Source organism: Lissotriton vulgaris, chromosome 9, assembly GCF_964263255.1.
Source record: "Lissotriton vulgaris chromosome 9, aLisVul1.2, whole genome shotgun sequence".
NCBI classification, from domain to species: domain Eukaryota; kingdom Metazoa; phylum Chordata; class Amphibia; order Caudata; family Salamandridae; genus Lissotriton; species Lissotriton vulgaris.
Genome location: NC_141697.1, coordinates 357,651,565 through 357,795,743, shown reverse-complemented (window position 1 = coordinate 357,795,743; position 144,179 = coordinate 357,651,565). Strand labels below are relative to the sequence as shown.

The window sequence follows — 144,179 nt, the reverse complement described above, 5'->3', positions numbered from 1 at the left end:
GTGACCCTGCTCTGAACCTCAGAATAGTTACACATATGCCACAAAGGTCCTGAATTACAGCTAAGGGAGACAAGCAGGAGCCAGGCTGGAAGTTCAAATCCATTAATCAGCCCCTAATTCATTATTGTCAGTTGGGGCAGGGCAGGTGTTGTAACTAATTTTGCAACAATGAAAGCACTCAGCAAGTGCAAAAGATCACTAATCAGGAAGCACTAAGGAAGCAGGTGCCAGCTAAAAAAATATTCTGTGACACATTAATCAGCCCCAAATTAATTCAGGTCACTTGAGGCAGGGAAGGTGTGCTTGCATTGCCACAATAATGTACACTGACTGGACAACCAGAGGGTGCTGTGATGAAACAGAGGGTGGCATGGGTGGGCCAGAGGGTGGCATGAGTAGTCAGAGAGTGGCAGTGGTGACAGAGAGTGGCAGTGATGAAGAAGAGTGTCCCAAACAGGCTGGACACGTAGAAACAACAAGTTCGCGTAACTTGCGACCCGACAGGTAAGTTCGCAATTTGCGAAAGTGTACAAAACCCTCGCGAACTGGCAGAAACCCGCGCAAACACAAAAAAAAAATCCGCAAATTCGCGAGAATTCGCGGATTTTGCGGATTGCGAGTTCGCAAATCCGCAAAATTCGCGAACGCGAGATTCGCAAAATTCGCCCATGCTTAATTCTGAGGTTGCCGGGGCCTCCACTTGTCATTTGGACCACAGTCTTGCTTTTATTCAGTAACTCCTTCTGTGGGGTCTCATATTTTTTCGCGAAGGTTAGAATCCTTCCTTGGGCATAATCGGCTTCATCACAATCGAATTTACTTTGTTTTCGTAATTTGATCTTCTATTCATAGGTTTTAAGACGCTTCTTCATTTGATCTCTGTATTCCCCAATCTTCACTTGGTCCTCCTCCTTCTTTAATTCTTCCTCCAAAGTTTCGATATCTTTGAGTGCCTTTTCACGGTCGCTCCATGCAAACTTTACCAAAATCCGCAGACTCCCTTCACAGGATGCTGCAGTATGTTCCGCCCATTCATCCAGTAATAATGGGTCTGGGGACTCGTAGGCAGGCACCGTGTAGATTCGTAGACCTCTCTGGACCCTATTGACTTCGATATACTTTTGGAGGGAGGTTCGCTCCCACCATTTCCTTATTTCACGCTCGTACAGCCGTTCGAGCGCGATACATTTGGTGGTAACAGTCGTTTTAGCGGGTTCACTTGGGGCTTGTGGAGTGGCCCCTCTTTCTTCTTTACTTTTAAACATATTTGAGGCCGCATCCCGGCATGCAGAGAAAATACACATGCCCATATAGGGCAGGATTGGTATGCTTTGATTTATCACAGTCTTAATTGTATATACAATTGTTTTTGGAACGCCAGGTATATATCTATATCCATAATGTGCCCATCCACGGGCATTATTGAACTTTCTTTCACTGATTTGGATGTTTAATAATGGCGCTCCATTTTGTAATGACTCTTTTTGCATTCATGAGTCCGTCGTTGATTGCGATAATATGCACATGTGGTTAAAACTGTGTCTAAGATGGCGGTACGGTAAACATAGATGAAGGTTCTTTACCGAAACGCGTCTGTTGATGAAGTGTCTGTTTGTTGGTGAAAAATAAATTACCCATACGACCCCCGCGAGTGCTTTTTTACCGTAGGATGGAAGTCCTGAGTTACGGAATTTGGAGCGAGTATTGATTTGTGGGAACACCTCCACATTAAAAAGCGCCCGCCTGTGAGTGCCCTGCCCAGGTGTTCTTGGAGCGTTATTTGAATTTGGCGGAGCACCGGCCGAGAGGAGCCTGAAGTGTATGGAACCGGGTGGTGTCAGAAACAGCACCGTTCCGCATCAAGACACGGCGGAGAATCCCGATAGGACGCCGGCTGGCGTTCTAACTTATTTTTGTGATTGCTTCACTCGGACAAGACGAGGGGGGAGAGACACGCAAACTACAAGCATTGAGCTATATAAAATCTACTAAGCATGTTTTGTGAATCAGAGAGCCGGTATGCGGCCTCAAATATGTTAGAAGAAAGAGGGGCCACTCCACAAGCCCCAAGTGAACCCGCTAAAACGACTGTTACCACCAAATGTATCGCGCTCTAACGGCTGTACGAGCGTGAAATAAGGAAATGGTGAGAGGGAACCTCCCTCCAAAAGTATATTGAAGTCAATAGGGTCCCGAGAGGTCTACGAATCTGCACGGTGCCTGCCTACGAGTCCCCAGACCCATTATTACTGGATGAATGGGCGGAACATACTGCAGCATCCTATGTAGGGAGTCTGCGGATTTTGGTAAAGTTCGCATGGAGCGACCGTGAAAAGGCACTCAAAGATATCGAAACTTTGGAGTAAGAATTAAAGAAGGAGGAGGACCAAGTGAAGATTGGGGAATACAGAGATCAAATGAAGAAGCGTCTTAAAACCTATGAAGAGAAGATCAAATTACAAAAACAAAGTAAATTTGATCGTGATGAAGACGATTATGCCCAAGGAAGGATTCTAACCTTCGCGAAAAAATATGACACCCTACAGAAGGAGTTACTGAATAAAAGCAAGACTGTGGTCCAAACGACAAGTGGAACAGGGGAGGCCCCGGCAACCTCAGAATCAGAGGTAACCGAAAACGAATCATCGGAAGAAGAAGGTGCTGGCATCTTAAGATCAGGACGTGTCCGTACTCCTTTTCGTGAGGTATTCAAACTGATCCGCCAATCTTGGCAGAAAGGGGTAGCGGGCAAACCCCTGGAAAAATCGGGAAGAGGAAAACAAGGAGGGGGCAGAGGGACCGTAAGAAGCAATGTCTCCCCACCAGCAACGAGAAGCAAGAAGATTTACAACAAAAAACGACAATGATGGTGGAGAATCTTACCATAGCCAATCTTACAAATAAACAACTGACAAGGACTGAGGAGTCGGTACTTAAGCTAGGATTGACGTTCTGCCCCCAAAAAACGATGGAATTTACACAAACGCGAATTGATTTATTCAAGTTTACACGTAAACTGAAACTTCATAAGTATTTTAAGACTAGACCACACACTGGCAAACCCACTAAGAAAGCTGGCAGTGCGCCTGTAACGGATCTCTTGGCTGTGAAAGATTTGGAAACGATTGTGATCCCGGAGGAATTAAGAACTGAAGAAGATCTGATGTCCTTAAATAGAACTCAACAACTGGCTGTGACTGACACCGAACAATTGGGTGGACTCACGTCCTTTAAACTGGCATCGAAATTCCATCCACAGATGGCAGTGGATGCCATAGATATCTTTGCGGAGGCGGTGGTGAAAGATTTAACCCAATTTAGACGGAAACAAAAATATCGGAGATCTCCAGATGGAAACTTCACGGAGAAACAACAATAAGCTCTGATTGAGTTATGCAATGATGAGGGTGTCGTCTACAAGCCTGCTGACAAAGGCGGCAATATTGTCATTCAGACAAAGCAGAACTATGACAACGAAGCATTCCGCCAATTGAACAACCAGGACACATATATGGCGATCACAACTAATGATTACCAACGAAGCACTGTGGATTACCATGCGATGTTATCTAGATGGCACAATAAAGGACTTCTGGATATTGATGAGTTCCTATTTCTGAGATGCTTAAATCCCACAATACCCACATGTTATCACCTACCTAAGGTGCACAAGAATAAGACCATGCCCCCTGGCAGGCCAATTGTGGCAGCTCAAGGCAGCCTAACTGAAAATCTCTCCACCTATGTGGACTTCTTCTTGATACAACATGTTAAGACTCTGAAATCCTATATCAGGGATACCACAGACTTGTTAGACAAATTAGCTAATTTGAAGTGGGAGGAAGGATACACCATGATGGTGTTGGACATTCCGAGCCTTTACACTTCGATCAAACACGAAGATGGTCTCTTAGCCACCCAGTACTTTTTTGACAAACGTCCACTTAAATATACACAACATAGCTCTATGGTTTTGGAGTTTGTTGAAATTTGTTTGGCTAACAATATCTTCCTATTTCAGAAACAACTGTACAGACAGCTGTCTGCGGCAGCGATGGGCACCTGCTTCGCCCCCAGCTACGCAAACTTGTTAGTGGGCTCGTGGGAGGAGCAGGTGGCCTGTGGGGGAGGCCAACAAAGAGTGGATTGAACAGATTGTGGGGTGGTATCGTTTCATCAACTATTTGTTTGTCGTATGGAATGGTCCTCCAGAGACGGCTAAAGTATTCATTGATGTCCTCAATAGGAACAAACTCAATCTGGAATTCTCTGGTGAAGTTAGTGAGTCCTCCGTGAACTATTTGGATATTAATATCTATATAGACTCTGGAGAATTGAAAACCAGATTGTACCGAAAGCCGACAGAAGGCAATTCTATAATGCAAGCGTCTAGCAGCCATCCCTCTAATCTTATAAGAAGTATCCCCTACGGGGAACTTCTTAGGATTAAACGTAATTGCACAGATGAGAAAGAATTCCAAACTGCAGCCGAAGCCAGTATGCAACGTTTTCAGGCACGTGGCTATAGCCGCGAGATTCTAAACAACGCTCTTGAAAGAGCAAATAAACTGAAAAGAGATAGCCTTTTAAAGATCAAATACAGGAGAATCCAAGACTCTGTAAATGGGGGGAAATTCCGCCTTATAACTACTTTTTCCAAAAGTTCAACCCAACTTAAAAAGATCTTGAAAAGAAGTTGGCATATATTACAAACTGATGAGGTACTAAGCGTTGATCTCCCTTCCAATCCTTTAATCACCTTCAGGAAGGCGAGATCATTAAAAAACGATCTGGTGCACAGTTACATGGCAGAAACCCCTAAATCAGCTTTTGGATCCATGCAAGCATTTTTCCCCTGTGGGAAATGTAAAGCTTGTAAAATCAGCAAACAAGTTCTGACCTATGAAATTCCCAATATAGGAATCCGCAGAAAGATCAGAAGGTTCCTTACTAGCACCACCCCCTACAGTGTTTACTGTTTAACCTGCCCGTGCGGGCTGCGTTACGTGGGAAGCACGATCAATCCCATGAAGATGAGAATACTGGAGCACATGCGGGCCATTGCAAAAGGTGATGAAGCATACCCTGTTGCGCGTCATTTTGATAAAGTACATCAGCGCAACAGGGATCTGCATAGTTATTTGGGGCTTGATCATGTTCCCAGCAATCCAAGAGGGTGGGATAGATTACTTCGGCTCCGTAGACTGGAGTTGAGGTATATCATTGATATGCACACCATGCATCCTTTGGGTTTAAAAAGTAGTGAGGAACTTGCAATACACCTGGGAGAATAACTTATTGGAACTTATTGGAATTTATAACAACTGTTAAGGCCATGTATACAGTTCTGGATAAGCTGTAAGGAGTGATTAACACGATCCAGGCATGTCAACTTACTGTATATATGTAAATTCAGTTTGAGCCTGATTTCTGAAATGTACAGATATATATACATGTATATATGTATATAGAATCCTTTATCTCTGTCTTCTCCCCACCTATCTTCCGGGTCACCCTCTCTCTGGAGTGGTTATGACATTCTTTCCTTCTATTTCTTAGATGTGTACCATCCCGACCGGCTGCACTCGTGTCTGGAGAAGATCTACACGTGGATGTGCAGCTCTGCACTAAAGCTCAATGGCTCCAAGACGGAACTGATGCTGCTGGGGAACTCTTCTCCGTCTTTGTCCCCCAGCAGTTGGCCCGACTGTCTGGGACCTCCACCCACCCCCAAGCAGGAGATCAAGAGCCTGGGAGTGTGGCTTGAGCAGGACCTTTCGTTTAAAACTCATGCCAAGAAGACTGCTGGCGTGTGTTTCGGCCTGCTCCTCTCAGCTCGGAAGATTCTACCTCTGCTGCCAGCGGCCACTAGGAGGCTTCTCATCCAGGGGCTTATTATCTTGCGGCTGGATTTCAGCAATGCGCTGTTTCTGGGTGCACCTGAATCCACCCTGGACAAACTGCAGCAAGTGCAGAATGCGGCCGCCAGGCTCTTGACGGGTCTTCCCAGGCGTCAGTCCGCTCGCCCGGCGCTGAGGGCGCTGCATTGGCTCCCTGTGAGAGACAGGGTGAAATTCAAGTCACTCTGTATCGCCCATAAAGTCCTGCAGGGAGTAGGTCCACCTATCCTGGGGGAGATGGTCCAGCCCTATAAAGCCTCCCGCTCTCTCCGTTCTGACAATCAACATCTTCTTCAGGTTGGGAGGGCGAAGAAGGCAAGAACCGGTGGCAGAAGGTTCTCGATAAAGGTGGCCACCCTGTGGAATTCCCTTCCCCTGCAACTTCGCTCGGAAACTAGTTTGCTTCGGTTCCGTAAACTTTTTTAAACTTTTTTATTCTCGGCTTAACCCTTTTATTGTTCTGGTAGCGTTATTCTCTGGTGAGCGCTAGGATGCCTAATGGTAACCAGGCGCTATACAAAACTCAGAATAATAATAATAATAATATATATGTGTGAATATGATGTATTGATGGTCTACATTAGACACAAGCCTTGCAGGTTATCGCAAGCCCATACGGGGCAGTATTTGTGTATTTTCTCTGCATGCCCATATAGGGCAGGATTAGTATGCTTTGATTTATCACAGTCTTAATTGTATATACAATTGTTTTTGGAACGCCGGGTATATATCTATATCCATAACGTGCCCATCCACGGGCATTATTGAACTTTCTTTCACTGATTTGGATGTTTAATAATGGCGCTCCATTTGTAATGACTCTTTTTGCATTCATGAATCCGTCGTTGATTGCGATAATATGCACATGTGGTTAAAACTGTGTCTAAAATGGCGCTACGGTAAACATAGATGAAGGTTCTTTACTGAAACGCGTCTGTTGATGAAGTGTCTGTTTGTTGGTGAAAAATAAATTACCCAAACGACCCCCGCGAGTGCTTTTTTACCGTTCGATGGAAGTCCTGAGTTACAGAATTTGAGCGAATATATATATATATATATATATATATATATATATATATATATATATATATATATATATATATATATATATGTATATATATATATATATATTTGTAATCAAAAGAAGAATGGACACTTGTTACCACTTTAACCATTGGTTAAGATGGGACACTCTCATAAACGCGGTGTTGCTCGTGCGGTGTATGTCTTTCTTCCGCCCCTCACACGCGTTATGGCATTTATCATTGAGTGTTCCAACAACGTGCTATATGCCAAGCCTCAACTCGAGGCAACCTCTGGCGCTAGTAGCAGTGTCCAGAGATAAGGGAAGGGGAAGGTAGGGCACCCAGAGAGAAAGATAAGAAGCATATACTACACCGATGGAAGTTTTATTAAAAAGGTGAAGTATTGCTATTAAAATTGGTTGCGGTATAATGGGAGGTCGAGTTAATGGATCTCTTTATACCTTTTTAACTATAGCGTCAACATGTTTCTGCTCCATGTCGCCCAGCCGGGTCTACGGAGCATTCGTCAGGACAGGTACACAACACAAAAAACAGATAATGAAAATTACTTGCACCATTTGTGTAGTAATGATATATGCTGAATTTTCGCCATTTCGGGAATTGTCTGAAAAAAGGAGGAAGGAAATAATTCTATGTTAGGAATTACGTCTTATGGGTGCAAATATAGCATTCATATGATCTCTCACCGTTTGTGGAGGATTGCTCTATATGAGTGAAAGTAAAAAAGAACTGGTATAGGGCTCTGAGGAAAAACGTGGTGCTTATGGCTTCTTTGGAGGGTTTGTAGTTAGTTGCTGCAAGTAGCCTGACGTTTATTAATGGACTGACAAGGAAGTTAGCTCAATGTGGAGTTTGAGACTATGTCGGTCAATACGTGCAAGACAGCGAGGCTAATGCAGCGTTTAGTTTTAAAGTGACACACGAAGGATAATAATCTTAAAAAGTGAAGTGCGCACACAGTCAAACAGCGGTAATCTTACCTATTGTGCTTGCTGAATTCAGCTTCAGTCAGGTGGCAACGGGACTCTCTGGTCCCAGACTGAAACAAAAAAGTAGTAAAAAGTGGGGGCCTTGAGGTAGAGTTCTTACCCCGTAACGTTCAGTGTTTACCCGAAGCCGGCCGCCATTCTTACCAGCGCGTGGGAAGTTCCCAGGACTTGTGCTGTCTCTGCCCCCGGATGCTAGATGCCGGTTTCCTGTTACAATTGTAAGTTGGAAATGTTATGGAGCTAGAGAACAGACTATACATCTGCTGGCGATATCTGCAGGTTCAGGTTTTAAAGTAAGGTCGAATGTTGAACTACAGTTCATTATGGTGGAGAACAATTAGGGTATTTTAGCGAAATTAGTAGAAGTTACAATTTTTTGTTATTTGATATCGATGATCTCCTACCAGAAAATAGGGAAGTAAGACTTATCTTTTTCATGGGGTACTATTAAAAGCATCACCGATCAATGCATCATCAGGCAAAGGTATTCTGTATTTTATGAGAACTGGCACCAGGGAATATTGTCATTGAGCCCAAATAGATGGGTTTTCAATCGGTCCACCCACCGTTGCTCTTTTTCGAATAAGATTCGTGTGGCATTCCAAGGTCTGTCTGTTAGTTTTTCAAGAACTGTCCATCTCATTTCATCACAATCATGATTTAGATCAACAAAGTGGGAACAGAGCTTTGTGTTGTTCTTTTTTAATCGGATGTTACTTTTGTGTTCCCCTATACGGGTCTTGACTTTTCTACAAGTCATTCCGATATATTTCTTCTCACATGGGCACTGGATCATATAGACCACATGGGTCGAATTACAATTCGTGTGTTGTTTTTGTGTCCAGGTGAGGGAGTCTGTGAGTTGTAGTGATTGTGTGATAGTTGTTAATTTGCACACTTGACAGGAGCCACAGGGATAGTGACCTGTGACAGGTGACATTTCTAGACTTCTCAAATCAGTGGGTTTGGTTTTGGGTACAGTGGGGCGAGTATGGACAAGTAGGTCTTTTAAGTTCTTTGTCCGCTTGTTGGCAAAGCGAGGCTTCGGCCAGGTATGTTTTCCAGTACACAGAATGGGCCAGTTTTTATTGATGAGTTTTTGTACATCATATGTCGCAGGACAAAAGGTTGTTACGCATTATATATATATACTAGCAGCCCGCCCCGACGTTGTCCGGGGGCTATCAGGCTTGCTGGTATTCCACCCGCCGCCATGTAATTGCACTGGTCCCGTACTTTTAAGCAGAGTTTTGGGTGCTGGTACTTATTCTTAACTCTGCTTATTCCCAGGCTCACTTCCAGTCCCATGTTGTCCGGGGGCAATTAGGCTTGCTCCCAGTCGCCGAAACCCAGGCCCCCAACCACCTCCTCAGCCCAAGTTCACCACCACCTTCAGTGCCCCCAATCATCCGCACATGCCCTGCTCCCTAACACTGTGGTCATCCGACGCTGCAAACGGACAAAGCCAGTATACACGCCCTGCTGCAGCGCTAAAGTTTACCTGTCATCCCGCTCCATTCCGCCTAACTTCTCTGCTCCTCCCCGCGCTGTTGTCCACCGCCGCTGCAGTCCAGTCCTCCTTACTTCACCCCTCCTCCCTGCTGTTCACGTACCTATATTTACAACAAGGGGTGGTGAGGGACAGAGTCTCTGAATTAAACAGAATACTCTCACCCAGTCAAGAGATCAGGGCTAGATCCAACACCGTTTTTTAGCTCACTGCACCATCCCAGTTTCAGAACCTGGCTGTATGCAAATTAGTCTGTTCCTGTCCCAGTGCAAGATGGGAACAGGGCAAGCCAAACTACAAAAGCCAATTCTTACACTGGGAAGGAAACAAGCTACCGGGGACCGGTTTCTGGCATTTCAGCCTCTTCGGCCCGGCTTGCTTGAATTCTGATGGTGCAATGAGCAAGGGACTCACATCTGAGTATACCCTTCCACGCTTAGGGTGGACAAAAATATTTACAACAAGGGGTGGTGAGGGACAGAGTCTCTGAATTAAACAGAATACTCTCACCCAGTCAAGAGATCAGGGCTAGATCCAACACCGTTTTTTAGCTCACTGCACCATCCCAGTTTCAGAACCTGGCTGTATGCAAATTAGTCTGTTCCTGTCCCAGTGCAAGATGGGAACAGGGCAAACCAAACTACAAAAGCCAATTCTTACACTGGGAAGGAAACAAGCTACCGGGGACCGGTTTCTGGCATTTCAGCCTCTTCGGCCCGGCTTGCTTGAATTCTGATGGTGCAATGAGCAAGGGACTCACATCTGAGTATACCCTTCCACGCTTAGGGTGGACAAAAATATTTACAACAAGGGGTGGTGAGGGACAGAGTCTCTGAATTAAACAGAATACTCTCACCCAGTCAAGAGATCAGGGCTAGATCCAACACCGTTTTTTAGCTCACTGCACCATCCCAGTTTCAGAACCTGGCTGTATGCAAATTAGTCTGTTCCTGTCCCAGTGCAAGATGGGAACAGGGCAAACCAAACTACAAAAGCCAATTCTTACACTGGGAAGGAAACAAGCTACCGGGGACCGGTTTCTGGCATTTCAGCCTCTTCGGCCCGGCTTGCTTGAATTCTGATGGTGCAATGAGCAAGGGACTCACATCTGAGTATACCCTTCCACGCTTAGGGTGGACAAAAATATTTACAACAAGGGGTGGTGAGGGACAGAGTCTCTGAATTAAACAGAATACTCTCACCCAGTCAAGAGATCAGGGCTAGATCCAACACCGTTTTTTAGCTCACTGCACCATCCCAGTTTCAGAACCTGGCTGTATGCAAATTAGTCTGTTCCTGTCCCAGTGCAAGATGGGAACAGGGCAAACCAAACTACAAAAGCCAATTCTTACACTGGGAAGGAAACAAGCTACCGGGGACCGGTTTCTGGCATTTCAGCCTCTTCGGTCCGGCTTGCTTGAATTCTGATGGTGCAATGAGCAAGGGACTCACATCTGAGTATACCCTTCCACGCTTAGGGTGGACAAAAATATTTACAACAAGGGGTGGTGAGGGACAGAGTCTCTGAATTAAACAGAATACTCTCACCCAGTCAAGAGATCAGGGCTAGATCCAACACCGTTTTTTAGCTCACTGCACCATCCCAGTTTCAGAACCTGGCTGTATGCAAATTAGTCTGTTCCTGTCCCAGTGCAAGATGGGAACAGGGCAAACCAAACTACAAAAGCCAATTCTTACACTGGGAAGGAAACAAGCTACCGGGGACCGGTTTCTGGCATTTCAGCCTCTTCGGCCCGGCTTGCTTGAATTCTGATGGTGCAATGAGCAAGGGACTCACATCTGAGTATACCCTTCCACGCTTAGGGTGGACAAAAATATTTACAACAAGGGGTGGTGAGGGACCTCAGGCCGCTCCAGTGTGGCTAAGTTCTCCGCTCCTCCCCACGCTGTTGTCCGCCGCCGCTGCAGTCCAATCCTCCTTACTGCACCCCTCCTCCCTGCGGTTTCACGTACCTCAGGCCGCTCCAGTGTGGCTAAGTTCTCCGCTCCTCCCTGCGCTGTTGTCCGCCGCTCCTCCCTGCGGTCCTGTCCGCAGCTCCTCCTCGCGCTCCCGTCCTCCAATGATGATGTCAGCACATATGTGGTTAGCGCACACGGCCGGCGCTACTTCGAAGGGACTACTTTTTTTTTTATTGTAAATTTTTTAAATAACCTATATATTTTTTTTATATAGCCTATGTCCATCTACTGGACCTCCCCTTTCCAACACTGTATTGGGTGTTGCGATTGGTGGTGAACTTTTCGAGTTTACCTGGCTCAAAGGACACAGTTCTCTCTTTATAATAGTAGTATAGATATAAATATATATATATATATATTCAAAATTGCTCGCTTCAGCTACCAACTCCCATAGGGTCAGAAAGAAAAACGAGGCAGACCCTTCTTGGTGCTTTTTTCAGTTTATTTCAAACACCAGTCCTCATGACGCGTTTCGGCAGATCCCTGCCTTGATCACATGACAACACGTCAGTGAAGCACATCCCTTTTTAAAGTGCTAGTGCTCATTAATAGACATAAAAGAGGTATTAACATATATACATGATGGTAATCCGTCTTTCTGCACTTCGTTTTCATCAATGCAAACTTTTTCCGTTTTTTGTGATTATATGTATAATACATTTGTGCATTATGAGAATTATATGGATATTTATGTCCACCATGCAGTATAGCTTTTCACCATTGTCACCAATAATACTTGTAAAATACAGGTTTCACTCTTCACATATACTCCAATATTCTGTATAAATACATATTATAAACTTTTATATTGGAATGACATAATTACGTGAATGTATATTTTCTCATTAGAATTTTCTTATGCTTACGTTTCCGATACCTCTCTTATTCAAATCATACTATTGTGCTTCCCCTGGAACATCCCCTAGTTAGCCTTTTTAGTGTTTCACATCAAAAAAGTGCTATTCAAGTGCATATAAATAATAAAGTGCTGGTATACTGCATTAATTTCATATGTGCGGTATATATCTATTCTGTTATACTGTTTTTTGTAAGTCGGCACTTTTCACGCCAAGCAGGATGCAGGTTAAATGGATTTTCATTCAGCTGGGTTTATAAAACATGATTCCCACAATTAATTTTCAATAACTATACCAATATATATATATATATTCTCCCAAACTTCGTTTTTTTCTGGTGCAGTCCTGCACAGGAAAAATAACGGATACGGACCACAATATCGTGCAGTTGTTATTTTATTTGGTGCTCGTGGACGCCATGACGCGTTTCGGCCCCTCCCTCAGGCCTTGCTCACATGACACAGTGTATATATATATATATAAATAACTGTATATATATATATTCACTTAAAAAAACATAGGTTTCAGGCCTTATATAGTTAGGAATTAGCATTTAAAAAAAAATTGGAATTGCTTTATAGTTAGTTGTACTAACTATATTTTGCGCACCCGCAATCCACTGCTGATGATGTCACATATTGCATCATTCATGACATGGTCAGTGACATCACTGATAACATCACTTATGACATCTCAAATAACATCACTGATGACATCTCATTTGACATCACTGATGACATCATCCAGTGACTGTGTGTTTCTTTAAAGTTTAAATATGTTTTACATATTGAAGAATGAGTAGATGTATAAGTGTCTGGATGAAGGATTTAATAGGTATGTGACTGACTGTATGAGTGAGTGATTAAATGTGTCTTACTAAATGCATCGGTTAGTGACTAAACTGTCTGAATGTGTGCATCAGTATGTCTGTTGTTGTGTAGGCTGCTGCATGTGTTGATCAGTAGCTATATGAGTGGCTATATGGGTTATTGATTGGTTGCCCAAGTATTTGAATGAGAGACTGAGTGTGTGTGTGGGTGGCTGGGAGATGTGTGACTCTGTGCATAGATGTGTGAGCAGTTGATTCACTAGGTGTATGAGTTCAAGAGTTCATGTTGAAACAGCTATATGGGCGGTTGACTGTGTGCATGGGTGTGTTGGTGAGTGAATGGATATCTCAGTGCTACATGTCCAGTAAGTACATATGTAAAACACAGTGCATGTGAGAGTTGGCATATATAAATGACTATACATGAGAGCCAGTAAATGTGCGAGTGGCTGTATGGATCATTGTATACTTGTATCAGTGATTGTATAATTGAGTAAGTATGTGTTAGTATATGTTTGAATAAGTAAGGTGTTGTGTGTATAACTGTATAGTTGAGGAAATGGAAGTATGATTGATTCTTTGCATGACTGACTAGGTGTGTGAGTAACTCCATGGATGAGTGGCAGTGTGTGAGTGTCTGTATAGGTGTATGAGTGCATATGATAGTGTTGTATTGATGAGTTACTGTATGTATGAGTGATTCTATGGGTGAATGAGTGAATGTTTGTTTAGACCTAGGAATCAGTGAGTGGGTATGTAGTAACTGGTATTGGTGTGTCAATGGTTTCAAGAATGGTAGTCTGTATTTAACAGTGGGTTTATCAAAGGTTATCTTAGAATGTGAGGAGGTGCATCGTATTATCACATGAAGGATATTATCAGTGATGTGATCAGTGATGTTAAATGAGATGTCATCAGTGATGTCATCAGTGATGTCATTTGAGATGTCATCAGTGATGTTATCAGTGATGTCACTGACCATGTCATGAATGATGTAATATGTGACATCATCAGCAGTGGATTGTGGGTGCGCGAAATATAGTTAGTACAACTAACTATATAGGAGCAATTTCAATGGTTTTTTAAATGCTAATTCCTAATTATATAAGGCCTGAAACCTATGGTTTTTTAAGTGAATTTGCAAAGTTTTTAAAATGCTACTTCCTAACTATATAAGGCCTGAAACCTATGGTTTTTTAAGTGAATTTGCAAGGTTTTTTAAATGCTAATTCCTAACTATATAAGGCCTGAAACCTATGGTTTTTTAAGTGAATTTGCAAGGTTTTTTAAATGCTAATTCCTAACTATATAAGGCTTGAAACCTATGGTTTTTTCAGTGAATTTGCAAGGTTTTTTAAATGCTAATTCCCAACTACATCAGGCGTGGAACCTATATTTTTTTCAATAAATTTCAAAGGTTTTGTAAATGCTAATTCTATTAGCGGATAACGTTTATATATGTTATTATCCTTCTGGGATCACCTGAGCAGCCATCTTGTTTCTCAGGCGAAGTGAGGCACAAGAGAGCACAAAACAACAGTGGAAAACGCGAAAAGGGGGCAGGGTTGAGACCCCCTGACCCCCTAGCCCTTCTCAGGGGGTCCCAGAAGGACCACCAAGTGCAAAAAAAGTATTTATTTTTTTCAAATCGCGGGGTACTCGCACGGTACGCGTACCATGCGCGTACGGTGCGCGTACCCCACGATTTTTTCGATTTTTTTTTTTTTGCCCTGGGGGGTCCTTTTGGGACCCCCTGAGAAGGGCTAGAGGGTTGGGGGTCTCTACCCTGCCCCCTTTTCGTGTTTTCCACTCTTGTTTTGGGCTCTCTTGTGCCTCAGTTCTCCTGAAAAACAAGATGGTGGCCAACACTTCCTGGTTTGGACAGTTTGGAATGTTGACAGTCGACTGCCAGCCAATCAGAAACTCGCTCGCGCACGTAAGGGTACGCGTACCGTACGCATACGGTGCGCGTACGGTGAGCGCATATAGATATATAATTTGCTCAAATTCAATTTTCTCAACAACTACTGTAGGGATTTTCACCAAATATAGAAAAGGCACTACTGCATACCTGTCCCTACCATTTTGCCAAGTTTGGTGTAATTCCGTTCAGCCGTTCGGGCTGTAGCCGTGTCTGAAGGTCCCATAGAAAATGCCATTTGAAAAATTTCAAATTCAATTTTCTCAAGAACTACTGGAGAGATTTTCACCAAACATAGCAAAGGCACATCTGCATACCAGGCCCTACCATTTTGCCAAATTTGGTGTAATTCCATTCAGCCGTTCGGGCTGTAGCCGTGTCTAAAGGTCCCTATGGAAATTAACATGGGGAAAACACATTTTGGGACCCCCCTTTCGGCCCCCGCTTGACGAATCCCCCCGAAACTTTCAGGGAAGGAGCGGAGTGGAGCTGGACAAAATTCTGGAAAATTACACACAGATTCCTCAATCGGTGCCAAAGTTATTCCCTATAGAATGTTGAGCGCATATAGATATATAATGTGCTCAAATTTAATTTCTCAACAACTACTGGAGGGATTTTCACCAAATATAGAAAAGGCACTACTGCATACCTGTCCCTACCATTTTGCCAAGTTTGGTATAATTCTGTTCAGCCGTTCGGGCTGTAGCCGTGTCTAAAGGTATCATAGAAAATGCCATTTGAAACATTTCAAATTCAATTTTCTCAGGAACTACTGGAGGGATTTTCACTAAACATACAAAAGGCACTGCTGCATACCAGTCGCTACCATTTTGCCAAATCTGGTGTAATTCTGTTTAGCCGTTCGAGATGTAGCCTTTTCAGAATTTCCCTACGGAAATTAACATGAAGAAAACACATTTTGGGACCCCCCTTTTTTCTCAGCCCCCGCTTGAGGAATCCCCCTGACACTTTCAGGGAAGGAGCGGAGGGCAGCAAGGCAAATTTAAGTAAAATTACAGGCAGATCCCTCAATCGGCGCCAAAGTTATTCCCGATAGAATGTTCGAAATTTCCTATGGTAACTAGGTCCTAACTATATATACCTACTGGCGCTATATATATATATATATATATATATATATATATATATATATATATATATATATATATATATATATATATATATATCACCAAAACATCCTCATTGCAGAAGAAATCAGCCGCACACCAGCAACGGAGCTTGCATTTCTTTAATCAAACCGGCGGTCCACCTGACATGTTTCGTTCTCACTCGAACTTTTTCAAAGGTATGCCGTCACTTCTAATTGCTGTGAAACCACATTGCTTGTGCTTTTGTTTAAAGTTTTGTCCCCGCCTCTTACTTGGCGCGCTATGAATTGTGGTCCTAGTGGTTCACATTTGCCATAGTTTATCAACCCTCCATTGGGTAACATGATTGAAGTTAATTTTAAAATCCGGTTGTTCTAAATGCAAAGTCTGTTGCGCCCCGCGCAGCCCATTTTCGAGGCTGACTCGGGGTCCATACCAAAGGCAGTCTTTGGCGCTCACCAGCCTCCCCTTCTCCGCTACCACGAAATCCACACCTGGGTTCAATGCGGGAAGGCAACGGCGCTCTTTCTGGAGGTGCGTCGCTGCGGCAGAACCACGCCGAAATACATCACCAAAACATCCTCATTGCAGAAGAAATCAGCCGCACACCAGCAACGGAGCTTGCATTTCTTTAATCAAACCGGCGGTCCACCTGACATGTTTCGTTCTCACTCGAACTTTTTCAAAGGTATGCCGTCACTTCTAATTGCTGTGAAACCACATTGCTTGTGCTTTTGTTTAAAGTTTTGTCCCCGCCTCTTACTTGGCGCGCTATGAATTGTGGTCCTAGTGGTTCACATTTGCCATAGTTTATCAACCCTCCATTGGGTAACATGATTGAAGTTAATTTTAAAATCCGGTTGTTCTAAATGCAAAGTCTGTTGCGCCCCGCGCAGCCCATTTTCGAGGCTGACTCGGGGTCCATACCAAAGGCAGTCTTTGGCGCTCACCAGCCTCCCCTTCTCCGCTACCACGAAATCCACACCTGGGTTCAATGCGGGAAGGCAACGGCGCTCTTTCTGGAGGTGCGTCGCTGCGGCAGAACCACGCCGAAATACATCACCAAAACATCCTCATTGCAGAAGAAATCAGCCGCACACCAGCAACGGAGCTTGCATTTCTTTAATCAAACCGGCGGTCCACCTGACATGTTTCGTTCTCACTCGAACTTTTTCAAAGGTATGCCGTCACTTCTAATTGCTGTGAAACCACATTGCTTGTGCTTTTGTTTAAAGTTTTGTCCCCGCCTCTTACTTGGCGCGCTATGAATTGTGGTCCTAGTGGTTCACATTTGCCATAGTTTATCAACCCTCCATTGGGTAACATGATTGAAGTTAATTTTAAAATCCGGTTGTTCTAAATGCAAAGTCTGTTGCGCCCCGCGCAGCCCATTTTCGAGGCTGACTCGGGGTCCATACCAAAGGCAGTCTTTGGCGCTCACCAGCCTCCCCTTCTCCGCTACCACGAAATCCACACCTGGGTTCAATGCGGGAAGGCAACGGCGCTCTTTCTGGAGGTGCGTCGCTGCGGCAGAACCACGCCGAAATACATCACCAAAACATCCTCATTGCAGAAGAAATCAGCCGCACACCAGCAACGGAGCTTGCATTTCTTTAATCAAACCGGCGGTCCACCTGACATGTTTCGTTCTCACTCGAACTTTTTCAAAGGTATGCCGTCACTTCTAATTGCTGTGAAACCACATTGCTTGTGCTTTTGTTTAAAGTTTTGTCCCCGCCTCTTACTTGGCGCGCTATGAATTGTGGTCCTAGTGGTTCACATTTGCCATAGTTTATCAACCCTCCATTGGGTAACATGATTGAAGTTAATTTTAAAATCCGGTTGTTCTAAATGCAAAGTCTGTTGCGCCCCGCGCAGCCCATTTTCGAGGCTGACTCGGGGTCCATACCAAAGGCAGTCTTTGGCGCTCACCAGCCTCCCCTTCTCCGCTACCACGAAATCCACACCTGGGTTCAATGCGGGAAGGCAACGGCGCTCTTTCTGGAGGTGCGTCGCTGCGGCAGAACCACGCCGAAATACATCACCAAAACATCCTCATTGCAGAAGAAATCAGCCGCACACCAGCAACGGAGCTTGCATTTCTTTAATCAAACCGGCGGTCCACCTGACATGTTTCGTTCTCACTCGAACTTTTTCAAAGGTATGCCGTCACTTCTAATTGCTGTGAAACCACATTGCTTGTGCTTTTGTTTAAAGTTTTGTCCCCGCCTCTTACTTGGCGCGCTATGAATTGTGGTCCTAGTGGTTCACATTTGCCATAGTTTATCAACCCTCCATTGGGTAACATGATTGAAGTTAATTTTAAAATCCGGTTGTTCTAAATGCAAAGTCTGTTGCGCCCCGCGCAGCCCATTTTCGAGGCTGACTCGGGGTCCATACCAAAGGCAGTCTTTGGCGCTCACCAGCCTCCCCTTCTCCGCTACCACGAAATCCACACCTGGGTTCAATGCGGGAAGGCAACGGCGCTCTTTCTGGAGGTGCGTCGCTGCGGCAGAACCACGCCGAAATACATCACCAAAACATCCTCATTGCAGAAGAAATCAGCCGCACACCAGCAACGGAGCTTGCATTTCTTTAATCAAACCGGCGGTCCACCTGACATGTTTCGTTCTCACTCGAACTTTTTCAAAGGTATGCCGTCACTTCTAATTGCTGTGAAACCACATTGCTTGTGCTTTTGTTTAAAGTTTTGTCCCCGCCTCTTACTTGGCGCGCTATGAATTGTGGTCCTAGTGGTTCACATTTGCCATAGTTTATCAACCCTCCATTGGGTAACATGATTGAAGTTAATTTTAAAATCCGGTTGTTCTAAATGCAAAGTCTGTTGCGCCCCGCGCAGCCCATTTTCGAGGCTGACTCGGGGTCCATACCAAAGGCAGTCTTTGGCGCTCACCAGCCTCCCCTTCTCCGCTACCACGAAATCCACACCTGGGTTCAATGCGGGAAGGCAACGGCGCTCTTTCTGGAGGTGCGTCGCTGCGGCAGAACCACGCCGAAATACATCACCAAAACATCCTCATTGCAGAAGAAATCAGCCGCACACCAGCAACGGAGCTTGCATTTCTTTAATCAAACCGGCGGTCCACCTGACATGTTTCGTTCTCACTCGAACTTTTTCAAAGGTATGCCGTCACTTCTAATTGCTGTGAAACCACATTGCTTGTGCTTTTGTTTAAAGTTTTGTCCCCGCCTCTTACTTGGCGCGCTATGAATTGTGGTCCTAGTGGTTCACATTTGCCATAGTTTATCAACCCTCCATTGGGTAACATGATTGAAGTTAATTTTAAAATCCGGTTGTTCTAAATGCAAAGTCTGTTGCGCCCCGCGCAGCCCATTTTCGAGGCTGACTCGGGGTCCATACCAAAGGCAGTCTTTGGCGCTCACCAGCCTCCCCTTCTCCGCTACCACGAAATCCACACCTGGGTTCAATGCGGGAAGGCAACGGCGCTCTTTCTGGAGGTGCGTCGCTGCGGCAGAACCACGCCGAAATACATCACCAAAACATCCTCATTGCAGAAGAAATCAGCCGCACACCAGCAACGGAGCTTATATATATATATATATATATATATATATATATATATATATAATATATCTGGGCATGTTCTCCATGCAGGCTGTAATGCAGCCTACATGGAGACCATGAAAAGTGCTCATGACTGTTTTGGGTGACTTGAGAAGGCCGTCCAAATAGTCATTGCGCTCTTAGGAGTAGGCAAACCACTCCTACCCTGCCCTACTCTGAGAACAGAGCATCCCCACCCACCCAACTGCCCGTAAAGGAAACATAAAATGATAATAACTCAAAGTTATTATCATTTAATATTTTTTTACTTTGAACTGCTCAGAAAAACAGTGGGGTGACGCTCCAGTGGCATAGCGAAGGAGCCGCCACTTATTCCAAGGTTCTTTGAATGGCTTGCCGGGAAGTGTGCGCTTTTGAGTTCAGCAGGCCACCAGGTGGGGTCCCAGATCGAGGTGTCTTTGCTGAAGATTACTACTTCCATCTTGTCTGTGTTGAACTTGAGGCAGTTGTTTTTCATCCATCTGGCGACTTTGCTCATGAATGAAGAGAAATTTCTATGGGTTTTTGGTGTTTTGTCTGAAAGGGTGTAATCAGTATTTGATATACTGTTTATTCTGAGGGCATGGATGATGCTGGAAAGTGATGTCATGTAGTCACTGAGCAGACTAGGGCTGATTGAGGATCCTTGAAGAAGTCTGCAGATGAGGTTGATGGTGTTTGTGATGAAGCGGGCCAGGCTGGGTGACTTGATGCGGTCTGTGAAGGAAGAACAAATCCAGCAAAGTGCAGGACACTGGATAAAAGCTTTGCACAGTCATTGGATATGGATGGGGTGGAAAATGGTGTTGAAGGGCGAGGGAAGATCAAGTAGGATGATATACTCAGTTCATTATAATTTGGGTGTTGTCCATCGTGGTGATGATGGCCTGTCTCTGTAAAGTAGTTGGGCCTGAATCAAGATTGAGTGGGGTCAAAGAAGTTGTTGTCAGTGAGATGGGTCACTAGGCATCTGGGCATCTGTTTATCATCTTTTTCATACCTTTTGCTGGGCAGAACAGCAGGGAGATAGGCCGGTAGTTGGCTATTGTCTTCTGGTCTGCTGATGATGTCTTGAGGAGAAGTACTGTTGTTAGAACTGGGGGTCTCTAGTCGGCAATGGTATACACCTTTAACCAAATAGGGACTCTTGCTTCTAAGTCAGGGAAAGGGGATTACACTACTGTATAACCCCTGCTCACTGACCTTGGTAGCTTGGCAAGAGCAGGCAGGCTCATCTCAGAGGCAGTGTTTAAACATTTGTGAACATATACAGTAATACAGTGAAAACACTACAGATGGACACAAGTAGAGGATGCGCCTTGGTCCTTACCAGAGAGGATGTGATGCAGTGATTCTCGTACTGCGTTCCGGTTACAATGCGACAAGATGGCGCCTCGGTGCGATGCGGCAATCCGGTGCGATACGATAAGATGGCGCCTATGATGCGACAACAGGAAAATGATGCTTGCACGCCCGGCGACCGTGCGGCGAACTCTGTAGCTTTGGAGCCACGACCGGCCATGCGACACACTTCTCTGGTGATGTGACGGCAACAGCTGCAATGCAACCCGCTTCTTGTCTTTGAGTCACGCTTCCAGGTCCCAGCAACACGCAGGCTTCTGCAAACAGAATTCTCAGCAAGGAAATTCAGAGGGGAGCTGGTGGTGAAGTCTTTTGTCCCTGAGACTTCAGCAGGAGGCAAGCAAAAGTTCAAGCCCTTGGGGTAATATTCTGTAAGATGATGAAAGTTCTTTGAAAGTTACTTCTCCTCTCCATGGCACTGAAGACACCACTGTAGGCCAACCCGGCAACATAGCACACTGACTTGAGGGGCAGTCCAACTCCTAGAGCTTCCTTTGTTCTTCTCCTTGGCAGAGGTTTGTCTTGTTGTTCCAGAAGTGATCTAAAGTCTTGGGGTCTGGGTCCCCAATTTTATACTGAAACATCCTTTGTCCTCTGAAGGCAGAGGGACCTGTACCTAGTCCAAACCAGTTCTGTGCCCTCCTGGAGCACTTTGTTTACAGGACTCCTTCTTTCCTTTGACAGGATAGGCCAGGATCATCAGACACACCACAGGAGATGGAGCCAGCATTGTGGAAGGCAGGCACAGTCCTATTCAGACCCAGGTGCTACTCCTCCCACACATCTACATGCAGATAGGTATATTCAGCCTTGTGCTGATTCCCCTTTGTCCTGGAGCCACCCCAGCCCTTGTCACTGACAAACCAGACAAACAATACACAAGCTAGCAGAGGCGGCAGGCTGGATGGTTAGGCAAGAAAATACCTACTTTCTAAAAGTGGTATTTTCAAACCCAGAATGTGAAAACCAACTTCACTAAAAGATGTATTTTATCATTCTTAGTTAAGGCATACTAACCTCGAATTTCTAGCATGTTTCCTGGGTCAGTTAGGATTATAAGATGTTATAATCAAACTGCCCATTCTGACCTATGGGGACAGGTAGCGTTGCAATAGTGAAAAACGAAATAGGCTGTAATTCACTATCAGGTCATGCCACACACATCAGGGCATGACCTACCTTGTACATACAATGCACCCTGCCCTTGGCCTACCTTAGGGGTAACTAAAATGTAGCAAAGGGAAGGTTAAGGGATTGGCAGGTGGGTGCACTTGCCAAGTCGACATGGCAGTACTAGACTGCACACAGGCTCTGCAATGGCAGGCCTGGAATACACTTTACAAGTTGCCTCTGTGGGCGGCACAATCAGTGCTGCAAGCACACCAGCAGCATTTGTTTACAGGCCCTGGGCACACATGGTGCACTGTACTAGGGTCTGACAAGTAAATCAAATAACCCAATCATGGTGTCACTAATCAATCCATCAATTTCACAAAGGGAGCACTTGCACTGTGGCACTGAATAGCAGTGGCACAGTACCCAAAGCATCTAAACCATAAAACATATCAAAAACAGAGGAGGCAATCAGTGAAAAATGGAAGGGAGACTCACACCAATGGTACCAGGTGTAACAACTGTGCTGTGTTTTGAGGCATCCAGGTAAGTGGTTTGATGATTGCTTTCTTTAGGATTGCGGTGAGGGCTGCATTTATTGCCGTTTTTAGCGTGGTGGTTGTGGGCCAGTTGGTCAGTTTAGTCCTCTGGGTGTTGGGAGAGCTGGCAGAAGGGCTGCGAGGGTGGAAGGGTTTGGGTGGGTCTTGAAGTTTCTGTAGATGCTGGTAAGCTGAAGAATAGAGACAGCTGGGTGCAATGGTCCGAAGAAGGGGTTACTCTGTCAGAACTTGCTGCCAGGGAGATTAAGTTGTTCATTATGGCAAAGATTTCCTTGAGCTGTTGGTGCTGCTACCGAGTGAGGTGATTGCTGGTTGGTGAGCCCGGAGTGTTTGGTGGCTCTGATTCGCTGATGGTTGCATCAGAGGATGGATTTGTAGGTGCTTTTGTCAGTGATGTTCTGACTATGTCTCTATCTACGTTCAAGTTGTTTGCAGTGGGGTTTGGTGAGCCTGGGCTCTTCTATGTATCTGCTTGCCTGCAGTCTGGTTCTCATGGCTTTTTCGACTTTGAGAGGAGCAAGGATATTTGCACAGGTGGTAATTTAGGCCTTGGAGATGGAGATGGATTTATGGAGATTGTTGTTGAGTCGAGACCAGTTGTGTCGGTTTTCAGAAAACCTTGGATACTGCTGAGATCTTGTTACATTGCCTTTATGAAGATTTGGTGATGATGTTTCTGTTGTGGTGTGAGATGGGTATGCTGGAGTTGATGAGGTTAGGGTCAGACGAGGTGATCATTGTGTGCTTGTCTACTGTGATGTTGCTTGCTAAAGCTCGTGAAGATGGGGCCCAGTCAGTGTCTGGGGCCTTCCACTAACTGGGAGAGCCCAATGTTAGAAAGGTCCTGGAGAAAGTTGGTCACGTTGGGATCAGGGAGGTCCTCCTGGAGGTAGTTCAGCTCACTAAGGAGGATGAAGGCACTAGTGACTGAGATCATTGTGGCGAAAAAGTCCAGAATGGGCCTGCTGTAGTTGACGGGCTGTCAGGAAGTTTGAGAGATGAGGGTGCAGCTCATGGTGTAGTTTACAGTGATGAGGAGTTAGAAAGTCAAGTGTTCTATGTTGCTGGTGGTGCTTTCCAATGTGGTGGGATAGGATGGACTCTTGATTTCACCTCTGGTTTTGTTTATTTCTGCCCTTTCTTGTGATCTTGTATCTGAAGGAGATTTATGTGGCAATGACGGGGGCCAACAAGGGAGTCCTCTTGTTTTTCATCAGGAAGAGTAGGTCTGGTGAGCGGTTAAGTAGCAGATCTCAAATTATGGTGGTGTGTTTGGTGAAGGAGCAAGTATTGAGGAGTATGCAGAACAGGGAGTGGTGTAGGGTTGTGGGGGACAGGTGTGTGTGGTTGAGTGTATTGTGTGATTGGGGAATGAATTGGGTGTGGAAGGTGCTTATGAAAAGGTAAATAGAAGATAGCACAGGAGAACACGCCTACAGAGGCACAGTGCAGTAGTGATGGGGTGAGGTGGATGTCAGAAGAACCAGGGGTTCTGGTTCTGGCTGCGAATGCAGCACAGAAAGGCACTGATGATCTTTCATTTGGTGTGTTCAGCACGCAAGAGGTATGTCCATTGTACATGCGTGCTGCCAATCTGTGCTGCAGCCTCCAATAAACTAAGATTGAAGTTTGTGCAGCCCTGTTGAGCCTGGAGACAGATTTAATTTCCAGATTACACACTGTATTGAATGGAATATTTAAGCCACCTATAACACAAGACCAACAAGATTCCAATCTTAAATCAAGTTTGCCATTTTCGTACCATGACCTCAGTTTTGTCTGCTAATAGTTCCACCTCCAGTTCTATGCAAAGCTCTCGCTTTGCTTGAATTGCTCAGTGGATGACACCAAACCTTCATCCTAACGACAAGACTTGGGTGTCGATTCTGTGTGGAGTTATCAAGCTATATTGATTCACGTTCAGTCCTTCCACTGCTGTATGTAACATCAAGTGCACAGAGTAAATTGTTCCACAATCTTTAATATGTCTGATAAGCCACACGTGATTTGGTGGTTAATGTTCACCCAGGAATACTGTTTGCTGAAATCTGAGTGTTTTTCCAGGTATAAAGCACATCCCTTAGATGAGCCTAGACTTTGTGAAGTCGAGTGGAACTTTCAATACTTACCGTAAGCTTTCATTTCTTTTTCTTTTCAATTTTGGTTTGTCTCAGTTTTTTTCTATCAAATGTCTTTAGTTTTTTTGATGTATGGTTCATGTTACATTTTAGCGTATTGTATTCAATTCGTTTTTTGTACTGTCCCCAATGAGATTGTTTGAAATTGTTTGATGGGCAAAATAATGTAGCAATAGAGGTTGAAAGTCTAGTCTGCACTTTTTATATATATTTTTTTAATTTACTTTGCCTTTAACTTGAGGGAATTAATATATTCAGTACTGAATTGCTCATCATAGTCGAGTAAATGTGGTTTGCAATGTAGGTAGAGGGCATATTGTGCTGTTGCAAATTGTTCTGCAGCAGCCCTATAGAAAGCAGAACTGCTGTGGAGGAATTAGATTGAGCGTATCAGGCACACATTATGTTTCAAACTCTATTTAGGAGAGATGCAGAAGCTTCTGCACCCGCCAAGAATACGGACCTGCCTCAACAACACATTTTGCACTCACAGACCTGATTCACAAAGGTAATCTGAAAAAACGTCTAAGTTTACGAGTTTCGGTATTTACAAAGGGCATTTACAAGTAGTAAAGTTAGACTTTTGTCTGAGTTTAACTTAAGTTTTGGTCTAAAGTCTAACTGAGACTTCAGTTAAAATGAGACAAAAATCTGACTTTACTACTCATAAAAGCCCTTTGTGAATATCAAAAGTCGTAAAGTTATATTTTCATCTCAGTTTACCTTTGTGAATCAGGCCCAAAGTATTTATGAGAGTTGTGCATGAAATGGGCGGTCACAAAGCATTTTGCTTCTACGCATGGTCACATCATAATTTAGTGAATGTGCAAACTGCAACTTTTTCCCTCTCCAGGGCCTCATTACTAGTTCCCTGGATTGAGATGCTGTGATTCCCAGCCAGAATCACTGATTCTCTGTGGGAACATCTCACTTAAATCCAAGGATTATAAATGATTGCCTCGGAACAGGGAATAAGAAGCAGGCCTGGAATAGTTGGTTCAGTTCCAAGGACATTTCTCACCTGTGTAAGGCAGGTGGTAAAGGTGCTTGAAGGCTATTCTGAGGGCTGTGTTAGAGGGGGTGGGAGGACAGAATTGGTGAGAGGAGATCTGGGGGAGCATTTGCTGCTCCTCCATGCTGCAGCCTGAGTGCAAATGGGAGCAATGTACAGCAGCTGTTCCCAGTGCAGATGAAAGGTCAGGGTGCGGTGTCTTCGGACCTATCAGGTCCAGAGTTTGCAGACCAGGTATTCCCTGACCCAGAAACACTGGGAAACTTAGAATGCCTAGAGCTGTATACCCCCAAGAATCACGATTCTCAAAATGAGGGCCTTGGATGAGCAAGGATTGAGAAGAAGATTTTCTAAATCTGGTGCTTACTGATGCACAGCTTCGTCTCATAGGAGTATTTGCATACACGATTTCATGCCCAAACAGGATATTGTTGCATCCACGTATAAACTATGGAGCTATTAGTGGATTTATGAATGCAGCACCTATAGAAATCCCTGCAGTTGAGCATGTTACATCATATCAAATAATGGATACAGTCAGAAAAGACACTGTTATCTATGACAGTAACCCATATTAGCAGCTTTACATATCTGTATGAGCACCATATACTACTAAACCTTATATTCGCAGAGAGGAATTCCTCAGACAAATCTGTGGGCAATAGAAATGCTAAAGATAGATACTATATCCCTAGGTGAAGTTGGTGTCTTATTATTTCTGGTTGTTTCATAAAGGCCAAAATGTTCTGCCTGTATGGCGTAAAAAAGAAACAATTTGGGCACAGATGATTCACACAACTACCCCTTAAAATTAAAAATCATTCATCCTTTCATGCATCCATCTTAAACTATTTAATGAGCCATAATATTCAAATAGTAGGAGTGTAAGTCAGAGGCCAGTAGTCTTTATTTCAACAATCAGGATGATCTGTAGTAATACATTTTCAAATTAATTCTCATCTCCCAGCCATTATCCATGTATGGCCTATAATGTCATAGTTTTGGCTTTCTTATTTCTAATGCCTTCATCAGGATAACAGATATATTGACTGGTATTTCATCAATCAAACTACGTTACAACAGAACATCCAAATGATGTCTTTTTCCTCCTGGCAAGAGGTTTTACTGACCTAATCTCTTACTGACATGCACATCTCTCCTTATTGTACTCCTGTTAACTTTAATGTTATTGGGTGACATAATTGTCATGTTCCACAGCAGAGGATTGAGTGGGCATATAATTATGATATCCCCATGGCGTTTAATGTTTGATGAGAGTGCAAGAAATTGAATAAAGACTTGTGTACCCGGACCTGATTTGGAAAAATTTGAATTTTTGGAGACTAAGATATATCTGTGTTGTAGTTTGATTGACAGAGAAATAGTCTATATGAATATCGATTCCCAGAGTAGCATGTCATGAATTCTCATAAGGTTAGCCAATCCTCAGGGTCATAATCTAAATTGAGCAGTGGCTTCCATTAAGTTCTATTTTTCTTCCTAATGAGTAGTGAATATTCAGTGCCAATTAAAAGATTGTTAAAGCCTGAAAACAATCCTTTGCGTCTCCCCACAATTCTATTTAGCATAGTATTGGTGAGTGGGGCCTGTCAGTATTCTCTCTATGACAGTTTTTAACTAAGCACTGTGTCAATTGGAGGTATTTATATTGTTGAGTGTGTGGCAATCCGAAATCTGATTGGAGATCTTGGAAAGTCTTAAGCATGTACCCTGCATACAATTACTCTATTCGTGAAATCCCAAGGGACTGCCACGCTTCCCAATAGACAGAATGTCCTCCTATACACACTTGTCTATTGCACCATAATGGTGCTGATCTATGGCACCATGCAATAATGTTATGGGGATCATGTGCCAATTTCCCAATGTGGAGCATGACAGTGAGTATAGGATTATCGGTCTGCAATCTGGATGTTATGGCAATGGAAAGGGCTCCTATGGTGGCTTGGGACATTGTAGTATATCTGTCTCACTGAGTATCCACATTTGCAGGTTTGACACCTTCTCTCACCAGTGCACCATTTGGGATAGTGATGAGCAACATAATAGGAGACCATATGTTACAAGCGTAACCCCCAGATGCAGTATGGATGTAGAGTTTGTCAATTATTAGTTTGGAACACATGCCCTTCCTAATAAAAGTTGTTAAGATCATGTGTATCTGGGCCACCAGCAGCAGCTTTGGGATCCAAACACAGGAGGCATCCCAAAGTCATAGTTGAAATTGGTTGTTATAACCATTTTCATGGCTTCTCCCTCATAGGTTTTTAGGCTAGTTTGATATGTTAGCCACAATCATATGAGTTAAGCCACAGGTGACAATGAGCCCTGGGAATTTTATCCCTTTTGTCTCCCACCTGAAGTTAAAGCCAGTAATGCAGACACAGCTGGAATGCTCTGACATAGGCATGATTTCAGATTTGCGTAGTTGTCTGACAGGTCCATAAGTGTGGGGTGCGTTTCCCCTGGTTGGTAACAGTCATAAGATATTGTCAGCATAAAACAATGCCTTGACTTTAACCAAAGTAAGGGGCATCCCATGAATCAGGTGCTAACACCTTGTGCTATAGCTAGTGGCTCGAGTGCCAGCAAGAACAACAATGGTGTAGGAGGGCACCTCTGCCGTGTTCCATGCGGATGGAAAAGTCTCTGGACATAAATCCAGCGCAAATAAGCTGAGCCTCCGGGGTTGGACATAGCCATTTGACCTTCATTATGAATTATCTTCCCAGCCCTAATTTGACCAGGACTTTAAAGAGGTGTGACCATTCAACTCAGTTGAAGATTTTTCCAGTCAAGTGGGATACCAGTGTATCCTGTTCTTTGTCCTTAGAAGACCAGTTCAGAGATGCTAATGTTATTAAATGTTTTTGGGACAAATGTTGAGATACAAAGCCATGCGATGGATGAATTAGAGATAGTATCAACCTACTGGGCAAGGCCTGGCAGTTAGAGTCTTGGTTAATATTTTCATATCAACACTAATAAGTGAGATAGGGTCTATAGCTCCCGCACTCTAAAGGATCTATGCCTTTTTTTGGCTACCGGGTACGGATAGTCTTGTTAGGTATGGCCCTTCTGTAGTCTGTGAGATTAGCCTCTTTAAAGGCTTCATGAAGCATTGGAGAGATAAGAGTCTTGAAATCCTTATAAAATTCTCCCAGGAAGCCATCTTCACCCTGCGACCTGCAGGTAGGAAGGTTGGCGATGCACTCATTGATTTATTTCCATGTTATTTCCCCTTCTAACAATGTCCAATCCACTTCAGAAAATGCAGGTAAGGGAAGTCAAAAACCTGTCTTCCTCCTCTTAGTCGATTGAGGATGATGTCAAATAAAGGGAGGGATAGAAGGAGACAAAGACCTCTAAAATATCCTGCAGGTATATGAGAAGCAATAGGCATGTACTTGGGAGTTTAGCCGCTTAACCGCGCCGTGATTTCCGCCGCGGTTTAAATGAGTGGGCGGGGCCACATCGGCCAATGGACGTGCCCAGCACTACCGAGGTAGTGCTCGCAATGGCCGTTGGCTGACGCTTGCAGCGAAAGGGTTAGATGACATTTGTCCTTTGGGGACTTATACTGGGAAGCATTCATGTGCTACATCCTTCCCATTGGCCAGCAATGCCCTAATAAAAGGGCCAGTTTGACCAAGAAAATTTCAGAAATGCCTCCGGGTACTATGTCTTGCTGAAATGGTATTTGCAATAGTGGACCTCTGAGGAAGGAGTAATCAATTAGAGAGGTAGTACTGTGCACCTTTGAGTAAAAGGAGTAGTCTTCAGATAGCGGGTGCAAGATAAGCCATACATCTATCAGGCCATTATCATCCTTCACATCCTTTAGGACAACTCTGTTTTGCATTGTGCGGGTCAGGTGGGGTTGAGTGGTCAAGTATGACATCTATTGCTCAGTTTTTGCCTCCCCCATTATCACCTAGGTCATGCTAATTTTTGTAATTAACCTTAAATTATGCGTCAGGGAATGGGATTTACTTGTCTTTGGTATGTAGATGGATCTCAGTATCAATGTATGCCCTATAAATTTGATTTTCGCATCACATATCTACCTTTCAGTTCAAGACAGGTACGTAGCACTTTGTGGGGAATGGTTTATATAGCAATCCCACTCTTCTTTATGGTATTGGTGGTGTTTATTTAGCCAGTGTTTTGTGTATTTCTCCTGCAGAGATTAACAAGTCTGCCCACCCAGTCATTCCTCAGTTTGTCTGCTGCCTCTAGTTATAGGTGGGCCTCCTGGAACAAAGCAGATAGGTCAGTATTTTCTGACTTTGATGTAGCTATTGAGGCCACTAATGTGCAGAAATTTGAGATTAAAGGAAGCCGGTGTCTGGATTGCTGCGCACTAAGAGGATGAGAGGATACGTCCTGGGCTGGTGATCTCTACACATGACCATTGAGCTTGTGAAGATTGTGTATAAGTTGGGGGTTTGAGGATCCCACTAGAGGGGGCAGTTGTTAAACATGCAGAAGCGAGGAGCTGATTATTATAGTGATATGAAGTTCTGGTTGTCTGATTATATGCTATAAGTGCTCAAAATGTTAGAGGGGGAATGGATAAGAGAGGGAGAAAGAGGGAAAGGACCCAAAACATTTACCTGCAAGCTTTACAAGTTAACCATGGAAGCCAATGGGTACCAAAAAAAGCAATGAGGTGATGCATGGGGGGGAAATAGGACATATTGGTGAGGGTCGGTGTATAGTGCTCAAGTAGGGCTGATTTCAAGCACCTGACGGGGGAAGAAAATAGAGCTCCATCAGACCATTCCTCATGCTTGCCATTGGCCCAATGGGGGAGGGCCTCTGTACATTACTCGTTATTGTGGAGGAAAGCTAACTTCCCAATGCTACGGGTCTGTAGGATTTGTCTAACAGAGATGGAGAGAAATCCTGTCATAACAACAACAAACAAAGTAGGACATCAATCAGGCAGTCATATGGCCTGCAGGAAAGTACACCTGGCATTCCTGGCTATTCATATACTGTTGGGACTCCAGTAGTGTTTCTGCCTTTCAGCTATGAGTTAGACTAGTACCTGTCCTGGGCCTGGGCCAGTGCCTCTACCACTGTGTTAAGGCCCAATCTGTCCAATTTCCTGTGAAATGTTGTGTGTTGCCTGCTGCTGGGGCCAACTCAACTCCATCTCGCAAGGCTGTGCTTTCCTCTCATATTGTAGATTGTCCTGCTTCCATCTGTGTGAAGCCTTCGGTCTCCCAGTAAAGTTTCTAGTGTGTCTGAATTATAAAGGTCAGTCGTTTGGCCCTTATCTGTTATAAAGGTAGCAGCGGAGTTGAGAAGATCATATTTGATATTGTACTGGTCAAGAGAAAAACTGTTTTGTTTTGTCACTGCATCATGTGGGAAATCTTCTATGATATAAATCTGCTGCCTTGCCAGAGCAAACAGGCCCTCGTGCATTTTTGCCACCTGCAGATTCAGGCTTACTTGGGGTGTCCAGTTATGCATGCTTTGATCCCTGATGGCAAGGGGTGCATCAAAAAATGGTTGGGTCGCAGCCTCTCTACTCATTGGAATTCTAGCGAGTCTGCGTATTGGATACCCAATAGTGCAGGCAAAGCATTTAGTAGACACACCAGCATATTATTTCCTTTGCGACTTTCACAGGTCTCACGTATATATGTATTTTTTCTGGTGGTGTGGTCCTCTAAATCAGGAACTTTTAGTTGGAGATACCCTAGTTCTGACCTCCGGTCTGGTTGTTCAGATGCTAGTCTGTCTAGGACATCAAGCTGTCTATCTACAGTGTTTAGCTGGTTGTGGACATCTGTAAAATTAGAGTGCAATGACTTTATTTTCAAGGAAAGGTCAGACAATGTGATTTCAAAGTTGACATTTTCGACCCCAAGCCTGTAATTTCTCTAAGTATGGTGTCCTGAGGCATGTGTGTAGGCAGAAGCTGTTTAACAATTGGTCCCATGTCTGTTCCCAATAGCTTTTCAGAAAAAAGTAATCTGTAGGGATGCTCTACAGGTAGACATGTGGTGGTTTATGTCACTTCAAGTTGAGATTTGGGGCCCAGGTTGATAACTCTTTGAACTCCCAAGGGTGGACATTAAAGTCTGGATTAGAATAAGCCCAGCAGTGGAAAATCAGGATCCTAAAAAGGATCCACAGTAAGGGCAGCAGGAGTGTTAATGGCATTGGACTCATGGTCTGGTCTATTTGTTACATGCCATAATCTTAATCGATACATGACTGTTTCCTGCCGGCAGGGGAAGTTGTCACACTATAATTATACATTTTATACTGGAGGAGTGGCTGGGCCATTACAGATGCTCTGTACACCTGCGACACCTATAGAGTCTCTGTAATTCCACCACAGCTCCGTTGAGTGCCAAGTTGCTGGCTTTGTTTATTTCTGATGTGTCTCACATCAGAGCAGGGAGATGGCATCAAGGATATCGCATTAGGCTACAGTGTTAAACCTAGGCTCAGGTGCGCCAGGAGTTCATGTGGCTTCTCTATTTAGGGACTGCAGTGCTGCTCACAATCCTTACCATATTGGTGGTGTAGTGGGGTTTAATTTGAAGGCAAGGTGAGAAAATGTAGTCAAGCCCTTATTATTGCTGTGAAAGGCGGGTCAGCTGGCGCTAGTGCCAAGATCACGCCTCGCCTGCTCCCTCAACTGGCCTGGACTCCTTTGGATGGGGTTCACTGTGGCAATCTCTTGCAAACTTAGTGTTATTTGGTATAAATACAGCAAGAATTTTGAGATTATTTATGTTACAAAAATGGCGAATGGACTTTGAAGGTATAATTGTATGCACATCTTGACAGTTAAAAATTGATTTTAAATTATATCATAATTTGAGGGTTTTTTGAAGAATCTACATTACATTTGGCAGCTACTTAGAATATTTCAATTACTCTTAGAATATCATATTTTTTATACCTCTGTAAAGGGGGAGGCAAAGGGAAATGTAGATTAAAAAGGCATCGATTTACTAATACCTTTGCCATCATTGGACAAATCTATAGGAAATAAGAACAACAGTAACCCTGTTAAGCAAAGTGGTGGGAACTTTAGGTTCATGCATATCAATGTTGTGGTGGGATTGAAAAGGAGGGTGTCAGAACATGTTACTTTATAAATAACTTTGAGGCTAGGCTAATGGTTCTGTCTAGAGTCCATACTTAGATGCACATATTGTCAGTGTATTCTGTCTACGTGGAGGTTTGCACAGGGGTCCAAGGAGCTAGAACAGAGTGCAGTGTTTTAAAAAAAACAAATGCACAAAAAAACATTGGGGCTTATTTATGAGCCCCTTGCGATACTTTTGAGCCGCCGTTGCATCACTTTTCGTTTTGCAGCGGTAGCATACGCAATGCGCCACGTTGCGCCATATATACAAGGTGATGCATCTAGGCAGATGAGTCATTTTATAAAGCCCAGCACCACATTATACTTGCATCAGGTATAATGTATGCAGGGAGGGCATTTGCATGCAACAAAGCCTCATAGAAGTGGCACAGTAAAATCTATCAGATTTCAATGCATCACTTCTAGGATTCCTGTTAGACCAGGCACCATTGGCGTGGGTCTCCCCTGCATTTTTGTCTTTGCCTCCTGTGTTTTTACTGTGTGTTGGACTCCGTTTTGCTGTTCTAGATGCTTTGGGCACTTTGCCACTGCTGTTCAGTGCTAAAGTGCAAGTGCTCCCTTTGTAAATTGTTAATATGGATTAGTGATTCCATGACCCTAGTATAGTACACTGTGTGTGCCCAGGGCCTGTAAATCAAGTGCTGCTTGTGGGTTGCAGCAGCCTCTAAAAGGAAACTCTTGCATGCCATTGCAGAGCCTGTGTGCAGTCTGAACTGCCATGTCGACTTGGCAAGTGCACACACTTGCCAATCCCTAAACCTTCTCTTTTCTACATATTAGTCACCCCTAAGGTAGGCCCACGGTACCCCTGTGGGCAGGGTGCATTGTATGTGAAAGGTAAGACATGCCCTAATGTGTGTGGCATGACCTGGTAGGAAATGCTGTCAATTTTGTCTGATGAGTCCGGCTGACTCCGGGCTGGGCTGAATAGACCTGGGCTGCATTTAGAGTAGGGGGAGGAGATTTCCTTTCACCTGAATGAGCCTGGTCTGCCTTCAACAATGCTGTCTCCACCTCCTGCCAGGAAGCTGCACCAGTGAGGACAGCACTGGTTTTGGCTGGGTACAGACACCCTCTGCCTCCAGACAACAAAGGATTTTGGGGTATAAAAAGAGGGGCCCAGACCCCAGACTTTTAGATCAGGTCTGGGCCAAGGAGAAGAGCCGGAGAATCTGAGGAGGAATACTGCCCCTGTGCTGTTTGCTGTCTGGGGTTGGTCTGCAGTGGCTGCTTGCTGCCAAGGAAAGGAGAAAAGGAGTTTGCTGTTTGCTTTGTCACCTGCTTGAAAGAAGACCTTCACAGGCTTGAAACTGAGCTTGCCTCCTGTTCTGAAGTCTCAGGGCCACAAAGACTCCACCACCAGCTCCCCTGAATTTCCTTTCTGGGAATTCTAACCTGCAAAGAGGTGCCTGCTGCTGTTCTGGACCTCTAGAGACTGTTTTCCGCTGGGAGCAATGCAACATCAAAATAGCGAGACACATCCACACCTGTTGCCGACGCATCACCAAAGAAACAGTCGCACGCCTGCCGCGGTTCGGGAAATTGTGGCATACTGCATCAAGTGCACCATCTCCGAAGTCTGAGATCATTGCACCGAGTTTGATGCATGGGCTGCTGTGTGGATGCAAGAGTTCATGCATCGTCACCGGATCCTCGCACCGCATCGAGTTGCATTGAGTGGCCAAGTCTGTTGCATCACTGGGGGAAGCAGTAAGAAACCAATGCATCACCTCACCACGCAGTAAGAAACCGACGCATCACCTCCTCTTCGGGAAGGAACTGATGCATCACCTTCCCTGCTTTGCAGTAAGGAACCAACGCATCACCTCTTCCAGAGCAAAGACCAGATGCATCACCTTTCATGAGTGTAAGGAACTGAAGCATCACCTTCGATGTTGGCCATTTTGTTTGTTTGCGTGACACATCCACAAACTGTTGCCTCACTGATTGAAAACAGCGATGTGACAGTTTTCACTTTGCCCTTCTTGCAACACACTGGATGCAACGTATTTACTGTATGGTGCTCCATGTCGCAAAGAGTGACAGATGCATCAGAAATCCTGAGGTATCTGTTGGCGCAAAAGTCCAGCATTGCTGGGGTTTTCGCAAGCATGACGCAACTCCAGCAATGCAAGAGGCAGGTCCACATACATAGCACTGCATCACCTTTAGGCCTGCTATGAGGCAAGCGTAATGTGTTGATGCAGTGTTGTCCTAGAAGTGGCGCTGTGAAGTCTGATAAATTTCACTGCACCACTCCTATGAGGCTTTCGTGGCGTGGGTGATGCAGGTATAATGTTGCGCAGGGCTTTACAAAGTGACGCATCTTCCTAGATGCATCACCTTGTAAACATGGTGCAACGTGGCACATTGTTTACGCTGCCGCTGCATCACGAAAAGTGATGTAACGGCGGTGTGAAAGTGTCACAAGGGGCTCATAAATAAGCCCCTACGTAACCACAATGAAAGAGATAAATTCCCCCTAACAAACGTTAGTTAAAAAACATTATGATTACAACTTGCTATCTCAAAAATACTGAAATTTGTCATTAAGGGATAGCAATACTATCATAACTCACCCCAATGCACTGCACATGATTTAAAAAATGAAATGAAGGATGCCATCACAAATGCCATTTGAATTAATGCTTCTAATGACATCACATGTAACCTTGCCTTTTGCATGTTTGCCATAGCACAAAGCCATTATTTTAGCTAGTAGCAGCGTTCAGAAGACCATCTCAGCCTCTCTGCTGTAGAGCACTCTCAGAATTGAGGGGGTGCCATGTGGGGCGGGGGACCAAGACATTCCTCAGGTGGCAAGAAGAAAACAGGAAAGTTCTGCAAGTAACACACAAAGATAATCAGCACTCCCTTAATGTGTCTCCCTATTCAGCTTTCAATCCCCCATGAGTCAGACACTGGTTTCTTCCTTGGGGACGGGCATATGCAGCTGTCCGAGATGTTTTTTGTATGAAGTCTCCAAAAGCGTGAGCCCACTGTGCAGACCCTCTGCCCTCACTCCATCTAACGACTTGCCTAACAACCTGCAAAAAGGATCTCAAGCTCCTCTTATTTGACAGACATCTTGGTTAATTCACCCTCGACCAGGCTTAAGTACTTTCTGCAATGCGCCCTGATCTGACTTCATGTAACTGGGTATGTCCTCTTGAAGTAATCAGGGTTCCCAAGGCCTACATGCTCCGAGGATAACCCACTTACACTCAAGAACTGTTGGCACGGAAACTGTAAAAGGCAAAGAACAAGTTTATTAAGACCCCATGGGGTGGTGGTACACTCAAACAACACCCTTCGGTAATGCAAGAGGTATCACACCGAACACCGGTGTGACCCCGATTTTTATACAGTTTTAGGGCAATAAAAGATAGGCGGCACAAGTTTAGAACACATTTAGGTACATATATGGTCATGTTTTGGAATACAGCCAGCTCATTGGAGGGGGTACAACTCCGCTGGTCAGTTTGGCGCACATTCCTAAAGGCTTACTGGTCAGTTGGGACTGCGCATGTGCACGCTTGACCAGTACTAAAAATAGCCTGTTGCTGGGCAGACTGAAGTGGTCAGTGGTACGGACAACGGACTAAAGGGCACGCCGGCCACGAGGCCGCTTATGGTCTAAGATGGCTGCCGCAACATTCAAAATGGCGTTTTCATATATAGCCAAGTTAAGGAGGACAACGTGTAGTTTCAGCTAATCGCTAACGCGGCCATGCCAATTACGACAGACGACCCTTTTAGCGTTTAGCTGAATCTACCTCATAGTGAACATAATCAGGATGTTCGTCCTCGATGTCTATTAACATTATTTGGGTTACTTCTTTATGAAGCATCATTTTGTCATGAGCAAGAGCTCGTCTTGATGGTATGCAAGCTGATAGGCACATAGAACATAAGGCCGGGCCACATTGAATACATAGGCATATAAAAAACATTGCTCCCACGATTATACATAGAATCGTCAACAGTTTCCAGCCCCAGGTAGTAAGCATGGACCAGAACCATCCTGAAAGTGTCCAAGTTCCATTGTCCGGATTTATCTCAGCTGCGATCTTGTGGAGCTTGGATATGGCATCATAAACAGATGGAGAATTGTCCGGTACGTATACACAACAGCTGCTTCCGATAATTCTGCATGCCCCCCCCCCGGTCAGCCAAAACTACATCCAGCACTATCCTATTTTGAAGCGTAACAATTCTAGAAATCTGTAGTTCCTCAGTGATGTTTCCCAGGGCAATGGCAGTGTCATTCGCTACAGCCTCAACAACACGTGTCAGTCGTCTTATCTTCCGACTGTTCAATGCAGCCCCCACGAAGGAAAATAGTCCCAAATTAAAGTCCACATACTGTTGCAAGGCAGTGTCGGTCTGGTCTATGTCATCCAGAACAACAGTCCGCTTAACCCTATTCAGAACAAAATCATGATACAAGGTATAATCATTGTGATACATTGGTGGGGCAATGAATACAGGAGGTAGCACAAACGATACGTAGCATGTGCCCAACCATCCCAATGGAAGCTGATGGTAACCCTTCGTGCCACAAATAAAATACGTGTTTCGTGATGCTACAAATGAGATGCCATTCGGACTGTCGAAAGTGAGAGTAGTGTTACATTCACTTTTCCCCACTGCAATCGAACCTTAATTCCTAATACACAAATCGGCTTTAGTAGAAATGACATTAATGACATGTGCGCTAGATACATTAATATTTCTTTGATTGCTGTACACACGCGGGGCAGACACGTTATCGGGCCTGTACTCTTTCCATTCAAATCGAGTACCCTCAGCCCGTGGAAACCCATCCTTGTCATGGGAGCATACTTTATTCAAACGGAAAAGCACCCCCCCTTTCGTTGGCCATCTCAAAGTAAAGAGGAGGGTGTACCAGGCGTTGCATGATCCATTATGCGAAAACGGGAGTGGAATGAGTGGGGTACCCCCTCTCTTCTGGTGCCCCGGCAACATCCCACACACCCAGCAATTCGAGGTATTAGTCATATTATGTGTGTGATGAAGAATCTGAATGAAACTGTTATTCAGGTAAGTTTGTCGATGTCGCTCTTCATGGTAGGGCAATGTAAAGTGAAAATGTTCAGATGGAGCCGGGGTAGTCGGCAGCAAATGTTCTCGTACAGGCACCACAAGTTCAACTACCCAGGCTATTACAGCTATCACCACAATAGTCACAACAAAGAGAATGGCACCTAATATTCGTTTATCTTGTGCTGCCGTTGATGCCATAGTTCAGGAATGTTCGTGCAAAGTCTCAAATAATACAAATTGTTCACAGAGTCTCAGATACACGTACGTGTATACCTAAAAAAAAAAAAGAAAAATGCGGTGCTGAACTCCGAGGTAGCCGTTGTTTTCTTCTCCGGGCCAAGACGGGTGTCGCTACACTGGCAGAACTGATCCCCCCCCCTTGGAATTCCCGGTTTCCGTTTCACAAACCTGGAGCGGTAACCAACCAGTCACAAAGAAAAACAAAAATCTTCTTATCGAGGATGCAGGTTGTAGTGCTCTTGTCCGGCAACAGCGTGGTCCGGGAAGGCTCCCTCAACTTCGGCCGACGTCACAGCTGGGCTCTTTTCTTTCTCCAAAATCTCCTTGTAGTCGGTCAGCACAGCAGGAGTCACTAGATCCGGAGAGACACGGCGGCAGTGTGTCGAATGCACCCACCGCTTCCTGTTGGTCACTCGTACAGCGGTTCGGGTTGCAAGGAGGACCTGTTCGGGGCCCTTCCACCTGGGCTCCAGACTGCTCGCTCTCTCAAACGACCGGATCATCACGTGGTCACCAGGGCGGAGATCATGGCCCTCTCCACTAGAGTTGTCAGGGAGCGCTTCTCGAACCTGTTGATGAATAGAAAGCAAATCATTTGTTAATCGTGCCAAATAGTCGTTCATCATAACACAAGGCACATCATGTATTAATCGCGGCTTAGGCACCCCCCAGATATTCATGGGGTGCCCAAACACCACCTCGTAGGGTGTAAGGCCAGTTCGTGAATGGGGTACTGATCTAAGAGAGAGCAGTGCTAGCGGCAAAGCGTCTGGCCACTTCAACGATGTAGACGCCACAATTTTGGCCAGCTTAAGTTTCAACGTAGCATTGTACCGCTCAACCAGACCTGCCGACTGAGGGTGGAATACAGCGTGGAACTTCTGCTGAATCCCTAACCCCTTCAGTACATACTCCACAATCTTTCCAACAAAATGAGGCCCATTATCACTCCACAGAAATTTACAAACTCCAAAGCGAGGAAAAAATTCCTTAAGCAACACCTTAGCTGTTGTCAAAGCCGTATTGTCTTTCGTGGGGAAAGCCTCAACCCATTTGCTAAAGGCACATACCACCACTAGGACGTACTTCAGGTTATTGCAGCGCTCGAGTTGGATGTAATCCATTTGGAGTACCTCAAAAGGTGCAGAAGGTGGAACGAACCCTCCTTTCGGAGTATGGGTCCCCTTTCCAGGATTGTGTTGTAAACAAACCAGGCAGGTCTGCACTACTCTCTTCGCAGTATTAGCAATCTCAGGATGTTCCCAAACTCGTGTTAACAGCCGAGTGATTGCAAGAGCTCCGACATGTGCCAGTCCATGCGTCATCTGGACCATCGCCTGCAAGTAAGCCGCAGGCAATTTCCATTTCTCCATGTCTTTGCTTCTCCAACAACCCTCGTCATCTAGTACCCCATCTGCTGCCCATGCCGCAAGTTCAGTTTCAGTAGCTGATTTTTGAATGTCCAATATTTCTGCTCTAGCATCACTCCATCGCTCAGCCTGCGATTGTATCACATACATGGGGGAGCTAGTTTGGGACATAGCCGTTTGTCTCGCTATGCTGTCTGCAAAGGTATTTCCTTGACCCACTTTATCCGTGATCTTTTTGTGGGCACTGCATTTTACTATCGCTACTTTCTTTGGGCCAAGCAACGCGTTTAGGAGATCACGCACTAGCTCTCCGTGCATAATGTGTTCTCCGTGAGATGTCAAAAACCCACGCTCTCTCCAGAGTAGCCCGAAGTCATGTGCTACTCCGAAGGCGTATCGGCTGTCTGTGTATATGTTCACACATAGGCCAACACTCAACTCGCAGGCTCTTGTTAAGGCTATCAGCTCTGCTGCCTGAGCCGATTTCTGTGGTATCCTAGCTGTTTCTACCACTGTCTTAAGTGTCGTGATCGCATAGGCTGCGGAAGTCGTACCATCTGGCAGCCTTAAACACGATCCATCAACCCACAGTTCCCCATCCACATCTGGAAGTGGCACATCCTGTAAGTCGACACGACCCTTTGTCTGTTCCTCGGTCAGGAAAACACAATCGTGATGTTTTTCTTCCTGACCCTCCTCGGCCGGATAGGGCAATAAAGTGGCAGGGTTCAAAGTAGCGCATCTTTTCAGTGTAATATGTGGCGCCAAAAGTGTCAGCTCATATCCTGTTAGCCGTGCACTCGTGAGGTATTGGGTCTTTGTTTGGTTTAGCAGAGCATCTACTGCGTGAGGAACTAACACCAGCAGTTTGTGCGATAACACTATTCCCCTCACTCTGTCGTATGGCTACTGCCGTTGCTGCTACCGCTCGAAAACACCCAGGCAACCCTTGTGCTACAGGATCAAGAATGGCAGAGAAGTATGCACATGGTCTCTGCTTATCCCCGTGTAGTTGCACTAACACGGACAACGCGCACCCATCATTCTCGTGCACGTACAGTGTGAAAAGTTTCGTGTAATCTGGTGTGCCTAACACGGGTGCGGAACAAAGGGCCTGCCTCAACTGTTCAAAAGCCTTCTGACATTCATCTGTCCATTCTAAGGGCATTGGTGTAGCTTTGGACAATAACGCTAGCAAGGGTTTTATGATATGTGAAAAACCCATGATCCACTGTCTACAAAAGGATGTCAACCCTATGAAGGCACGTACATCTCTCTGCGTGCGAGGGACAGGTGTGTCGAGAATTGCCTGAATCCGGTCAGATGTTAATGCACGCCCCTCCTTAGACAACAGATGACCGAGATAGGTCACCTGAGGTCTACAGTATTGAAGCTTTTTCTTCGAAACCTTATGATTGTTCTGTGCCAAAAAGGAAAGCAATGCAAGTGTACTTTCTTCACATTGTGCATAAGAGTCAGCAGCAAGCAGAAGGTCATCCACGTACTGGATGAGAGCAACGCCAGACTGCAATTTAAAAGAATCTAGCTGCCTTTTCAGAGCCTGGCTGTAGATGCTAGGGCTTTCAGTATAACCTTGGGGAACACGACAAAATCTATACGATTTATTATTTAACGTGAAGCCAAACAAATATCTGCTATCAGGATGGACAGGGATGGAAAAGAACGCATTTTTCAAATCTATTACACTAAACGTTGTGGCCGTTGGTGGAACCAACGTAAGCACGGTCGTGATATCAGACACCACCGGGTATTGGGGAATGACAATTTTGTTGATCTCTCGCAAGTCAATAATAAAGCGATAGACTTTGTCGTCAGTATCTCTCTTAAGGATCGGAAGAATAGGACTGTTGCAAACATTGTAAGGGACCTCCTCCACGACCCCTGCAAAAATTAAGTCCTGAACAATATGTGTCAATGCAATTTCACCTTCTCTAGAAATCTTATACTGTGGCACTCGTGGTAGAGGGGCCCCCTCCTTAACAGTAATGTGTATTGGTGGAATACGCATCTCTCCCACATCCGTATCTGAGGTCGCCCATAACGTATGCGGTAGAGAGGCCAAAGCTGGAATATCTAAAATAGCATAAAACCTGTCGGGGTCGGGATAATTGTCATTCAGGATAACCCGCACACCCTCAGGAGCGCACCGTATCGTTGCTCGAAAATATTTAAGCAAATCAATACCCAGGATATTATCTGGCGTATGGGGTGATAACAAAAATTGACCAAAACTGAAATATTTGTCAAGACATAATGCAAGGGGCTTTGACAATGGGCTAGGGGAGGGTGTGCCATCAAACCCTACGCATGTAATCATTTCGCCAGACAGGGGAGCCCTCGGAACCAAGTTTTTCGACAAAGCGCTACGTGTAGCTCCTGTGTCGACTAGAAATTGATCAGTAGAACCCAGAATACCCGCTGTTACATATGGACCCTGCTGATCTACCGGCACTTCAACTGATTCCTTACCCCATCCTACGCAGTCCTATGCATGCACATAATCCTGGTGCTCCACATTCTCACCCTCCGAAATCTGATATTGATTTCGTCTATCAAACGTGTTTCGCTCATCCTGGCCACGGCCCCTCTCCTCAACTCTTCCACGATCACTTCCGCCACCTCTCGCTCCCGTATAACCTCCTCTCGACCTACCACCTCCTCGACCACGCTGACTATGCTGCTCACGAAGTACCGGACAATCATCAGCCCAATGCCCAAACTCCTTACAATAAGCACACTGATCCTCCGCTATATCCGTATGACCATATGACGTATTCCCTCCACCTCGTCTACCTCTATCATTCCCTCTACCCTGTGTTCCCCGAACCTGCGCCAACATCACCTTCGTTTTCAATTCCTTCGCCTTTTTCTCAACACTTTCTTTAGCCTCCAATTCCTGCCGCTCATAATACTGAGCCATAGTTAACAAAGACGCATGGGTCGCCGTGGCCCAGGAACTTTCACTCAATTTCAATCTTTTTGCAATCTCCGGTAGGAGATTAGCCACATACTTATCTACAAACAAATGCCGACCCGTATCGTCTGTTAAAGATTGACCACTGTAATCATGGAATGCCTCCTCGAAGCGTGTAAAGAAATCTGAAACCGTTTCATCGGGTTTCTGTTTGCACGAAGTTAACATAGTCCAATCGATCTTTTTAGAGGGAACAAGCGTCTTTAATTTAATCAAGATAGCTGCCGGAAGATCTAGAATTAACTGACAAGGCTTACACGCCGGTTCCCTATCTAATTCGGCAGCATTTATTTATTTCCATGTGCCCCCCAATATTGTTTCATCATTATTTTTACGAATTTGTCTCCACATATCAGGTGGTAGAATTAGCCCAAAGAACAAATCTATATCAACAAGAGTCATCACACAAGACGAAATAGCCCCTTCCACCCCTTCATAAAATGCCGCCGGATTTTTCCGAAGATCAGGTAGAGAATTTTTCAATGCCATAACATCTGCTCTATTCCAAGGCGTGTATACCCAGTTATATACAAAATACCCTTTCGCATCCTTTGACGATTTATCATCATCTGTACCTTCCCCTTTAGGTGGAACATACAAGGGCGCGGCTTCACGCATAGGCATAACATGCAATGCAAACCTCTTATCTGAACCCCGGAGAGAACACTCCTTAATCTGCCCGTTATTCTCCGATTTGGACTCCTTTTGCCTCCTTTCCGCTCCTCCCGCAATCTCGTCGTCTCGTCTCGCAGCCGGATCAGTTGCTTGAATAGGTCGTCAACATCTGCAAGATCAAATACACCTCTAACCAAATTCTCACGATACACTGACAACGATTTAGGTTCTAACGTGTCTGAAAGTTCACGATACGCGGCAACAACTTCATCCGCCAAACTAGACAAAAAATACATTAATTCAAGATCCGACCACGCCCTCTTCTCCGCAAGCAACTCATCCTGAGAAACACATTTCTTATTCACTTTACGAGCCCAACTGCGTAAATGTGCGGACCTCTCCGCAGTAAACCTGAGAGCAGATACACCCTTCTGGTCCGACTTATCCTGTCCATCATCCTCCGAATCTGCAGCTGGTGCCGTCGGCGAAACGTACGGAGGCGGTGACCGATCTAGCAATGAAAAATCATCAATTTCATTATTAAGGACAGGATAAAGCGGTCGGCGAATAGGAAATTGACCAGTCGTTTGCAATTTACGTTCCCGTTCCTCCCTCTCTTTCTTCTCCTGAGCCTCCTTCTCCTCAAGCTGTAAAGCCTTATCCCGAGCAGCCTTGCGCTGCTCTTTGTCCGCCAAGGCAACTTCACGCTTCATACGCTCACGCACCGCTTTCTCCCACATTCGCACACAATCAAACATGTTTTGTCTAGACCTGCGTTGAAACAAACATTGCTCCACAAACTGTACTTTTCGTAAATCGAACGACCCATGTAGTGGCCATTGCAATTCAGGATCAGCCTTTGTATACTTATGCCATAATTTGCTGTACATAATAGGGGGCAGGCCGAATTTGATGTACATCTCGCGATTTGGTGTTCCTTCTGGGGGAGCCGGCTGTGCTTCCGCTAACCTAATTGTGGTACCATTTCCAAGACAGCACATCCCTCGGAGTGTGCTGAAAACAGGCATGTTCAAAAAGTATCACAAAAGCGTGACACCGTACAAAATGGCACTTACAGTACTTCACACAAATGTGCCGCTCAGAAGGAAAAAACAAAGTTAGAGAAACATCTCTACATGCCTGCCTATGTGAAGTGCACTACACATATGAGTTCAAAGATCACAAAGTCACAATGTTAGCTAACTCAAATCAAAACGTAGATCGTAGGACTTCGGCAAGCGTCCGAGGACTACCTTACCGATCACAAATCATAGAACTTCAGTAAGCGTCCGAAGACTACCTTACCGAACACAAATCATAGAACTTCAGTAAGCGTCCGAAGACTACCTTACCGAACACAAATCTTACCCAAATTCTCAAATGTCCAGATTCCAACTGCCAAGGTCTTGTAATCGAATCAGCCAAACGGCACTTTCCCAGCAACACACACACTCGAAAACTCAGTCGGAGACCGGCGCCACCTGGAAGGTCAGATCGGAAGGAAAGGAAGAAACACCGTGGGAGCCAAGACTCGGGTCACTCAGTGGCAGCGCCCGTCCATGGCGAGTTTCCAAGCCTTCGTCATGACCTCTCCTTCGGGCATCCGAGTCGCCGATGAGTCCCTTCGTGGTCGCCAATTTGAAGTAATCAGGGTTCCCAAGGCCTACATGCTCCGAGGATAACCCACTTACACTCAAGAACTGTTGGCACGGAAACTGGAAAAAGCAAAGAACAAGTTTATTAAGACCCCATGGGGTGGTGGTACACTCAAACAACACCCTTCGGTAATGCAAGAGGTATCACACCGAACACCGGTGTGACCCCGATTTTTATACAGTTTTAGGGCAATAAAAGATAGGCGGAACAAGTTTAGAACACATTTAGGTACATATATGGTCATGTTTTGGAATACAGCCAGCTCATTGGAGGGGGTACAACTCCGCTGGTCAGTTTGGCGCACATTCCTAAAGGCTTACTGGTCAGTTGGGACTGCGCATGTGCACGCTTGACCAGTACTAAAAATAGCCTGTTGCTGGGCAGACTGAAGTGGTCAGTGGTACGGACAACGGACTAAAGGGCACGCCGGCCACGAGGCCGCTTATGGTCTAAGATGGCTGCCGCAACATTCAAAATGGCATTTTCATATATAGCCAAGTTAAGGAGGACAACGTGTAGTTTCAGCTAATCGCTAACGCGGCCATGCCAATTACGACACTTTGCCCAACTGTTGTAGTTGTCTCTTGTGGTAACTTTGGTAGGCATCCACTGATGGAAACGTCTGAGTTGAACTACTATTACTGCAACCCGGTGTAACCATGTATCCTATGTGTTGTAAAGCGCTCTGATGCCTTTGGGCAATGTCCGCGCTATATAAATCAGCAAATATACGATAGTTCCCCAGCCCCGGCACCCCACCCGCCAAATCAGCTCTCTGCAGGTAAAGGTCATGCACAGCAGCGTCAGTTGTAAATGGCATACGTTTTGGGTAGCACCATAGCAGCCCATTACACAACCAAAAGCCGATGATGCACAGCGTGTACCCTCTGAAGTGGGTACCAGGTGTAGACTGCGGCTTTCATTCATTGTTATCTACCCAGTCCCTCTAGCTCCCAAATCAGCTTTCCAGAGCCTTTCGCAGTGCGCAGCTAGCTTGTAGGCTAAATATTCTTGGTCAGCACACTCATAGGATGTGTGCACCTACCTGGACATCATATATTTTCATTTACTCACAAATGTATGGTATCAGAGAGCGCTATGTCAGCCTCTTTAAGCTGTGCCTGTCAGAGGTTAGGTTCTGGCTGTGGTTGTCGTTAGTACCTTGCAAACAGACTCTCTATCTGCCTCTAACCTACAAAATCCCGTTTCTGAAGAGCCTACTGCGTACAGGCGGTACATTATTGCAATGTCGTGCTCGAAAACTATTGCAACAAGAATATCGACTGGAAAAATATTGTGAAGGTCAGTATATATGGGTAAATATAGGTTTACTATAGATGCTTTAAATGTATGTCTTGTGTTCCTAGATGTGGGTGGAATGAAAAATAATAAATCTATAGTAACCTAGTACCTTCACAATATGTTTTGTTGATAATCGTGCTATGAATACAGCAAGGATACTTGGTATTGTTTCTGGTGGAACAATATTTTTGAGGTCTGTATTCTAATATACAGCCCTCTGCAGCTACTGCTTGAGCCCACAGCTACTGGACCAGATGCACATGGCCTTATGCGGCTCACAGTAAAATCTATTTACTGGAACCCATATGCACAAATCAACTTTCCACAGATGTGGGTCTTGTGTAGTGTGATCTGAGGGTAAAATGTGGCTTTAGGCTCGTTTAGCACCCAGTTATCACTACATAACTATGCAGTGCTTAATTTGTAACAAAAAAGTAAGTGTCAGGGCCCGTGTCAGGAGCCCACTGTGCCTTACATCACCCATTGCCAATGCCATTGCAGGCAATGACAGTACTAACACAACTACAACTGTCACACTCCTACAAGTGATACAATTCACATCATTTCAAGCCCCCAAAGCTATAAGAATGGCCCGGAGGCAGGTATTAGTAATTTTTAATGTAAATTAAATTAATAAACAACTGGTATTATGCTCACCTGTAAATTAGACAAACATCGCCACCATGTGGCAGACAGTCATAAAAGCTGGTTTTGCCAATTAAGTGCCAGTGCTGAGCACCAGAAACCACTGGCTCAAATTAAGCACTGGAACCAGATGCACAATAGCCAAAGGCAGTGTTCATTTGGTGCTGTGAATATGGAGGCCCATAAACTGAAATTCCTGTGCAACTGAAAATGGAAAGCATGAATTCTGACATTTCCCTCAATGGATCTGCGTCAAACAAAAAAACGAATCTGGACATTCAGCTCGTCCACCCAATTTAATGCAACGTTTTCAAATGGAGCCACAGTTATTTACAAATCAACCTTCCTCCCATTAACTTTCCCCAACAATTGCGAATGCACAAGAAAACTGAGATATTGAAAAAGATTATACATGCTCTCTGTCAAATCGTATGCAGATTTCTCATACCAACGTTTTTAGCAAATGGACTTTCTCCTTGGAATGGTGCTTACATTTGATGGATCCTCAATAAAAACCAAACTATAACAATGCATACCAAATCAATTCTGCACTTGAAAACAATGTTAAAGTTTTAAGCAAGAGCCTTTTAAAAGAAAATTACAATGTACGCAAACATTTGCATAATTAAATTCAGGATTTCATGATTTAAGAAGTCACAATCATATTTTATTATGTCAGTTGGTGAGAGTATGCACATCGTTTTTTACCTGCTCATAAAGAACATTTTCTGTCCCTTTAAATATTGTCCACATTCCCAATTTAAATAACATCCTTTTTTTATATAATATTTTCATAGATTTTTTTCCACAATATTGACTATGAATTTGAAATTTTGAGTGTAAATTAAAGGTTTCGCAAAATTGACTGCAACTGTCAAAATTTAGATTTGTTTGACTGAAAACATAATTTGAAAAATCTGATTCTAGTGTTCAATATAGTTCCACATTGTATTACCTAATTTGAGCTCTGTGTCACCACAAGAAAGTTAGCTGAAAGCTCATCCAGTATCTTTGTTTTGGGTGTGAAATATTTTTCTCTATGGGAAGTCACAGAAGGAAAAGTACTTTTGGGAATGTTCCTCTATAACTTTTGCCTCCTTAACCAATCCTCATGAATCTATTGAGGATTAACTTGAGGTGTATGAAACACGTTGTGGTGGAAAGTTCATGCAGTTTGTCAAAATAGCACCAAATATATTCAATGTTCATAACACATGATGCCCATTTGGCATAGTTTGTAATCTTAAATTAGGAGTCGCTGTCTATATTGTTATGCTCCACACTGTTTCTGACACACATAATATGAAGAATGGCCCATGTGACATAGTTTTAAATATCTCATCACAATATTTCTATGAAATTACACAGGGACCAGCAGTTTGGGGGAAGGGAGGTTATCCTAATCGGATCTTTACAGAAGTTAATTTGGAAGCCAGATGAGGTGGGGTAGAGAAACACACTCTTGAACGGTTTAAGATAACTCTCTACTTTCTTAGCCAGGTCTCTACAACTAAAGTCAATCATACACACACACTTTCATGCAGGTGAAATGTGTGTCACAGTTTGGACATATGTCAGCATCCAAATAATTCCCCATCAGGAACCTGATGCTGTAACCTTTATCATCACACCACTGTGGTCCCACCTATTAATTAATGGACTAGTTCCCCCACAAAAGATACCTGACATCTTTGCCCTCCGATGACCAAAACCAGGAACATGATCTGATGTGGGCATAAATTAGCTTCATCCCTTTCTTCTTCATTTCCACCTATACTCTCTGCACTTTAAGTCACACCCGTTTAAGATTTGCAACGCACCCCCTTCGGATGTTTTCCCACACCTCGCACTATACCTCTGAGCCCTGCCGCTTTTCACATGCTCACATCATGTCCTCTCCCTCTAACCGAGTATTACCACCACCACAACTAAGAAGTAAGTTAAAAAAAACTAATTGTTGGTGCAGGAAAAGCAACTGAATGTTTTACAGTAAATTGCTCTTCGTGACAAAAGTTTAAAGATAGTGAAACCTCGAGTTTGTAAAATTTGGGAGCCAACCCAAGCACATCAAGTAAATGCTATGCTGGAAACAAAAACGCCACCTTAGGTTCAATTTATTTATTGTTCATAGAATTGTTTGCTGGACATTGTTTTGTGCTCCCAAGACTGCTAACGTTTCCTGTTTTCACAGGTATTTTTCCAAAAGAACATGAGGTCTGCACTATACATCTGCCTATTTGTCACTCTGCTTCATGGATTAGTCCTCTGTGATCATCATGAAGGCCATGGAAACAAAGACAAGCATGGCCACTCTGACCACAAACACCATGAAAGTGAAACTATGGCCTGCCACAAAATTTCAGAATCCATTTCACATTTTTCATTCCAACTCTTCAATCACTCTCTCAGGGCAGCAGGGTCCCGTAATGTAGTCGTCTCTCCTGTAAGTGTTGCAACTACCATGGCGATGTTGTCTTTAGGGGCAAAAGGTGCCACTTTGAGTCAAATACTACATGGCCTTCACTTAAACCTTACCAGCATTTCACTACAGGATATCCACGAGAGCTTCCATCACCTTCTCCAGATGCTAAACAAACCTGATAGCGAGCTGCAAATGAGCGTGGGCAATGCCCTCTTTATTAAGACAGATTTTAAACTCCTGAACAAATTTCTAGATGATCTGAAAACGCATTATAATTCAGAAGCCTTTTCAACCAATTTCCAAAATGAAGAAGAAGCAAAAAAACAGATAAACGATTACGTGGAGAAGCACACAAACGGAAAAATTGTAGACATGATGCAGAGCGTGGACAAGGACGCTGCAATGGTTCTGCTTAACTATATTTTCTTCAGAGGTAAGATTGTTTGTGAATTGATACTGTATTGGTGGACCTAAACGTGATTGCCAATATTAATTCCCAGACTATTAAAACAATTTCTTATAATATCTTTAATTGAAGTTCCTTATGCTTTCCTTCTAAGACTGGTTTGAATATTTTTGGCTTCTTTGAAACTCTTTTGCCAAGTATGGACTTGTAATTTTTCCTGGGCGTAGTTTGCGTAGTAGTGCTACGAGTAGCTATGCAAAGTGCACTTCGCACTACGTGAGCTATGCGTAGCTATGCAAACTGCGTAGTGCACTGTGCAAAATGCTGTTCGCACTGATTACACAGTGCTGAATGCATGTCCGCACTTTGCAATCTGTGCAGACAGCATCTTGCACAGTGCAAGCAGTTGTTTTCTGCCGCTCGAGTGGATTTCTACTCAAGAGGCCGCTTTCTCAACGCCGACTAGTAGTTTCTCATCGCAAGTGGTCGCAAGCATAGGCGACCACTCGCAATGAGAAACCTGACCCCACCGCGCTGAGAATCTTGCTGGTAGGTTTATTTTCCACGCTCGCGATTGGCAACTTGATGTTGCTGATCGCGAATGAGGAAAAAGTCTCGCCAATATGTCATTTTGCTTGCTCACGGTTGCCAACTTGACATTGAGGACTGTGAGCAAGCAAAAAATGATTGCTACTGTACGCGTGTTTGCACTGTGCTTTGTGCAATTCGCGTAGTGCGGAGTAGCGCAAACTTCGCAAACTATGCAAGCGTAGCGTAGTACTTTGCCCAGGGTTACTTGTAATGCCGGTTTCATCTTTGAGTCCCTGGATAAGAGTATGACCATCTGCAGACATTAATCAAAATCACATACAAATGCAACATTCATTCTTTTTATGAACCTTTTAGTATACGAAAGATGTGCCAACGCTTTTTCTCTTCAAATCTCCAGCTCCTCTTTATAAGAACACTTTTAGTGTTAGTCTGTCCCTCTTTACTTCTGTGCCATTTCTGTCATCGCCGACCTCAACACATACGCAGGACGTAAAACAGATTGCAAATGGATTTACAGTAACCATAGGCTGGTTACGGTTCGGGAGGCCCATGGGCAACACTGCTAGTTACTGGGACTTAAATATGACAATAAGTGGTCTTTTAAAGTTACCCGAAATAGAGACAAAGTGTGCCAATTTTAAGCACTGACCTCTCAGGACAGCGAGCCAAAGTAGTCCAAGTCTTACTCAGGAAGAAGCAACAAGATGAACAGAACTCAGCAATGCACACTAATAACATTCAATAAAGCAATATCTAGAAAGCCCTTTAAAAATAAATGCATTTTTGTTCACGCACAAATAAATGCTACACATAAAAATATAATCATATGCACGATTGTTGCCTTTTGCATTTACTATATGTGTTTCACAATGCACAGACCTTATTCTACATTCTTCAAAACAAGCTTTTCACAATTCAATAATGTTTACCTCTTGTTTTTGACATAGGCTTAACACAATATAAAAACTCCTGCCTACTTAGTTTACATTCGCCTGTCACTGCAAGGATGCCTGACGATGACATTTGGCATAGTTCTACAATATAAAGGAGTAATGCACACGGTCTTAGTCACCATTATTTCCTGACAAAAATCACTAATACATTTCAATACATAAGTTCTTTTTCTGGCTTCTTGTGACCATGGATGACTAGGTATTTGGATCATGTGTCTAAGTCTCCCACTCCTCCAGAATTGACAGATGAGGTTTATTTCCTTCATTTAACACATACCCACTGTTCCTGCATTGTGATGCCCTCTTATCACACCTTACACGGTATAACAAAGGTGCCAGTGTATTGTATGGTTAGGCACTCGTGACCCATGCCCAGTGTTCCTGTATTGTGATCCTCGCTTATAACACCTTCCTCTGTGTAACAAAGGTGCCTGTGTACGACTAGCCGCTTTTGACCATGGATGACTAAGTATATGGATCATGTGTCTTAGGGCCAGATGTAGGTCGCCCAATACCGGTCGGTAACGGCCGAAATTACCGAATTTCGGCCGTTACCGACCGGTATAGGGCTTTTTAGATGTAGGTGACATTTTTGTAGGACCTGGTATTTTACTGAATCGGTAATTTAAGGATTCTGTAAAATATTGAATTCTTAACAGACCGATTCGGTAAATTACTGAATCCAGTATGTAGGGAGCACTCAAGTTAGTGCATTCCTCAGTTAAGGATTCGTTATTTACCACCAACTACAAGTTGGTGGTAAATAATGAAAACCTTTGAAAAAGCATTTTTTTTGCTTTTCCAACAGTGCCATGTTGCAGACATACATACCCTGCCACCCTTCAATGTTTTCCCCCTTTTACCGATTCGGTAATTTCCATTTGGCCCATATAGGAATGAATGTAATTGCTATGGCCCTGGAGGCCCATAGGAATGAATGTCAATTACCGAATCGGTAAATACCGATTCGGTAAATACCGAATTTTACAGATTCGATCAAATTTACCGAAAAATTACCTGCATACTATTTACCTATTCTTCGGTATTTAAGAATAGGTAAATAGTATTTACCTACATTTGGCCCTAAGTCTTCTGCTCCCCCAGAATTGACAGATGAGGTTTATTTCCTTCATCTAACACATGCCCACTGTTCCTGCGTTGTGATCCCTTCTTATCACACCTTACGTGGTATAACAAAGGTCCCAGTGTATGGCTAGCCGCTTGTGACTTCTATCCAGTAATTGTGCATTGGGATCCCCTCTTATCAAACCTTCCCCGGTATAACAAAGGTGCCAGTGTATGGCTAGAAACTCGTGACCCGTGACCAGTGTTCCTGAATTGTGATCCTCTCTTATCACACCTTCCTCTGTATAACACAGGTGCCTGTATACGACTAGCCACTTGTGACACGTGCCCAGTGTTCCGGCATTGGGATCCCCTCTTATCACATCTTCAACTTTATAACAAAGGTGCCGGTGCATGACTAGCCGCTTGTGACCCCGCTCACAGTTCCTGCATTGTGATCCCCTCTTATCACACCTTACGCGGTATAACAAAGGTGCTTGTCTATGGCTAGCCGCTTATAACACCTGCCCAGTGTTCCTGTATTCAGATCCCCTCTTATCACACCTTCCCTAGTATAACTAAGGTGCTGGTGTACGGCTAGCCGTTTGTGACCCCTCACCCTCCCAGTGCATTAACACCTGAATGTGGCACAATTCCTGACAGATGGGCAGACTGACAGTAGTGTCTCTTTTACTAGCAGCTGCCTGAGTGTGCAGAGAAGGACAAAGAGAGCGAAAAATGTTTTGGTACCCTGGGATGACCTTAAACTCCAATCACAGAGTCAGTAGAATCTGGCATACCTCAGTCGAGAGCGAAGTTCTTTAAATCGAGTAATGGACAAATTATAATCCATTACAAATATCTGTAGCAATTCATTTAGGATGAAACTATGACCCTAAACGTGAATTCTGGGCCCATTCAAACATTGCAACATAACTCTCTTTGGTCTCTGAAGTGTGATCAAGTCAAAAATAGATTTTAACCGAATTTACAATAAAGTGTTTTCTGCCTATCAAAGCCGAGGAGCGAGTACACTTTATGAAAAGGAATTGTCCATTAAACTTGAGCCACGTGATTTAAGAGACCCGGCATCTCTCGCTCTGTTCTCAAACCAGAGTCAACATTAAAATGAGTCCCATCAGTTGCAAGCCTGACTCTTCCTACATGACTGGCTTAGTCAGACAGAAGTCATTGCCACCCAGTCTGCGCATGTGCATACATGTTACATGCATGACCTGCTATATATGCACGGCCAACTTACCTCATCTGCCCATAGGACGTTGGCCTTATGTTAAAAGATGGACACTGTAGTTGCAACTCTTAACCAATGTTAGTGGTGCATTATTGTGGGTAAAACTCCTTGTAGTATCTCCACAAAGCAGGGGTTACAAATTCGAAGCTCCACAACGTGAACAAAACAAACTGCGTTATTTTGCAAGTGGAACACAGTTCCTCTCAGTTAGACTATGCACCTTTTAATTTGGATTACGTTTTTTAAAGATACGGATATTTACAATGAAGTTGTCAAATGGAAATTAAATTGCTGTGTGTACAGATATGGATTGTCATGTATTTACATTTGAAACATCTCGTTCCTTACTTAATCGTTTTGGAGAAGATCAAAGTAGTATTTTTCATTGAGGTATATACATAAATAGTTTTTTAATAATTACATAATGGATAATGTAAAGAAATGGACATGGGGTAAACTGGCCATTTTGCAGAGGGCTTCTATAATATTTGACATCAAAAGTCCAGCAAAATCGTAGATCGACATGTACACCTTTACAAATATTTTTGAGCTTATCAATGATTTAAATACATCACCGGGTGACGAGCTTGAACCCATATTCTCTGCAGCTTACTTCACCCTAATATCTTCATGATTTCATGAAGGTACATGTCTAATGATCGTCTTCGGTAAAAATATTTGTAAGAAATTGATAGGGATTCGGAAATTTGTACTTGCAGCTGGGAACATTCATGGGCCATGGAAAAATCGCGTAAAATATAGCTTCAAATGATGGAAGGCCTAAATGAATAAAGTGAAATGGGGATAACTGAGGAGGTCATTTGTAAGGCTGGTCTTTAGAAAAAGAATCCATGTAATAGGAAAACATTTTTGCATTTACCCTTTAAACAGTCTACATAACCACACACATACAGCCACCAATAAATGAAGAAACACTTTCATCTAAAAGTCTATTTAGCCATTCCTATTCTCTTTGCAGTGCTTGGATTTTTATATATTCCTTCAGCTAAAAGCAGGGAATATAATAATTATGTTAAAATTGACAATTACCTGTCACAAATATTTTGCTAAATAACTTATGACCTAATTTGGGGCCCGATTACAAGTTTATCGGGCACACCGCTAGCCCTCCATCAGTCAAGAGAATGCCGCCAAACCGGCGGCATCCCGAACCACCTCATCACAACTTTACTGTGTGCCGGCGGTGCAGTCACAGCGGCTGCATGCTTCAGCTCTAAAAGGAGCCTGAAGGCAATTCCAGCCACATTTCTGCACCTCCAGAAAGTTGGGCGCACTGTTGCCAGACACCATGTTGTGCATGGTACACAGTGCATGCAACATGGCCCCTGGCCACAAACCTCATGTGCTAAATCGATCTGGGGCCTTTTTGTGGCCCTTTACCTGCCTTTCGACCAACCCTTTCATTTCAGGATCCCCACCATGAAAAGGTCGACAGAAAGGCAGGTCATAATTCCCACGGCAGTGCCACCATTGATCGTCACTGTCCACACAGCAGCCCCCAGGGACGCTTCGATATTGCAGTGGCGGTAGTCTAGAGGCGGTCATGAGAGGATCTCCCGCCCGCATTGAAATCCACCAGTCCGACCGTCAAATAAGTGGGCGGTCGGGCAGCCAGAATGAGAGGGCAGTCTCCAGACCAGCAAAGTCATTATCGGACCCTTGCAATTTTAAAGGAGATGAAGACCTATCCTAACCTGCCAAAACAGTAGCTGTCCTGCTCCATTTATAGTCAGAGGAAACCATGAATTTATACCAGCGGAGCATCCACTACCTTCACCGGAGTAAACCTTTGACTTGGCATCCCGTATGCCAACGGGCTGCAAGGTCATAGTGATGGTCGTATAGGGCAACCATCACTCCTTTTCCCTGTCTGTGTCTTCCACACGATCTATTGCAGACCTGGCCAGGGAAAATCATTAAAGACTGCATGCACAGGGTTAAAACTACCTGGGCATAGGGCCATTCATTTGTTGTTTTAAAAAAAATTCTCATGCTTTGTGAGTTTGTTCCTGGAAAACAAGTTTGCAGAGCGGACACTTGAAAACATGGGACTTACTGGCAAACCACTTCAGTGAAGGAAGCATTTGCAGCCATTGTTCCCTCTACGAAAAAAGAGAACAAGGGAGACCCTACTCACAAAGGAACCAGGGTAATGCGTTTATCCAGAAAAACAATGGTTCCTGTGGCATATCACTTTGTAAATTAGTTGATAAACTGAGACTTGATAACAATCCAAGTATTAGAGAAAGGGTGGCAACAAGGAGGGAGAAACACAATTATATCAGTTTCAAACCATTTTTTTATGCTTCAAATAACAAAAATGAATAAAATTGATTTGACTGCGACATATAATACAATATACAAAGTGCAATATGTCCCCAGTGATTTGTGAAGTAACCAAAAGACAACGTGTGTACAGTTAAGTGAACTATACAGGTTACAATGGTGGCTATTTACAAGAAGGGCGGAATATGCAAACACAACAGGTGATGGACCGAATGTGGATCAATGTCACACACTCAACCCAGTCCAAAGATCTGGGCCCAAATCCATCGTTATTTTGCACTCCACACCACCCTGGGTTAGACAATGGCGATATGCAAATCAGCTCTGACCCTGTGCCCCATGGGAACAGTCCAGTCCGAACTACAAAAGCCATGTCCTTCCCAGAACGGAATCAAGCATCCGAGGACCGGACCGGTTTCGAGGTAACACCTCTCATCAGCCCGGCTAGCTTGACTCCAGTGGTGTGGAGTGCCTGGGACCCATGTCTGGGCATCCCCAGCGCACTTAGGGCGGAATATGCAAACACAACAGGTGATGGACCGAATGTGGATCAATGTCACACACTCAACCCAGTCCAAAGATCTGGGCCCATATCCATCGTTATTTTGCACTCCACACCACCCTGGGTTAGACAATGGCGATATGCAAATCAGCTCTGACCCTGTGCCCCATGGGAACAGTCCAGTCCGAACTACAAAAGCCATGTCCTTCCCAGAACGGAATCAAGCATCCGAGGACCGGACCGGTTTCGAGGTAACACCTCTCATCAGCCCGGCTAGCTTGACTCCAGTGGTGTGGAGTGCCTGGGACCCACGTCTGGGCATCCCCAGCGCACTTAGGGCGGAATATGCAAACACAACAGGTGATGGACCGAATGTGGATCAAAGTCACACACTCAACCCAGTCCAAAGATCTGGGCCCAAATCCATCGTTATTTTGCACTCCACACCACCCTGGGTTAGACAATGGCGATATGCAAATCAGCTCTGACCCTGTGCCCCATGGGAACAGTCCAGTCCGAACTACAAAAGCCATGTCCTTCCCAGAACGGAATCAAGCATCCGAGGACCGGACCGGTTTCGAGGTAACACCTCTCATCAGCCCGGCTAGCTTGACTCAAGTGGTGTGGAGTGCCTGGGACCCACGTCTGGGCATCCCAGCGCACTTAGGGCGGAATATGCAAACACAACAGGTGATGGACCGAATGTGGATCAATGTCACACACTCAACCCAGTCCAAAGATCTGGGCCCAAATCCATCGTTATTTTGCACTCCACACCACCCTGGGTTAGACAATGGCGATATGCAAATCAGCTCTGACCCTGTGCCCCATGGGAACAGTCCAGTCCGAACTACAAAAGCCATGTCCTTCCCAGAACGGAATCAAGCATCCGAGGACCGGACCGGTTTCGAGGTAACACCTCTCATCAGCCCGGCTAGCTTGACTCCAGTGGTGTGGAGTGCCTGGGACCCACGTCTGGGCATCCCCAGCGCACTTAGGGCGGAATATGCAAACACAACAGGTGATGGACCGAATGTGGATCAATGTCACACACTCAACCCAGTCCAAAGATCTGGGCCCAAATCCATCGTTATTTTGCACTCCACACCACCCTGGGTTAGACAATGGCGATATGCAAATCAGCTCTGACCCTGTGCCCCATGGGAACAGTCCAGTCCGAACTACAAAAGCCATGTCCTTCCCAGAACGGAATCAAGCATCCGAGGACCGGACCGGTTTCGAGGTAACACCTCTCATCAGCCCGGCTAGCTTGACTCCAGTGGTGTGGAGTGCCTGGGACCCACGTCTGGGCATCCCCAGCGCACTTAGGGCGGAATATGCAAACACAACAGGTGATGGACCGAATGTGGATCAATGTCACACACTCAACACAGTCCAAAGATCTGGGCCCAAATCCATCGTTATTTTGCACTCCACACCACCCTGGGTTAGACAATGGCGATATGCAAATCAGCTCTGACCCTGTGCCCCATGGGAACAGTCCAGTCCGAACTACAAAAGCCATGTGACCCTTCCCAGAACGGAATCAAGCATCCGAGGACCGGACCGGTTTCGAGGTAACACCTCTCATCAGCCCGGCTAGCTTGACTCCAGTGGTGTGGAGTGCCTGGGACCCACGTCTGGGCATCCCCAGCGCACTTAGGGCGGAATATGCAAACACAACAGGTGATGGACCGAATGTGGATCAATGTCACACACTCAACCCAGTCCAAAGATCTGGGCCCAAATCCATCGTTATTTTGCACTCCACACCACCCTGGGTTAGACAATGGCGATATGCAAATCAGCTCTGACCCTGTGCCCCATGGGAACAGTCCAGTCCGAACTACAAAAGCCATGTCCTTCCCAGAACGGAATCAAGCATCCGAGGACCGGACCGGTTTCGAGGTAACACCTCTCATCAGCCCGGCTAGCTTGACTCCAGTGGTGTGGAGTGCCTGGGACCCACGTCTGGGCATCCCCAGCGCACTTAGGGCGGAATATGCAAACACAACAAGTGATGGACCGAATGTGGATCAATGTCACACACTCAACCCAGTCCAAAGATCTGGACCCCAAATCCATCGTTATTTTGCACTCCACACCACCCTGGGTTAGACCATGGCGATATGCAAATCAGCTCTGACCCTGTTGCCCCATGGGAACAGTCCAGTCCGAACTACAAAAGCCATGTCCTTCCCAGAACGGAATCAAGCATCCGAGGACTGGACTGGTTTCGAGTTAACACCTCTCATCAGCCCGTCTAGCTTGACTCCAGTGGTGTGGAGTGCCTGGGACCCACGTCTGGGCATCCCCAGCGCACTTAGGACGGAATATGCAAACACAACAGGTGATGGACCGAATGTGGATCAATGTCACACAGTCAACCCAGTCCAAAGATCTGGGCCCAAATCCATCGTTATTTTGCACTCCACACCACCCTGGGTTAGACAATGGCGATATGCAAATCAGCTCTGACCCTGTGCCCCATGGGAACAGTCCAGTCCGAACTACAAAAGCCATGTCCTTCCCAGAACGGAATCAAGCATCCGAGGACCGGACCGGTTTCGAGGTAACACCTCTCATCAGCCCGGCTAGCTTGACTCCAGTGGTGTGGAGTGCCTGGGACCCACGTCTGGGCATCCCCAGCGCACTTAGGGCGGAATATGCAAACACAACAGGTGATGGACCGAATGTGGATCAATGTCACACACTCAACCCAGTCCAAAGATCTGGGCCCAAATCCATCGTTATTTTGCACTCCACACCCCCCTGGGTTAGACAATGGGGATATGCAAATCAGCTCTGACCCTGTGCCCCATGGGAACAGTCCAGTCCGAACTACAAAAGCCATGTCCTTCCCAGAACGGAATCAAGCATCCGAGGACCGGACCGGTTTCGAGGTAACACCTCTCATCAGCTCGGCTAGCTTGACTCCAGTGGTGTGGAGTGCCTGGGACCCACGTCTGGGCATCCCCAGCGCACTTAGGGCGGAATATGCAAACACAACAGGTGATGGACCGAATGTGGATCAATGTCACACACTCAACCCAGTCCAAAGATCTGGGCCCAAATCCATCGTTATTTTGCACTCCACACCACCCTGGGTTAGACAATGGCGATATGCAAATCAGCTCTGACCCTGTGCCCCATGGGAACAGTCCAGTCCGAACTACAAAAGCCATGTCCTTCCCAGAACGGAATCAAGCATCCGAGGACCGGACCGGTTTCGAGGTAACACCTCTCATCAGCCCGGCTAGCTTGACTCCAGTGGTGTGGAGTGCCTGGGACCCACGTCTGGGCATCCCCAGCGCACTTAGGGCGGAATATGCAAACACAACAGGTGATGGACCGAATGTGGATCAATGTCACACACTCAACCCAGTCCAAAGATCTGGGCCCAAATCCATCATTATTTTGCACTCCACACCACCCTGGGTTAGACAATGGCGATATGCAAATCAGCTCTGACCCTGTGCCCCATGGGAACAGTCCAGTCCGAACTACAAAAGCCATGTCCTTCCCAGAACGGAATCAAGCATCCGAGGACCAGACCGGTTTCGAGGTAACACCTCTCATCAGCCCGCTAGCTTGACTCCAGTGGTGTGGAGTGCCTGGGACCCACGTCTGGGCATTCCCAGCACACTTAGGGCGGAATATGCAAACACAACAGGTGATGGACCGAATGTGGATCAATGTCACACACTCAACCCAGTCCAAAGATCTGGGCCCAAATCCATCGTTATTTTGCACTCCACACCACCCTGGGTTAGACAATGGCGATATGCAAATCAGCTCTGACCCTGTGCCCCATGGGAACAGTCCAGTCCGAACTACAAAAGCCATGTCCTTCCCAGAACGGAATCAAGCATCCGAGGACCGGACCGGTTTCGAGGTAACACCTCTCATCAGCCCGGCTAGCTTGACTCCAGTGGTGTGGAGTGCCTGGGACCCACGTCTGGGCATCCCCAGCGCACTTAGGGCGGAATATGCAAACACAACAGGTGATGGACCGAATGTGGATCAATGTCACACACTCAACCCAGTCCAAAGATCTGGGCCCAAATCCATCGTTATTTTGCACTCCACACCATCCTGGGTTAGACAATGGCGATATGCAAATCAGCTCTGACCCTGTGCCCCATGGGAACAGTCCAGTCCGAACTACAAAAGCAATGTCCTTCCCAGAACGGAATCAAGCATCCGAGGACCGGACCGGTTTCGAGGTAACACCTCTCATCAGCCCGGCTAGCTTGACTCCAGTGGTGTGGAGTGCCTGGGACCCACGTCTGGGCATCCCCAGCGCACTTAGGGCGGAATATGCAAACACAACAGGTGATGGACCGAATGTGGATCAATGTCACACACTCAACCCAGTCCAAAGATCTGGGCCCAAATCCATCGTTATTTTGCACTCCACAACACCCTGGGCTAGACAATGGCGATATGCCTGGAGTCAAGCTAGCCGGGCTGATGAGAGGTGTTACCTCGAAACCGGTCCGGTCCTCGGATGCTTGATTCCGTTCTGGGAAGGACATGGCTTTTGTAGTTCGGACTGGACTGTTCCCATGGGGCAACAGGGTCAGAGCTGATTTGCATATCGCCATTGTCTAACCCAGGGTGGTGTGGCGTGCAAAAAAACGATGGATTTGGGCCCAGATCCTTGGACTGGGGTGAATGTGTGACATTGATTCACATTCTGTCCATCACTTGTTTTGTTTGCAATTGCCGCCATAAGTGCACTGGGGATGCTCAAACGTGGGTCCCAGGCACTCCACACCACTGGAGTCAAGCTAGCCGGGCTGATGAGAGGTGTTACCTCGAAACCGGTCCGGTCCTCGGATGCTTGATTCCGTTCTGGGAAGGACATGGCTTTTGTAGTTCGGACTGGACTGTTCCCATGGGCCAACAGGGTCAGAGCTGATTTGCATATCGCCATTGTCTAACCCAGGGTGGTGTGGAGTGCAAAAAAACAATGGATTTGGGCCCAGATCTTTGGACTGGGGTGAATGTGTGACATTGATCCACATTCTGTCCATCACTTGTTTTGTTTGTATTTACAAGAAGGAGACATGACTCAGAGCAATTATTTAAATCAATTATAGGACAGCTTGGAGGCAAATAAGACTCACACAGTGCCTATGATTTTATAGCGGCTGTCTTTTGGTTACTTCACAAATCACTGGGGACACATTTTTTTAACATTCCCTTCAGATTCTTCTCATGGGCCTTCTGCAGGACAACCAAGTGGGGCAGGTTGATGAATGGACCCCACTTGCGATGCAATTGTTTTCACTAGTATGTGATGCTTTGCTTGCTGGTCATCGTATGATTTGTTCAATATGACCAGTGTTTGACATGGAGTTTCAGACACTTTTGCTCCTTCTATTGCTTCCCATTTCAGTTTCTGTAATGTCACCCAAAATACAGCACAAGTCAGTAGTAGCAATCCAACCTCATGAAGGAAAAGCTCTAATTTTCAGTTTGCTGTACATTCTTACTTAGGGACAATGATTGCTTTATCATAATATTTGACAACAAGGGTATGTAAGTCCCTCATTTCAAGTTCCTCAGATTTAAGGGCAGGAGATACCACTGAGATGAAATCTCATATTCTAGCTGGCATTCCCAAGAGTAAATCGGGTAATTACTGCTTCTTTCCCTCAAAACAAGGAATAACACTTGGACCTGGAGGTACTGGGTCTTAATCTTTTCATAACAGGCCCATATTTGCGCCCATTTACTTTAAGCAGGGCCTTTAAGTAGGGAAATGAGACTGGAGAGAACATTAGCTGCTTTCCACGTACAGTGCTAGCGAGTGTGCAGGACAAGGCACAGCAGTTGGCCATACATCCATGCCGTCTGCTCTGAATTCTAGGCCCAGTGAAATATTGAGTCTGGAGTTTGCAAACCTGATAATTCAAGACCCAGAGATGCTGGCAAATTTAGAATGCCGATGAGTTTGTATACGGCCCCTGTACACTTGTTATCAGGGCCACTAGTTTGAGATAAGAGGGAAAGAAAACACATTGCTTCCGGTTAATGATCGTGCTCTCCTTAATCAGTTTTACATATAGCATGTTTACATTTTTTGTGGCTGACTTTCTTCTGCCAATTCCCGGATGTCTGCATGTTAACAGAGAGCTGGCACACTATTCAAGGGAATTCTCCATTGTAGATCTATGGTCAAAACCTTGCATAACCTCAGAGGCGTCTCCCACCAGCGATATTTGATTCCATTTGACATGGGATAACCCTTCATGTAGACATCGTTCATGACCGCTTGTTACAGTAAATTTCCCTTAAAAACACTGAATACAACAAACATCACTTTTAAAGACCGTCCATGAACTATTTAGTTGTGTTTTTTAATCGAAGCCTGTAGAAGGATACGGCTGTGTGCGTGGGAACACCAGCAGAAACACCCATGGAATGGCCTTTTCACGCAAAGTGCTGCGTGTAATGGGCCCCTATTTACAAAAACAGGAAAAGCCACGCAGGGTGGCTTTAAAAGCCACGCAGTGTGGCTTTTCCTGCCCTTGTCAAGATGGGGCAGCAAAATGTCCCGATGGGGCGTCAGAAAAAGTGACACACTGGTGGCACAAGGGACTTGTAAATATGTGCCTTGGTTTTTCCTACTAGTCTAGCATTTTGAACTGAAATGAGAAATTAGCAAAAGAATTTGCACTATATAGTCCTAATTAGAGACCCATTTTTGTTTACTGCCATAGTTTCAGTCAGCCATATCCATGCCTAACGAATGTTGCCCCAAACATGGCTTGCTCCCAACATTCAATGAGTTGTGGGCAGTGGGAGGAAAGAGGGAAGGATGGAGAACATAGAATCTTATTCAATTGAGATTCTCTCTGCTATGATTGTTGTGTTGTTCATTTTCTTCTCTCTTTTTCTCTATAAACAAATGTTCGAGGAATGTTCTAGAAAATATTCCTTCACATGCAGAGGAACTAGATGTTCGAATACAATTATTTTTTATTCAAGGTCAATGGGAGATGCCGTTTGATGTGGAAGATACCAAAGAAGAGGACTTTCACGTGGATGAGAAGACCGTTGTGAAGGTGCCCATGATGAGCCGTTTGGGAATGTACAGCACCGTCGACGATCGCGATATTGGCTGTACTGTGGTGAATATGCCATACAAAGGAAATGCAACTGCTTTACTGATTCTCCCCGATGAGGGAAAAATGAAGCAAGTACAGGATTCATTCTCAAGAGCAACACTCACGAACTGGGGCGAATCCTTGAGAAGCAGGTAATGCCTTCTTCATTATTGTAAGATTCATCAACCATGACCTCAGCCAAATTGTGCCAGAAAGAGGAGCTATATTTAGCTGGGTGAACTGAAAGTCTGAGAACTTGTTTCGCTTTAAAACTCACTAGAAGTTAGTGTTGTTTTTAAACCTTTTAGAATTTAGGTTGAATTGTTTTTGTTTTAAAGTGCACTGGATTTCTAATGCAGTGGTTAAAACCAGGGATAGCATGTTAAGATGAGATTTGAAGGTAATGAGTACTGCGCATGACAGGATTTTAAAGCATTTGCTTAGGGCATCTAAATGTAGTTGTTACTTCCGACAGAGTGAATGAAGAGGTAAATGCAGTGATTTAGTCACTGGTATGAACGTCTTTATGAGGAGATTGAATATAAACTGAGTGAATGTTACTGTTGATCCACTTGAGCCGAATTGATGTATCCAATCTAGTGGAATGATTGATATCCAGTGTTAGCGGCTAGATGGTCTGATGATTGGGTACATCATGTTTGCTAGCTCTGCAGGGTGTGTGCACGGGGAGGTTCCTGCCTTGCAAAGGTTAAATAGTAGGGAACAGGACCTGAGGGAACCATAGGAACTGAACAGATAAAGACTGGGATTAGATTTTTAGTTAATGTTATGTTAAACTGTTAAGGTTGCGTACACCAAAGATTTACCAGGTGCTAGACTGATGGGTATCCGCAGTGATTAAAGTAGTTAGCTATGAAAGGCTGGTGAGAAGAGTCATGATTTAAGTGCATGTCTGAAGGTCAATAGATCAGATCCAGCTTTAAGAGAAGGCAGCCGTTTACCTTCATAAATTTGGGACATAAGCCAAAAAATGCCATCCTCAAAATCTGGTCAAACGATAGTTGGGGACAACTAAAGGCTTTCTGAGAAGAACAGTAATGATTGGCCAGGGATGTATCTTTTCAAGCAGCAAATAACAGTGGTTTACTATGCAATGGTTTGTGAAGTGTAGAACTACTTTGCATTCTTTGCAATAACGGGTGAGCAGATGTCCATCTAGGAGCTTTTAAAATTAGACTAGCCACTACGTGTTGAACTATTTGCAGCATGTTCAAAGGTTTGGAAGTTAAGTTAGGATGTAATGAATTTGCATAGTCCAAAGGAGAGCCAACAATCGGTTAAAATGCTGATTTTGTTCCTTCATCAGTAATATAAGTAAGTCACTTTCCCAAAGTTCTGAGGTGGAAAAAACAAAGGAAAGCGACAGAGGAACCTGGTTAGGTAAAGACAAGAATTTATCAATCTTTACTCCAAAGCTGTTGACTTCTGGGGATGGTAAAGGAGGACTTTCTATGTTGTTGGACTACTAAGCATCAAGCTAGGTATTAGAGAGACAGAGAGAAAAAAACTCTGTTTATTTAGACCATAGTCATAAAACACAATGGGAACCCAGACTAATGGTGACAATATAAATTATTTAACAAATAAGTTACCAATATAACACTTTGCAAAAATGGCATCAACATATAGTCATAATTCAGTATAAACATTTAACATTTTTATATAGTTTCACCTAAAGTTTTTATATCAATGGGAAAAGGAAGACTGAAACAAATTATAATCAATGCCCCTCCTTCAGTTTCTCCCTTACTAAGCATTTTATGGCTTTGATGTATTTCCCGAGAGCAATTGCAATATCAAGATATAGTATCTCCGTAAGTAGGAGGACCATTTGGGCGCGGTCTCATCTCATATTTTAAAAATATGGGGCATAAAAACTGTTTCTGTAAGGCTAAAACCGAGATGCAATCAAGCAATATGTGTAAAATATAATTTCTATTTCCTAACCCATGTTTACAAATTCCATGAGTCTGTATCATTGATCCTTTTATTTTTTCTTCCATCAGCCAAGGATTAATACCAACTCGTACTCTTAGGATTTCATGCCTTAGCCCTTGATTAGGCAGGTTATCCAGGTACGGATACCAGTCTTCATTTACCCATGAATTCCTTATACATTGAACTGATTTTTTCACACTCATCACTGCTGTGATAGTCTCACCTTAAGGCGCGCGCCTATTGTCTGGAGTTTCCTTTTTACATCCTTCGCCCATTTTAGGCTACTAAATTGAATCTCCTCTCTGCGCCATTGTGAGACTTTCTGCACACCATCGGGGTGATGGTGTTTCCAAAACCTTAGCAAGGACCTTTGAATCTGAATGCTCCATTGCTATTGTCCCTAACTCCATTCTAATAGCCTGAATCATTGTGGAACTCGGTAATGACAGTAACATTATTAAGATCTTCCCTTCTTCTGTGTCCCACCCGCATTTGCCACTCAGGTAAAGAACTTCTGCCCCATACAGTACTTGCGGGGGGGGTCATTGCTTCATATTCCTTTAACATGGGTCCATGCGGCATGTCTCCACATTCTTTGTAAAAAAATAAGAGTGCATCCAGTTAAACATACTGTCTCCCTGGTTTGCCACTGATTTAAAGCTTATTAAGATATTGTGGTCAACCTTATCAAAAGCAGCAGAAAGTTCTAAGAAGAGAACCTGACGGAAGAGTCTCAATCAGGGTGAAACTGGTCTTGGGCTGCTTGTATTCTAGTTCAGGGAGGGCCTGACCTGGCTGTTTGGGCTAGACAGTTACTATTGGAGAAATTTTAAGGCTGATTTGTATATGACAGGCCCAAACTGATGTGGCAAGGTGAGCAAAATAACGGTGGACTATGATTCAGAACAGAATAATTACCAATGGCTGAGATGAATGCAAGCATTCCATCGATCACTTTCCTGTAAACTTTAGTGCTCCTTTCAGTTGGTTGTATGACAGAATATCATGTATAAAAATATAGAGAGACTCAAATATTGGGTCAAACATTTCATTGACTAGAATATCGATTTCCTATACTAACAAAAATGTTTTGTCAAATATATCATTGAGGGGAATATCATAAAAAACAAGATAAGTATATCCACTATAAAGTAATTTATTTAGATGAGTATTGTAGGTAAATGTAATATAATGTAAAATAAATAACTTTAAACAATTGTTTCTCTCTCTTTATATATAAAAATATGTGCGCATATATATGCGCTTTAAAAATATAACACAGCAACTCTAATTTAAATAATAACAAAACACATAATACTTTATATTAAATATAAAAAATACCCATAAAAAGTATATATAAATATCTAAAAAGGCATCAGCAAGGCAATTTGGCTGAAATGTGTTGCTGAGCTGTGCTGACTTTCTGGTAATAGTACAGTTATGAAATGGTCCTAGACTTCTATTCATAATTATATGTATATAATCAATCAAAGAAAATATTTTATATATAATTCATAGGACTTAATTCTAAAATAAAGAAAAACACATGTAAAAATCCAAATGCATTCCAAAGCTAAAAGAAAGAAATGGTACCCATAAATAATTCAGAGAAACAACTTTGCATAGAGATATATTAATTCTCAATTTATTATACAATAATATACACGTATTCATTAAAACAAAGAATTTCAGGAAAATCTAAAGGATGCTGCCAGGTGCAGTAGAAAGTGCAAAAGTGGTGCTCAAGTGATAGGAAAAGGAAAAACTGAGTTCTAAAGAAAAAGACAATAATTCCTGGAAAAACAGGTACAAATCCCTTCGTAGGAGCCTGACCCACGTATTTAATCAAAATGATCAAATGCGTTATCTAAAGGAAGGGGAAGGGGAGAATGGGTTAAGGCTTCATAATGGGGGGTGGGGAATTTGTTGACGTTTTGACCCTTGCGCATTGGTGGGAGGATCAACACCTCAGCTACGGGTCTTCCTCAGGACAAGGAATGGGAGGGAACCTGGGGGAAACCAAATAGAGCATCAAACGCATGTGAACATTAATTTAAAATTCTATAGGGCGTCACCCATTGAATGCGTTAGGGTACCTTACCTATACATTTAGCAGTAGACACAGCACCCCAATCAAGGAGGTTGGCCACCTGAAGGATAAAAGGAAACACATAAGGATACAGAGCCCAACTAGTAAATAAGGGCAAAAAACTAAATGTTCTAAAATCATGATATATCATGAAAGAACCAAAAATGAGGGGCAACTCACCAATAAATGGTGTGCTCCAACCTTCAATATGATGAAAAAACGATCACTGTCCTTTAATGACGAAAGAAATGTAAGGGGTATTGAATCCAAAATTCTGAAAAAACACAAGACACAGGTTATGTACTCCAAACGGCAAAACATGCAGCATTACAAACATGATGAAACTCCTAATGCCTCACTCACCCGTTCAATACTCGGTGAATAAAACCCAAACAAGGTTGAGGGTCATCGGAAACAGAGCCCGGTATTTGGTAAATTCCAAAAAACACAGCGCCAGTCTATGAGTCCTGGCTTCGTTCTGAAAAGATAATTAAATAAAATGAGTCCAAATTTAGTCTTTTGTTCCCACGAGTGTTGGTTAGCAAAACATCGAAGCGCTGGACAACGCAACTCCCGCAGTCGATAAAATACTGCTCACCTTGTTTTGCTATAGTTATTTCATCCAATTTTAACTCCCGTTCGAAAAAACAAGCACACCGCGAGTCTGCCGGCTTCTTAATCACACAGCTGCCTCACGCATAAGCGTTCAAAGGAGGCTAGCACGTTTGACTTGGTAACGTAAAAGCCCTCCGTTTCAAAAAAGAAGTCCCTTTACTTAGAGCCAGGATATTCGGCACACCTACCCTGAGTGAAAAAAGGAGTCCGAAAAAGAAAAACAAAGCACAATTCTGGTAATAAACACAGTGGATTTGAAGTCATAAGTGTGCATTTGATACTACTGATTCCTGGTGGTACTGTGGGATTCGATTTTTCAGTCTGGTGCCGTGCCCGATAAAACACGACGCAAAAACCACAGTTGATGGACAGAATGCAGAACAATGTCATACATTCACCCCAGTACAGAGATCTGGGCCCAAATCCATCGTTTTTTTGCACTCCACACCACCCCAGTTCAGACATGGCCATATGCAAATCAGTCTGACCCTGTGCCTCATGGGAACAGTCTAGCCCGAACTGCCAAGCCATGCCTTCCCTGGATCGGAAACAAGCTTCCGAGGACCGGTTTCTGGCATTCCAGCCGTCTTGAGCCCGGCTTGCTTGAATCCAGTGGTGTGGAGTGCATGGGACTCACGTCTGAGCATACCCATCCCACTCGGGGTGACAAATGCAAAAACCACAATTGATGGACAGAATGCAGAACAATGTCATACATTCACCCCGGTACAGAGATCTGGGCCTAAATCCATCGTTTTTTTGCACTCCACACCACCCCACTTCCGACATGGCCATATGCAAATCAGTCTGACCCTGTGCCTCATGGGAACAGTCCAGCCCGAACTGGCAAGACATGCCTTCCCTGGACCGGAAACAAGCTACCGAGGACCGGTTTCTGGCATTCCAGCCGTCTTCAGCCCGGCTTGCTTGAACCCAGTGGTGTGGAGTGCATGGGACTCACGTCTGAGCATACCCATCCCTCTCGTTGTGACAAATGCAAAAAACCACAGTTGATAGACAGAATGCAGAACAATGTCATACATTCACCCCAGTACAGAGATCTGGGCCCAAATCCATCGTTTTTTTGCACTCCACACCACCCCAGTTCAGACAGGGCCATATGCAAATCAGTCTGACCCTGTGCCTCATGGGAACAGTCCAGCCTGAACTGCCAAGCCATGCCTTCCCTGGACCGGAAACAAGCTAACGAGGATCGGTTTCTGGCATTCCAGCCGTCTTCAGCCCGGCTTGCTTAAATCCAGTGGTGTGGAGTGCATGGGACTCACGTCTGAGCATACCCATCCCACTCGGGGTGACAAATGCAAAAACCACAGTTGATGGACAGAATGCAGAACAATGTCATACATTCACCCCAGTACAGAGATCTGGGCCAAATCCATCGTTTTTTTTTTGTTGTGTCGGGGATGTCGTGTTTTTTAAAACACGACATCCCCGTTGGGCAGTGTGGCTTAAGCGGAAAGGATTTAACGTATAGGTATATACATATATTACTTAGTGGTGGTCGCTACTGGGTAGTTCTAGTTAGGTCAGCTGTTCCACATGAAACTATTTTTGGTTTTGCTAAAAACTATGGCACCATTTGACGAATCTCCACAAAACTTTCCAAAAAGGTGATACTTTTCAACTAGATTGTGCAGAGAAGTGATTTGTCAAGCGGGGCTCGGTAAAAAAAAGGGGGGGGGCAAAAAGCAAAATGCCCATGCATTTTCAATAGAAATCCTTAGACAGGGCTACAGCTGAACAGAATTACACCAAATTCGGCAGGAAGCTAGATCCAGGTCCACAGATTTTACTTTTTGGGATTTGGTGTAAATCCGTTCAGTAGTATTTGTGAAATTAAGGTTAAAGTATAATATAGATATCTGCATGGTTGAGTCCGCAAGAATGTAGCAAGAGGTTTGCAAGAGCGCTAATTAAAAAATGGAGCCCTGTGATTGGTTGGGAGGCCCATTCTTCCCGTGAGCCTCCTCGCAACCGCGGGAGAAAGAGCCTCCCATTAGTCCTACAGGAGCGAGTGCTCTGATTGGATGACTGTTGGTGGTTTAGAAATTAAATGGCCAACATTAGTGTTTATTGTGAAAAATTGTTGGTGTTGTGGGAATGAAGCATAAAAGCTATATAAGGGGCAGGACAAAGGTATCCTCCCCCCCAAGTTATTGAGAGGTGGTCTGTAAGACTTAAATACTGGGCGGGAAACAAATATAAATTCTATTTAAATTCATTTTGTTGTCTCACGGGTCTCTCACAGGATTTTGAAAAGTAAAAAGGAGTAGATGATCTCTGAAACCACTTAACTATTCACATCTATCACTGTAGGAAGCAGTCTTCCTTATGATGGTATTTGTTTATCAGAGCCTACTATTCACGTCTATCAATTTGGGAAAAAATCTGAATGGAGAGGGCACTCTCTCCTCAATCCCTACAATGTATGCTATTCACCTTGGAAACAGGTGTCAATAGTGAGGACAGTTAATGCTTACATGATAATATGCATAATAGTCACCTTAGGAAAAGGTATCAGAGTAGAGGCCTGTCTGTCCACACACCCTACTATACACATCTGTCATGTGAGAGAGAGGTCACATTGGAGAGGCCAGTCCTTCCCTACAACCAACTTTGGGTATCTGTCATGCAAAAGAGAGGTCTAAGCAGAGAGGCTAGTACCTCCACATACCTTACTATGCACACCTGTCATCTGAGAGAAAGGTTTCATTGGTGAGGCCAGTCCCTCCAGCAACCTACTAGGCATATCCTCCAAGAGAGGGGTCTCAGTGGAAAGGCTAGTTCCTCCCCACACCCTACTATGGATACCCATAATCTGAGACAGAGGTCTCTTCTGAGAAATTAGTACCTCACCACCCCCTAGTAAGTATTTCCAGGATCACTGACAAAAAATCTACATAAAAAATGTGGAGCAATAAAAATATCGACACACAAATATCGGCCATTTCCTCCCCAGACCCTACTTCATACAGCCATCATCCAAGCGAGATATCTCTGTGGAGAAGGTCAGTCACTCCCCATATGGTATCGAGTCTCAGCAAGGCCTAAATGTGCCGCTTTAAAACCCTCAAACCATAGAATTGAAGTTGGCACGGAAACTGGAATAGAAAAGATAAATTTATTAAGACCACATGAGGTCTTAATAATGTGTCAATATCTTCCAACCCCAAGAAGTAAATAGTGTCCATATCCAGCTCGATAATGTCCATGTACCAGTTTCTGGTTAGATTTCTGCAGCAATTTTATGCAGTTTAGAAATGGCATCATATACTGAGGGCAAATGGTCAGGGATAAAAACACAACAACTACTTCCGATGATGCGACATGCACCACCTCGATCAGCTAACATTACATCTAAAACCATTCGATTCTGGTTAGCGACAATTCTTGCAATTTGGAGCTCCTCTGTGATATTTCCTAGTGCCATAGCTGTCTTATTGGCAACAGTTTCTACAACACGAGTTAATCGCCTTATCTTCCGACTGGTTAATGCAGCACCGACAAAGAAGAACAAGCCTAGATTAAAATCAACATATTGTTGTAAGGTAGTGTCAGTCTGGTCAACTTCATCCATACTTATTGTCCTCTTGACTCTATTTACAGAAATATCATTATACAATATAATATTCTTGTGATATAATGCAGGTGCCAAAAATGCAGGGGCTAACAGAAAAGATATGTAGCACACTCCTGACCAACCCATTGGAAGCTGATAATAACCTTTATTTCCGCAAACAAAATACGTATTGTGAGAAGCCGTAAAAGTACTATTTTTCGCAACTTTGATTGTCAATACGATAGTGCATTCACTACTCCCACTAGAACTGTCCCCACACTACTAATACATAAGTCTGCTTTTGCTCTGGTAACGGAAATTACAAAAAGTTCATCAGTATTGATTGTACTTGTTCTGGTGAAGACATATGGTGTCGAAACATTGTCTGGTTGGTAATCTTCCCGTTTCCATTTAGTTCCTTTGGCTTGAGGGTATCAATGCTTATCTTTATAGCAAACTTTAATAAGACGAACGTTAATCCCGCCTACCGAAGTTTTTCTTGATGCAAACAAAAGCACATACCAAGCTTGACAAGAACCATTGTGAGAGAAGGGAAGAGGAATAAAAGGTGTTCCTCCCTTTTTCTGGTGTGCATGCATCATCCCACACACTCAACAATTGATAGTATTCGTAGCATTGTGCGTATGATGTAACATCAAGATAAAAGTGTTATTCAAATAAGATTATCGATGTTTTTGTTCATGATAGGGAAGAGTAAAATGAAAATGTTTAATTGGAGCTGGAGTAGTGGCAAGCAAAAGTTGTCGAACAGGGGCCACCTTCTCCACAAACCAAGCTGCTATTGCTATAACCACCATAGCAACAACAAACCCTACAGCACAAATGAATTTTCTGTTACTCATTTCAGCAACAGTAATAAGCAAACTTTTCTACAAAACGTATTTAAGTGACCGTTGGAGCTCCTATCCCTTGGGCAGCCGTTGATTTCTTCACCGCAGGTCAAGACTGGTGTCACTACACTAAGCAGGGCTGATTCCCCCCCCCCCCACTTGCCATATCGGCATTCCGTTTTACTACCCAGGGCGGTAGCTAAATTAGTCTTCTTTGACAAAACAGATTCTTTTCTTGGTCTCAGTTGATATCGTGATGTTCCAGGAATTGTGTGGTCCAGAAAGACCTCCTCAGATTTGTCAGGTGTGATGGCTGGGCTCTTCTCCTTATCTAAAATATCTCGTTGGTCAGTCAGTATAGCAGGTTCCACCAAGGCGGGTGACACTCTTCGACAATGGGTGCCGTGTATTCACCTTTTTCGGTTCGTCACCTGAACTGCTGTCCCCGTGGCCAAGAGCACTTGTTCTGGACCTCATCACCTCGGCTCCAAACTGTTCGGCCTCTCAAAGACTCGGACCATAATCTGGTCCCTAGGCCGAAGATCATGAGCCTCACCTGTAGATCTGTCAGGAAGAGCTTCTCGGACCTGTTGATGAATGGAAAGTAAACTGTCTGTTAATTGTGCCAAATAGTCATTCATCAAGACACAAGGTACATCATGTATAGGACATGGGATAGGAACTCTCCAAATATTCATTGCCTTCCAAATACCACCTCGTAAGGTGTGAGCCCAGATCGTGAATGTGGCACCGATCTTATGGATAACAATGCCAGAGGTAAGGCATTCGGCCACTTCAAAGACGTGGAAGCCACAATTTTTGCTAATTTAAGCTTCAGAGTAGCATTATACCTTTCCACTAATCCTGCTGATTGTGGATGAAAGATTGGATGAAATTTCTGTTTGACCCCTAATCCTTTCAGGACATACTCAACAACTTGCCCAATAAAATGGGGTCCGTTGTCACTCCACAAAAGTTTACAAACACTGAATATCGGGAAGTACTCCTTTAAAAGCACCTTAGCTGTAGTTAGCGCTGTATTATCCTTCGTAGGGTACGCCTCCTTCCATTTACTAAAGGCACAAACCACCACTAGAACATACTTCAGATTGTTGCAGTGTTCAAGTTGGATGTAATCCATCTACAAAACTTCAAAATGTGCAGTCGGTGTAGCAAACCCTCCTATAGAAGTTTGTGTCCCTTTACCAGGATTATATTGTAAACAGATCAAACAAGACTGTACTACTCTCTTAGCAGTGCTGGCAATCTCAGGATGCTCCCAAACTTGTGTAAGCAATTTTGTTATTGCTAGAGCTCCAACATGTGCCAGCCCATGTGCCATTTGAACCATAGGTTGTAAATAGGCTGCAGGTAATTTCCACTTATCCATGTCTTTGCAACGCCAGCAGCCCTCATCGTCCAATACTCCTTCTTTGGACCATTGCTCAAGTTCTGCTTTCGAGGCAGATCTCTGTACATCTAGTACTCCCTCTATAGCAACATGCCATCGCTCAGCTTGAGATTTTACTACGTACATGGAAGTGGTGCTTTGTTGCATCAGTCTCACGAACTACGCGATCAGCAAAAGCATTACCCTGTCCTATTTTAGCATTTACTTTCTTGTGTGCACTACACTTCACAATCGCTATCTTCTTTGAGTATGTTAGCGCAGTTAAAAGGTTATGTACCAATTCTTCATGCATTAACTGCATCCTGTGTGATGTTAGAAAACCTCTTTCCTACCAGAGCAGGCCAAAATCATGGGCCACTCCGAAAGCATAACGGCTGTCCATGTAGATGTTCACACATAAGTCAGTGCTAAGCTCACACGATCATGTCAATGCTATTAGTTCAGATGCTTGAGCCGACTTCTGTGGTATGCGGGCTGCCTCCACTACTGTCTCAAGTGCTGTGATTGCATATGCGACTGAGGTCGTGCCATCTGGTAACTTCAAACAGGACCCATCAACCCACAGTTCCCCATCTACACGTGAAAGGGGCGTGTCTTGCAAGTCAATCCGACTCTTTGTCTGTTCCTCAGTAAGGAAGATACAATCATGAGGCTCCTTTGATTGGGACTAAGCCGCAGGGTATGGCAACAAAGTGGCTGGATTTAATGTGGCACACCTCTTCAAAGTAATATGAGGCACTAGTAATGTCAATTCATATCCTGTCAAGCGGGCACTGGTTAAGTGTTGTGTCCTAGTCTGATTCAAAAGAGCATCTACTGCATGAGGTACGAATACTAACAGTTTATGTGACAAAACTATCTCTTCACTTTGATGTATAGACACAGCTGTTGCAGCAACTGCACGAAAGCACCCAGGCAATCCTCGAGCAACAGGATCAAGGACCGCTGAAAAGTATGCACAGGGAGGCCGTGTGTCTGTACCAAAACTGACAATGCACACCCATCTTTCTCATGCACATAGAGTCTAAAAGCCTTTGTGTAAGCTGGAGTACCTAACACTGGTGCAGAATAAAGAGCTTGACGTAACTGTTGAAAAGCATTTTCACATTCATCTGTCCATGGGAGGGGCATGGGAGTGTCTTTAGTCAAAAGTGCTAAGAAGGGTTTGACGATGTGTGAAAATCCTAATATCCACTGCCTACAGAATGAATTCAAACCAATAAAAGCACAACAATCTTTCTGAGTGGAAAGTACTGGTGTGTCTAAAAAGGCTTGAATACGATCTGGTGTCAGTGCACGAACCTCCTTAGACAGAAGGTGTCCTAAGTAGGTCACCTTCGGTCTACAATTTTGCAATTTCCTCCATGACACTTTATGATGGTGCGTAGCAAGAAAAGAAAGCAAAGACAAAGTACTTTCTTCACACAATTCAGGCGAATCCTCTGCCAACAGGATGTCATCGACATATTGTATGAGAGCCACTCCTTTCGGTAAATCAAAAGAATCAAGCTGTCTTTTCAATGCTTGACTGTAAATACTTGGACTCTCTGTATAGCCTTGAGGAATTCTGCAAAATCTATACAATCGATTATTCAAAGTGAAACCGAACAAGTATCGGCTATCAGGATGAATAGGGATCGAAAAGAAAGCATTCTTCAAGTCTATCACAGAGAATGTGGTCGCTGTGGGGGGAACCAAAGTAAGTAGTGTCGTAATATCAGAAACCACAGGATATTTTGGTACCACAATCTTATTCACTTCCCGTGACTCAATAATAAATCTATAAATCCTAGTATCAGTATCTTTTTTCGAAATAGCAAGAATCAGACTATTGCAAACATTGTAAGGGACTTCCTCCACAACCCCAACTTCAATCAAATCACGAACAATGTATATGAGTGCTTCTTCACCCTCTGGTGAAATTTTATACTGGGGCAAACGTGGTAATAAAGCACCCTCCTTGACACTAATGGGCACTGGTGGAATAATCCTCTGCCCTACATCAGTGTCCGAAGTAGCCCACAAAACACTCGGGAGTGAAGCTAATGCAGTATCCTCTTTAAGAAGACAAGATCTTTCGAGCACAGGGTAATTCTCATTCAAAATAACAGGCACTCCTTCAGGAGCACAGCGTATTGTAGCTCTGAAATACTTAAGCATATAAAGACCCACAATATTGTCTGGCGAGTTCGATGAAAGCAAAAACGGCCATGGAGTAGTAAACTTGTCAACATGGAATGCAAGTGGTTGTGACAATGGGCTAAGGGAGGGCGTTCCATCGAACCCTATCGATGTAATGGTTGAGCCAGACAGGGGAGCCCTTGGAACCAACTGTTTAGACAAGGCGCTACGAGTAGATCCTGTATCAACCAGGAACCGATCAGTAGAACCAAAAACATGTTCTGTAATATAGGGACCCCTCTGATCTACTGGAACTTCAACCGATTCCTTACCCCATCCTAGGCAATCCTATGCATAAGCAGAATCATGAAAATCAGATGGCACGCAATCAGATATTTGATATTGGTTTCGCCTATCAAAAGTGTTAAACTCATTCTGTCTTCGTTCAGTAGAATCAAACCTAGCACAATCATTTGTGCTCCCTCTAGACCCTGATTATCCTGAACTATTTCTCATTTGCCCTCGGCCACGTTGAGTTTGCTGGGAACGTAATGCCGGACAATCAGAAAGCCAGTGTCCAAACTGTTTGCAATATGCACACTGGTCAAGTGACAGATTACAACGATTGAAAGACGAACCATAGGATCCACGTCTACCTCTATCATTGCCTCTAGAAGGCAGACCATAAGCTTGAGCCATCATAACTTTCCTTTTCAATTCCTTAGTCTTTTTATCCTCATTACCCTTTGCTTCCAGCTCCTGGCGTTCGTAATACTGAGCCATAGTTAAAAGAGAACCCGGAGAAGTGGTAGTCCACGAACTCTCACTAGCTTTTAAGCGGCTGGCTATTTCTGGCAGCAAGTTGGCAACATATTTATCAACAAACAGATGTCTGCCTGTATCATCCGTTAATGACTGGCCACTGAAATTATGAAATGCTTCCTCAAAACGCGTAAAGAAATCTGACACTGACTCATCTACCTTTTGTTTGCACAATGCTAATATAGTCCAATCTATCTTTTAGAGGGAATAATCCTTTTTAATTTAACTAATATAGCTGCTGGAAGATCTAGAATTAGCCGACATGGTTTCTGTGCGGGTTCCCTTTCTGAATCAGCGAATTCTATATCTTTCCATAATGCCCCAAAAGTCACATTATCCTCAACTTTACGAATAGTTCTCCACATATCAGAGGGTAAGATCAATCCTAAAAACAAATCAATATCAGGCAGTGTCATAGTACAAGAGCTAATAGCACCCTCAACTTCCTCATAAAAAGCTGCTGGATTTTTTCGCGGATCAGGCAATGCAGTCTTAAGAGCCATAACATCCGCTCTATTCCAAGGAGTATAAACCCAATTATAAATAAAATAACCCTTTGAACCAGCAGAGGATATATCATCATCTGTTCCCTCGTCTTTAGGAGGAATATACAAGAGGGTGCGGTCTCCCGCATAGGTTTCGCATGAACTATCATAGTCTTATCTGATCGAAGATAGAGACTTCACCCGTGCCGGTCTGAGACGTATGCGCAGCTGCGTCCGCTGCCTTTTTCTCCAGCCGCAGTCGAGCTGCCTCAGCACGTATTTTAACCAAACGCCTGATTGACTCAGCTACCTGGGGAAAGAGAAAAAGACCATCACGCATGTTCTTACAATCCTGCTCCACATCAACAGACTCGAATTCTCCTGAATATTTCCTATACCGTTCAATAACTTCTCCATCAAATACTGCTCCTTCTCTGACCAATCTTTCATATCCTTTAAGAGGTCAGGGGCAGAAGCAGTATTAAGAGCGGCTTTACAAGCAGCAGATCTAAGGTCAGCTGAGCGCGCAGCAGGAATCATAGAACAAGTGTCTCGCGCTTTATCCCGATCTTCAGGAGATTTCTCATCGGGCTTATCAGGAGCAGAAGGGAAAATATACAGAGGTGGAGAACGATCTAATAACAAGAAATCGTCACGTTGCTTATTAAGGATAGGATAAAGGGGTTGCCTAACAGCGTACTGGCCAGTTACCTGTAAATTGCACTCCCTTTCCTCTCTTTCTTTTAATTCTTTTGTTTCCTTGTGTTTTAACTCTAAGGCTTTCGCGTGAATGGTTTTATGCTGTTCTTTTTCAATTAAGGCTTGCTCACGCTTCATTTGTTCACATACCGCTTTCTCCCACATTCGTACACAATCAAACATATCCTGTCTAGACTTTCACTGAAACATTCACTGCTCCACATACTGAATCTTTCGTAAATCAAATGACCCATGCATATGCTAACGCAACTCTGGATCCTTTTTAGTGTATTTATTTCGTAACATACTGTTCATTATGGAAGAAAGACCATACCTAATATACATATCCCTATTAGGCATCCCTTCTGGGGGAGCTGGTTGAGCTTCGTCGAGTTTCAAACTGGTACCAGTACAAAAGCAACACATCCTACGAAGTGCGAGGAAAACAGGCATGCCAAAAATAATGCAAATTATGCAATATTATAAACAAAGTAGCGCTTAAAGTATCTACGTACGTTGCACCGTTCAAACAAATATTAAGTAGAGAAAAATCTCCTCATTACCTGCCTATATAAATTGCAATTTATATATGGTTTTTTTCACACAAAAAAAAATCAAATGTTAGCTAACACGTACAAAGAGCCAAAGTAAGTGTTGCTAAACTACCTTACCAATCCAAGGCATTTCATTTACAGCAAGGGCTGTATTAAACAACTCTTACCAATCCTGTTAGTGTCCAGATCCCAACTGTCAAGTTCTCAAAATCGACCAAATGGTCTCTGCATGGCGAATCAACAGAAGAGATCTCAGTCGAGGACCGGCACCACTTGGGTGGTCAGATCAGAAAGAAAGGAAAAATGCCGTAGATGCCAAGACTCGGGTCTCCTCCGGCAGTGATCACGTCAGAAGCGAGTTTTCAATCCTTCGTTTCGACCAATCCTTCAGGCGACTGAGTCGCCGATGAGCCCCACGTGGGGGGCCAATTTGTGGTATTGAGTCTCAGCAAGGCCTAATTGTGCCGCTTTAAAACCCTCAAACCATAGAATTGAAGTTGGCACGGAAACTGGAATAGAAAAGATACATTTATAAAGACCTCATGAGGTGAAGCTACAGTCACACAGTACCCTTAGGCAATGCATGAAGTAGCACACCAAATGGAAGGCACATGGTCCTTTTATACCCTCACAGGGGCTCAAAGGAAGGCAGTACACATACTGAAATGAGTTTTATGTACATATAGGGACATTTTGAGAGCACACATTCAACAAGTGGAAGGAGCCAACAATTGTCCAGTTGGGGTAAACACATTCTTGACAGTGATGGATCAGAAACAAATGTGGCTCAACTGAACATGCGTATAATTGGCAGAAGCTAAATATAGCTTATTTCTAGGCAGAATATACAAGCAGTTAACAGAGCAGTAGGACAGAGCACATGGTGAACACGAGGTAGCACATGGCATACAAAATGGCTGACAGAAATACAAAATGGCTTCCAAGAAACTGGCAAGATAACATCGAAAATCTCACTGGCTTCAGCGAATGCTAACCTGCTCACTGTCAATTTATGACACCCACACCCAACGATGCACACACATCATTCAAGAGAGAGGACTCAGCGGAGTGGCAAGTCCCTCTCCAAATCATACTAGACAATTCTGTCACTTAAGAGAGAGGTCTCTGCATATAAGTCAGTCCTTCACCAGACCCTTCTACACACACAATCATCTAAGAGAGGAGTCTTAGTGGAGAGGCTAATCTCTTCCCACACACCATTATGCATACCCATCATCTGAGATAAAGATCTCAGTGGAGATGCCAGTCCCTCCCAACACCCTACTACGCATTTTTGTCATCTGAGACAGAGGTCTTAGCAGAGAGGCCAGTCCCTGCAAGCAATCTACTATGTACATCTATTATCTGTTACCCTTGGGAGAGCTGTTGCAGACACACTACACACACAATCTGAGTAGCAATTTATGATTTGGGTTTAGGGGCACTAAAGTGGCATTTCCAGTGAGGGATCTACGGGCAGGGAGCTTCAACAAAGATCTTCTGCCCTCCGTCACCAGATAGATCCCCTTGAATTGTATTAAAACCAACAGCAACAAGCATATTTCCATTATCAAAAACAACAATACAATTGGAGACCCCATATATTTTAAGATCTGGATAATCTCAGCTCTCCTTAGTTACTATGGGTTTACAGATAGAGGAGCAAGGCTCCCCTCAATAAATGTTTGTTGTACCTTTTACATATCAGTTTGGCCACATTCAACAGCCATTGGCTGGCTGTCCCTGTCATTCAAGACATGTAACTTTCCCACTGCACATTGCACTGCAGACTCATTGGCTTAGTCATCAAATGATTCCAAATAGAAAGAGGTATTCTCTTTTTTCCCTTTATGATGTGCAGCTATGGTGGTCATCTGTTGAGTCGATGTTTGCTCAATGATACATTGGATACCATCCAACTGTTGTCCGCATGTGCCGTTCTGTTCCCTGACCTTGCACTGGAACAATGCCTTGCCATGGACATTACTCATTAGCGTTTGTCTTTCCAAATGTCTCAAACCATTTAAGCTAGGATTCTCTTCTGGCAAAAGGTAGCCAGAACCATAGAGGGTCAGAGTGGCTGCGAACAGATAGCGGAGTCAAGGTGCAGACCTTCAGCTGATGAAAGGTGGTAGCCTGTGCAAGGACTGTCTTCGGCAACTGTACTTACAGCCCTGCATTAATTATGTGCATGAAGGCTGTTTGGGACGTAATTCTTGGTAGCCTTGTTTGTATACTGATTGAGAATGGCAGCTCCCGAAATAGAGGTGCGCAAGGCAGCAAGGAGGCCCTATAGAAATGTCCTAGATCTCCGAGGACCAGAGGGATTCAACAAGTCAATACAGTGACACCACCCTTTAAATCCTGGAAAGACTGATATTATGTTGCAGTTCTAGAGGGGGAGGTGTGAAGAGTGAAGAGTTGAAGGAGGCGGGGAATCACTTTTTAGCAGAGCACTGTGACAGGTAATTGTATCTGTTCTGCCTCATTGGAAGGAGTCTCCTCCTGGTGAGGGTAGGGAAAAGTAGCTGTGTTGTAAAAGGTGAATGAAATCCCATCATAACTGCCTTTGCTGTTGTGGTTGCAGTTCGCATTCACAGCAATATGACTGCCTCCGGTCACCCAGAGATTACAGTACACAAATAAAAATCTACAGAAGTAGTTTTCTTCAAAGTCCCCATCGCATTTTATCGAATTTCATGCAACCCCCTGAGTGTGACGTTTAACTGATGAGCTTCTGGGGCTGAACTGAATTTCATCTTTAAGTAATGCCCTGCACACCCTAGAAGTTCTGTGCTCTTCATATAACGCCACCCGAGATGGCCACAGAGGAAGATGAACGGACGGAGGGAGTAATGAATGTTTAAGGGGTGGAGAAGGGATTGTGCTGGCCAGAGATGGCCAAGTGGAAAAACAAGTCCACTCTCAAAAGACCCAAAATCACATTTAATTATGAGTTAACAATCATACTTTCCCTTAGTATTCTATAGTACAGGACACAATTATATACTGATTAACCCATGCATTCATCCATGTGCTGAATTACGTGGCCATTCATTTATCCATGCTCTCACTCATTTGCCCATCTATCAATCACCAACTATTCCTACATTCATCCTTGTATAGATTCAACTACTCATTAGGGCACTAACTCGCACCTGTTCATGCACACACACACACACACAACCCTTCCCCCCACACACACATTCTCTCTCCCTCTCTCTCTCTTTAATAAGATGGGTTTATGGCCAGGTACAATGGATTTACCTCTGTTTGTAATTAAATGCTGCACTCACATGAGAAGAGCTGGTCTGGCATCTTCATGTTAGAATTGGCAACCTGTAATAATGTACATCATATGTTTCCACATTGGCTGCTGATAATATTTCTTCCCGGGGTCGCAGTAAAGTTGGGCTGTCGATTTTACCAATCGCCTAACTCATAATATGCTGCATGTCTTTGGATACCCAACTTGCAGATTCACTCGCTTCAGTACTATTTGTTTCTTGCTATATGTCGGTAATAAGTTTTGCTTTGACAATTTTCAAGATATGATATTTGTAGCCATTTTCACGAGAGTGTACACAATTATTTTCTTGCATAGCTAATGTGTGTGTGTTTGTATATTTGTCACTCTGCAGCTGGGGCTCTGCGCGTCTTTATGTCCCAAGGTTCTCCATCTCCTCCACTCTGGATCTAAAAGACATTCTTGAAGGCCTAGGAATGACTGACATGTTCAGCGACCACGCAGATCTGTCAGGAATAACCGAAGAAGCGAATTTGAAAATATCACAAGTAAGATGTTTGAGTGCTCAGATTCTATAAAACAGTGGATCCGTGTTTTAAACTATTTCATATTTTGGGAATGTTTTACTGCACGTTGTTGTGATACGACGTATGCTTCTCATTTGTTGCTCACATTCTCAGTGAGCAATAGTGAAAACCTTTAAGCTGACTGGAGGCTCACAGGAGACTGAATTCCCTGCTGAAGAGCAATGCCATAAGTCCCATAGTGAATATTTGGAATGTCCCCCGACGGAGACAAATATATTTTTTTTTAAAAGACTTTACCTGCTGCCCTCCATCATTGTGTCGCGCTCTCCTGCTCCACTCTGCTCTGCTGCAGACAGGCACTGGCTCCCAGACTGCCCTGCAGCCAATCCTGACGCTGCTCTCATGAATGAGAGCAGCTTCAGGATTGGCATGAGCGCCTATGATTTGTGCTCCAGGATGGACTAAGAGCATGTGCCTGCTCTCTCCAACCCGAGCAATGCAGCTGCGGATGCAGAGTTCTTAACTGCGCATGTGGGTTTAGCAGGTCTCAGATTGCTGCCCCAAACCACATGCACAGTGAAGGCAGTGCCCAACACTACCCCGCCAGCCTGTCACCACCCTGGCCCCACCCCCAAGACCCGGCACAAGAAAAATAAAACGATAAAGAAACTGGTTTTAAATCTATTTTATTATCATTTTATTCTCCACATTTGTGAAAGTGCTGTCAGGGGCGCCGCTGGTAAAGTCCTGTTTCCATGTGCTGGAATCGTCCTTTGTAATAATTTCCTGAGTGCATTTTAATGATGTTAATCTGTGCAGCCTGCATGAAGCAAGCATGGTGCATGTGAGTTAGCAGGAGTGAAGGAGGCCAGTAGGGTCCATTTTGAATGCCTCTGACATGGCCTTGCACAATATGGAGGGTGAGCCTTATGCTCCCGGACAGTGGAAATGTATTGCTCGCATCCTGTAGCTGGAGAAATGAGACCTAGACACTGAAGTGAGGGGGGGGGGGTGAGACAGCGCTGTTTTAAGAATTCCATGAGCCCCTTTTGGTTCGGTACTCAGTGCTTTGCTTCAATATATAATAAATGGGCCAGACATTCACGTTACTGGTTCTGTTGGTTGATTGGTGGACTTTGAGCTCAAGCACAGCCACACTACCTCCCTGAGAAGGCTGTGACTGCTCACCTTTGGTACCTTGAGTGAAATGCAGAAAGGACTGTACTTGGCTGGTTTCAGAGCCATAATAGAGCCGGCCCCGGATATCAGAGGCATGTTTGAGGCTCACTATTTTAAGACTGCCCCACGCCCCCAAATGGGTTCTGACAACTACACTGTTTTTAAAATGTCTCCATGTATCTTGCAGGATTCATTTTTGCGAGCCAAAACCCTATATGGCTAGGACACTCATTAACACATATATTTCATGAACAGTGGATGAAAGTAATCGGTAGAAGAACAAGCCCACATATTTGATCAATAGTACCTCGTACACCACCATTTTAGCATATAATTTACGTTGTAGTTGTTTAAAGATAGACAACTTCAGTGCTATTTAGAAAGTGATTCATAGAAGACTTACAGCCTTATTTAGACCCTGGATGGTAGTTAAACAGTCTGCCAAATGTATGTGTGAATAAGGGGGACCTAGGTACAGTAAGGGTTTTCACTGCCACATCAAACCTCTTTACAGAATTGGAGGTTTGCCAAGCCAAATCCTTGCTTGCCATACTTTGTTTCCAAGATGGACTTTGTTTTAGCTAAACAAAAGATAATTGACACAACATGCAGAGCATTGTTTCCCTCTGCATGGGACCATTCTGCATTTTCCAATCCTAGTTCCTCCAAGCTTTGCATGAAAAAAACAAGGTCAGAGAGAATGAATGACAATTGTCCCATTCTCAATAAGGTGGATCGAATGTCAATATGACCCAGTGAATCGGTGGTGGGCAGACTGCTGAGTCAAGGGTTAGTATTCGTTTAGCCAAGTGATGCTCGTCAACATTAACTAAACCTAAATAAAGTGATGGGAACCGTAGGTTTGTGGAACAAGAGAGTGATAGCTTACGGTATGCTTCGGATTTCGCCAGGACCTAAATGAGGGGTATTTTGAGTTTAAAGGGTGTAAGATTAGAAACTGGCAGGTGTCTGGACCAGTTACATTGACACTTCCTCCACTTCATTCACAGTGGGAGAACTGCCTGGTTTCCAACTGCAGAGCCTCAGCAGGCTCCAATATCAGACTCTTTTGCTTCAGGGTCTACCCACTGCACGGCCACCGTACAGTCATCTGCCCCACTGTGCACCTAGGTGCATACAGGAAATATTCTGAAATGTTGACCATATCTTCAATAACTAGAGACATTTTCTTCAAGGAAACAAACCCCTGGATTAGGCTAAAACCCCTGCATTTTTTGTAAAAATATGATTTATGTAGAATATGCCCGAGCTTGAGAATGAAAAAATAGAAAGGCACTGGAAAATACGAAGTACAGCATGAATTGACTATGAGCTATTTCTTGCATTGGTAGCTAACCATTGTGGCGATATCTTAAACTAGACTAAACAACCTGCGCTTGAAAACTCTCTCCTGATGCCCTGTAATTCTGATTTGAGTGTAAACATTTACTGTCGGTCAGGGTGATTTTTTTCATGCAGGTGAAATCACACGAAATTGACTATGTACATTTCTTGCCTGCAAAAGAGCGGTCCATCCAGGAAATGTCTTAAAATTCGACTCAATAAATATTTTATCCTTCAAATATTAAATGATCGCAATACATATCCACAGTGTGTGTGTGTTAAGACCTTGTCACCTTATTTTGTAACAATACACCATGGAAAAGGGGTCAATTTCAGAGAAGGCACTGAAGAGAGCTGATGGTGAAGCTGCCCTTCTGTGGCTGGGCCTTTAAAGTCTGCCTTCAACAGCCATAGGTATCAGCTCTTACTGGACATACTGCTCATGCTTCACTGGCAGTTCGCAAACCCTTGATATACATAGGGTCTCATTTATGAACACTTTTGTGCCGCGTGGTTGTCACATTTTTGGCATTCTGGTGCTGAAATGTGCCCCTGCATATTTACAAGGCCCCATAAAGCCACTTTACGTGGCTTTTCATGGCCTTGTAGCTATGTGCCCGTTTCACGCAAACACTGCATGTGTGTTACTGTGGGTGTTCCCAAGCAACACCCATGGAATCTGAAGCCTTACCAGATTTACGAGAAATGTTAAATCTGGGGATGCATCAGAATCTAGGAAGGCACATTTCTCCTCGTTTTTTCTTTTTCTATGTGTGCTGAATTCTGCAGCACACGTAGTAAGAAGAAATCGCCTGAATCGATTGATTTTGTGCAGGAAGGTGTCCCTTCTTGCACGAAATTAATTAGCCCCTCAATGCAGGCACCCTGGCACCATGGTGCAAGGATGCCTGTGTTGGCACATGGCAGCCCACTGAGCGCCAGCTATGGGGAAAAGGGCAGGAATGCACCATATCTCATAGATGCAGCATATTCCTGCCCTTTTGTTTTGACGTAGGGCAGCGCCGCAAGATTCCTTGCAGCTCTGCCCTATCTTAAAACCTTTATGAGGCTTATAATTCGTTGGTCAGCATGCATCTTCTACTACAGACTCCCTTGTAAGAGGTTACTGAAATGTTTTTGAGATTATCCTGAAGTCCCTAAATCCACCACATATCTCTTACATTTATAGGAGTCATGGTGTAGGAGACATGCGAGGATTCCAGCTATTGTTCAATGACAATTAACTGCCCTTTGGACACACATTTTTGCACAGACCTATTACCATTAGAAGCTGGGTGGAATTTTCAAATATATTGACACAATTCGAGTAATTTTGGGTATTTCAGTTTATGCTTGCTAGGTGTAAAGTGAAATTCTACTGCGTTTATGACTACATTGTAACACAGGAAATAAGCAGATTACCTGAATGCGAGCAGTTAATGTTCGCTTCGATTGTGTTTTTTGAATTATGTTTTTAGTGGGAAATGCAGCCTCACATTCAGAAGGGAAACAAGGATGCATTTTGTTCCAAACTACAATGCTAAGTGCTTGATTTTCATTTCAATTAATTATGAAAAAAAAATCGTAATTGTCCTCACATTTCACATAATTATATGAAAGCAAATGATGTGAATTTTGCACATCCCTAGTGTCTAGTAAACAGTGGTTTGGGATCCTGTTTTGCAAAGTATTTTGATTCATTTGGATCAATATAAAGGAATTCAGCTCCATAGTTATATAACAAAAGGTAAATCCTTTCGGTTGTGACACAGTCACCGGGGGCCAAGGATATGCTCAGATATGGATCCCTATTCGCTAAACCACTGGGACTAATAAACACTCAACGAAAGAGCCCCTGTCAGGGCTAAATTGGTGTTGAAATGCTTGTGTTCCGTTCAGGTAGGATTATTCCTATTGGAGCAGGGTCAAGACTGATTTGCATATGGCTAGGTCCATATTGAGGTGGCTTGGAGAGCAAAAGAACGATGGGTCAGAATGCTACCCGGAGCGACCGCCAGTGGTTAGATTTATTACAAGGATTGCTCCCAATAACTTTTGTGTGATTTAAATAGGTTCAACAAAGACAAGAATTGAACTTGATTGTACAAACGTTATTAACGTGCAGTGTACCTATATTGGAGAATTCAGGTTAACACAATGTATAACACTTTGGGGCCGATTCAGATTCCGGAAAAACCACTCCGATTAGCCATAGGGAGCATTTTTTCCGTATGAATCGTACCCTGCAACGTCCCCATACGTACGTTGAAGTACGATTCGTACCAGGAGCAGGACTCCGTACGAATCGTACAAAGACCGTACGACTCTAATCTCCGCACGATTCTCCCTCGGAACCCACTGTACGTGACATTTGTTTGGTTCGGAGCAGGTTTTCCCGACCCAGCAAGTACGATTCGTGCTGGGTAAGCACCTTACAACGCTTTTTTTTTACGGGAGCTCAAAACGTACGGAGAAACAGAGTTTGCCTCGAAACAGGTACTGAACGCCCCCCCCCCCCCTGGGTACAATGCATACACCTCATGTCTGCAGGGGTATGGTGCGTACCCCTGCGATCATGGGGTGTAGGCACCGTACCCCATGATCGCAGGGTGTATGAACCGTACCCCATGATCGCAGGGTGTATGGTGCGTACACCCAGCGATCATGGGGTATGGTACGTACACCCCATGATCGCAAGCTGTATGCACCATACCCCATGATTGCAGGGTGTACGGTGCGTACACCCTGCGATCATCGGGTACGGTGTGTACACCCCATGATCGCAGGGGTACGCACTGTACCCCTGCAATCATGGGGTGTACGCACCGTACGGTGTGTATGTGATTGTGTGGTTGTCCGTACGAATCACCCTTACCTGACGTGGACCGTACGAATCGCGTCCTCATACCCCAGTCCAGATTGTACTCGTCTGGTCGTGCAGCATGTTTACGAATTGTAAAGTTCACTGTGAGGGTTTGTGTCGTACGGTATCACCCTTGCAATTCATACGTTCCCGACGATTCAGACGGATTGACGAGATACGGATCGTACTACGCAATTCAGACGGACGTGTACGATTCGTATGGAGAGGGCTCCAGATACGATTCGAACGGACGCTTTTTTTCCCGAATCGGAATCTGCCCCTTAAAGTGATGGGGACATTTTGTAACATGAATTGCCTACCAGAATGAATAGTACATTTGAGCACCACACTGAGAGAAAAAAAAAAGAGGGTCAGTTGATGAATACAATTAAACTGAAAGTTGCATACCACTGGCATTATACTATACTTAAAATTATGAATAGTGGCAAGCAACTGACCTCAGTACCTGGCAAAAAGCTATTTGTCATATTTAATTCATTGAAATGATACAAAAATCAGAAGGCCTGAATTAAAAATGAACGAATGACAGATTTGTAGAGCTCGAACAGCAGAGACTGGAGAGATCTGAGGGCCAAAGGAGAGCTCCTGATTATGTCCGACTGTCATGTTTTTGGCTAACTTTCCCCGCAGCGGAGGGACTACAAGTTCGGAAGGCCATCAAGGGAGAGACCATATAGATAGAGACTTGGCAAAAATAAGGATTTCAGTCTTCTCTGCGTTGCAAATAGCCTTACCTAATTGATTTAGATATGGAAATAAGATCAACTTTTAATGGACAGAACAGTGTTCTGGAATATGGTGAAAATAAGCTGGGTATTATTAGCATATTTAGACTTATGAGAAGAAGCGTTCTTTTGCATGGTATCCTTCCCACTCCCCCCCCCCACACACACACAAACACACAGTTTTAGCTGGATTTTATTGCTAGTGTATGAACTCTGATCACTGGGACGCTGCAGTTCAATAACCTGTATATGAGTTCTGACCCCTCAAAACATGTAGAAACTTTTAATTCTTGATTGGCATATTTAACTTACCTCTATTTCCCTAATATATTGTACTCTGGGGCCTGTAAGTTAAATGTCACTGGAGGACTGTAGCACTTATTGTGCCACCACTGAAATAATCATGTCAAGCATGACTCTAGGCCTGCCTCAGGAGCCTAGGAGTGCAGTTTTTAAACTGCTAATTCAACCTGGCAAAGTATGCCTTGTGACAGGCCGAAAATGTCCTTTTTAATATTTAAACCGCACCGCCTAAAGATGGCCCCATGCCCACAGGTCAGTATCCAAGGTATTTAAAAAGTAGGGCATGTGTACTTATGGTTAACATGCAGTGGCAGTGATAACTCCCCAAAAGAATTTCTTACTGTGGCAAGGCTGGCTCTACTATAGAAAAACACTAAGGGGCCGATTCTGATTTGGGTCGGAAATCACTCCGACCAAGCCGGATCCCGGGTGTTTTTCGACCGATCCAGACTCCTGGAGTCCGACCGAGCGAGTACAATGCGGCCGTTTGCTATCAGACTTGTTTTGGTCAGACTCCCATTGTCGTCAATGGGAACCGGTCGTACAACGTGTACATGGGCTCCCATTGACTGAATGGGTACGTTCCGGACAAGTGCACCCCTTACAGTGTGTACGCGTCAGTACCATCCACACCGTACATGCCTGTGTTGGCGAGACCCATGGGTCTCCCCGTGGGTCTGAGCCGTAAGGCCGCGGGTACCAGGGGGTCCGATGCGGACCCCCAAAGACCAGCTCCAGGAGCTGTTGCGAGCCGGAAGCTCCGACTCGATCCGGCTATCCGAATCACGCATCGTACTGGCTCGGTCGGAATTCGCCTCCATTGCATGCCACGGTTAGCTTACGGTCAAGACTTACGGAGCGGTTCGGACCCGGAAACGATTCGGCCGGAGATTTCGCGCTTGTTCGCATCGTACTTCGTCGTCCGGAACCGTGTACAAACCGGACTGAAATTCAGCTTCCGAATCCGACCCGCTAAACAAGAACCCGATACGGAGCCCTTCCAACCAAGATCGGAATTGGCCTCTATGTAGCATAATAGCACCTTGTAAAGCATAACCTTAGTTTGGAATAGCTTGAACCATGCTTCAGGGGCAACACTTATTAGGAATTTAAAGTCCAATTTAGTAGTCAAGTGAGATTTTAAATTACTATTTTTAAAATGCCACTTTTACAATGTTGACTTTTTTCTGCCTGAGCAAAGTGTGCCTTTCTGCCAATGTTCAGTAGCACCTAACTGTTAATGGTTATCCTGTGGTGTGATGTGTATTGCTTCAAGACAGTGGGCTTAGGGATGGAGAAATACTTTTTCCCCTGACAGGATAGCCACCTGGGTGTAGAAGACCGTGTGGTCTTAAGAAATCCAGGTGAGACGAAGTCAGGTTAAACTGATAAGTTTAATCCAAAGGTTACAACCACAGGAGGAGCGCCTCACCAGTCCGAAGTCCGATAAGCAACTGACAAAGCCCATTGAGCTGACTGCAGAAGGCTCCTAACAATCAAAGGAATACATTCTCCAAACAGTGCTAATACATTCTTATGATGACGTCAGTAAACAAGCCTAACAAACAGAATTGCAATACACTACATTACCTTCCCCCTTTTGCACAAAAAAAACGAAAATAAAATAAATATAAAAAAAACGTAATAAGAAATAAATTCATTGAATCTCGAGGGAACTTGTGGAGAAGTGTGGCTCACGGTGTAGGGCAGGCAGACCCGGAAGCTGAGGTCAGACCCGGGACCAGGGTTTAATTCCCGACGCGGCAGGGTCTTGAGCTCAAATGTCCACGGACTCGATATTTCTCGCTTCGGTGCCTGCTCTAATCATGGGTTCTCACTATGCAACTCTGGGCATTAAGCTTGCTTAATCTCCACAACGGCCCCCCTGCGGCGGGATGCCTGGCTTTCACCTTGGGGATGCCCTGTAGGGGCTATCTCACAGGGAAAAGCCAGGACGGGTTCCCAAGGCAAGCGCCGGGAAACCTCCGGGTAGCTGTGCTCTCAATAAATGCAATATTAATAATAATAATAATAATAATAACCTTCCTGATACGACCACTCCGACTACAAGAAGGAATGGAAACCGTTTCAGAACTGCACGATGGAGGAGAAGAGGAAGGAGAAGAATTAACTCTAACATCCTGTTGTAACCAATGCATCCAATCACACCCTTCCTGCAACATCAAACTTTTCTTCTCTCTGATAAGAGCAGCTTGACCCTCAGACAATCTTACCACCTGTCTAACCTTCCACCAACCTTTCTCCCCCAAAAATACAGCATTCTTACTAACTTTAGAAACCTGAACGGGACTTGTAAAAATGGAATTACCTTTAGAAACCTTGAAAGGTTTTTTGATCATAACCCAGTCTCAGATAACAAACTGCACCTCCTTCACATTCTTAACTTTATCAAAATTTGCCTTCATCACTTCCTGTTTCCGCTTCACAGTCAAATCAAGTTCTTCCTGAGTCCCCTTAGCAAGACCAGGACTCTTATTATAAAGCCAAGAGGGAAACAAAGGAGAATGAACTTTCCTCCCCCTTAACAATTCAAATGGAGACACCTGGGTTGTACAATGAGGTGAGATATTATAATTCCAAACCTTTTTTTCCAAAAATTTCCCCACATCCAAACCAGAGGCTATAGCAGTCTGGATACCTTCCTTCAAAATCTTGTTTCCGAGTTCCACCAAGCCATTTGAAGACGGTGAATAAAGCACCACTTTCAACTGTTTAATATCATGTACTTCCAAAAACGTGCACATTTTGTCCGACACAAAGTGTGTACCGGTATCTGTTACCAACACCTAAGGCGCCCCTTCCAGCAAAAATACCCTTTCCAAAAATGAAATGGTATTATCAGAATTCGGAGTCTCAACAAATTTATAATACATCCATTTTGAAAAGTAACCAATGGCTAAAATTAGATACCTCTTCCCTTCAGGCAGAACATTATAAGGACCAGAGAAATCCAGACCTACTTTCTCCCAAGCGCCCCCAGGGAACTGAGTGGGCAGCAGAGGGGCATCATGCGTTTTCCAATGTTTATCTGAAAGTAAACACTCCTGACAATTATTTACTAAAGCTCTTACCTGAACATCAATGCCAGGCCACCAGTAATGCGACTTAATTCTCATACATGTTTTCGTCTCTCCTAAATGGCCAACGTGAGCAAACTTCACAATCACATTTCTCAAACTACTAGGGGGAACAAATCTATCACCCCTCAGCAATATACCATCTTTCACAGAAAGCTCCTCTGCTACCTGAGAGAAATACTTCAGGTCACCAGATACATTTCTTGAATCAGGCCATACCCCAGAAGAAAATTCCAAAGCTTGGGATAAAACCGTATCCTTCAAACAAGCATTTTTCCACTCGACTTCACAAAAAACAGAGTTCCATTCTTCAATGGCATCAACCACAGACACACATTCCACGGTCCTCCTCTACCAAATCATCCTCATCATCCTTGTCCATCAAAATCCTGGAGAAACAATCTGCCCTGAAGTTCTTGCCACCCGTAATATTTCTTAAATCGAAATTAAACTCCTGAAGTTTAGAAACAAGCCGGGTCAACCTAGGAGACATACTGTTTGTTCCCGTAACCTTGGAAAAATAAAAGAAAGTGGTTTATGATCTGATAGCATAATGAATCTCCTCCCCCAGATGTACATTTTAAACTTTTGCGCCGACCACACACAGGCCAGTGCCTCTCTCTCTCGATTGTGCTATAGTGTTTTTCAAACTCCTTAAAGGACCTAGAAGCAAAAGCCACCATTTGCTCTTCACCATCCACTTGTTGGCTTAAAACCGCCCCCAAGCCTTTCATGCTAGCATCCACTGACATAATACAAGTGCAATCATCCCTAAAAGCCTGAAGGGCCTGTGCAGAAATAATCAATTCCTTGACCTTCCAAATCTTTAGACCAAACAAATTTTCGACCTTTTTTGTGTAACAACCGAAGTGGTTCCACAGCCTGAGCATAATTAACAACAAATCTAGCATAATATTCGGCCAGACCTAAAAATGAACGGAGAGCATCCTTGTCTCCTGGCGGTTTGGCTTCTTTCAGGGCCCTAACCACAGAAAATGTTGGTCTAATACCAGATTCAGAAACTGTATGACCCAAATACTCCAACTCAGGCACTCCAAATTTACATTTGTCTTCCCTCACAGTCATCCCTCTTGCTCCAAGAATTGAAAGAACCTTCCTCAGTAAAACATTGTGTTCATCCATTGTCTGGGCAAAAATCAAAATATCATCCAAATAAGCTTGCACCCCCACCAGGTCTTTGAATAAGGAGTCCATTAGCCTTTGAAAGACGCTGGCCGCCGATGCCAACCCAAACGGAAGCCTCGAAAATGTAAAAGCTCCGAATGGGGTAACAAAGTCAGTTCCTGAGACTCCTTAGCCAAAGGTACCTGGTGGTAGGCCGATTTCAAATCCAACAGTGAAAACCATTTAGCCCCACCTAAATTTGCCAACAATTCGTGAATCTTAGGAAGCGGATGACAGTATACTTTTATATTTTTATTAAGACCCCTGAGGTCCGCACATAGCCTAATCTCCTTGTTCTTTTTTCGGGCAACGACAATGGGGGGCGACCCATTGAGAGGACTCAGAAGGCTCAATAATTCCATATTTGCATAAATCCTCTAACATTTTTTTTAGTTCAGCTCTGACACTCAAAGGAACTGGACAAACCTTATGAAAAACAGGAGTTGCCCCAGGAATTAATCTAATTTTGTGTTCAGCGCCCTTCACTAAACCAATCTTATCACTGAAAACATTTTTAAATTCATTAAGAAGATCTGAGCGATCTATCTTTGCCCCCTCAACAAAACAAATAGGGAATTCACGAACTTTAATGGGATCTTAATCACCAGGGACTAAATACAAACCCATTTTGGCCAAGTCCTTCCATCCCACAATATCTTTCCCTTTTATAGCCACATAGATCTTTGTAACAATAGATCTTTCAAGAACTTGCAGATTTCCCAAGAAAAATCCCAACATATCTATATCTTTTTCTCCGAAAGCCTTCGGGTTTACATCCGATTGAGTCAACTTCACATTTCTCCCCCACTTTTCATAGAAGGTAGTATCACGTAGAATAGTGATAGGCGAACCAGAGTCTGCCATAACATGAACCTTAATGTCATCAATAGAAGCATCACATAAAGGACTCCTGATAAAGGTTGAATTGTCATCTGTTTCCACCATCAATAAAAGATTGTCAAAATACTCTAAACTTTTTGAAAATGGCCCACTTTCTTACAACCTGTGCAGCGTTTATTAAAGGCTGGGCAACCTTTAAAATTCCCCGTGTGAAATTTAGATCCACATCTGAAGCAGAAACCCTGCTTAGATTGATTTTGATTTGGCTTGCTCACCCATTTTTCCTTCCCCCAACAGCATACAGACCCTCATCCTCCAATTCTTCTGAAATCAAATTCACTTTAGGAGAGGAATCTACCATCATAGCTTTTGTGGAAATTATAGATCTTTCAATACTAAGACTAAGATCTATGACCTCTGATAAAGAGGGATTTTTGCAGCTGAGATTCCTTTCTTTAACCTTAGGAGAAGCACAATTAAAAACGAATCGGTCTCGAATATAGTTATCAAGAAGAGGGCCAAAATCACAGGTGATTGCTAAGACCCTCAATGCAGAAATATATTCATCAATTTTCTCATCTTCTTTTTGCTTCCTTTTATAAAATTTGTGCCTCTCCAACATAATGTTGGGTGATTCCTCAAATTTTTTTTTAAGCCTTGCAATTGCTTCTACATACACATTCCACTGTCTATCACCTGACTGACCAGGAGGAGGAGAAATAGGTACAAGACTATTAAAAATGCGTTGAGCAGCCAAACCCAAACTGCCAAATAATAAAGCAGATTTGCGAGGGGGAGAATAATCGGTAGCATCAATAGCTACAATATGGTTTTCAAACAAACCAACCATTCGGACCATAATAACACAGGCTTTCCAGGTTTATCTAGAAAAGCAGAAGGTTGAGTGACCTCTTTTACAGAAGACATTTCTTACAAAATATGAGAAAAACAGATATGCCACTTGTCACTTGTAAAATACAACCACTATTATAGAATAAAAAGCCTTTAGAAATTAGACCAAATACTGTGCAAATACAACCCCAAAGAAAAAGGTGTGCGAATCACCGATGATGTTATTGCACGAAGGATTGAAGACTCAGGAGTGTTCTGCTGCTTTCACACAAAGAAACGAAGTCTTAGGGGAACTCCGCTGGCTCCTACCAGTGTCTATAAAAGAACGTGACAGTATTTAATAAAATACGATGTTTGAAGATTCAGAAACGCTCCGATGATTTTTTGCACGAATAAATGAAGCTTTGGAAGAGCTCTGCAGTTACCGACGAGTGACTGTTGAAGTATGTGACAGAATTTAATCAAACACGATGTACGAATTCACGGAAGATCCCTTGACTTCCAGGTACTTCAAAGCTTTACTAAAATGGCCGCCGGAAAACGTGAAACGTCAAACGTCACACGCAGCTTACTCCCACAATGCAATGCTAGACGTCACAGTCAATCAGAGAATTCCAAGCAATGCCGAGAAGAAGGTTCCGAGGTCGAATCACTCTGAGGATGCTTATTTATAAAATGCAGGTGCGTGCCAGCTTCAGTTAAAGTTAACGATGACACAGCGCACCGCGCCGACTTGTAAGGGTTTAAAACATGACACCCAATTTAAAAAGTCACAGCAAGTTTTTCGCACCGCACCGCGCCGACTTGCAAGGGTTTAAAACATGACACCCAATTAGCAAAGCCAGAGCAATTCTTTCGTACTTCAATCCAAAGTAAAACAGTTCAGACTTGATCCTTCACTTTCCATGCATCCATTTAGAGTAACTTCAGAAAAGAAGACACAGCTGTCCAAAACGAACTCGCAACTGTACTCACAGTAATTTCTACGAAAGAAACAGAGTTAAGACCTTTCCGTTACGAGAATCCGTGGCAGAGTTAAATCCCATCTGACGCGTGGGTCGGTGGTTGAAACAAATCCCGATCGTCGCGAATATGTAGAAGACCGTGTGGTCTTAAGAAATCCAGGTGAGACGAAGTAAGGTTAAACTGATAAGTTTAATCCAAAGGTTACAACCACAGGAGGAGCGCCTCACCAGTCCGAAGTCCGATAAGCAACTGACAAAGCCCATCGAACTCCTGACTACAGAAGGCTCCTAACAATCAAAGGAATACATTCTCCAAACAGTGCTAATACATTCTTATGATGACGTCAGTAAACAAGCCTAACAATCAGAATTGCAATACACTACACTGGGTTATTCTCAGGACATTAACTAAACTTCTAAAGGTGCCTATTTTGTGACAAGCAGATATATCACACACTTGGGCCTGGCACATTCATTGTCCAGGTAGCCAGACAGGCATCAATTCCAGGGGAGAGGGGATGCTCCAAGTACTGGTTCTGAGTAACAACAAGGGAGCATTTGCCCATTATCATAGCCACATCTCTGAGTGGGCACAAGGAGCTCTACACAAGGGAAGAGAGGTTCTGCCATGATTGTTTAGGTAGAGAGGTGCACTACAAGATAGCTTACAAAAAAAAACAAATGAAGTGCTGTGAACGTGAGTTACAGTGTCCTTGAGAACTCTTTTCCTATTGATTATGGAATGGCCAGGAGTTTGCCCCACTGGCAGACTGGCAGTGGGCATAAATGTGGAACCCGAGTACCCCTCTCAGAACAATCTGGACATTTGGAAGACAGAAGATGGACTGCACCTGCTGTTCAACCTTTTGAGAGAAACGCTCTAGGGTTGCGCCTTCTCCCACTTGTACCCAGGATTGAGAAGTGGCTGACCTTCTGTTAACCTACAGCGACACTAAATCTGCAAGAGGGTCAACTTCCTGAGGAGCCCAGCTGACCAGTTCCAACTGGATCTGCCCTGCACCCTGCTGGTGACTTTCCCAGGAGTAAATCTGGAGACCCCAAGTGTTGTCCCTAAGCTCATGGGTGCCTTGGATATGTGTCATTGTGTATTTTTCTAGCCTAACCTTAAAAGCTAGGTCTTAGAAACATTTTCATGGATTTTCGCCAGGAGAACTGATAGAATGTCGGCACCCAACTGCCAAGTAAATCCGGCAAAGGTGCATTGCTACTAGGCTAAAGGTACAGGTGACTCCCACTCTGAATTTTTCTGTAGCAGCACATTCATTTCAGCAGGACATTGCAGAGAACATATTTGGCCTTGTGCAGAGCTGTTTGACTACACTTTGCAGCCTTGCCCCCACTGGTGGAATCTGAGGTAAAAAAAAGTGACTAAGTCCAAAGGTATAAACCCTCATTAAGAGAAGTCGCCAAAATTACCCATCCAGTGAGGCACCTTCCTTGAGCACTAATTTGGAATTTCTACCTCTCAGACCTTTCCAGGCAAAAGTCAGTGGCTTTACCAGACGCCGCCTGACGGCTATCTTGCCTCAAGGAACCCATCATGGCCAGAGCCTGCTACTTTGTTCTGCTGAAGATTCATGACTTCCATTTCAGAGACTTAGGTAAAACTTCCAACTGGGTTAAACCTGGCCTTTGTATCCAACCCACCCTCCATTGCGATCAGCCTTAACTTTTGACTTTGACATGATTCCTTGCAACCAGTTGCCCATGGTTGACGCTTTGTGCCTCTTGGAGATAAAACTGAATTAAAGCATCAAAAATTCAGTTCCTATTATTCTATGGTTGTCTTTTTGATGTTTATTTGTTCCTTAAATTGTCTTTATTCCTACAAATTGGAAAGAAATTTCGATTGGTAGGTGTGTTTTGAAATTTGTTACTGTTTGGTACTGATAAATGCTTTACTCATATCTCCCAAGTTAAACCTATCTGCTTTGTGCTACAAGCTGTCAAAGAAAAGTTGCAACGTGCTCTCACACACGAGAAGGTACCACTATAACGGAACAAAAAATGCTCAGCCGAAAATAATTTTTTTGAGAATCAGATACGACCTCAATCTAGCTTTCCTACCCAGAGCATCTTAAGATGGAGATGGAATATAGACTAAGAGTACAAACATGAGAAATTGGGCTGGGCAAAAGCCTTTTTCTCTAAACAGATTAAAATAAAAAATAAGCTAAAAACCTCGTATTCATGAAAAGCAAAACAAATTAATTAAATGAAACCCATGCAAGTCAATTTTTTTTACACTTTTATGAAACGCTGCTAAACAGACTGAGCATAAAAACCATGCAGCTGAGAAATGTGTGGGTGAAACTTAACACTGAGGTTTGAGTCCAGATCACATGGCGATCTGGTTTCATGTGGTCTCAGTTTAATGATGGTGCTCGGTCTTCCCATATTTCATTTAAGGATGCTCAATGAATGTTGTTCTTTGAGCTACTAAAGAAACGTTCTGTTCAAACATTGGACCTTTAGTGTAAAACATGTAAACATACAGTGATGTTTTTCCTACTTAGATGGGATTTATGAATAAAACATATAAAACATTAGAAACGTGCCTGGAGTACATTGGGCACACATAGAGGGACCAGAGTCTTTGGACAGACCCATGTGTTGTGAAGATATGATTTTAAAGTTCCTTAACAAGATGGTGACTGAGGCGTTTACCTGCCTTGAAGGCAAACAGGGAGCTTTAGGAAATGGCTCAAATCTTCCCCAAAAGGCTTTGTGAGGTTCCAAACAAGGGCAGCGTCAATAAAACATTTTGAACAGAATAGTGATGATTTTCATAACAATACATGCATATTATCAACACAATAGATCCACCGTTTTTATTGTTATGAATTGCGGTGTATTTTTGAGCTATTGATAATTTAAACCTTGCTGTGGGTTCCTTCTGTGTAGCCACCCTAATCAATGTCTCACTTTCTTGTGACGTATAATGGGAATGATTTACGCCAGCTGTGCTATCATTTCAAATTGATTGATTTTAGTATGCAGGACCATGAATTAGGTTATTAGGCTGTGTCATACACATATGGCTATATTTATGACCATTGTTTGAATTGCTCTTGCACCATGAAACGTGGTGCAAGAGCAACACAAACCTTGAGTCGGATTTTTGAAGCCACACAAAGCCACTTTCCATTGCTTTGAGTGAGTATACAAATCTGGAGTAACACAATGCAGCACCAATCGCTGTGTTACATTACTCTGCCCTGGGAAGGCATTCTATGGGCGTTACCTGGGTGTTCCCATGCAACTCCAATGGTTTTTGACACATTCCCAGATTTACAGGACCTTGTAAACCTGGGACTGCACCAAAAATATACACCTCCCCAGGAGAGGAGAAATATCTTTATTTCTTCTCATTACTTCCTCTTTCTGCAGCACACATAAAAAGAGGAAAATGCCTCTCAGGATTGTTTTTGTGCAGGAATGTGTCTTTTACTGCACAAAAACAATCCTGCATGCAACACAGTCGCTTTTGCCCCATGGTGCCAGGGTGCCTGAGTTGATGCTACACAGCCCATTGTGCACCGTCACAGGGGGGAAAAGTCAGGCATGCCCTGTATGCCTTAAATATGGTGCCCTTTCCCAGTGATGCAGGGCAGCAAGGTGACTTGCTGCGCTGTGCCACTATTTAATAAATATGCCCTGCAGTGTAGAATCGAAATAAGAATACATCATTTGAATTAATGTAGTCATATTTAGAAGCATTTCATGGTGATGTAAGAGCTAATATACTTGAGTGTTATACATGTGGTAATCATTCAATGTCTAATTAAAGAGCAGTTTAGTCATTGTTTAACATTCATTACTCCAAGTGAATGTGTGCACAAAGTAATTTTGTTATCAAATCATCATGTCATAAATGGCTAGTGAAGTAATTGTAAAGACACCAGCATAGTGACCTAATGCAGGGCTATGTTTAGAAGCCCATCACATATTGTGAGTGCACCATTGAGGGTTGAACTGAGAAACTACAAACGAGAGGATTGAGGTGTTTAATTTTTTATTATGAGCTTCTCCGGTAATCTAGCTGTTTCATACTTTGGGCTTCCATTTGGCACAGCATGAACGGTTCTTTAGTTCATTCTACCACACAGTGGGACTATGGAGAATCTCTTCTATGATGGGACACTATTGAGCAGATGGATGGATAGATAGATAGATAGATAGATAGATAGATAGATAGATAGATAGATAGTACTGCTTTATTTAGACATTCAAGTTCATTAAAATGCAAAAAGAATTATTTACAACGGATAGACAGACTTGTGACATACATCTTGATATAAATATGATAACCCGATAAGTCTTAATATAATCACCAATATAAAGTGCAAGTGTCTGTTTACACAGTGTCTGTTTACACGATCCTAGTTGTTTCTTCGTTAACAGATGCCAAAATTAGATGAACCTCAATATGTTCACGATTGTAAAGTGCATATGACTATTTACAAAATCATAATTGTCCTAAATCTTTAGAAGATTTAACTAAGAGAAGCATCCCAACCGTAGCTGGCAAAACCTGGCTTTGCGATAGGCAGGAAATGGTTCAATTATGTAATTTGTTTTCCCTCTTTGAGTGTAGCTATGGATGACGAGGTGAGCATGCTTTTTTCTCTTGAAATTGTGCAGAAATGTCATGAAGAAACCTATATGAACCTCCTTAGTTAGATATGTTTTAAACTGCTGGTGATGGAGATGTTGGTTCCACAGAGTGACAGCGCCTTTCAGTTCCGGGCTTCGGTGAGGACACTTGGACCAGGAGTTATGGGCCTGTGAACAACTTGAGGGCATTGCTTCAGACCAAATGAATGCTAATCACAGCTTGGGGTGAGGCTGCTGGTGCCCATAACCTCACCTGATGCACTGCTGTGAGCAAGGCCTGATGTTTCGGGGTCATTGTGCTGTCCGTGGATCCTTTTTTAGTACTACTGCCTTGATACCCTTGAGTATTGGTTCATACGTGAATATCTGCCTTTGTCGCTCCAGCATCCTGCTTTCAAGTATTCCTGTAATCTCCTGATGGGTCAAAGCTGGTGAGGGTCATACTATGGGCCTTCTGGCAGCATCTTGCTACTGTCTGCCTCTCTTTGCTAGGTAGTTGTTTTGGAACTCTTCCAGGGGACTGCATAATTCCCTGTCCTTAGGAGCCTTTCTTCCTTGTTCGGTACTCCTGTCTATCCTGGATATGGCTTCTTCTTCTGGTGGTGTCCTCATACCCCTCTTGCTATTTAGTAACATGAGTGTTTGGTGGACAATGGGTTGGCTTCCTCTAATAGCAGCTCCCCTGTGTCCTGCTGGTTTCTGAATGTTCCTTTTTTGTTGGTGATGCTTCATAGGTTATTACATCCCTTGGGTCCCCTTTCACCTCCCAGTGGCATCAGGTCTTCAGCAGTATGCTTCTGTCCTTGGGAGCTATGCTTCTGAGTCTGTGGTTATTTTTAGTGGGCTCACAATGACACGTGTCTTCTTCATGGGTCCCCAGGTGTGACTCTTCTGTGTTTAATAGGGAGACATGGTGACCTGGTGTGACTGACTCCTACTTAATTCTCCTTTTGCATGAGCTATTGTTGCAGGTGTACGGTGTTTGTGAATTTTATTTTATTTTCAGTTTTGGTGAAATTTTGCATGTTACATGAACTACATTTCTGCTGTAGTTTTAGTGTTGTTTCGCTGCAACTGGACCGAAAAGTTTCATGAAATACGACAGAAAATGTCTTGATCAACGAGAAAATGTCTGAGTGAGAGTACCACGCAGGCAATGCTTATTTGCCCATTATGCCAAACTGACGAAAATCACCCACATGTTTCGTAATGAGTAATGTTGGAAACTACGTGAGATCATACACAGCATAGTCTGAACGTGTTTTTCTCTATCTTTCTCAAAAGTTTGGAGTTAGGTCTATCAACTTAGGCTGTTGGTTCCTGACTGTTGAGTTTTATGTTTTGCATGTTTCAATGCCCATGTTTGTTTTTACCCCCTTCTCAGTCTTGTCCTTAGTCTTTTTGTCTCTCGGACTGGTAAAACTTCCTTGGACTGGCATTTGCTTCCTAGTCAAATCTGCTGTCATTTTTCTCCTATTTGAAGCTTCGAGATCGCTCAATGTTGAGCTAGACGTTTAACATTGGGGTATATTCTGCCACTGGGCTTTTCTCTTGTAGCAAATGCAGTCTGTTGTGAAACCCCCCAAACCTCTATGCACTGTGATGTTGTGTTTGGACTGGTAACCTGCAAGAAGGCCTTTGCAAGTATATTTGCAGTTATTTAACATCAGAAGACATTGGCATCCACTTTGGGAAAATAATAGTAGGTCACAATGAAATGTGGAATGTACTTCTAATGAGTAAAATGGCGGAGATGGAGCTGAAACTGACTGTGGATTATACTGTTCACTTAATGTATTATTTGAAAGATGAATACATTTTCACAGCCTGATTCCCTTGCACTCGCCAGACAACCTGTGCTCACCCTCTGGTAGTTTCGAAACGGAGCAGTCAGTCTTATCCTCAGGGTTAAAGTGTAAGTATTGGCACAGCATCACCCTCGCAACACACTGTGTACACAACAAGAAGACTCCAAACCATATGTATAAAATATTGCCCTTCGTATTACACACACATTGAAATCAAAATTACATCCACATTGGCTATATGCTTTACAGTTATCTGCAATTGTTGAATTCTCCCATAAGCAGCAGAATGGCATGAACATATATGTACCTTTCATAGGAATTCACTTGCTCCATTATCCCCTCAGCCTCGAAAGAGACATAAACCAATGTGCATCCTCCCTCAGAGTTATTCATGATCCAAGCGATCCCTCCCACATCTAAAATTACAGAAACATATAAGCAGGCTGTTCAGAGGTATTCCACTTTGTCGCTAATATATATATATATATATGTATGTATATATATATATATATATATATATATATATATATATATAAATATAAATAAATATATATATATAATATATATATATATATTTTTTTAATTGAGTTTTATATAGCTCAAACTTGACTTGAAGGTATCGGGTATCAGAACGCTTTACATAGCATCAGTTGCATTATATGAGGACACATTCATTTTTGTTAAACATGGGGTGATTAAGTGATTTACCCAGAATCACAGGATGTTCAGCGTCATTGCCAAGACTTGAACCCAGTTCCCCAGATTCGAGGTCGACCATCCTAGCCGTTAGGCCAACTCCTCTTCCCATATTAGCATAAACAACGGCATTCCCAAATATAGCATACTCTGTACAGTTTTTGATTACGCCTTGTGACCCAGCCCCTCAGTTACTCAAACTACATCAGCCAGCGATACACATTGCACCCGCTTGCAACACTTTGATTAGATTGTTGGGACCACCTAAAGCGGAAGGAAACAGTTACTTGTTTTCATCCATCCAGATTAGACAGTCAAAGCACCCAGCATCACCTTCACGAGTGCGGTATCACTACCCCCCGTAGGTAAAAGACTTTGACATTGGAAACTAGCACGCTTCCAAGTTGGAGAAATGTTTCCCCCCAGGTGGAGGTGGGAGCCGAAGTTGCTCCAGGCTGCCAGCTATTGGTACACACAAGCCTCAATGAGAACCCTATGGTCCAGTCACAATGTTACCAACAGAGCACATTGTGCCATGAGTCCAGGGAGAGGGAGTCGGCAAACTCAGACCGAGGCCATGACTTCAGGCACTGTCGTCCTTCTGATCTGGAGGTCAGAGACAGTCCAGGCTTCTGCTTCATTTCCACAGATTCTGCAAATGTCACCCAACACCCCTCGTACATCACACACTGTGAAATGAGAACTACCACAGGTTTCCGGTTACAAGTTCGGGTCCCTTGGATTTGGCAAACTTTTTCCAGCACTCCTCAAACTCCTCACGTTATGGCACCCCAGGTGGGCCACTGATCTTTACAAGCAAGCACACTCCTCTGCATAGTGTGATGACTGCATATGTCAGGACAGTCCTTGTCCCAACCAACAGTAACTTCTACCCGTTTCCACCGCACCCTGCACGGTCCTAACAATCTTGTGGAAACGGAGATCCTTTCTGTCCCTGGGAACTTGTGGACAGGAGGCCTGCCATCCGGCCCTTGGACAGTGCTCAGGGACCCGGGCCATGACAGTTGGTAATTAGCTGCAGGCCAGCAACATCCAGGCAAAGTCCACCAGATGACAGTCCCCTTCCTGAAGTACAACATGCCCGAGACCCCCACAAATCTGCTGATAATGCAGTTGCAGTCCCTCCTGCCCCAATGGTTACTCTTGTCCCAGAGTCAAACCAGCATAGTATGCTCCCAATCCCACATTTGTCTCCAAATTCCTGAGGATGTAGCCCCAGTAGGTATACCCACAATGGCCATTAAAGATAAGATCAGTTCAAAAGGCCACCTTTGAAATGCACAGGCCTCCTCTAAATGTAGAGTGTCTGCCATCCTACTATGGGAGGCTGGATCAATATCTTTAGTGGAGCCAGGACCCTGCCCCTTGGAATACAGGTACCATTTCCACCCTTTTTATCTGCTCCAGGAAGGTGCCTTGGAGTCAGAGGTCCCTATCTCCAGGCAGGTCGCCCCCCTAGCCACCGCATGGTCCTCCTGCTGTGTGCTACGCTCTGCCCGCTTGGTTCCTCCTGCTTCCTCCCTGTGCTGTGTGCCCTCCGCTGTGTGACCGCTGCTTTCCCTCTGCCTTGTAACTTTGTCTCTTTTGTTCCCCTCTTGCCTTCTGTCTCCTATTAGCTTCATTTCGTCCCTGTGCCTGTGTGCCCGCCACTGTGTGACCACCGCTTCCCTCTGCCTGAAATTGTTACTTTTCCCCTTTTGCCTTCTGTCACCATATTGTTCATTTGTATTTGGTCTCATCTGTAATCCCCTCGCCCCCCTTGCCTTCAGTGCCCTCCCGCCTTGCCCTCACTTTCCCGCCATTGCTCCGTGCGGCCCGCCCCCCCGCCGCTCCCATTCGCCACCCCGCTCCCGCCTCCCAGCTGCTCCTCCCTCCCTCTGCCCCTCATATGGAGGCCGCACGGCGAACGCGTGCAGCGGGAGCGCCGATTGTGCGCCGAAGGCGCGCCAAAGGCAAGCCCGTATGCGCCCATCCACGCCTGGACCATGCCCAGCGCCAGAACCCCTGCCCCCGCAGATGCCAGCCCACCCGCCGCACCTACGACGCCGCCACACTCAACGCACTCAACACCGGCCGGATACCCGGCTGCTACCGAGCCACCCAAAGACACACCCACGGACCCTTCGCCTGCCAATCCTGCACATTCTCCTCCATCCTGCACATTCTCCTGCACCGCACCCGCCAAGCCGAGCACCAGCAGCAACCACCTGAAGTGCATCCTGCTCAACGCCCACTCCATCCACAGACACGCCGTAGATCTCTGGAACCTACTCGACACCACATCTCCAGACGTCGTCTTCCTCACGGAAACATGGATGAACGCCTCCTCAGCGCCCGACATCGCCATCGCCATCCCGGAAGCATACAAGATCACCCGGAGGGACCGCGTCAACCAGACAGGAGGAGGCATTGCCATAATCCACAAGAACACCATCCGCATCACGACCAACTCCGACGACACCCTCTCAGCCGCCGAACATCTTCACTTCCAGATACACACCGACCCCAAGACCACACTCAAAGGCACCCTCATCTACAGACCCCCAGGACCTCGCACACAATTCAGCGAAGACATCGCAGACTTCATCAGCCCGCACGCCCTCGCCTCCTCCGACTACATCCTCCTAGGGGACCTCAACTTCCACCTGGAGAACAACAACGACAACAACACCACCACCCTGCTAGACAACCTCGCCAACCTCGGACTCAAGCAACTGGTGAACACCCCCACCCACTACGCCGGACACACGTTGGACCCAATCTTCTCCTTCAGCCACTCCACCGGACTCCACTGGACAGACCACAGCTGCGTCCACTTCAGCTTCAGAAGAACCACGACTCACCACCACCCGCAACAGGTTCCCCGCAGGAACTGGAACAAGATCACCACCGACAGGCTCACCACATCTCTGAACCAGAACCCTCCCACCAGCTCAACGGACCCCAACCAAGCAGCCAACAACCCCGCACAGTGGATCGCCAACTGCGCTGACGACCTCGCACCCCTGAAAAACCATCCCAGCAGGCCCGGCAGCAAGAAAGCCTCCTGGTTCAACGACGACCTCAAGAAATCCAAGAAGAACTGCCGAACCCTCGAGAAAGCCTGGCGCAAAGACCCACTACAGACAACATGACCACCCTCAAGCACGCCTCCCGCAAACACCACCAGCTGATCCACACCACCAAGAAGACAGCATTCGAGGAACGACTAGACCACAACGCACACAACAGCAAGGAACTCTTCAGCATTGTCAGAGAGCTCTCCAACCCCAGCGCAGGAAATAACGACATCACTCCCTCACAAGACCTCTGCGTCTCTTTCGCCTCATTCTTCCACAGCAAGATCGCCGACATACACAACAGCTTCGGAGCACAGACCACGCACCCAACCACCGAACCGACGCCCCCCACCAGCACCCTCCGCGCCTGGACCCCGGTCAGCACCGAAGACACCATCCGCACGATGAACACCATTCACTCCGGATCACCAACCGACCCATGCCCCCACCACATCTTCAACAAGGCCAACTCCGTCATCGCACCCCAACTCCGGGACATCATCAACTGCTCCTTCAACACCACCACCTTCCCGGAGAGCTGGAAGCATGCCGAACTCAGCGCCCTCCTGAAGAAACCATCAGCAGACCCCACCGACCTCAAGAACTACCGCCCCATCTCGCTCCTCCCTTTTCCTGCCAAAGTCATTGAGAAAACCGTCAACAGTCAGCTTGCCGCCTTCTTTGAGACGAACGGATCCCTCTACCACTCGCAGTCCGGCTTCCGAGCCACCACAGCACATAGACCGCCCTCATCGCAGCCACTGACGACATCCGAGCCCTGCTCGACAACGGGGAAACAGCGGCCCTCATCCTCCTGGACCTCTCCGCAGCATTCGATACTGTCTGCCACCGCACCCTAGTACAGTGCCTCCAGAACATTGGAATCCAAGAGAAGGCACTAGAGTGGATCATCTCGTTCCTCGCTGGAAGAACCCAGAGAGTCCGCCTCCCCCCGTTCAGATCCGAGGCCACCGAAGTCATCTGCGGCATACCACAAGGATCATCACTCAGCCTCACCCTCTTCAACGTCTACATGAGCCCCCTCGCTGCCATCGCACACCAACACAACCTCAACATCATCTCCTACGCCGACGACACCCAGCTGAAACTCTCCCTCACCAACGATCCCGCCACCGCCAGAACTAACCTACACGAAGGGATGAAAGACGTAGCCGAGTGGATGATGAACAGCCGCCTGAAACTGAACTCAGACAAGACGGAAGTCCTCATCCTTGGATCATCAACCTCGACCTGGGACGACTCCTGGTGGCCCCCTGCCCAAAATGGCTGACACTTTCAGCCGCGCCTCCATTGGACAACCTCCCCCACGTGACTAGATGCGACTTCGACAATACCGACACTCCGAGCTCACCACTCCCCGTGAAGGCTGCCTCACGCCGTGCAAGGACCCCCATTGTGGACCTGCACTCCCTTCAATTCCCGGTAAGCTTTTGTTAATTGCTGCTTTGCACCTCGCTGGAACACCTCGGCAACGTTACTAAGTGCCTCTAATCTTTCCCTGCCCACAGATCCTTGGACCAGGGCATCGTTCCCGTCGGTAAGCTCATGCAAGCACAGCGGCAGCAGCCTTGTAACCTTTCCGGTTTTGCCACCATATGCTAACCTCCCTTTAATCCCCTGCAGATTCCTCTCATTCTACGCTGGCCCCACCTTTTGGTAAGTTTGGTCTCCCACTGGTGGCAGCCTGTTGGCGATTACCTCGAATTCACAGTAATTGCTAATTTCCTCTTTTCTATAGAAATTCACTCGAAATATTGCCCATTGTTGGCTGAGTGATTTTCAGCTTATCCCCACCGGTAAGCTGACGCACCTATTACTCCTAGCCGCTCACAATCCGTCACAGCCAATCACGCCGTGTCTGTGGTTTTGACTGCCCCTTCTCGTGGTAGTGACACCCGATACCTTTCACTCCCTCACCATTGACAGTTTGATTAATACACGTTTTTCGTGCCTGTAAATGAACCGACCGCGTTTGAACCGGCTGCACTTCACGATTTGCATACACCTGCCTCGTCGCATCAACCACCCCCCCTTACCTTCCTACCACTGCCAGCCCGATTGAACTTCGTGCCTCGTAAATGCTATTTCCTCGTTTCAACAAACGCAAGCTCACTGCATGTAAATGGCATGTACCACACCCTGCCGCCCCCAACACCTTGGCACGGTATGAGTGCGGCACTGCTTATGTAATTGAGACAAGGGACTGATTAACTGACATGTTTTACTCTTTATGTCTCCCTTCCTTTTCCCCCCCACCCCTGTTTTTTTCCCATGATTATTCTCCTTGTTATTGTATTACATATTGACTCCTATATAGTGGTTTCAAGCTAAATTGTTAATTCTTTAGGCAATCATTTCTGTCCTGAGGATGAACCGATAATTTATGAGGTTCGAAACGTCGTCGACAACAAATGCACTAAATGCATAGTTAACACAAAAATTGAACATGCATATGTGTATACTGTGGATTATCTTCTTATGATATGATTGTTAGATGACCCGATTTTGCCTGCTTATTTCCTTTTCCTTGTTTTTGTTCCCCCAGTGTGTTAGCTGGACATCAGCTGGTGTCCCACGTTCATCACACTCCGTGTTTTATTCCCTTTTTGTATCATTGTTATTAAGAAATTAATGTGTCCGGCTGGGCATTTCTTAAAAATATAGTCCTATTTAGTCTATATTCATTGTTTGAACGTTCCCCTTCCTTACTAAGGACCTCTGTTTTTGATAATAAACCCCTGCCCAGGGCAGCACACCCAAACCAACGGACCATGCATGCAACCTGGGCTTCATCCTGGACTCCTCCCTCTCGATGACCAGACAAGTCAACGCCGTCTCATCTTCATGTTTCAACATCCTACACATGCTCCGAAAGATCTTCCGATGGATCCCCACCAACACCAGGAAGACGGTAACCCAGGCACTCGTCACCAGCCGACTGGACTACGGAAACACCCTCTATGCCGGAACCACAGCCAAACTACAGAAAAGACTCCAACGCATCCAAAACGCCTCCGCACGACTCATCCTGGACATCCCCCGACACAGCCACATCTCCGGACACCTGAGAGACATGCACTGGCTCCCCGTCAGCAAGAGAATCATATTCCGACTCCTCACCCACGGACACAAGGCCCTCTACAACCTGGGCCCCAGGTACCTCAACAACCGCTTGACCTTCTACACTCCCACCCGTCAACTACGATCGACCAGCCATGCCCTCACCGCTGTCCCACGTATCCACCTCCGCCTGACCCAAGACCACCTTTCCTTCAGGAAGCAACTCAAGACCTGGCTGTTCGAGCAGTACCTGACCCCCCTCCCCCAAGCGCCTTGAGACCCTCCGGGTGAGTAGCGCGCTATACAAATGCTTGATTGATTGATTGATTGATTGATTGAGAGGTCTAAAGCTTCCCTTCAGTGCCCCTAGTTTATGGACATCTATCAGAAATGCACAGATGTAGTTGCTCCCAGCACCCAGATGTGGATTGGAGAAAGGCAGACAGGCACACAGAGAGCCGCGAGCTTTGAAATGCCCACTTTCCCAAAATGACATTTCCACATTAGTAATGCCAAATCCACTCTCAGACCTGGAGAGGATTTGGCATTACTAATCCATTGATAGCAAAAACTACACTAATACTGTTCTGCACGTAGGAAATACATCTCAATATCACTTCCCTAGATCTCCCATGTTAATCAGTGCTAGAAGGAGGCCTTACAGTACTTAACAAGCCATCTGGTGGTATTCACTACTAGGGTATGTTGCCCACATGTCCCCATTCCTCTTCTTCTTCCCTACAATGCACCCTGACCCTAAGGAGAACTCAGATGCTTTTAAATGCCAAACTGAGTAACAGTAACCTGCACACACAGGCTCCGCCATGGTAAACTTGTGGTGCATTAGGAGAGCTACCTCTGTGGGTGCACAACCAGTGATGCATGTCCACGGTATAGCATTTGAGGTACATGCCCTAGGTATATATTTTACCAGTGGACTAGGGACTTACAGCTAACTCAAATCAGCCAATCATCTGTACACCAATCACCAATATGTATATGATAAGCACAGAGCTTTGGCACTGAATGGCAGTACCAAAGCACTCAAAGTCTTAAGCCAGCATAACAAAATGCAATTATGAGGGCAGAAGCCACAAAATCAGGGCAGACCACAGCAAAAGATGTCAGCTCTAACAATAACTTCTCAGAAACCCAATTGTCTCTCAGTTTAATGTGGGAACTCTGGGATATGATTCCTGGTCTCTAGTCTGGCCATGGTCCTTCACTGTTTCCTCTGCTCTCCTGGTTGCGAGTCCTTTGGTGTTGGAGGACAATATAGATATTATGTTTATAGTCCAGTCGCTTTGTACATCTTGCTGCCTTCTCTGGCTTTGTTGATTCTCTACTAGTGTACACCAATATTTCTCCCTCCTTATTCATTCTAGTGTCCTTCCACAGCCAGATGCCTGCAGGGGTGACAGTGTGTGCTCTACACATACTGACTGGTTGACTGATTGACTCCACTAGGTTTGATGGAAGGGTTTCTTGGAGGATGTATGGGACTATCAGTCATGGGTCTTGCCGGATTTATGGGATCAGTGAAATTTTCTTGAAGAGCCTTGGAATGGTATTCATTACCTGATTTCTGAGTCATATTTTACCTCTTCTAGTGGTTTGCCAACTTGTTCCACACTAGTATTACTTGAGGTCTTCTGGGCTCAAAGGTTTGTTCCTTTTGAGCTGTTGTTCCAAGGCAACTGGTGTCCGGAGGTCTGGAGTAGCTTTTATGGTGGCTTTTCCTTACTTTTGCAGTTTTACTCCCATTTACAGGTTTGTGAGATTGATATTCTTTATCTTCCTGGCCTGGTTTCTACCTTGACTTACTTTGGTTCTGCACAGACTGAGCTATGGAGTTTCCTGAAATACACTTTCAAAATCTTCCTTGAAGTTGTCAATGGCATTTTCTAGAAGTGTGCTGGGCCTTCCCAGGTTTTCAACATCCTGCTTGTTTCTAGTACTTTGAGTGTGCCAGGCATAGGTTGACAGGCCTCCTCTGTGTCAGAAGTGGCTGGAGTTGGTATACTGTTGTTGAGGGCTATTTGCATCAGGGGCACCCCTTCCTTAAGCTACTCAGGCTGTTTCTTGTGTAGTTTGTGCACTTCCAGGATGTTTTTTGTTCTGTGTTCTGTTGGTTTATTTACTTTGGCCACTCATTGGGCATCTCTTCCCTTGTGCATCAGGCCATCTCACTTTCTGGTGTGGAGGCTGTGTAGTGTAGTTCCTATGTTCACAATAGGCCCTGCGCATTGGAATAACATAAACAGTAGTATCGACGTAGAAGTGCGGATCTTCCAGGCCTCTACTGACTATGCTAAACTTAATTGGGGTTGTTACCAACTAGCTCAGAGGTCACTGGAAACTTTCTTCTCTGAATAGGAAGTGATCAGCTTCCCTGGTACAGACAAGAAGGGATTCAGTTTTCCAACAACCGTGCAACATGACAACTTTGCTCCTCAGATCAAGAGTCAATCTCTAGGGTCGTGTGAACAATAGGCAGTTATTTTACTCAGTCAGTGGTTGTGCAGTTTACTTTCACAATACGTAGAGAATAGAGAGACGGGCGTTGTCAATAAAGGGTAACATTTATTGAACAGTCTTTCTTCTCGTACAAGAGAAATGAATTGCCACAATTGCAAGACTTGTTATTATAAAAAGTACGTACAGTAAGATGAGTATTGCGAAATAATACTGTAAAAGCATTGATATGGTTTCTTAGCCATACAATGGTTTAAAATGAATATAACATATATACATTCATATATACATTAGGCTAAAATACTCAACTGGTGCTTCTAACTACGCCTACCCCAGTGTACCTGACCTAAGCCTAATACTTGGAAGGGGAGTAAGTAAGTAGCTCTAAATTAAGTTGGTTTTGCCAAGGTTTGCTTCAAGAATTCTCTCTAAGGGTTTAGGCAACACCATACCTCTGGAATAGAATGATGGAGGTCTGGTATCTCCTTCAGGGGGTCGATATCCCAGTCACCCGCTAGGGTAGACTAGAAACGCCGGAGCTGGATTTCTCTGCAGGAGAAAAGACAGCGTCTCTCTCAGCGCATCGAGGAGGAGGAGGAGGGGCAGCGTCCGCGGGCAGCTTGCATCTGCTGGGCTCTTTGCAGGGGGACGGCTGTTCAGATCCTAAGTTCACCACACCATCGTTTGCTCGTTAGCAGCGATAGCAGTAGCGATAGCAGCTATGGTATCATCAGCATAACAGCAGCTTCTTCAGCAGCGATGGCATTGAGGCAGCTAGCAGCGTTTGCTTAAGGCAACGTTGGTAATATTTATACCTGAAAGGTGCCTTGTTTGACGTAAGTTTTTGGACATAAGACGTCAATAAAGATGTCACTAGGAAGTTATCGTCTATCAGTGCTCATTGGAGTTCTATTACTAATCAAAACATAGCAAACGGGGATTTCCAGGTTGCTGAGTTTTTATCTTGTTGAAGAACTCGGAGTGTTAATCTAGGAATCTTAGATAGTAACTTCTGCTATGTCATTGCACTAATTGGTTGCAAAGGAAGTGGCAGAGAAAGCGATTCTGAAATGTGGCTCTGTTCGTGTGAGGCCAGAGACGAGTTTCTGAATATTGCACTTGAACGGTTATGCCAATATAGGGAATAAATGGATTTATAGCCGAATAGGGGCATAAGGTCACAGTATCGATCAGGGTCCTAGATTAGAACGCGACAGCTGATGGAATGAATTTAGGGGTTGGGGACCTTAGTTTAATTCTGTTGTAATGTGTTCTTTGACTCACACTGTAGTGACTGGGTTGTAGTTTTGATGGCTTTGTGCAATTCTGGTTAGAGGCTCTATGGTAGTGAATGGTGGCATTAGTATTCTCATGAGTAATAACCAGAAGAGGAACAAGGAACATAAAGGTAATTTCCCAAGCTCTCAAACTACTAACAATAATCTTCATTACTCTTTGTTGTACTTGTCCATGTGCCATTCATTATTGACTTCCCACTTTCTCCAGACTAATCCTTCAGTTCTGGCTTGAGTATGTCAGGCTGAATACTGAGAATGGCAGTTCTTATATGTGATGATACACACAAGAGGCCTGAGGAGGTTTAAAACCTACAGGGGGCGACTCCCCTGTTGACAAATATGGTAACACAAACAAGCACCCCTGGGTCTGAATGGAAAAGGCGAAATGTGGGGAGTCTCTTTTTAAAGGATGGTTTTCCTCACCCACCCGTAGGTGGCATGCTTCATTATAGGGAACCTCCTCGCTCTGCGAACCTAGTCGTAGTGCAAGCTACAACCCCCTCACTAAGCAAGAGGAGCTTAGGAATGTTTTATCTAGGTGGTTGTGAGGTATTGTAAAACCTTCAGATGAGCTGGGCACGAGGGAGTATGTCAGGAAAGTGAAGGTGAAAATAAAACGAACTCCCTGGTATGCTTAAAACACACTATAATGGGATATCTAGGGGTCAGGATTAAAAAGGTGTGGGCTATAGCAGGAAGATTCAATCCTGTCATGGTCTCTAGATGGTTGACATGTTTTAGCCTAAATGCCCTCCGCCGAGGTGACATGGCTTTCTTCAGGACCAAGTGATGTGTGAAAAAATGTGTAAAAGTGAATTATGCCACAATACCAAATCTGGTAAGTGGAATAAAAAGATACAGACAACCAGTGGGTTATTGAACCAGTTATAAGGATCTGCTGGTCAGCGTCATCCCTGTAAAGAGACAAGTGTTTAAATTAGAAAGTTTTTATACATTCCGCCCGCACTCCTTAGTTCATGTGCCACATATATATATATTCTTAGTGTAAAATGTGGCTACGTAATAAATACAAAATAACAATTTCAGAATGTTTAGCCATATTGTCGGGGAAGCCAGTGGCAGCTCATTGTCGGCGCATCCACTTGAGGTGGCTTCCAAACCCTAAATCAGGAGGTGTGCAAAAATGGTTGACTGTGGAATATAGTCATACATATACATACAATACAGTTGACTATATATGCTTTAGTTCTTATATGTGCCCAGCTCTGGTAGGCAGGTTTGTTTTTCCACATTCTTCTGAAGTTTGCTCTTTTTAGGTAGGTTTCACCTCATGAGTAAAATACAACAGTAGGAGTAAGACGAGTACGAGAAATTAAGATATTAAAATTACAAAAGAGCGATCAGTGCATTGCTTAAATTAGTTTAACATTCAGATTAGACCTCAAGAGTGGCAACTTATCATGTTCACTTAATGTTAAAGCATCAAAAATCTTTGGTTTCTGTCAAACTGATGGCATCATATCACTCACTACCAGCTGCCTCAACCTATTCTGTAATAACCTGGTCTCTATAGCACTTATAACTTGCCAATTATCTCTGTACTGTTTGTAAAACCTCAAATAAAAAACTAAGAGAATAAAAGTGTAAACTTCCATCCTGTTTTATATATATATATATATATATATATATATATATATATATATATATATATATATCAGCTCCATTTCCTTTTCGCCTCGGCTTCCGCCAGAAAGGAACCACACTCGTAGGGACTTGTTACCATAAGTTTATTTCAGTAACAGAGCAGCAAGTAAACAGACGCGTTTCGGATTAAACCTTTCTCTATGTTTACCGGAACGCCATGCCACCACAGTATTTAAACATCATCACTTCCGATGTGAACATCAAAAAGGGACTAACCTCTATCTCAGTAGTCTCTAAATCAGCGCCATCTTTGAATAGCAAACTGCTCGACTTACGAACATATATATGTACGCAAATCACATTCATATGCAAAACTGAATAATTTAGTTTGTCATGAGCTACAGTGCTCCGGTGCTCATGACGAGCTGAGCTCGTCATGGCCTTTAGAACGCTCGCACTGGGCTAATTACCCTGCTGTGCTGAGCGTTCTAAAGAAACAGGTGCGGCCGTGACGAGCTCAGCTCGTCATGAGCACAGGAGCACTGTAGCTCATGACAAGCTGAGCTCGTCATGAGCATGGGAGCGCTGCACGCGCCACCCCTCCCCCCAGCACAGCAGGGGAATGTGCCGAGCAGGAAAGGGGTTAAGACTTGTTCCTCTAGGAAAATCTTCGACTCTTATAGCAACTGGACCACAAGATTGAAAGGATTGACAACATGCTCTTCTCAAGTTTCTTAAAAATTATTGCTGGTTTGTGATTCATGTATGGAGGTCATTCTCAGTTTGGCTTACTTATTCTTTTTACTGCTTTTGCACCGAATCACCTATAATTGAATATAATATAAGTCATGAAGATACAGGCAACCAGTGGGTTATTGAACCAGTTATAAGGATCTGCTGGTCAGCGTATCCTATAATTGAATATAACATAAGTCATGAATATAATTATATATATATATGTGTGTGTGTGTGTGTGTGTTGTGTGTGTTAAAAATGCAAAAAAGAAGGAGAGAACTCTGGGCAGTTCTCCAGTTTAGGTGGAAAGCAGCTCCTGTTAGAGCACTCTCAACACCGGCGACACTCTACACCTGCCCACCTCAAATGTCTGTTTTTTCGGCCTGGAGTGATAAATGGCTTTTGTCATTTTACAGCTCGGCAAGCACGGCACTGTGCTAGCCCTATGCTTAAAGACTTTGCTGGAGAAATGGCAAAAGACTGTGTCCTTTTTCTATCTCGGCGTGGATGGCACTCTGCTAATCCTATGCTTAAGAATTTGATAGAAAAACAAGCATTTGAGGTGAGCAGATCTAGAGTGTCGCTGGTGTTGAGAGTGCTCTAACAGGAGCTGCTTTCCACCTAAACTTGAGAACTACCCAGAGCTCTAATTTATGCGTCACTCTATGCCTGAAAGGATTTTGTTTTGTTATATATATATATATGTGATCAAGACTGTAGGAACAGTCGAAACGCGTTATGGCGGACAGGCTCAGCAAGACACTTAAATAAAACACCCTGTCATTGCACAGAAGTTTGGTTCAACTCTTCGTTCTTTCCTTGCCGATTGATTGGAATAATTGGTGGCACAGGCTTGTGCCGGAACGAGTTCTGTTTCATATATATATATATATATATATATACAAGTTGTTTTGAGAATTCAACTATTATGAGATTTACAGCTGAAACAATTTACCCGTTATAGTTATACAACCAGACGTAACTTTGTAAATATTGTTCAAAAATAATTTTTTCTAAAGTTCTTTCTTCTCTTTTTTTCTGATTAATTCAAGGTATATTCACATTTTTTTATTTTATTAGGAAATTTTGAGCACCAATTGATTAGGGTAATTAGTAGTACGTGGGCAACCTGGGCACACTAAGCACTTCATGATAGACAGCAAAAAGATTGCATTTATCGTATACATGGATTGAAACTGTTTATATATATTTTAATCTTAGACCTGGTATAGTTCTATGCATATTGAGGCCAAATATTAAATTTTCGGCATTTTTGTATATAGGTATATTATATGTAATTAGTGTAAATAGGTCTATATTTATCTGTATATACATTGTTTCATTTGATCTGATTTATAGTTATGAAATTTCATTTCCAGGGTATTTTATCTCGCATTGTATATGATTTAAGGAGATTATGCATTCATGCAGCAATATTGTTTTTGTGCTAATATTGTTCTCACTGCGCATTCATGCGTTGTATAAACTAGTATTTTGTTGGTGTTTATTTAACACGTGACTCACTAGAGAGGTGGAGCATCACTATCAAAAAAAGTATTTAATGGTCAGCTGACCAGGTGTATGGTGTGTGATCAAGAGCACTAGTATATATATATATATATATATATATATATATATATATATATATATATATATATATATATATATATATATATATATATATGTAGACAAACCCCTCCATTATCGAAAGAGAGAGGCCACACGGGGAAATTTCTCTTGGAAGCCTTTTATTAAAGCAGATGTCTGGCACGATGCATTTCGGCGTGTTAGCCTTCTTCGGGTGCCTCTGTAATACCCGGATGCTGCCCCACCTGTGTTTTAAATAGTCCTGCATCCCTCTGATTGGTGGAAGTGCACAATGCTCCTGGTCATGTGCTCGCCCCTCACAGTGTAATGCAATACACACTACATCTCCCAGAGTTCATCTTGCCTGGGTGGAGGTTGCGCGGAGCCGGATCAAAACATCATTCCTCACTTCTCTACTGGTGCACTGCAGGGGAAACACGGGTGACAGATTGAAAGTCTTCCTGGTTACCGTTTGAAATCACAAAGTGCTTCCTTAAGTCCCCTTACACTCAAGCCTCTTGAAAATAGTGTCCACTGGGCTGCGGGTTTACATTGCAGTGAAGAAAACCCCTCGTGAAGTCACAAGCTGCACTTGGCAGCAGCCCTCGCATCTCCTACTTGTTGAGGCGGGCTGGAGAAATTCCGATACCTCGGATGAAGAAAAGAGCGTTCCAAACGCAGGAGCCAGCAGTTCTCCAGCCAACTTGCAGAGTGGGGCCTCTTGACACGCCTCTGGCTAGCGTGAAAATATGTAGACAAACCCCTCCATTATCGAAAGAGAGAGGCCACACGGGGAAATTTCTCTTGGAAGCCTTTTATTAAAGCAGATGTCTGGCACGATGCATTTCGGCGTGTTAGCCTTCTTCGGGTGCCTCTGTAATACCCGGATGCTGCCCCACCTGTGTTTTAAATAGTCCTGCATCCCTCTGATTGGTGGAAGTGCACAATGCTCCTGGTCATGTGCTCGCCCCTCACAGTGTAATGCAATACACACTACATCTCCCAGAGTTCATCTTGCCTGGGTGGAGGTTGCGCGGAGCCGGATCAAAACATCATTCCTCACTTCTCTACTGGTGCACTGCAGGGGAAACACGGGTGACAGATTGAAAGTCTTCCTGGTTACCGTTTGAAATCACAAAGTGCTTCCTTAAGTCCCCTTACACTCAAGCCTCTTGAAAATAGTGTCCACTGGGCTGCGGGTTTACATTGCAGTGAAGAAAACCCCTCGTGAAGTCACAAGCTGCACTTGGCAGCAGCCCTCGCATCTCCTACTTGTTGAGGCGGGCTGGAGAAATTCCGATACCTCGGATGAAGAAAAGAGCGTTCCAAACGCAGGTGCCAGCAGTTCTCCAGCCAACTTGCAGAGTGGGGCCTCTTGACACGCCTCTGGCTAGCGTGAAAATATGTAGACAAACCCCTCCATTATCGAAAGAGAGAGGCCACACGGGGAAATTTCTCTTGGAAGCCTTTTATTAAAGCAGATGTCTGGCACGATGCATTTCGGCGTGTTAGCCTTCTTCGGGTGCCTCTGTAATACCCGGATGCTGCCCCACCTGTGTTTTAAATAGTCCTGCATCCCTCTGATTGGTGGAAGTGCACAATGCTCCTGGTCATGTGCTCGCCCCTCACAGTGTAATGCAATACACACTACATCTCCCAGAGTTCATCTTGCCTGGGTGGAGGTTGCGCGGAGCCGGATCAAAACATCATTCCTCACTTCTCTACTGGTGCACTGCAGGGGAAACACGGGTGACAGATTGAAAGCCTTCCTGGTTACCGTTTGAAATCACAAAGTGCTTCCTTAAGTCCCCTTACACTCAAGCCTCTTGAAAATAGTGTCCACTGGGCTGCGGGTTTACATTGCAGTGAAGAAAACCCCCCGTGAAGTCACAAGCTGCACTTGGCAGCAGCCCTCGCATCTCCTACTTGTTGAGGCGGGCTGGAGAAATTCCGATACCTCGGATGAAGAAAAGAGCGTTCCAAACGCAGGAGCCAGCAGTTCTCCAGCCAACTTGCAGAGTGGGGCCTCTTGACACGCCTCTGGCTAGCGTGAAAATATGTAGACAAACCCCTCCATTATCGAAAGAGAGAGGCCACACGGGGAAATTTCTCTTGGAAGCCTTTTATTAAAGCAGATGTCTGGCACGATGCATTTCGGCGTGTTAGCCTTCTTCTGGTGCCTCTGTAATACCCGGATGCTGCCCCACCTGTGTTTTAAATAGTCCTGCATCCCTCTGATTGGTGGAAGTGCACAATGCTCCTGGTCATGTGCTCGCCCCTCACAGTGTAATGCAATACACACTACATCTCCCAGAGTTCATCTTGCCTGGGTGGAGGTTGCGCGGAGCCGGATCAAAACATCATTCCTCACTTCTCTACTGGTGCACTGCAGGGGAAACACGGGTGACAGATTGAAAGTCTTCCTGGTTACCGTTTGAAATCACAAAGTGCTTCCAAAGTGCTTCCTTAAGTCCCCTTACACTCAAGCCTCTTGAAAATAGTGTCCATATATATATGCTCACTGCTCCTCCATTCCGGTCTCGGAAAAGCACTTCACAGAGACTTCTGCAATTTTCAAATTACTTTAATTCATGTACGGGAAACATGCAAAACATGATGCGTTTTGGTGATGCCTTAAACAAATGCACCTTGAAACCCATCCAGGAGTGCGCTGTTCCATGGTGCAGTTGGAGCGAGGATATATATATATATATATATATATATATATATATATATATATATATATATATATATATATATATATATATATATATATATATATATAACTCTCCACTTCCTCCCAGGTATTTCAAATACACAAAAGAAGTACCACACTCCCGGGGCAGTTGAAGCTCGTTTATTCATCTCACATTGACCACAAAACAAACATCAGACGCGTTTCGGCGAGGGTGCCTTTGTCAATGTCACCGGCACATTAGAAACGCCATGTTTTTAACGGCACATAGGGTGGTAGATATAAGAGAAGGAATAACACTCGATGCATAATGCGAGCGCCATTTTGTAATGGATATATATCTATCCAAACAACATCAGAGCTCTTTAAACGCAACAGTCCATTTAACAAAATGGATTAAATCTTTACATGCACTAATAAAATTGATTTGAAATATTAAATTATTAGTAAATTACAAACAAATCCCATATTATCCATTTAAAAAATGATCCCTGTCATGGTCGTTTAGCGTATATGTAAATCTCATAAAGGCGTGGATCGGCTATCAACCTTCTCAGACGACATTTAGTCGGAAATTCTAAATTTGCATGTCATCAAAAGCTGGTCCCATACAGTGAGTGAATCACATATTTTGAGCACGTCATAAATTCATTGAAATGTGATACATTTAAAGTTTTTTGTTTTTTACATTAGCAGCTTGTCATCGTCAAAGTGTCATTGCATTACCCTTATAATCCAGATTTCCATAATTGGTAATTCATCAAGTTTTCATCAAAACGTATGGTTAACAAATGATAGAACCATAAAGATAAAACTATAAATCGAGACAAAACTAAGAGAGAACTATAAAGTGCAGAGTGCCTTACAGTGTTAGATTTTAGATTCTAGATTTTGAATACCAACCTAGTTGTTAGCTTTTTACTGTTTTTTTCTCTTCTACTCATTTATTTCTGACCTATATGTACAGACAGTTCTTCTCCACAATTGAGACCTCGCCGATGTTTAGTAAGGAGATCTATTATATAGCGAGATTCTAATCTGCGAGATTCTAATCTGCGTAACTGTTTTAGTCTGTCTCCCCCATGCACATTAAGAGGAACATGGTCCAGACCATAGAATTGTAGCTTGTTGCGGTCACTACCATGTTTGTCAGCGAAGTGGCGCGCACCTGGGTATGCCTGGTCGATCTTATTGATTGCCCGCATGTGCTCTAACACCCTGATCTTAACAGGATGAACTGTGCTCCCTATATAGCGGAGTCCACATGGGCATACAAGGCAATATACCACATAAGGAGTGCTACATGTGATTAACCTCTTGATTTTTTGGGTTATGTCTATCTCTGGGATCTTATATGTTAGCATCCTCCTGCTATTTACACAGGCCTTGCATTTGCTGCAGGGATAAAACCCTATATATATATATATATATATACTACTGCGGTGGCCAGTAGGTAGTTATAGTTAGGACCAAGTTTCCATAGGAAGAGCATTTTTTGTTTTGCTTATAACTTTAGCGTCGTTTCATGAATCTTCATGAATTTTTTTAACTAATTTTTTGTTGATATCAGCTTCTATGTTCAAAGTTTGGGGGTGATTCATCAAGGGGGGACCGAGATAAAATGGGGTCTCCATGTTAATTTCCGTAGGAAACTTTAGACAATGCTACAGGTCGAACGGGCGAACGGAATTACACCAAATTTGGCAGGGAGAAGGGTCTTGGTCTAGAAAGCACGCGTTTGTTTATTTGGTGTAAAACCGTTCAGTAGTTTTTGATAAATATCAAAATTTACAGATGTGATGTCTGTAGGGTGGTTAGGGTGTGCTATAGAGGGAGTGTGAAGCGAAGTATTCACCCTTAACGGTGTGAAAGTGCTGTTTTTCCCACTGTGAGATGGTGCTGAGGTGAGGTGCCGGTACACTCGGGGGATCAAAGCGTGTGCCTAAACTGTGAGTTAAGTGCTGCAAACTGATGTGCTGTGGGCGCTGTAGCATAGTGACACCTGTAGCATAGGTGTGCATGTGTTGTTAGTAAGCGTTTAGAGTATAGTGAAGCAAACTACTCACTGGTACCGGTCTGAAGACTCAAGGATGAAACTGTGAGTCTAAGTTGTGAGCTTATTGCTGGACGCTGTATCATACCTGTGTAAGTAGTGTTAGTATGCCTTTATACTATTCAGGGAGTGGGAAGCAAATTACTCATCCCTACCGGTCTGAAGACTTAAATTCAGTGTTTTGCAAACAGGAATAAAGAACTAATTGTGAAGCATAGAATGAAGAATGTTGCAATGCTGCAGAAGACAAATTGTGTCTAAGAAAGTGGCTGTGTGTAATAAAGGGATGGAGTTTAAAAATTATATAGAAAGTGTCTTTATTAAAGTGCCATAATTAAATGCACTGGTGGAAGAGCTAGGGCATCCAACTGATGCAAACTTGAACCGCTTCTGCTGTATTCAAACGTAAGGTCCTGCATCAGTGAATTCCATATTACATGTTACAGTGCCATGTGACATAAAGAATACCTATTAGACTTAAATGACTCTAAATTATATAAGGAAAATAAACGTAGGATGCGATTAACACATGTATCCTTTAAGAAAAGAAAGTTAAAAAAAGAAATTGCAAAATGTAATTATCAAACTTTTGGTGCTTCTTTTTTGTAACACAAAATTATCAACAGTAGAGCAGTCAGCAATCAGCAATTGTTGTACAGTAGATTCAATGTAATGCGTGTCAGAATTGGTACTAGTTCTACCCACATGGGAACTTTGAGGAGGAATACAAACATTGCACTTCTGAATAGCACATTCGGTACCTTAATAGTCAAACCATACATTATTGTCTTCAGCTTTTTCAAAAATACATTCTTGTGTAGAGAGCTAAGGCGTCGAGCTGAACAAACTTCAAGCGCTTCTGCTGTATTCAAAATGAAGCTCCTGCATCAGTGAATTCTACATTACATGTTACCGTTCTATGTGACATAAACAATAGCTATTAGACATGTATGACTAAATTGTATAATGAAAATAAAGTTAGGGTACGATTACCACACTGGTTCGTAAACTTAGTTGTCTATTTTCATGTTTATCGCAGGTTGTGAGCAGAGGCTGAGTATGAGTAAATTTGTGTGAAAGGTCTTCGTGGATAACAGGCAGGTAGAGAGACGTGTGCATAAAGAATTGACGTGGTTTCTAAATGGGTTTTGGGTTTAGGCTAATTCAGCAAGTAAGTAGCGTATTGCATAGGCCATACATCATGAATCTCTGGTTAGAGTGGAGAGATAAGGGGCAATAATGAGGACAGAGTTCAAATGTCTGAGTATACTTAGAAAGTTATTATATCAAGGTAGTAGAATTGAAGTGTATTATAAACTATAAAAAATTATAAAACTATAAAAAAATTTCATGGAAAAAGTAAAACAAGAAGGAGATTGCAGTCCCGAAGTTCTTCAGCGACTTGAGATGCATAATGTTCCAGGAGGTCATTGTTGCCATTTTGTGAGAAAAGCGAAGCGATCCAATGCATATCCTCAAAGGAACAGTGATGTTCCTCGAATGTTGGAGCGGCAATTTGAATTGGCAGGCAATCTGCGATGTTTTGAAAGGTCGCACGTTTCAGGAGATCTTTCGGGGCTGCGCAGAAATCCCATTCCGCCACGATACCTTTTTGCATTACATTCACCATTTCTCCACTGCCAGAACAATCACGTTCATTGTTTTCCGTTTACTGCATTACTTGCTGGATATCGGGAGCGATTGTTGGGATGTTGGCAAGGCATAGATCCATTCATCAGTCTAATGGGCAAGTTTTGCAATAAAAAAATGGTTGTACGCAAATTGCATATGTGTAAATAAATGTTATGTTGTAGCTGGCTCCGATAATAGATAGAGACAGGTAGCCGAAAAGTTTTTCCATTTTCTTACAGTATTGATGTAACTTGGCATAGAGGCGAATTCTGTCTGACATAGTTGTTACCAGAGAGAGCGCAGCCATGTTTTTGCAAGCAAAAATAGTGGTAGGATTGCCGCAAAGAGAGCGAGAATTATGGGCACTGTTCCTGTTATTCAATAGATGATCGAATAAATGTAGTCTGGTATTATACCAAAAACAGTTTGAAAGAGTGTGAGAAGGCCGGAAGAAACTGTGTTAAAAAAGTGTGCCAGACCTTGAGTGTGAGATGTGTTGAAAATTGTGTAACAATTCACAAAGTGTAATTGGAGGCTTGTATTTAAAAGGGACTGTATTTTTCATGAAGTTTGTGTTATCTGCAGTCGACACATTTCCTTCGCAGAAGTGAGGGACACTTCTGTTCTGAACAAAAGCTATTTCACTTTGGTTAGTTTAAAGAAATCTGTTTTCAAAGTAAGTTTTGAAGGTCAAGTTGAAGTTTGGGAGTTCTTTTGTGTGGGTTGGAATAGACATTGCCACAGGAAGTTACTCAGTCTGAAACAGTGCATGTTATTGAGAAGCAGATACGTGCTGTTAGAAAGCTGTGTGAATATTGGGCTGATTGTGAGAGTTGGCGTGGTTTTAAGAAAGCAAGCAAGATTGGGGGCTGTAAGCTTAGAAGCGTTGTGCAGTTGGACATTCTTGGATACTAATGAATGAGTGAGTGCCATTGTGGTCGCACTTTTCACCTGTGAGAAAAAGTTCTGTATCCTCTTTAAGACCGCAATATGTAAATGGGACAAACTGCTCATGAATAAACGTGCTACCTTATATAATCACATGGAACATGACAAACAACATGTACACCTAGCAGACACAATGACACTACGTACTGTGGGAAATGTGGCTAGCCATGTATACAAACCAAACATGGCATGGCACCTCTGCCACACAATGCAGAATGCAGAGAGAGATGGGAGCAAAGTATGTGCAAAGGAGGTAAGTGATTCTCTACTATAAAAGTATAAAATGCAAGTGTTGAGGGGATGTGTCGAACAGACTTGAGTATGCAGAGCGCAAACATGTACAAGTGAACATACAATTATGGTCTATTGCTTGAAGTAGACACTGGACGCAACCATGATAGTACAGTCAGTAGGGAAGATTACAAAAACATAGCGCGTACAGGCCCCCGCCCAAAACTTTAGCGTAGTGGGCTAGCTCGGCGTACACAAGGCTAGCGTAGGGGTATGAATAAATGCAGGTTTGTGTGGGTGTGGTCTTGCTCAGGAATGGCGAACAGATCTGCCAGGTCTGTGCAGCGTACACCGCCATGAGGTTGAACCCGTGAGCAAAGGTGGGTGCATGAATGATGCTCTCAGCCTGCTGGTATCCAGAAACCATCATGGCCCGTGCAACGCACATATGTCCCGCAGTTCACGAGGTCTAGGAGGTCAGAAGGGTACTGAGATCAACGCTGGCTACCGCGACAAAGGCACGCAGCGCCCAGCCTGAGGCCCAGCACCGTGGAGTGCTCTGTATACTACTAACACAGTAGTCCAACAGGTAGCAACAGTGGAGCAGTGTTTTGATATCATAGTGGATGATGTTAGAACTGTATCCGAGAATGGAGATGAAGTTACTCCCTTCGACCAGGTGCAACCTACTCTAGGTCCCAACAGTGGAAAGGTGTCTTGATCCCACAATGGACGATGTTAGAACTGCATCTGAGAGTGGAGATGAAGGTACTCTCTTCGACCAGGTGGAACTAACTCTAGGTCCCAACAGTGGAACGGTGTCTTGATTCCACAATGGACGATGTTAGAACTGCATCTGAGAGTGGAGATGAAGGTACTCCCTTCGACCAGGTGCAACCAACTCTAGGTCCCAACAGTGGAATGGTGTCTTGATCCTACAATGGACGGTGTTAGAACTGCATCTGAGTGTGGAGAGGAAGGTAGTCCCTTCGACCAGGTGCAACCAACTCTAGGTACCAACAGTGGAAGGGTGCCTTGATCCCACAATGGATGGTGTTAGAACTGCATCTGAGAGTGAAGATGAAGGTACTCCCTTCGACCAGGTGCAACCAACTCGAGGTTCGAACAGTGGAACGGTGTCTTGATACCATAGTGGACGATGTTAGAACTGTATCCGAGAATGGAGATGAAGGTACTCCCTTCGACCAGGTACAACCTACTCTAGGTCCCAACAGTGGAACGGTGTCTTGATTCCACAATGGATGGTGTTAGAACTGCATCTGAGAGTAGAGATGAAGGTACTCCCTTCGACCAGGTGCACCCAACTCTAGGTCCCATCATTGGAACGGTGTCTTGATCCCACAATGGACGGTGTTAGAACTGCATCTGAGTGTGGAGAGGAAGGAATTCCCTTTGACCAGGTGCAACCAACTCGAGGTTTGAACAGTGGAACGGTGTCTTGATTCCACAATGGACGATGTTAGAACTGCATCTGAGAGTGGAGATAAAGGTCCCAACAGTGGAACGGTGTCTTGATTCCACAATGGACGATGTTAGAACTGCATCTGAGAGTGGAGATAAAGGTACTCCCTTCGACCAGGTGCAACCAACTCTAGGTCCCAACAGTGGAACGGTGTCTTGATCCCACAATGGACGATAAAAAAAATAGTTCGAAAATGAAAAAAAAAAACAGTTTTAGAACAAATTTTTGGGAGTTGGCCCAGCCCAGGCTCCTTCAGGCTCTGACGGGCATGGACGGGCCCGCCCTTGGCCCGGGCGAGCCTGGCAAGTCCCGCACCGCGGGAGTCTGCGCTGCGATTTAAAGCCACGGGGGCGGGAGAGATGCCTCACGCCTCTCGCAGGACCGCGTGCCCTAATGGGAGATGTAATCCTGGGCAGCCCGCGATCCGCGGGGCAGAGGAGGCGGCAGGCGAACAGCAAGACGGCGGCCAAGGTGGGTGTCAGTTTCCAGAAGCGTGTCCTCCCGCGGGAGTCTGCGCTGCGATTTAAAGCCCCGGGGGGCGGGAGAAATGCCGCACACCTCTCGCAGGACCGCGCTGCCCTCCTGGGAGATGTAGTCCTGGGCAACGCGTGGTCTGCGGGGCAGAGGAGGCGGCAGGCGAGCAGCAAGGGTCCCCCCAACAACTAAGCAGTCAGCCAAACAGAAGAATGCTCCCGAATGCAGCCAGAGGCAGCAAGAACAGCAAGAGGGCAGCCAAGGTGAGTGCCAGTTTCCAAAAGCATACGTATCATTACAGGATCCGCACACGCTTTTTTATTGCTTTGTGAATGAGAAACTGGGCAGCTCAAGTCAATGCCATGTGGCTGTGGGCCCTTGCTGAATGCTCTCTCTGGCCTACACTGCAGACAGCAGTGTTCACATTTGAGATTGAGTCGGTATTGTAGATGACGCAGTCCAGTAGGAAAAGACATTGCTGCAGTGCGCTCTGTCTGCACCACTCATACGTATCATTGCAGGCTCCGCACATGCTTTTTTGTTGATTCGCGTATTGCAAACTGTGGAGCTCAAGTCAATGCCACATGGCTGTGGGCGTTTGCTGACTGCTCTGTCTGGCCTACACTGCAGACAGCAGTGTTCACAATTCAGATCCAGTCGCTGTTGCAGATGATGCAGTGTTGATGGCAATAGATATTGCTCCTAGTACGGCCCGCCCACTGCACACATCATCGGTGGCTGTGCACATGCTGAATACTTTTGATGTGGCTATGTGAGTGCACTAGAGCTGATGGAGCGTTTATGATATAATGTTTTTGACAATTATTTCAGACCTATTGATTGTGGCTCAGTATACCACAAGTTGTGGTTCTTTCATAATAGAATTTTTTCTGTATTATTTCACATCTACTGTCCCTACCTTACTGCAGCACAAATTATCAATTCTTTTAATATTGAATCTCTGTGTGTGATCCAGTGATTACTGTTGTAGTTGATGCTAGCAGCAACCATTTCCTGAGGGCTGCTTTACACTCACCCCACACGCATCCAGCACAGACGTCACTGGATATGTGACCCTGGTAAAAAAAAAAGGTGTTGAGCACACGTGCCCGTACCCACTTTCACTACCTATCTGTGTCATTGTGTTCATTATCTATGCATGATACTACCCCGGGGCCGTACCACATTACATTGTGCTGTTGACAGCGTATGCAACTATCTTACCTCTGGTAGTGGGGAAAACTTTGGTTAAGTAACATTTGGGTGTATGGCTATCACAGGTGGAAGGGTACTTTACAAATGTGAATATTGATGAAGATGATGGTTGAATGTTGTGTGTAGTGTAAGATACGTGTACATAGCAAAATGTTTAGAAAAAAGCTGTCTAAGCAGAAGAGTTGTGTCTCATCAAATGCAGTACAGAGATTGACTAAAATCGGTGGCATTTTCCAACTGTTACAATGGGAAATGTTATGAACTAATGAAATGCTTTTTTTATGGTCACATGGCAATCGCGCATCTAGGGCGTAAGTAGACCGCACCCGACGTGATTTTGAGAAAATATATTTACTATAATATAAGTTTATTACAGTTAGAAATATATAAATGTTTAAAATATTTTTGATTTTCACTTGCTCGCATATACACTTTAAAGTTATTTAGATATAGTTTTGAGACAAAAAAATGAGGGAATGGTGTACGAGGCGCGACACCGTACATCTATGACGTAACACAGGGCGTGGCAGCGTGCACTCGTCGCATAAGCAACGCGCAACGGACTCAACCCTATACGTACATGACATAACGCGGGTCTTGGTATTGCGTACCCATCGCATACCAAAGTAGCAGCTTGCGGGCCTCATATGTATATGTTGTTACATGGGACGTGGTGCCGCAAATCCGTCGGATACGAAATGCGCATCATTTAAATGTGATGGATAGGATTCGCGTGCTGATTGAGTTGGTAGACTACTGGTACGGGACTCTAGTTTAAAAAAAAAAATTATATACATATTTTGGGGGCAGATATAAACATTACATAATTTTTAAAGTTCAAAAAAAGGATAATAGAGTTGCAAAATATTCAAAACAATTAGAAAAAATATAGGTTTTATATATATTAAAATATGAAATTAACATTTAAAAAAACCTTTGAAATTCACTGAAAAAACCAAAGTTTTTACAGACATATAGTTAGGATTGAGCTTTCAAAAAACCTTAGAAATTCACTAAAAATCAATAGGTTTCAGGGACGTTATAGTTAGTTGGACATTTGACTCATTTAATACCATAGAAATTTGCCAGTTATAGTTAGTTTAGCTAACTATAACTCGAACGACCGCAATGCACTGCTAATGACGTCACATATTACATCACTCATGACATGGTCAGTATCATCACTGATGACATCACTGATGACATCTCAAATGACATCACTGATGACATCATCCACGTGAAAATCTGATGCACCTCATCAGACCGTAATATAAAACTTGAAACACTCACTCTAAAATACAGACTATAATTTTCGAAACCATTACCACATCAATAACAGTTGGTACATATCCACTCACTAATTTGTAGGTCTACACACATCAACTCATTCACTCATACAGTCACTCATACGTACAGTCAGCCATCAATACAGCATTATTATATCCAGTGACATATCTATACAGATATATGAATCCCGGTATCTCCTTGTGAGAATTTTAGAGCCCAGCTATTACAGGAAGACCCGATTTAATGTCTTGGAATCTGCTTTTCTTGTTTGGAAAAGGATCCGCACCGTCTGTAAGATTGCAGATGTCTCTGTTTTTTCACCATTAGAGGCTATGGGGCTACTCCCTAGTATTTTTCAAGATGCATTTACTTGTAGGTGAGCACTCATGACCATGTCATGAGTGATGTAATATGTGACGTCATCAGCAGTGCATTGCAGGCGCGCAAGTTATAGTGAGTCCAACTAACTATAACGTGGGAATTTCAATGGTTTTATGTCAGTAAAATTTCCAGCTAACTATAACTGGTGTGAAACCTATGGTTTTTTCAGTGAATTTAATAGGTTTTTTAAATGCTAATTCCTAACTATAACTGGTGTGAAACCTTTGTTTTTTTCAGTGAATTTCAAAGGTTTTTTAATAGCAAATTTCTATAGCTATGAAATGTAATATTTTTTATAATGAATCCTATATTGTATATTTATGTAATACTATTTTTTTATGTATATTGTTCATGGTTTTTTTTTGTTGGTTTTTTTTGCCCTGGAGCACTCCCGGTGCACGTCTCGGTGAGCTCACCGGTAAGCGCAGTGTTGAGGCGCGCCCCAGGGTGCGTACCGGTGAGCGTCCCGCTAGCGCTTTTGCCGAGAACGAAAACATCATCTTGACGTATTGCGTAGCCGCGTCCGCGTGATACGCATGGCGTAAACGCACCCGGAAGCACTCGAGCGCATACGATCGCGCAACGTAAGCATCCGACGCGCTTACGCGACGTGCCCCTGGGCGTGCCCGGGGGCGCGTAGCATGAGCGCGTCGGGTCATGTGACCTAAAAATAACACTTTTTATTGGTTCAGGACAGTTTTGGTTTCCAAATGATGAAAGCCCTGGTCATGTGACCTGAAAATAACACTTTATATTGGTTCAGGACAGTTTTTTTTTCCTAATGATGAAAGCCCCCACCTTTTTCCTCATTCTCACTTTGTACTTTGAGTGAAGAAGACCTGTTGAAAGACCTCTCTGTACCTTTTTGGACTGAAAAATGGCTTCAGTAGCAGCAGCAGCAGGAGCATCTCAGCCACCACCACCACCACCACCACAACACCACAGTGGTGGAGATGAAGAAGAGGAGGAGGAGGAGGAGGGGAGGAGGGGAGGAGGACATACCTGCCAGAAAATAATACCCCATATAGGCCAAAGCAGCACATTATATGGGAGTTTTTTTCCATCCCAAGTGGCCTCAAAAAAGTGAATGCGCCAAGGGTCACTTGCCTAATCTGTGGCATTGAACTTTCAAGGGGGAACCCTAACAAGAAATACTCATTAGGCAAGAACACCATGATTCGCCACATGCAGCGCAGGTATCCTAACAACTATGCTCCGGCAGAGGTCCGAGAACTGGCCAGAATCCCTCCCCAATCTTCACCCAGCACCTCCAAAAGAAAGCAACCCACTCCATCGGACCAGAGGCAAGGGAGATGGTCCCAAACATACAACCCCAGTTTGCGGAATACAAAATCAGTTGTATTTTTTGCGGTAAAACCATCACCTATGGTGAGCAAAGCATAAAGCTCATCAACCGTGCTGGTGACAACCACAATTGCCCCAAAAAACCATAATTTTTTCCTGATATTTTTTTTTGCTCCTGTTGAGCCGTTTAAAATTCCGTTTTTTGTTTCTCCCCATAAAAATAACAAAAAAAATATAAAATTTTTCATAAAAGCCAAAAAAAGTACAAAATGTTCAAAAAAGCATTAAAAAAAATATAAAACAACAAAAAGAAGAAAAAACACAGTTTTTTTTAGAACTACCTCCAATTTATAAAAATAGGCTACTTTTTTTTAAAACTCTGTCTTTCTTTTTTCCCCATGGTACGCTCTCCGGTAAGCTCCCCGGTGCGCGTACCGGGCGCTCCCCCCGCACAATTCGAAAAAAAAACAAAAAATTGCCACGCGGGGCCCTTTTATGGCCCCCACATCAAACCTAGGGGGTTAGGGGGGGGTCTACTCTGCCCCCTTTTGGTCATTTCCCCCTTTGTTTTTGCCACCTCTTGTGTCTTGATCCTACCGAGACACAAGATGGCGGCCGCTCCGGACTGTTTGGAATGTTGACAGACACCCGAGAGCCAATCAGCTTTCCGTGCGCAAACTCGCGTAGCGTGCTGGTTCGCGCCCCGGTGCGCGTACCGGGGCGCTCTTATAGATATATATATATTTTTTTGAACCTAAATTACTCAAAATCTACTTGAGCACATATCTTGAGACATAGCAAAGGCACATCGAGCTACCAGTTCCTACAATTGTGCCAAGTTTGGTGGAAATGCATTCAGCCATTCGGGCTAAAAGTGAGTTTGACCGCCCTATGGAAATTAACATGGGGACCCCCCTTTTATCTCGGCCCCCGCTTGACGAATCCCCCCCAAACTTTCAGGGAAGGAGCGGAGGAAAATTTCGGGCAGATCCGTCAACCGGCGCTAAAGTTATTCCCAATAGAATTTTGCGCTTTTCCTATGCAAAATAATCCTAACTATAACTACCTACTGGCAACCGCCAGTAGGTAATATATATATATATATATATATATATATATATATATATATATATATATAAAGCTCCAAGTTTGTCCACAAACGAGAGCGCACGCAGGCTGCAGCAAATCCCCTCAGACCTTCACCCACAGCGGGATGTCGCTGACGCGTTTCGGATAAATTCCTTTTTCACAGGCTGGTAACCACAGAACACAGCGCTTTCATGCCACACCACTTTATTCAATTACAAGCCTCCTGATAGGCCGGTAAGCCGCTCCAATCAGCAACGTCCCAGGTCTTATGGGACATGTAGTGCGGTGATTCTACCCAGTTGGGTGCAGTGTTCTGTGGGTCCCCAATCAAGCCCACAGATGGGCCCCGTAGTGGGAAAGGTCTATATTCTCGGTGCTGCTGCCCCATATGCAGAGTTCGACAGGATGTCAAGTTCAAAGGCCCGCTGCTCTTAGAAGCGGTGGTGCGCTCTCCACGGCTGGACTGCCGTGTAAATACAAAAGCTCCAAGTTTGCCCACAAACGAGAGCGCACGCAGGCTGCAGCAAATCCCCTCAGACCTTCACCCACAGCGGGATGTCGCCGACGCGTTTCGGATAAATTCCTTTTTCACAGGCTGGTAACCACAGAACACAGCGTTTCATGCCACACCACTTTATTCAATTACAAGCCTCCTGATAGGCCGGTAAGCCGCTCCAATCAGCAACGTCCCAGGTCTTATGGGACATGTAGTGCGGTGATTCTACCCAGTTGGGTGCAGTGTTCTGTGGGTCCCCAATCAAGCCCACAGAAGGGCCCCGGAGTGGGAAAGGTCTATATTCTCGGTGCTGCTGCCCCATATGCAGAGTCCCATAAGACCTGGGACGTTGCTGATTGGAGCGGCTTACCGGCCTATCAGGAGGCTTGTAATTGAATAAAGTGGTGTGGCATGAAACGCTGTGTTCTGTGGTTACCAGCCTGTGAAAAAGGAATTTATCCGAAACGCGTCGGCGACATCCCGCTGTGGGTGAAGGTCTGAGGGGATTTGCTGCAGCCTGCGTGCGCTCTCGTTTGTGGACAAACTTGGAGCTTTTGTATTTACACGGCAGTCCAGCCGTGGAGAGCGCACCACTGCTTCTAAGAGCAGCGGGCCTTTGAACTTGACATCCTGTCGAACTCTGCATATGGGGCAAGGTCTGAGGGGATTTGCTGCAGCCTGTGTGCGCTCTCGTTTGTGGACAAACTTGAAGCTTTTATATATATATATATATATATATATATATATATATATATATATATATATATATATATATAAATATATTAAAAAAACAAAGTTTACAGGAACATTATAGTTAGGTGCAGGTTTTTCCACACACAAAACTATAGACATTCAGCAATTGTGGTTGAACTTATCTCAAGTAACTATAACTCACACCCTAATGTAACTATAACTCTTTCCCCCTTCATGCACCATTTTTCATCAATAATTTCACTACAAATACTGCAGTGATATTATCAGCGATGTCATAGAAGATGTCTTGTGTAATGTAATATATGAAGTAATTAGCAGTGCATGGCGAGGTTGAGAGTTATTGTTACCTTGCACTGTACCATGCGCTATGGTTTTCCACATTATATAATTTCAGATTTCATAAGTGTTGTTATTTATGCAATCATTTCACAAGCTCTAACATCTGTAATATGCAAGAGTATATAGGTAGTGCATGGAGACTGGGTGAGTTATGATAGTGTGGCGAGTGAGGTTTGCTAGGTATATGAATTTAAAGGTTGTGCGTAATTGTAAGTTATAAGTAAGCCCGGCTGTAGAGTGCGTAGCGGGGTTACGCAGAGGTCCACAGAGTTGAAAACAAACTCCATGGAGCTCTGCTACATTACGCTGCCCGCTCCAGCCCCCTGTCCAAGTAATGCTTGAGAAAACGGTGCTTGCGTGAGCTCCCGCGCATTTCTTGCGAGAAATGAGCATGTGCGGGCGTGCACGCAGTTTCTCAAGCATTACTGGTACGGCCAGGAAGAGGAGGAGGGCAGCCCGGGGACACCGTGGTACACAGGTAAGTAGTTTTAAGTTTCTTTTTAATTAAGGTTAACTTATTTCCTAATAGAGGGGTGGAGGCGGAAGCTGGCAATCTCCCCTATGCTGCAGAGTGTGCAGAGATTTACCTTCTCTGCATTCTCTGCGGACCGCGGAGAAGGCAAATCTCGGCACACTCCGCGGGAGGAGCGGAGGTCACCGCCCGAGGTTAGTTATAAGTATGATTTATAATAATTTGAAAGTGATGCACAAATGATAAATTTAAAATATAAATGTAACTTTAGAATGTCTAATGCTGTATATTTTAAGTTGGCTTTGAATGTTAAACATGAATAAAGCTTTCCTAACTAAGATTTATATATATATATATATATATATATATATATATATATATATATATATATATATATATATATATATATATATATATATATATCACCTCCATTTACTGACCTAAATACAAAGTCAGCGGGACACATGCTCCAGGCACAAAAAAGGATTTATTTAGCCAATTTAAAAAGATTCCCTGCAGTCCGGGAAACGCGAAGGGCAGACGTGTTTCTGGCCAAAATGGCCGTCATCAGTGCCGGTCTCACAGGCTGTTAGTTTCTTGTGGGCTTCAGAAACCACTCCCTCTTAAGTGGTCTCTCAACTCCTCCTCCCACAGGCAGGTGTGTTAGTTACACAGAGAAGCCCAGGTCCACTGCATGATGGTAAATGCAGTCCTCAAGAGGTTCCTCATGCTGTAATGAGTTACTCTGAACAACGATAATGTCCCCAAATTCCTGGCGCTAAGCTGCACTGTACCAAGGGGTCCTGGATTTGATGATCCCGCTAACATCTTTTTTTGTGCCCTTATCAGTCGGCACAATGCCGCCTCCTCTCTCACCTTGCATTAATATGCTCCCATTGCAATTACCTCGATTGGGGGGGGCGCCGCGATCTACCGCTCGTACTCCCACAAGTTGTGCTGATTTCTCAGAGCTCCAGAACGAGAGGGCGTGCCCCCTGACAGTATCAGCGGAAACTGGCTACAACAGCACCTCCATTTGCTGACCTAAATACAAAGTCAGCGGGACACATGCTCCGGGCACAAAAAAGGATTTATTTAGCCAATTTGAAAAGATTCCCTGCAGTCTGTGAAACGCTAAGGGCAGACGCGTTTCTGGCGAAATGGCTGTCATCAGTGCCGGTCCCACAGGCTGTTAGTTTCCTGTGGACTTCAGAAACCACTCCCTCTTAAGTGGTCTCTCAACTCCTCCTCCCACAGGCAGGTGTGTTAGTTATGCAGAGAAGCCCAGATCCACTGCATGATGGTAAATGCAGTCCTCACGAGGTTCCTCATGCAGTGATGAGGTACTCTGAACAACGATAATGTCCCCAAATTCATGGCTCTGGGCTGCACTCCACCAAAGGGTCCTGGATTTGATGATCTCGCTAACACCTTTTTTACACATATATGTATTTATATATATTCACTGTACTTCACTGCCATTACAAATTAATTCTAGACTCATTACCTGGAAACCACTTTATGAGGTTACATTATCATTTTCTTTAATTACATATGTACAAGAAATGAACGAATGCATATATGTAAAGTGTGTATTAGCCTATGATGATATGAAGGGAAATTATTTTGCAAAGAGACACATAAAGAAGCCAACACTATGGTGCTAATCATGATGGCGGGGGGACATCAGTCCGCCTGCCATTGTTGCGGTGCTGGGACCGCCCGCCAGAAATGCAGCAGTTCCACCACACATATGCGGACGGTGCTGCAGTAAGCAGCACTGTACACAATGTTAAAAGTGCTTGCACTGCATTTCCCTGCACCACGTGGTGCCTGCCACTTGATGCATGGAATTGTTGAGGGGTACCATAGGTACATCCTCAGTGCACCCTCCCACACACACACAGGGGGTCCCACAACGGGCCCCGAAATCCAGCCTCTGCCTGTCTTTCTGTGGCAGGATACCCACCTCAAAAAGATAGGCGGAAAGGGATTCTGTAATCTCTACGGCCGTGCCTGCCAGGCAGCGCCGCAATGCTGCCATGTGTCCTGGTTCCGCAAGACAGGTGAAAAAGGAATGCCTTGCAGAACCGTGGCGGACAGAGTTTCCATCCGCCGCGGACACATTGGGATTTCCACTGCCTTCCTAATTTGGCTATGCGAATTTCCTGTGTGATGGCGGGAAGGCCCCCACCACTGGCCTTGCGGTGGCGGTCCTTCCGCCATCATAATGAGCCCCTAAATCCTGTGAAATGTCTGTCACTCCAAGTGCTTAATTTGAGCAGGTGTTTGCCGTTGCTCTGCACCAGCACTTATCTTTTAATGTGGGCACCTATTTTTGGCAGTCCATTACATCGTGGCAATGTCTTCCTATTTTTAAACAGAACACTTTCCCAAAGTATTTCACAATTCAATAAATATTTTACAAAATAAAATAATAAATCCAAGACATCAATTTCACTTTTGCAGATTTGACTTACCTTCAAATGTCCAAATGTCCCATTTGTAGGAGTGTTACGGTTAGTTGGTAGCGTTAGTACTGGTGTTTGGCAGTGCTGACAGAGGCAGTGGGTGAGGCAAGCTACAGTGACCTCCTAAGAATTATCTTAGACCCTTGCACTTATTTATTTGTTAAACACTGCAAAGAGCTTTCTATTTGTATTATTGTACCAGTCTTCCTTCTTTTTTTCTAATCTCTTTCAATTTACCTTTTAGGCTGTTCACAAGGCAGTGCTAAGTGTTGATGAAAAAGGAACAGAGGCTGCAGCCGCAACTGTTGTGGAGGCCATCCCAATGTCCCTACCCCCTGTGATCAAAGTCGACAGACCCTTCCTGATATTGATTTACGAAAAGGAAACCAGAACCAACCTCTTCATGGGAAAGATTGTGGACCCAACTAAAATTTAGCTTCATGTTCTTTTAACATTCCAATTGATCTTTTAAATGTGACATATATATCGCAAAGTTGTGACCTTCAGTGGAACTGGTAATGTTAGATCATGTTACTCAATTTACAGAAAAAACATTTTGAATTTGATGGCATATGCCTAGGTCATCAATGATTTCACGACTTCAGTTTGTATTTACCTTCCCATGTAACAACCACACAAATGAGGAAAGTTTCACTCTTAATTATTCAGACATTGCCCTGTTTGCTTCTCCGGTCTCCAATTCATAGAGATCCACAGCACACACTTACCTACTTGTGAGCTACAAATCTCTTTTGTGCTCACAAGGAATCCACCACAAAACATAAAAACGCAATTCTACAGACCACCTAAGACAGAAGAGCATTTCACAGCCCTCATAGAAAGAGGAAAATGCCTCTGAGGATTGTTTTTGTCTAAGAAGGTGTCCCTTCCTGCACAAAAACAATCCTGCCTGCAACCCACGCACCCTTGAACCATGCTGCAAGATTGCCTGCTATGGTGCTAGACAGCACTCAGGGGGCCAGTGTAAAGAGATTAGGAATGCATCAAATCTTATCAGTAATGGCATATTCCTGGTCTCTCCCTGCCTTGCAGTGCCGCAAGTAGACTTGCTGCGTTGAGTTGGATGTATGACGTTACAACGCATACTTTTACCACGCATGCCTTTACAACGTGGTTTTTACATCGCAAACCTTTACAACGCATAGCGCTTTGGGGCGCTGGATAGTGAAAAGTTTAATTTACTATTCCAACTCCAGTACCCGTGGACACTAGGGAAGGTGTTGGATAGTAAATTAAACTTATTCCCTATCCTAGAGCGCCCCCCAGCGCAATGCGTTGTAATGGTTTGCGTTGTAATGGTCGCGTTGTAATGGCAGTGCGTTGTAAAAGTTTTGTTGTAAAGGTTGTTCACCCGTTGAGTTACTTGACATTTTAGTAAATCTGATCCCTAATCTGACAAACAATTTTAAATCAACAGCTTTTAATCTATGATTTAGCTACTGATAAGGCATGTTTGTAAAAATACCTCACACATATTCTTGAAATTTGCATAATAGCATACACCATTACAACTATGCTTACAATCATTCTGTGACTTGAACTGCCCCAGCATTCTTCAACAATGTATGTCGCAAAGTTTTAATTGAATTTCTGATGTTCATATCTGTACCTTATAAATGTCCAGTTTGTATTGAAATGATAAATAGCACTACATGATACTATTTAATGCCACCTTGTGCACAGAACCCCCCAGGTGAATAAGGTATTGTAAACAGGAGCTTTAGCTTTTCTCACATATTTTGGCAAGTGGACTGTGATTTAAGATACAGCCTGTTTGCAACATACGTATACAACTCACAATAGTTGTTTGTGCTCAGTCTTAACGTTGCTTAAATAAAGTAGTGTTTGCACTTAAAATGTTGCTAGTTATTAAATTGAGCGCCATCTAAATGTTGCCATGATGAGTAAGGCTGGTCTCCAGGACTACATTACTTATATTGCATAGATGCACAGATGCACATAGTCAATGTATGATGTATATGCTTGTGGGTTACTTAATAATTACTTTCTTGTCTAAAATGATTGAGTGGCGTGTAGAGTAATTTGAGGGATAGTAGCTCAGATGATGTCATAATTGCTGTAACATGGACTGTCATGAGCAGAATGTGGTGGGAGCTCAAGCTATAGTTAGCTCATTCAACTTTAACTGGCTAATTTCAGTTTTTTGTTTTTTAGTGTTAATTTTTAACTCATTTCAACACCAAACTATAATGTTACTTTACTCTTTTCTTTTTTCAATTTATTTCTAGGTTTTGGTTTTGCATGAGTTAGGAACTTACTACCATACCTTACTATGACTTCTAATTGACCTTTATTTTAATACCAGTTATGTTCTAGGGTGTTTTAAACATATTCAACTAACACCTCTGCTTTGCACACCCTTCGGTCAACAGGTAATTGACACAGCCCCAACCCCAGCTTGTGGCCAACCCACCACACCCTGGCATACCCTCAATGGTCAGTTTGCTGCCATTGACCCCCTTCTGCCTTCTTGCTCTCTGTCCTCTATCTGCATGCCTCAACCCTTGCGCCTGCCATCTGTGGTCAGCTATCTCGCCCTGCCACCATTCCCTTTACCCTCTGTACTCCTTGTGCATGCCCATCCCTCTCGCCTGCCCTTGGTCATCTATTGTGGTGCACCTGCCATGCCGACTGCCCCTGTAGTCAGCTTGCCATCCCTGCTGCCTACTGCTATCCCTTACCTCTGTTCTCGATATGCATGCCCCTGCCCCACACTCCTGCTTTCTATGGTCCATTGTGTGGATCCTTCCCATGCCAGCCTGCCCTTAGCGTCAGATTGCTGCCCTGGACCCCTTCCACCTGCCCCCAGTTCCCTATCTGTGTGACTCTGCCTCATCCTGTCTACCCTCTGTTGACGGGTTACTGCTGTCAGGATTTCACCATATTGCCATCAGGTGGCACTAACGAGGGTCCTGTGGGGTTCAGATGTTACACAAATATATCCACATTGTGTTAAACTCCAGGCTTCTGCACCACCTTCCTGATGCATCATGGGCCTATAATCCTTTCAATCTCCAAATCCTACATTGGTCACACCCTTGTGCGTGGTGCTCTTTTCCCTCTCATGAATCCCACAGCCTTTCTTACACTTTTATGTCTAGATTCAGGGACTTTTTCTCTCTGGGCTCTGATCCGCACTGGGATCCTATCTTCCCTTTGTCCTGTTTTATGCCTGCTGGTTTCCCTGGTCTTCCCCTTTCTAAGTCCCAGTTCTACCTTCCCTCCATTAGTGCCCTGATTGCTTACATCTCATTGATTCCTCTCTCCCTACACCTGTTCTCCTCCCCAGATCCTCCTACTATTTCAGCCTTGTGAGCCCAGAGTGCAGCTGGTCACAACTGATGTTGCTGCTGAGTCTCCTTGTGCTCTGTTTGATCTAAAGGTGCCAGTTAGACTCAAATCAAATCAAAAGCTTGTGTCTATGGCACAGAGAACCTCCAAGCACTTCTTATTCCTAAGAGATGTTTGGTGTCTCCTTGAATTCTCTGAGATTAATTTGCTACTTGCTTTCTTGTAAGGTCTTTTTCACTTCGTAGAGAGATAATTTCTGATGACCAGACAAATTATATTATAATTTATGATAGTTTGTCTATTATTTCCCTGCTTTCACCTTATGTTATTTATACTCATGGTATCTTCACAATGTACACTGCAGACTTTCTAGTTCCATGTGCAATGCCTATTTTTAAGTCCTCAGCTTCCGCCTTGCTTACTTTCTAGCCTTCAGGGACTCTCTTGTTTATATGTAGGCCCGTCATTGCTTTGCCCTGTCCTAAACTCTGCTAGTGTCCCTGACCGACTATTCCTGAATTAGCTAAATCCCTGACATTGTCCCCTGCTCATGCAGGCATATACTATGTGATCTGCTTGCTGGCTCTGCTCCCCTTTTCTGTGCCCTTCATTCTCTGAGAGGATATCCATTACTACTCACTCCTGCCCTCCATGCTCGGTGTGCTGGCCCCTCTCAATCAGGCCTTTCCTCTGCAGTCAGCCTGATGCCCATGCACCCCTCTTTCCTGCTCTCCATTGTCCAAGTCTGTGCCCTGCTGCTCCCTCCTTTGCTTACGGATTTTGTGCCACCACTCAGTCTCATGGTGCTAAATGTGCTACTCCACCCATCTCCTCCTTTGAGTCTGTGACCTGCCACCTCCCTTATCCCCAGAATGGTCTGGGGGATGCCATTACCCCTACCACTTGCCCTCCATGGTTAGCTTGGTCTCCCGGCCCCTTCCCTTTCCTCTACCCTCCATTGTCCATGTCCATGCCCTTGCCTGTCACTTCTGCCCATTGTGGCCTGATGTGCTGCCACTACCCTTCCTGGCTGTTGTACATGGTTAGTCTGCTGCCCCTACATTTCTCCCTCCTCTGTTGTCTATGTGCATGCCCCTGTTCCCTCTCTTCAGCCCTCTACCCTTCCTTTATGATCTACTTGGTCTGGTGTGCTGCCACTGGCCTACCATTTGCCCAGCATGGTCAGTCTGCTGAACGTCTCTAACTTCTCTCCTGCCCTGAATGGTCTGATATAATGTGCTGCCACTGCCCTTCCCACTTGCCCTTCATGGTTAGCGTGTTGTGTCTGCTCCTTTCCTATCCCTCTTGTCCTCTCTGGTACATTAAGCTACCCCCTACCTGTCTGTTTTACATGATCTGGTGTGTTGCCACTGCCCCTCCTGCCTGCCCAGCATGGTCAGCTTGCTGACCCTGTTTTTCATCCCCCTCTATGCCTTCCATCATCTCAGTTCATGCCATTATGCCCTCCCTCCTGCCTTCCACAGTCCATTAAGCAACCCCCACCTGCCACCCATGGTTAGCTGAGCTGCCACTGCTCATCCTACCCACCCTGCCTGGTTACCTTTACGCCCTAGCTTGTGCCCCCTTCCCTCTTACCCTCTGTTTTCTGAGTCCAGCCCCTACCCCCTCCCTTCTGCCCTCCATGGTCCTTTATGTTGCTCCTGCCCCTTACCCTTCCTACCTTTCCTCCATTGTTCATGTTCCGACCCCTATCGCTTCTCTCTTGCCCTCCATAGTGTGTTGCGCTTCCACTGTTTCTCCCTCTTTCCCTGAATGGTCAGCTTGCTACCCTTCCCTCCCCTCCATTGTCCATGTGCATACCTCTGTCCACTCCCCCTTGCTCGCAGTGGTCTGTTCTACTGCCACTGCCCTCCCACCTACCCTGTATGTTCTATGGTGCTACGGCTACCCCTGCCAACTGACCCGCATAGTCAGTGTGGTACCCTTGCCACTTCCTGCATTCAATGTTTTTAATCCATACTCCTACCCCATCCCTCCTATCCTCCATGGTTCGTTGTACTGCCACAGCTTCCTTCACCTGTCCTCTAGCCTGCCCTCCATTGTCTGTTTTTTCCAACAGATTTTTATTGCGAAATGAAAACTGAAAATAGCTGCACTGTCAGATGCATAGTATATATCAATACACTTGGGTAAATTTAACGATCAACAAATAAAACACTATCTGTTGTGGACGATAAAAGCCATTAAGACAAATACGTAAATAAATATCAACATTTCAGGCAAATATCCATGAGCATAACCAACATATCATATCAGCACTGAATAGGATCATATAATGGCGGATAAAATAGGCATGTTAAGTAAAACAAATAGGAAGTATGTAAACAATTAATTAGTCCCATCCCCCCATCCTGCTGCATCGTTCCCCTCCACCACCTTAAAGAGAATTGGAGAAAAGTGTCATAGGTAGGCAGCTCTCCAACAGCACACTATGAATGGAGTCCCACAGTGATGTACAAGAATGGTTTCAGGGAGCAGCAGTCTCATCTATGAGCTCAAGAACCAGTCCTTGGAGAACACAGCAGAAACACTGCATCTGAGGAACATCTAGTCACAAACATCATCCACACACCCAGTCTTATCTCCTCGAAATTCAGCCCATATTTCATCCCATGCCCTTGCATATTCTAAGGGTCTCAAGTCCTAGTGCGCTTCGTGAAGCAACGCAATATCCTCCCATGTTACCCATCACAATACGTCTGCCTGGCAGCCTTCAAATTGGAGACCTTTAATGTGCTTCCATAGCATAGCAATTCTACGCTTAGCCAATACCAAGGCCAGGTCAATTATTCGTCTGGTGACCCTATACTTAGCAGAGTGATGCTAGAGGCCCAGTAGACAAAGTCAGGCGAAGGAGTCTGTGGTCCGTGGCCTGTGCCAGCAGTTGTACCACTTCAGTCCAATATTGGGTTAATTGGGGATAGCATATGAAGGAGGTTCCTTGTAACAACTCAACAGCATGGGCAGTCCGGCGAGGTGAGTGGAAAGTATACGCTAAACTGTGAGGGTGTGGGGTACACTCGGTGGAGGACATAAAAATGGATTAACTTAAAGTGAGCATTGCGGGAGATCTTGAGTGTCACCTCCAACATTTAGGTACAGTCTCTGTCTGACAGGGAGGCCCCTAGGTTCTCCCCCAGTGACCCTACAGCACCATAAGAGGGGGACAGGCATCTTCCCGCAAGACAGTGTATAAACCCAAGATCAGGTGACTGGTGTTGAAGGTTTTGCTTAAGAAGCAACAGCTATGAAGGAGTTTGGGTTCTGAACTGCACTGGCCCCAAATCGTGTGTCCAGCCACTGTCAAGGTACCGTACAACAGAAATTGTCTGTCTAGGAAATCATATTTTACGTATAAGTAATCAAATGGATGCAGTGCTCTGTCAGCAAATAATGCGCCCACCATGTCCAACCCCACCGCTTCCCATTCCAATTAGCGACCCTCTTCTATTCCCTGCAGTTGTGTAATCAATGCCCGCGGCACCAGTTTCAGAGAATACAGTGATGGCAATCGAGCCATGTTAAAAAAGTGCATTCAACATGACCTGAGGAATGTTAAGTCATGGCGACCCATATGGGTGGCCCGCTTCCGGGTGAGTTTCAGGGTCCACAGCTACCACGAGTCGAGGGGTTCCGGTAAGTGCAGGACCCTGGGGAGTCCAGTCCTGGGAAGCAGCTGGTGCAACTGGGCTGCTAAGTAGTATGAGTAAAAAGTAGGGGCGTTCATCCCCCATCCGTCATTGCACATTGTAATTTAGCCAAGGCCACACCTTTGCGATCCTTATTCCAAATGAGATCTATAAGAATGGAATCCGGATCTCGTAATGTGGTTCATGGTATCACTACTGGGAGCACCGCAAGGAAATACAGGATGCAAGGCAACGCCACTTTCTTGGCCACAGATATACGACCCGAAACTGATGGGGTAAGGTCTTACAAAACACTACGCTTAGATGCATAGCAGTTACCACTGTACCTATATTGCCCTCCAGCAGGTCACGGAGAGTGCATTATATCCGAACACCTAAGTACTGCACTACCGTTGGGTTCCAGCGCAAGTCACCCAAAGCTGTGGGATCTTCTCTATCATCATGTACCGAAAACAGACTAGTTTTCAGCCAATTCACATTGTGAGCAAAGGATTCTACAAAGGCCAATAGGAGACGACCCGCCTTCGCTGGTTCCGTCCGCTTATCATCAAGGTAGCGAGGCATATCATCGTATAAAGGGAAATAAAATGGGATATCACACGGGTTTGAATACCAGACAAAGAGGCAGGCTACTATGTGCCCTACATGCCAGTGGCTATACGGTGAGGGCAAAAAGTAACGGTGATAGCAGGCAGACCTGCTGGGTGCCACAGCACACCAGGCATTCTTCAGAGATTGTGCTTCTGGTGTGGATCCTAACAGCAGGGTCTCTATATAATAATAAGGTCCAGGCCACAAACCAAGGTCAAAGTCCCATAAAAAACATGACAGAGCGTAGGTAGCTTCAGCCTAGACCAACAAATGCTTTCTCTATGTCCACATACATGCACCATGCCATTCTGGTAGCTCCTGACTCTTCTCGAGGATCGCCAGAAGTCGTCTGAAGTTGGAAGCCTTACAATAGCCAGGTATAAACCCTGAATAGTCAGAGTGGATTAGTCCTGGCAT

The 144,179-nt window shown here is 44.3% G+C and overlaps 1 protein-coding gene across 1 annotated transcript; it reads left to right on the top strand.

Annotated features, from left to right (window-relative positions):
* The first annotated feature begins 24,785 nt into the window (after positions 1-24,785).
* Positions 24,786-138,097, top strand: LOC147690131 (alpha-1-antitrypsin-like). Its single transcript, XM_086937732.1, has 5 exons — positions 24,786-24,895; positions 49,159-49,822; positions 63,426-63,696; positions 82,372-82,525; positions 136,412-138,097. The coding sequence occupies exons 2-5, from the start codon at positions 49,177-49,179 to the stop codon at positions 136,601-136,603; spliced, it is 1,263 nt and encodes a 420-aa protein (XP_086793858.1). The 5' UTR covers positions 24,786-24,895; positions 49,159-49,176; the 3' UTR covers positions 136,604-138,097.
* The last annotated feature ends 6,082 nt before the right edge of the window (positions 138,098-144,179 follow it).

Excerpts from the sequence above, each read along its gene's own strand:
- LOC147690131 (XM_086937732.1), top strand. The coding sequence starts at position 49,177 with ATGAGGTCTGCACTATACATCTGCCTATTTGTCACTCTGCTTCATGGA. Across the intron at positions 63,697-82,371 it reads GGCGAATCCTTGAGAAGCAG|CTGGGGCTCTGCGCGTCTTT; the intron begins GTAATGCCTTCT and ends GTCACTCTGCAG. Across the intron at positions 82,526-136,411 it reads CGAATTTGAAAATATCACAA|GCTGTTCACAAGGCAGTGCT; the intron begins GTAAGATGTTTG and ends TTTACCTTTTAG.